Genomic DNA, 132,595 nt, shown 5'->3' with positions numbered 1-132,595 from the left:
ACCCCAAGGGTGTTTAAGCACTGAGCCACATCCCTACCCATTTTTTATTTTAAGACAGGCTCTCGCTAGGTTGCTTACATTCTCGCTAAATTGGTGAGGCTGGCTTCCAACCTGGGATCCTCCTGCCTCAGCCTCCCGAACCGCTGGGAATACAGGCATCACCACCACGCCCGGCTCAGCAAATGATTTCTTAATCTTGCATGTCGAATGGATATAACTACACAAGTCTTGCAATATTGTTCTGAGAACAAAATGAGCCAACGGGAAATACCTAAACTAGACCTTTTGCCTGGTGTTTTTAAAACCTTTGGTAAAATTCTTTGAGACATTAATATTGTTTCCCTATAATTGTACATGCATCGCCTTGGGACGTATAATTTCTGGTTAATGCATTATCAATTAAAAAATAACATGAAATAGCAAGCACAGTCCCAAGATCCCTTTAATTGTATAATAGGCCAATAAAAGTTTTAGAGTCATCTTTAGTAATTGACAAAAAATTTCTCTCTAGTTAGAAAACTTCAAATTCTAAACCAATCCAAATACTAGAACTGTCATTATCCTTTGAAAAGTGAAAAATGTACAAATTAATGTCCTAGAGGGATGCACTATTAAACATTACTGTGAGAAACACTAGTATTGAGAAAGTACACCAAAATGTTGAGCCGCCCATGATGGTACATGCTTGTAATACCAGTGACTGAAGAGGCTGTGGCAAGAGGTTGGCAAGTTTGTGGGCAGCCTCAGCAATTTAGCAAGACCCTGTCTCACTAGCTCAGTGGTAAAGTGCCTCTGCATTCAATTTCCCAGTACCAAAAATAAAAAGAATAATTTATTTTATTTTGCCATACTAGGGATTGAACCCAAGGGCACTTATCCACTGAGCCACATCCCCAGCCCTTTTTCTTTGTTTTGAATCGGTCTCAGTGAGTTGCGGAGGGCCTTGCTAAGACAGTGATGCTTGCCTCGAATTTCTGATCTTGCTTCCGCCACTCTAGCTTTCAGGGGGAGTACAGACATTGTATTATGGCATCCAGCTCTTTTTACTTTATTTAATTTTTTTTGGGGGGGGACACAGGGTCTCCCTGATTTGCCTAGGCTAACCTTGAACTTGTAATCTTCCTGCCTTACCCTCCAGTGTAGCTGGGATTAAAGCCTTGGGCCACCATGCTCATCTTGAAAAATTATGTTTCAGTGAAGAAATTTTATTTATCTACTTTCTATCTTTCTGATTACATTTTACATTAACCTTCTTGGCTTACATTTTAGATGTATTTAGTATAAACAGCATAGTTGGGTTTTTAAAATAGTTTGGCATTTACTGTCTTTATTTTTGTTAGGAATAGAATCCAGGGCATTGTGCATGCTACCAAGCACTACAACTGAGTTCCATCCCCAGCTCACACACTTTTAACTGAAGCAAACTGAAGCATTTAATCATTTATATTCACGTTTTACTCATATTTTGCTGGACACAGTGGCAAATGCAACTCTGGATGCTGAGACGGGAGAATTGCAAGTTCCACACCAGCCTCAGCAAATTAGTGAGGCCCTGTCAAAAAAGGCTAGGGATGTATCAGGTGTGGTGGGGCATGACTGTAATCCCAATGTTTCAGGAGACTGAGGCAGGAAAATCAAGAGTTCAGACCCATCCTCAGAAACTTTTTGAGGCCCCGAGCAACTAAGTGAGACCCTGTCTCTAATAAAATATACAAAGGGCTGGGATGTAGCTCAGTGGATAAGTGCGCCTAGTAAAATCCCCAGTTACCGTCTTCCCATACGGTAGCCAGTGGCCAGGTGTAATAGTGGAAACCTAAAATCTCAGCAATTTGGGAGGCTGAGGCAGAGGATTACTAAAATCAGCCTTAGCAACTTAGTGAGATCCTATGCCACTTAGTGAGAACCTGTCTCAAAAAATAAGAAGTAGGGATGTGGCTTAGTGACAAAACATCCACTGAACATATTCATTCAGTTTATTTGTGATAAGGAACTGCAGAAGGTGGTAGTAGCTGAAAAAAGTTAAAATAAGCCAAACTCAGTGTCACCCATATAATCCCAGCTATGTCAGAGGTTGAAGCACAACGATTCCCAGTTCCAGGCAAGCCTAGGCAACTCGTGTCTCAAACATAAAAACCAGGCATGGTGGCATATGCTCAGGGAGCCTGAGGCAGGAGGATCGTAAGTTCAAAGCCAGCCTCAGCAAAAACGAGGCACTAAGCAACTCAGGGAGACCTTGTCTCTAAATAAAATACAAAATAGGGCTGGGGATGTGACTCAGTTGTCCAGTGCCCCTGAGTTCAATCCCTATACCAAAATAAATTAATATATAAGTGAACGTAAAAAAATAAAGGACTGGGGATGTAGCTCAGTGGTAAAGCCCTACTGGTTCAATCCCCTATGCCACCAAGACAATTTTTGAAAATTTTAATTAAAAAACCATTTGCGATAAAGACAGAATAGTTATTTTTAAAAGGAAGAGCCTTGAGCATGTGAAAATCCAGTGAGGGAGATGTTGATGTTGGCCGGGGGCGGGGGGTAAAAGAAACAGCAAAGTAAAGGAATATGATAAAGCCTGTATCACATCCAAAACCAGAGGAAGGCATTGTCCTGCCAAAACCTCAGCCTTCCCTAGTCCCAGGACCCAGACAGTATAGAAAGTTCACTGCTAATACAGTCTGTGTTCCAAAATCAATTCTTTCTAACACTTAGTTGAGCTATTCTCCGCCTGCCCCATACTAGGGATTTAACCCAGGAGTACTTTCTCATTTTTTTATTTTGAGATAGGGTCTCACAAATTTGCTTAAGCTGGCATCAAATATATGATCCTCTAACCTCAGCCTCCCTTGTTGCTAGGATTATAGGCATGCCCTGGGTTCAATCTTCACACAGCAAAAAGAGTGGGGGAAAGAAAAGCTTTTTTTTTTTTTAATTTTACTCTTTTTTAAAAATATTTCTTAGGTGTAGATGGACACAACACAATGCCTTTATTTTTATTGGGTGCTGAGAATCGAACCCGGGTCCTGCCCATGCTAGCCACATCCCAGCCCCCTAGAAAAGCTGTTTTATTATACTGTGTTTGGACAGAAATGGCCTGAGCAAATTATTTAATCCATAACATTTGATATGTCTGTGCCGAAAACTTTCAGTCCTCCTGCTAAAACCTCCCAAATAGCTGGTGTTACTGGCACGTGCCACCATGTCCAGTTCAAACCCCCTTATATATATTTCTTTTTAAATTTTTTTTGTTTTAGTTATACATGACAGTAGAATGCAGTTATGCACTTTGATATGTCATATTAGATAGGATATAATTTCTCCTTTTTCTGAGTGTACATTATTGCAGAATCATATTGGTCATGCAGTCACATATATACATATAGTAATAATGTCTGTTTCATCCTACTATCTTTCCTGTCCCCACATCTCCTCCCCTCATCTCCCATCACTTCCCTCCACCAAATCTAAGGTAACACTATTCTTCCCTAGTGCCCCCACCATCTAATAGCATCCACATATTAGAGAAAACATTCGGCCTTTGGTTTTGTGGATTAACTTATGTCACTTAGCATGATATTCTCCAACTCCAACCATTTACTTGCATATGCCAAAATTTTACTCTTCTTTAAAGCTGAGTGATATTCCATTGAGTATATATACCACATTTTCTTTATCCATTCATCCATTGAGGGACACCTACATTGGTCCCACAATCTAGCTATTGTGAATTGAGCTGCTTATAAACATTATTGTGGCTGCATCATTATAGTATGCTGATTTTAAGTCCTTTGGGTAAAAACCAAGGAGTGGGATAGCTGGGTCAAATGGTGGTTCCATTCCCAGTTTTCTGAGAAATCTCCATACTGCTTTCCATAGTGGTTGCACCAGTTTGTAGCCATCAGCAATGTATGAGTGGACCTTTTTCACCACATCCTCACCAACATTGATTGATAACCTGTATTCTTGATGATTTTCATTCTAACAGGAGTGAGATGAAATCTTTGTGTAGTTTTGATTTTCATTTCTCTGATAGAGATGTTCAACACTTTTTCGTTTTTTGTTGATCAGTTGTATTTTTCTGTGAAGTGTCTGTTCAGTTCCTTAGCCCATTTACTGATTGGGTTATTTATTTATTTATTTTTTGGGGTGTTAAGTTTTTTCAGTTCTTTACATATCCTAGAGATTAATGCTTTAGCAGAGGTGCATGTGGTAGAGATTTTCTCCCAATCTGTAAGCTCTCTCCTCACGTTATTTTTTCCTTTGCTGAGAAGAAGCTTTTTAATTTGAATTCATCCCATTTATTGATTCTTGGTTTTACTTCTTGCACTTTAGGAGTCTTGTTAAGGAAGTCAGATCCTAGGCCGACGTGGTGAAGATTTGGGCCTATTTTTTTCTTCTGTTAGGCACAGAATCTGTTCTAGTGCCTAAGTCTTTGATCTACTTTGAGTTGATTTTTGTGCAGGATGGGAGATAGAGTTTTAATTTCATTTTGCTACACATGGATTTCCAGTTTTGCCAGCACCATTTGTTGAATAGGCTATCTTTTCTCCAGTGAATGTTTTTGGCACCCTTGTCTAATATGAGAAAACTGTATTTATATGGGTTTGTCTCTGTGTCCTCTATTCTGTACCATTGGTCTACAAGTCTACTTGGTGCCAATACCCTGCTGTTTTTGTTACTATAGCTCTGTAGTATAGTTTAAAATCTGGTATTGTGATGCCTCCTGCTTCACTTTTCTTACTAAGGATTGCTTTAGCTATTCTGGATCTCTTATTTTTCCAAAGAAATTTCATGATTGCTTTTTCTATTTCTATGAAAAATATTCATCATTGGGATTTTAATAGGAATTGCACTAAATCTGTATATAACACTTTTGTTAGCATGGCCATTTTGATAATATTAATTATGCCTATCCAGGAACATGGGAGATCTTTCCATCTTCTGAGGTTTTCTTCAATTTATTTCTTTAGTGTTCTGTAGTTTTCATTGTAGAGGTATTTCACCTCTTTTGTTAGATTGATTCCCAGGTATTTTATTTATTTGTTTGTTTGTTTGTTTGTTTATTTTTAGGCCATTGGGAATGGAGTAGTTTTCCTAATTTATCTTTCAGTGGATTCATCACTGATTTATTGGAATGCATTTGATTTATGGGTGTTGATTTTATATCCTGCTATTTTGCTGAATTCATTTATTAGTCCTAGAAGTTTTATGGTGGACTTGTTTGGCTTCTAGGTATAGATTCATATGATCAGCAAACAGTAATAGTTTTGAGTTCTTCTTTACCTATTGGTATCCCTTTAATTTATTTCTGTTGTCTAATTGCTCTAGTTAGAATTTCAAGGATGATGTTGAAGTGGTGAAAGAGGACATCCTTGCTTTTTCCAGTTTTTAGCAGGAATGCTTTCAATTTTTCTCCATTTAGAATGATGCTGGCCTTGGGTTTAGCATATATAGTTTTTCCAATGTTGAGGTGTTCCTACTATCCCTAGTTTTTCTAGTGTTTTCAACATGAAAGGTGTGCTGTATTTTGTCAAATGCGTTTCTGAATCTATTGAGATGATCATATGATTTTTGTTTTTAAGTCTATTTATATGATGAATAATGTTTATTGATTTCCGTATGTTGAACCAACCCTGCATCCCTGGGATGAATCCCACTAGAGCATGGTGCACTTTCTTTTTAATATGTTTTTGAATGTGATTTGCCAGAATTTTATTGAGAATTTTTGCATCTGTGTTCACCATGGATATTGGTCTAAAGTTTTCTTTCCTTTGTCTGGTTTTGGTATCAGGGTGATATTAGCCTCAGAGAATGAGTTTGAAAGGGTTTCCTCCTTTTCTATTTCATGGACTACTTTGAGGAGTATTGGTGTTAATTTCTTTTTGAAAGTCTTGTAGAACTTGTCTAAGAATCCATCTGGTCCCGGGCTTTTCTTCACTGGTAGGCTTTTTTTTTTTTTTTTAAGTTGTATACAATACCTTTATTTTATTTTATTTTTATTTATTTTATTTTTTTTAAAGAGAGAGGAGAGGGGGGATAGAGAGAGAGAGAGAGAGAGAGAGAGAGAGAGAGAGAATTTATTTATTTATTTTAGTTTTTTTTTTCGGTGGACACAACATCTCTGTTTGTACGTGGTGCTCGTCTAGCATGTTCGATCCTCAGCACCACATAAAAAAATAAATAAATAAAATAAAGGTATTGTGTCCAACTACAACTAAAAATTGAATATTTTAAAAAAGTTAAAAAAAATATGGTCTATTTTAGAGAAAAGCCATGTGCTACTGAGAAGGAAGTATATTTGCTTATTGATGGATGAAATAGTCTATATATGTTGTTAAGCCTAAATTATTGTTTTATTTAGTTCTGTAGTTTCCTTATTTAGTTTTTGTTTGGAAGATCTGTTCAGTAGTCAGAGAGATGTGTTAAAGTCACCCAGTATTATTGTATTGTGGTCTATTTGACTCTTGAAATTGAGAAGGGTTTGTTTGATGTACACAAACGTGCCATTGTTTGGGGCATAAATATTTATAATTGTTATGTCCTAATTATATATACTTCCCTTAAGAAGCATGAAATAGGGGCTGGGAATGTGGCTCAGGCGGTAGCGCGCTCGACTGTCATGCGTGCGGCCCGGGTTTGATCCTCAGCACCACATACCAACAAAGATGTTGTGTCTGCCGAGAACTAAGAAATAAATATTAAAAATTCTCTCTCTCTCTCTCTCTCCTCTCTCACTCTCTCTTTAAAAAAAAAAAAAAGAAGCATGAAATATCTTTCTTTGTCTCTTCTGATTAACTTTGGTTTGAAGTATACTTTATCTGAAATGGGAATGGAAACTCCTACTTGTTTACTCAATCCATATGAGTGATAAGTTCTTTCCCATCCGTTCACCTTCAGCTGTGGATATCTTTGCCCATGAGGTGAGTCTCTTGAAGACAGCATATTGTTGGGTCTTGCTTTCTAATCCAGTCTGCCAGTTTGTATCTTTTTTTTTTTTTTAAGAGAGAGTGAGAGAATTTTTTAATATTTATTTTTTAGCTTTCGGCGGACACAACATCTTAGTTTGTATGTGGTGCTGAGGATCGAACCTGGGCCGCACGCATGCCAGGCAACTGCACTACCACTTGAGCCACATCCCCAGCCCCAGTCTATATCTTTTGATTAATGAGTTTAGGCCATTCACATTCAAGATTATTATTGATATGATTTGTATTCCCTGTCATTTTTATTTATTTCTGGTTTTTGATTTGTCTCAATTTCTCATTTGGTGGAATGTCCCTTTAATGTACATCTCCTGTTGCTGGTTTTCACTTTCTTTTTTCACTTCATCCTCATGAAATATTTTTGTTGAGAATGTTCTATAGTGTAGGCTTTCTAGTTGTTAATTCTTTTAATTTTTGTCAAGGAATGTTTTAATTTCACCTTCAAATCTGAAATAATTTTGCTGGATATAAAATTTTTGGTTGGAGACTGGGGTTGTGGCTTAATGGTACAGCACTCGCTCAGCACATGCGAGGCCCTGGGTTCGATCCTCAGCACTATATGTAAATAAATAAATAAAGATATTGTGTCCAACTACAACTAAAAAATAAATATTAAAAAAATTATTGGTTGGCATCCATTTTCTTTCAGAGCTTGAAATATATTATTCCAGGACCTCCTATCTTTGAGGGTCTAAGTTGAGAAATCATTTGAAATCCAAATTCGTTTCCCCCTATATGTAATTTGATTTTTTTCTCTCACATTCTTTAAGAATTTATCTTTATTCTGTTTGTTATTCATTATCATTATAATGTGTCTTGGTGTGGGTCTACTGTATTTTTGTACATTTGAGGTCCCATAAGCCTCTTGTATTTAATTTTGCATTCCGTTCTTTAGGTTTGGGAAATTTTCTGCTATTATATCATTGAAAAGATTATGCATTTTTTGGTTTGTATCTCTGCTCCTTCATCTATTCTGATAACTCTTAAATTTGGTCTTTTCATATTATCCCATAATTCTTGGATATTCTGTTCATGATTTCTTAATAGCTTCTCTGCATGTTCAACTCTACTTTCAAGATTATATATTTTGTCTTCATTGTATGAGGTTCTGTCTTCCAAGTGGTCTAGTCTGTTGGTAATGCTTTCTATTAAATTTATAGTTTGATTTACTGATTCCTTCATTTAGATGATTTCTGCTTGGTTTTTTCACAATCTCTTTATTGAAGTGGTCTTTCACTTCCTGTATTTTTTCTTTGATTCCACTCCTTACACTATACTTCACATATCAATTTAACTGTATACAATCTGAACTCCTTCTTGGACATTTCTTCTGCTGTGTTATCAGTGACTTCTGTTGAAATATCTTGGTTTGTTTGGAGTGCTTCATTCCCTTGTTTTTTCATGTTATTAGTGTGTTTTCCCATCTAAAATTTTGGATCTAAGGCAGGATAAATTCTGCCCTGTTTACCTATAGTGTCCTTGAAGGTTTTCAGCACTTCACCTTTACTGGTGAGACCAATATCAACAGCACCCACTGTACACAATATACAGCCTAAAGCCTAATAGCTCCCACTAAGTCTACTGCTTTCTCGAATTAATGCTTTCTCACATTAAACCAAAATTATGAGTTCCATAACTATCTATAGTACAAACAGAATACTTTTTTTTTAAAGAGAGAGTGAGAGAGGAGAGAGAGAGAATTTTTAATATTTATTTTTTAGTTCTCGGCGGACACAACATCTTTGTTGGTATGTGGTGCTGAGGATCGAACCCGGGCCGCACGCATGCCAGGTGAGCGCGCTACCACTTAAGCCACATCCCCAGCCCCCAAACAGAATATTTGTTAAAATGATTTACAATTTCAAATGTGGATGAGAGAACAGAGGTAGTGTAGTATGCAATATTTGCAAGACAGGAAGAGAGAAGCTAGAAGTAAAAATTCACAGTAAGAGTAGAAGAGAAGTCGACAGAGATTGGTTGTTGGTTGGAGAAAAGTTGGAAAGAAAATAGACGAGAGTGGAAGAATACGAACAATGAGAAAAAAATTAAAGACATAAGAATACAACAAAAATGCAAAACACCATTCATATATCATGGTCCTCTATACAGTGATGCATAAAAACATCCTGTTCCAGGACTGGGGTTATGGCTCAGTGGCAGAGTGCTTGCTTCACACATATGAGGTACCAGATTAAAAAAAAGTAATCAAAGGTTGGGGTTGTGGCTCAGTGGTAGAGTGCTTGCCTAGCATATATGAGGCACTGGGTTTGATTCTCAGTATCACATATAAATAAAATAAAGATCCATTGACAACTAAAAAATATTTTTAAAAATTCTGTTCTAAATATGGTAGGGAGATAAGTGAATCAAAAAATAAAATAAATCTTGCTGGAAAGTCAAACTGTCTCTGACAGCATTCAACAGTTTCTCAGTCTTGTCTCTGACGTCTCTCGGAATCACCAAACCACGATCAGTCCTCGCAAACCCAGTCTCTATCCCACTGATCTGAGCTTCAGATACCTCAGGCTCAGCCATGCTGCAGTCCCAAGATCTCAATGCTGCTCCTACTTGCAGAGAGACCACCAGGGTACATACTCATGCAAAGGAGCAACCCCAAGATGCAGCAAGCAGCATAAGTGCCACCAGCACTCTCAGTAGGAAGACCCCAGGTTCCTCCAGACCCACAGGTACCCCCACACTGGACCTGTAGGTCCTAGCTGGAGTCCCCAGACAGAGGCTCATGTGCTGGTAAACCTGCTGGCAGCCAGGGCCCAGGCCCTGGCTGGTGTCCCAAAATAGGTGCAGCTAAGTACAACCAAACCTGGAGTCTCCCCCGAAGCAGTCCTCTAGGCTATGGTAGCAGCTGTAGTGGTGGTGGTTGTTGGCAGCAGGCAGCAGGTCAGCAGTAGTGGCTGCAGTGGCAGCTACAACTGCAGATGTGGGGGAGTGTCACCAGGCAATCTCTGGGGGTCATCAGCAGTGTCAGCTTCAGTTGCATTCAGGGCAGCAGTTTCTTCTGTGGCAGCAGCACCCAGAAAGAAGACCTCCAGGTGACCTTAGGCTGGCAACAGCAGAATCAGAGGCAGCAGCAATGGCAGTAGTGGTGCAGGCAATGGTTGATTGACAGGAGACTTCTGGTTCAGTGGCAGCAACCACGGAGGTAGGGTCAGAATTCACATCCAAGGTAACCAAGACCGTGCTCAGAGAAGAGACCTCCAGGAACCTTAGTGGCATCTGATTCAGTGGCATCTCCCCATTATATATTTTTCTTACCATTAGGCAATTACGCCTCAAATCTTTTTTAAAAATGTAATTTATTGTATGTACAATATTATAACATAGGAAATCAAACATCATCTTATCCTAATCCTTTTTAAAAAATTTTTTTAAGTTGTTTATGGACCTTTATTTATTTATAAATATTTATTTTTTTAGTTTTTGGTGGACACAACATCTTTATTTTTTATTTTTATGTGGTGCTGAGGATCAAACCCAGCACCCCGCACATGCCAGGTGAGCATGTTACCGCTTGAGCCACATCCCCAGCCCTGGACCTTAATTTATTTATATGCGGTGCTAAGAATGGAACCCAGTGCCTCACACGTGCTAGGCAAGCGTTCTACCACTGGGCTACAACCCCAACCCTCCTAATCCTTTTGTTCTCTTCAATCTTAATCCAAATAAAATACCTTCAGATAATATTAATAACAAACCTATTTCTTTGATCCAGCCAATTGAATGAATGTGTGACCTCTTGGTACTATTATTTTAATATTAATCTCTTAATTTCTTAGAAAAAAGGAGGGTTTTTGTTGTTGTTGTGTGTTACCAAGGATTAAACCCAGGGGTGCAAAACCACTGAGCCACATCCCATCCCTTTTTATTTTTTGAGAAAGGGTCTCAGTAAATTGCTTAGGATCTCAGTTGCTGAGGCTGGCTTTGAACCCAGATTCCTCTTGCCTCTCAGCCTACTGTGTTTTTCTCACATGCCCAGTAGAAAGAGTATTTTGAAATACTTTGATCAATTCTGTTGTTTAAATTGTACTCCTCTTATTGAGTGGAGCTAAACTATATACTCAAAAACACTGATTTATTTATATGCTATGTGGGTTGATGTACTCTAGAGACTATAAAATGAATGAGACATAGTCTTAAAAAGATTATGTCCAGTTTCTTCTTTTACCAGGAAAAATTCACATATGCCATAAAAGAGGCATAAATAAAGAACCAGTGCCAAATGCAGTGACACATATCTATAATCCAAGCACTCAGGAGGCTGAGGAAGGAGGATCACATGTTCAGAGCCAGCATCAGCAACTTATTGAGGCCCTGTCTTAAGATAAAAAGGGGTGGGGACAGCTGGGGTTGTAGCTCATTGGTAGAGCACTTGCCTAGCATGTGTGAGGCAGTGGGTTCAATTCTTAGCACTACATTAAAAAAACAAGTAAATAAAATAAAGGTCTTGTGTCCATCTACAACTAAAATTAATATTTTAAAAAGGGGGGATGGGGATATGTCTTAGTGGTAAGCCCCTCTGGTTTCATCCCCTGGTAGCAAAGAAAAATAATAAATAAAATAAAAAGGTGCCAGGCACAGTGGCTCAAGCCTGTAATACCACCAACTCACGAGGCTGAGACAGGAGGATCGCAAGTTAAAGGTCAGCCTCAGCAATTTACCAAGAAAAGGAAGGAGGGAAGGAAGGGAGGAAGGAAAGGAAGGAAAGGAGAGAAAAAAAAAGCTGGTAATGGAGCTCGGTAGTAAAACACCCTGGGTTTGATACCCAGGACTGAAACAAAAAAATTGTCAACTGATAGAACAACTTTGTTTTGTTTTGGTGGTACTGGGAATCAAACACAGGGGCACATTAACCCCTAGGCTACATCCCTTTTTTGGGGAGAGATACCAGGAATTAACTCAGGGGCACTCAACCACTGAGCCACATCCCCTATTACATTTTGTATTTTATTTAGACACAGTCTCACTGAGTTGCTTAGTGCCTCGCTGTTGCCTAGGCTGGCTTTGAACTCTAGATCTTCCTACCTCAGCCTCCAAAGCCACTGGATTACAGGCGTGTACCACTGTGCCCAGGCCTCAGCCTTTTTTTTTTTTTTTTAATTTTTTTTTAATATTTATTTTTTAGTTTTCGGCGGACACAACATCTTTGTTTGTATGTGGTGCTGAGGATCGAACCGGGGCCGCACGCATGCCAGGCGAGCGCGCTACCGCTTGAGCCACATCCCCAGCCCCTTTTTTGTTTTTTAATTTGACACAGTCTCATTAAATTGCTGAGGCTGTCTTCGAATTTAAAATCCTCCTGCCTCAGCACTGGTACACCATGTGCTATTGTACCCAGTTCAAAATAACTTTAGAGAGAGAGAGAATTTTAATATTTATTTTTTTTTAGTTTTCGGCAGACACAACATCTTTGTATGTGATGCTGAGGATCGAACCTGGGCCGCACGCATGCCAGGCGAGCGCGCTACCGCTTGAGCCACATCCCCAGCCCCAGATAACTTTAATTGAGGAATTAAGAATATTCAAAGCAAAGGGACCATTTTAAAAATTCAGCCAAAAGATTATCATTGCCGGAATTATAGCAGAGGAAGAGGAGGTGTTTGGAGCTATTTCAGAAGCACAATTGCTGGATGATTGAATGCAGAAAGAAGAGAGGCATACCAAATGAAGCCCAACTTTTTACTTAATTAGCCAAATACATGGTAGAACTATTCACCCAAATGGATCAAGAGGAAGAGCAATTTGAGGTGGAGACTAGGAGGTATAAATGTTAATATGCTCACTCCTTTGCCTGGACTTTACTCTTCTGGACATCATACCTTGGGCTACTCTTGAGCTGTGGCTGTGTTCCTAAAGACCTAAAGACCAGTACTTCCAGGCCTAGGGAGAGGTAATAATAGCTGCTCCAACTACTGCCAGCTCCTAAGAGCTTCACCTTACTTTTTTCTACTGACCTACATCCCCAATCCTTTTTATTTTTTGAGACAGGGTCTAGCTAAATTGCCTAGGCTGACTTCAAATTTGTAATCCTCCTTCTTTAGCCTCTTAAATCATGGGATTACAGGTGTGTGACAGCACACCTACCTCAATTTTTCATTACTTAATTCAACTCACATCCCTTTAACTCTAAATAAATCTATTTGAGTGTGCCATCTGTTTCCCACTAGAACCCTATTACATCATATTTGTTACTTTTTAAAAATATATACATAATTTTGTTTGTATATGCATTGGAAATATGTGGGAAGATGCATATCAGACTGTTAGACTATTAGTAATGGTCACCATCTTGTAATGGGAATACAGAGGGAAGGACAAAGGGAAAAAATTGTGCTTTTATTTTGCTTAAACCATCTGAATTCCTTAAAATAACAGGCTTATATTACTTTTAGCTTTTTTTTTTTTTTTTTTGTGTGTGTGTGTGTGTGTATGTGTGTATTACTGGGAACCAAACTCAGGATCTCATGCATGCTAGGCAAATTGAGCTACATCGCCTGGCCCCCCACACCACCAGCATTTTTTTTTTTTTTTTTTTGGGCACTGGGGATTAAGGATTGAACCCAGAGGTACTTAATCACTCAGCCAAATCCCCAGCGCCCCTGCCTTTTTTTTTTTTTAATTTTAAGACAGGGTGTCACTAACTTGCTTAGGGCCTTGCTAAGTAGCTGAGACTGGCTTTGAACTTGGAATCCTCCTGTCTTAGCCTCCAGAGTAAATACGACTGTAAGTATGCACCACTATTCCCAGAATCTTGTATTTTTTTTTTAGTTGTTAATGGACCTTTATTTTTTTATTTATATGCAGTGCTGAGAATCAAACCCAGTGCCTCACACATTAAAGGCAAGCACTCTACCTCTGAGCTACAACCCCAGCCCCCTTGTATTACTTTTTAAATTAAAAAAAGGAAAAACTTTTAAAAGTAGATCAAGAACATCAATTCAGGTGGTGATACCTAGAATAAGAAGTCCAATAAATTCACTGACAGTAAAGATGAAACCTCCAGTTTATTCCCCTAATTAATCAGTCAACAAAATTGCAGAGAAAAATCCTAACTTTAAAAAAAATTTAATGATAAATACATATTATAGAAATGATTAAATTCTCATACGAAGATAGCATCCAAGGAATTTCTCCATGTTCATGGCTCCCAGCCCTTCCCTCCAGGTTGATGGGGCAACTGGAGACCCACCAAACCAGCAGACTCCTCCACTGAGCGCTCACCCCTGCCATGAAATTCCTGATGAAGGGCCACATGTTCTCGGATGCTGCGCAGGAGGCAGAGATAGGTGGCAGCTTGGAAATGAAGCTCATGCTGGGCTCTGCACAACTTCTCACTGGTGACCTAGAGAAGCAGAAAGGTTAGAGTTAACACCCCTGCAACAGATACAGGTCTACAGAGAAAGATTTAATAAAAAAGCTTTCTTACTCTTATTTTGGGTACTAGGTATTTAACCCAGGGGTACTTTACCACTGAACTACACCCCGGCCTTTTTTATCGAGACAGGGTTCCACTAAATTGCTGAGGCTGACCTCCAATTTGTGATCCTCCTACTTCAGCCTCCCAAATCACTGGTATTACAGGCTGCACCACTATCCAGATTTACAAATATGCATGTTTCTATTTTCTTTTTTTTTTAAAGAGAGAGTGGGAGAGAGAGAGAATTTTTTTAATATCTATTTTTCAGTTCTCAGCAGACACAACATCTTTGTTTGTATGTGGTGCTGAGGATCGAACCCGGGCCGCACGCATGCCAGGCGAGCCCGCTACCGCTTGAGCCACATCCCCAGCCCTTCTTTTTTTTTTAATGTTTATTTTTTAGTTATAGTTGGACACAATACCTTTATTTTATTATTTATTTTTATGTGGTGCTGGGGATAGAACCCAGGTCCTTGCCCGTGCTAGGAAGCACTCTACAGCTGAGCCACAACCCTAGCCCTGCATGTCTCTATTATCTCTGTGCAATTTGCTCTCTAAAGAAAGTCTGTTTAAGGGCTGGGGATGTGGCTCAAGCGGTAGCGCGCTCACCTGGCATGCGTGCGGCCCGGGTTCGATCCTCAGCACCACATACCAACAAAGATGTTGTGTCCGCCGAGAAATAAAAAATAAAAAAAAAAAAAGAAAGTCTGTTTAAGCCAAGCACGGTGATGGCACACATCTGTAATCCCAGGGGCTCTGGAGGCTGAGACAGTTGGATCGCAAATTCAGGCCAGCTTGGGCAATTCTGAAGGACCCTATCTTAAAATAAAAAGGGCTAGGGATATGGCTTAATGATAGAAGGTCTCTGGGTTCAATCCAATACAAAAAAAAAGCATACATGTATAATTAAAATATTTATAGGAGCACTCACAATAATTGTGTTCTTTTTTTATTAGCACATTATAATAGTGGAATGTTGTTACATATTTGTATATGTAGACAATTTAATGATATAATTTGGTCAATTTCATTGCCCTGTACTTCCCCTTTTCCTCCCCTCCTTCCCCCATCCCCTTCCCTCTATTCTGTTGCTCTCCCTTCTATTTTCATGCGATCCTCCAATATCACCTTTTTTTCTTTCTAGCTTCCACATATGAGAGAAAATATATGACCTTTGACTTCAAGTTTGGTTTTGGCTTATTTTGCTTAATATAATGCTCTTAAGTTCCATCCATTTTCCTACAAATGACATAACTATACTCATTTATTAGGAAAGTTGACCTCCACTTAATCAAAAGTTTTGTTTATTTAATGCTGGGAATTGCATCCAGTGCCCTGTACATGCTAATAAGCATGTGCTAACCCACTGAGCCACACCAGCCTCAGCCTTAACAAGACTGTTTGGGTTTTTTTTGTTGTTGTTGTTTTGTTTTGGGTACTGGGGATTAAACCCAGGACACTTTACCACTGAACCATATCCCTACCCAGTCCTTTTTATTTTTCTTTTTAAACTTATTATTTTTATTTGGTACCCAGGATTGAAGACAGGGGCACTTAACCACCGCACCACACCCCCAGCCCTTTTTTGTATTTAGAGAAAGGGTTTCAAGGAGTTGCTGAATTCGCAATCATCCTGCCTCAGCCTCCTGAGCCACTGGGATTACAGGCGTGTGCCACCACACCCAGCTTATTTTTTGAGATTGGGGGGATGTGGGGTGTGTGTGTATGTCACTAAGTTGCTTAGGGCATTACTAAATTGTTGAGGCCGGCTTTGAACTTGTGATCCTCCTGTGTCAGCCTCCTCAGTTGCTGGGATTACAGGCATGTACCACCAAAGCCAGCTTTTTTTTTAAATGGGGAGGGGGGAGTTGGGGTGGAGGGAGCCTATGTTGCCCAGGCTGGTATTGTACTCCTGGGATCAAGCAATCCTCCCTGCCCCCATCCCCAACAGCTGGGACTATAGGCATGTATAGTACATCCAGCAAACAGAATTCTTGAGGTGTTTAATTGAGTATTTCTAAATTTTAATACCGGAAGCCATAATCCTTAGTTTCAACTCCTTCATTTTACAAATGAGGAAACTAAACTCCAGTTGTTAGTTAATGGCAGAGATTAGAACTACAATCAGGTCATTGATTGTTAATGCCACCTAAGAAATATAATATTGAATTTTCTCCCCTTCAAACAAAGTGCTGTTTCATTTTGTTTCTGTGCTTTGGTTAATATGGTATATACCTTTCATTTCAAAATTAAAGACTTATTTTGTCTGAAAAATAATGACCTTGTCCTCAATATTACAAAATTATAGTTTTATATACAAAAGTAATATACATGTGTTTATGGTACTTAAACTTGCTCTCATGGGGATGTGGCTCAGTGGTAAAGCCCTTCTGTCTGGGTTCAATATCCAGCACAAAAACAAAACAAAAATTTCCTCTTACAACTTATCCATCTGAAAAATCTGGGCTCTAATGACTTTTAAGAAGCTGAATACTTCCTGGGAGTGGTGTGGAACGCCACCAAGGCAAGAGTATTACAAATTCAAAGCCAGCCTCAGCAATTTAGCAAGGCCTTAAGCAACCTAGCAAGACCATGTTTCAAAAATTTTTTAAAAGGGGGTGGTGGTTGGGGCTGGGCTTAGTGGTTAAATCCCTGGTACCAAAAAAAAAAAAAAAAAAAAAAAATCAGCAAGCTGGAAACTTCATATTCATTCCAAAGTCTCAGTGAAATGTAGTATGTTGTCCTCTGCTTATATATTTTGTGTTCTAAGGTTATGAGAATGGGGCAGAAATAGTGGGGAAGTGCACATATATGGGGATGTGTGGATTAGTCCCTGGGCACCATTTTCTGCATAATCCCATTTCTTTCTTTAAATATCTAGGATTAGAATCTGAAAACTAAACTATATGCTATCATATATGTGCAAATGGCAGTCATTAGTTACATCAAATTTAAATTAACTTTTGTTGAATTCAAACTTAGCAACTGTCTCAGCCTGAGTTGCTAGGATTACAGGTATACACCTCTACATCTAGCTAAACTTTCTATTTTTATGTTTTGTTTTGCATGTTGTTGGATATTAAATCTAGGGTCTCAGGCATACTAGGCAAACACTCTAACACTGAGATACAACCCCAGCCCTAGAATTTCAGGCATGAATTTCAAATGTCTTTTAGAGCAATTTTAGAGCCACTATCAAACTTCATTCAAGAGCAATAATGTTACCTGCATAAGATACAACAATAATCATGTCACCTCTTAAAAATCTTAGCATGTCCTTCCCTTATACCTACAATAAAATTAGCCTTTTCATTTTGCAATACTAGGGATTGAACCCAGGTGCACTCCACCACCAACTTACATCCCCAATCCTTTTCACTTCTTATTTTGGAGTAACATCTCACCAAATTGCCCAGGCTGACCTTACACTTGTGATCCTCCTACCTCATCCTCCTGAGTAGCTGGGATTACAGGTTTGTACCTCCAAGCCCAGCTATACCTACAATAAAATTTAAATTCCTACCTACCACCTACCTCATCTTCCACCACTACTGCACTCTAAGCTTCAACCATTCTCAATTTCAATTATGTTAGGCTTCTTAGCTTTAAAATATGCAGTTTTTTTACTTGTATCATCACTCTCCCTGAGCCCCATTTAATTGCTAATTCCTTCAGGCCCATACTTACTGTGCTCCTGAAAGCCTTCCCTAACTACCCTTTCTTCCCAATTATTTACACCCTTAACACTTAGAAGTGTTTCACTGGATGGCTCCTTAGGTGGGATGTAAGTTTAAAATACAGGATTCCTGTACATCTTTTTTTTTTTTATATTTTTTTATTTTTTAGTTCTCGGCGGACACAGCATCTTTATTGGTATGTGGTGCTGAGGATCGAACCCGGGCCGCACGCATGCCAGGCGAGCGCGCTACCGCTTGAGCCATATCCCCAGCCCCCCCTTTTTTTTTTAACTTTTTTAGTTGTAGATGGACACAATACCTTTGCTTTATTATTTACGTGGTGCTGAGGATCCAACCCAGGGCCTCATGCACAAGAGGCAAGCGCTCAACCACTGAGCCACAACCCCAGCCCATGTACATCTTATTCTTGGCATTTGGCCCAAGTTCCTAGCACCAGTATCTAACATTGTGACCTATTAAAAACTAGGTTAATTTTAATTTTAAGATCTTGTTTTCTAAATTTCATAGCTCATAAATTCAACAGTTAAAATAATTCTTCTTCTCACACTGCTCAATGACAACAGGCTTCATTCCCTGAAGCACAAACGATTCTATAATGTTTTACTTCTGAGATTGGTTGCAACTTTTTTCCAAGTCAGATCCACAACTCCAAAGGTAGCAATCGGGAGAATTATTTTTGGGAACCAGCTAATCTAAATTCTAGTTGTTGTACTGATTCTTGCTCAAGTAAATGTCCCTGAGCCTCAGTTGCTTCGTTTTGAAAATGAAACTGTCTTCCACTCGCTTTAACCCAAGGGGGATACATGTTTACATTTATCTGCTTACAGAAGTTTTAGTACAAAAGTATCTGGTCATGCAGCAAGCTCACGCTGAACTGACAGCACTCGTACCGTTCCCAGGGGCATCATTTTCCTAAGGGGTGCAGGGGACACCACATAGGTAAAGTAAAACACTGTCGACCCTTCAGAAAGCTCCCAACATTCCCCGCCACACTGGTTTTCCTTTATGCCTCAAAGTTTGCTTCTCATAATGTCTACTGGGGGAAGGGTGGGGAGTGCCAGGAATACGCTGTGCCTCTAAGTGTGGGGACACTACACCAAGCCTTATCTTCAGGCCGGTCCCCATTTCCTCCGCTCCCCTTCTTCCGACTCTTCCCTCCCCAACAAGCAGCAGAAGCGGCCAATGAACTCCTCCCGCGCGGCTCCACCCCTGCCTGCGGAGGGCCGCGTCGCCGCCCGGGCTTAGGCCGGAGCTAGAGCAGGTCCTGGGCTTCTGTGGTGGGCCCCGGGCAGCAGGCCCTAAGACCAGGTGCTCCCGACACCCGCCCAGACCCGCCTTTTCCTCCCTTCCCGGGACGTGGTGCTCCCGGGACACGGTTTCCGTACCCGATGTGAACGGAAAGCCTTCACAAGGTACCGATAGGCCGCGGTGTCACGATAGGGTCGCCCGGTGGCCACGCTGAGGTAGCGCAACTCCCGCAGAAGGCCTCGCAAAGTGCGCGCCGGGGACCCTAAGGCCGCCATTTTTATGTCCTTTCCAGAGGTGGAGCCGAAAGGCGCCCTACGCAACTGCTAGCGCCCTCGCCCTCAGCTACCCCCGCGAGACGCTTAGTGGTATGGTCGGACTCCGACTGCCGGCTCCCCCTGCCCACGGCCAGGGTGAAAGGTCTCACTTCCCTATTCTGCGGAGCCATATTAATCGAACACCGAGCGGCGCCCTCACGAACCCAGAGAAGAGCAAGCGACCGCTGAGTCTAACTGGGTACCGGGTCCTCCAGAAACGCTGCGAAAGGCCGATCGAGGGTAAAAAGGTCCTTTCTTGCCTGCGTACTTAAAAAGACGTTTTTAGCTGACCAACGGCCGATTCTCAGAAGTGGGTTAGACGGGAGTGAATGAGAATTTGATACGGAACACGCTTTTAAGATTTTTTTTAACGCTATCTAGAAGGGGTATCGAAATTAAACCTATTCGGACCTCCCAAAAGCCTTAAGGGACTTATGGCTCAGAGAAAGGAGGTGAAATATCCTCATTTTTGCAAACGGTAGCTCAACAGCTAGTAAAACCACACATACACTATTCCATTTTTCAAAAAAGTAAAATGAAAGTGACTTACTTAGATATAATCGTTTCAGAAAAGAGAAAAAAGCATCCTAAAGTAAAAGCACAACCACCCCAGATGGGACTCGAACCCACAATCCCTGGCTTAGGAGGCCAATGCCTTATCCATTAGGCCACTGGGGCTTCTGCGAGTGAGACGCTCAAACCACATGTTCAATTTTTTTCTCCTTGGTACGTCATCGTCACTTAAGATTATCTTTACCCTATCCTGAGAAGCCACAGCTAGTGTCAATATGAGGGTCGAAGCATGCTGGGAGTTGTAGTTTAGAAAACAAAAGCCCAATTACAGCTCAAAGGATTTACCCTCGAAACAGCAGTCTGGCGCCGAATGCTGAGCGGGCGCGCGCACGCACGCGTTTGCGTACGCGTTCGCAAAAGCAGTCGCCCCGCGCCTGCGCAAAAGTGGGCTTGCGACGTCGCGGAGCCGGGCGCGCAGCACAAACTGATCCTTGAGACCCGCCCTCTGAGGCTTTTCTCCTTCGGGCTCTCACCGGAAGCAGCCTGGTCCTTTCCGGCGTGATGGTTCTTTCAGGCATGGTTTTGCTCCAGCAAGCCGTTAGGCGGCGTCCTCAGCGGTCAGTTTCTGCTTCCGGTTGAAGAGCCGAGGCATTTCCGCAGAGCTGGGGACGTGTGGGAAACGTATGCCTTGTGTTTTATATTGGTGGGTCAACGATAAACATGGGGTCGCGAGAAATTTGTAGTTAATTCATTAGGAATTAGAAGTATCTTGGAATAAACTGAGTCGTTTTCGGGTTCTGCCCTTAATCGTACAGTTTGGACAAGTCCCTTTTATTCTCGGCGACGCTTGCCTTTAAATTTCTCAGGGGCTTTCCATTGCCCCAAAGACCGCCAGTTTCCTGAAATTGACATACTGGACCTCACGTAAATCGGCCCTAGCTTGTGTTGCAGGCGCCATCTCCCATCGTTCGCCTCTTGTCAGCCTCTGCTCCAGGGATCTGAACTTCTCCCCCCCCACCTCCTTACAGTCACTGTGCCTGTACCGTTTGCGCCCTTGGGGTTTTGACTTACTCCAGTAGTCAAGGGTCGGCCTTGCTTGATGCACTCCATCTCCTCTGGCCTCCCGTTTCCCTTGGTTTATTCCTTGTACTATTGTGGTTGTCAGTTTCCCCCGTCTGACTGGGATATGTAGAGCTGCGGTGGCCCTCTCTGTTCCTGCAGGCCAGTTCTGGAAGGACAGTCAGCTCCTTAAGGGAGGCGCACCTTTTAGCCCTAATGGCTACAAGACATTAGCTGCTGGCAGGGTGATGAACACAAATGGCACAGTAATGGTACCTGGGTGAGTGAAGCCGACTTGGGAAACTGGTGAACTGCATGTCGCCTCGCCTGCCGTGCAAGGGCAGCCACCGTTTACCTCCATAGGTTGTTGCGGTCTAGGAAGACACACACTTTTTCGTCAAAAACGATAACTGTTTTTAGAATATTCTGTCTTTCCTTCTAAATAGGATTAATACCCTAAAAGTACAACATGCCGAACAAAACAGCTCACAGATTACTGGTTTGTAAAGAAAGAAGGAAGAGAAAAAAGGGGGTAAGATAAGAAGATAAAAGTAAAAATAGTTCCTGTGTCTAGATCTTGGGAAAAGAACTTGCTTTGGTAATCTTGCCTTTGGGAAGAATGTTAGGTGCAGGACAGGCTGAACTAAGTTGTCTGCAGGGCAGCCTGAACAAACGTTAGCTGCAGGATAACCCATGCACCCAAACCACCCTCTGTCTGGTCCTTTATCACCTGTTTGCGTCAAGTTTGAACTCTCAACACCGCCCCCCTCAAGGCTAAACCCTTAATCCCCCTTGTGCCAACAAGGCAGCTTGCAGACCCAGAGACCCCATTAGATTTTGGCTATAAAAAGTCCCTCCTTCCGGGCCACTCTCTCTTGCTCTCTCTTGCTTTTGTTCTCCCTTGCTCTCTCTTTCTTCTCTTGCTCTCTTTTTCTCCTCTTTTGCACTGCTGCAATAAAGATCTCTTAGTCCCTCCAAGTGTTGTGGTCACTTTCCTTTCAAAGAGAAACTCCTCAGAAGAAATATAAAGAGTGAACTCGTGGGCTGGGGATGTGGCTCAAGCGGTAGCGGGCTCTCCTGGCATTCAAGGGGCCGCGGTTGGATCCTCAGCACCACATACAAACAAAGATGTTGTGCCCGCCGAAAACTAAAAATAAACATTGAAATTTTCTCTCTCTCTCTCTCTCTCTCTCTCTCTCTCTCCCTTAAAAAAAAAAAAAAGAGTGAACTCGTTTTTATTGATTTAACATGTAACATGTGAGACCCTGTTAATAACCCAGTCTCTTTATATCTGTGCTCTTCAGTGCCCTCAGGTGATTACCATTCCTAGTTGAATTAAGGAATGTTAAAGCACAATATTGGACACAATACCTTTAAACAGTTTTCAGAAGTTTGTTTTGCATTTTGGATGTTCCCCACTCTCCATTCATATACTGAGGGTTTCCTATCATTTGGGCTATGATCTGGCCTCTAATTAGTGTGGTCTTGGTGGACTTGTAATAGTGGTCTACTTTATGCTTTGAATATAACCCTTGCTGCTCTGCCACTGCAACTTATTTTTAAAATGGACATGTTTCTTCCTCTCTCTTTGCTCCTCTGCTCCTCCCTAATCTCAGGGGAAACAAGATTACCTTTCTTCCCCACTTATCAGAAGATATCAGAAGTGAGTATCTCCCAAATTAACAAATGGATTACAATTCAATAGAAACATGAGAAATATAGCATTTGAAACACCTCTTCAAAAGCTCCCTCTTCCTGTTGATGGGCAGGATCACAGCCTCTGGGACCAGAGTTCCCTGTGTTTCTCCTTTGCTAGCAAAACAGTAAACCTTCATTTTCCTTTTTCTCAAAACCATGTCCTCCTTATTGGATTGACATAGGGGAAAAGGACCAAGCTTTGGCAACAGACTAGGCACAGGGGAAGCAGACACTATGTTTTTATATTGCTTTTGCTCTCTATGTAAATAAACCATTTGGGTCCAATGGAGTCATTCCCTCACCTTTTGTGGGGCGGGGTCATGGAGATCAGTGATAAAACTCAAGGAAACTTTATCACTGAGCTACATCCCCAGTCCTTTTTTTTAATATTTATTTTTTAGTTGTAGTTGGACACAATACCTTTATTTTACTTATTTATTTTTATGTGGTGCTGAAGATCAGACCCAGGACCTCGCCTGTGCTAGGCAAGCGCTCTATCACTGAGACACACTCTCAGCCCATCCCCAGTCCTTTATTTTTTTATTTTGAGACAGGGTTTTGCTAAGTTGTATTTTCCTGCCTCTGCTTCCCAAATTGCTAGGATTAATGCATGTACCACTGCATCCAACCAATTTACCCCTTACTGACAAAATCTGTCTGGCAAGCCAACACAACATCTGCATCAGTGTTAGGCATTGAGATGCTGCTTAGGGACTGCTTGACCATAATAAGCCTGAATATAAAAGAAATCACATAATATTGATGGGGAGGGCATCCTGGGTATACAAATAGTAGTTAGAAATAAACTGGTCAAAATGTCCCTAAACAGGAACAAGTAAAATGTATATCCATGCAGTCCATTACTACTCAGCAACAAAAAAGGGAAAATTAGGGGTTGGGAATACAGCTCAGTTGGTGAGTGCTTGCCTTGCATGCACAAAGCCCTAGGTTTGATCATCAGCACCAAAAAAAAAAAAAAAAGGGAAAATTAATGATTAATGCAATAAATGTAGGTGAATCTCAAAATCATTACCCTAAGTGAAGCAAGCCAAATACAAAGCCTACCTACTTATATGATTCCTTTATATATAATGCAAATATAGTGACAAAATGTCTTAATTTCAGTGGTGATTTTATAGTTAAACAACTAATAGAAATCATCAAGTGTGTACTTTTAAGACAGGTATGATGGGTATGGTGGCACACATCTAATCCCAGCAATTCAAGAGGAGGAGGCAGGAGGATTGCAATTTTGAGGCCAACTGGGCAACCTATCCTGTTTGAAAATTTTTTAAAAAAAGGGTTGGAGATATAGCTCAGTGGTAGAGTGCTGCTGGATTCAGTCCCCAGTATTTCAAAAATAAAAGATTAATCTGCTGTAATAAAGAGCCATCAAATACTTAAATAATGTAAAATATTCCTTCCCTCTTCTCTGATGGTCCACAGTGGTCATTCCAGGTTAGTCGTGCAGCTCTGCTCTAAAATGTCACCCAAGGACCCAACTTCCTTTCATCTTCTTGACCTTGTTGCTCCACCTCTCCTAAGGGCTGACCTCAAATTTTCAATCCTCCTTCCTTAGCCTCCCAAGTTGCTGGGATTATAGGTGTACACAATCACACTTGACTATGAACACATCAGTCTTTTATTTTAGTTATTAATATTTATTTTATTTTTGGTACTGGGGATTGAATTCAAGGGCGCTTAACCACTGAGCCACATCCAAAGCCCTTTTTTACATTTTATTTAGAGACACTGTCTCACTGAGTTGCTTAGGGCTCTTAAATTGCTAAGTTGCTTAGGATCCTCCTGCCTCAGCCTCCTGAGTTTCTGGGATTGCTGGTATGTGCTATTGTGTCCCAGTTCCGCATTAGTTTTTAGGGATGTAAATGAAATAACCAAATGTCTACATGTACTAATTATCAATTTAATTAAGACTACATTTTAAATATGACCATGCAAAAACACTTTCTGAATCTATATACTATGTTACACAAAAGTGTTCTAGGGCTGGGGGTGTAGCTCACTTGGTAAAGTGCTTGCCTCAAAGACACAAGGCCCTGGGTTCAATCTCCAGAACCATTCTCACACAAAAGTGTTCTAAACACATACCCATTTGCATAACTTTTTTGGAACCATGGATTGAATCCAGGGGTGCTTTACCACCAAGCCACATCTTCAGTTTTTTGTTTTGTTTTGTTTTCGAGACAGGATCTCACTAAGTTGCTTAACGCCTCACTATGTCACCGAGGCTGACCTCAAACTTGCTATATTCCTGCATTGGCTTCCCAAGTCACTGGGATTATAGGCATGACCTACCATGCCTGGTTCACTTAACCTTTCTAAGACATTTTTTTTTTTTTTGGTTGGTTGGTTGGTTGGTTTTTTGTCTTGTAATTCATGATCTCCACTAAACAAACAAACAAACAAACAAAAAAACCCTCATGTTAATTTTCAAAGCAATTTTTTAAAACCTTATTTTAAACATCAAGCACTTGAATAGTGTGGCCCTATCACACATTCATACAAAGAATAATCTATGTAAGAGTTCTCTGCCACTAGCTACTATAAAAAAACATGAAAATTAACAATTTTGGCCAAGATGTGAAGCTGCTGGAACCCCCATGCCTTGTTGGTACAATATAATAATATAGTTGGTCTTTGTTCCTGTCTCCTGGCATAGAACTCCTAAAATCCTTGGAATTTTCTGGATGAGAAGGGCAAAAGGAGAATCTTTTGTTTAAATGTGATTCTCAGTGGGAATCTAGATAGCTTCAGGATGGGAGCTTCTCATCTGAAAGATTAAACCTTGATTAGAAGCTTATAACTTTCTGGCCCCACTTTATAACCTCTAGGAAATAGAGAGAGTCTGGGCATTGACCTAGTCACCCGTGGCCAGTGACTTTTAATCATTGTTTGTTTGTTCCTATGTATGATTCCACAAAACAAAGACCCTAAACAAGATTCGGAGAGCTCCTCGGCTAATGAACACATTGAGATGGTGGGAGGATAGGGTACCCAGAGAGGGCATGGAAGCCATGCCATGGAAATGTATGCATTTCTTCCATTTGGCTGTTGTTCCTGAGTGGTAACCTTTTTTTAGTACTAGGGATTGAACTCAGGGACACTCAACCACTGAGCCACATCTCCAGCCCTATTTTGTATTTATTTCATTTAGAGACAGGGGCTCACTCTTCTTTGCTGAGGCTGACTTTGAACTTGGGATCCTCCTGTCTCAATTTCCCAAGGCACTAGGATTACAGGCATGTGCCACCATGCCCAGGTCTGAATGGTGACTTTTTTTTTTTTTTTAGATAGACAGCATGCCTTTATTTTATTTTTTATTTCTTTATGTGGTGCTAGCGATCTAACCCAGTGACTCACGCATGCTAGGCAAGCACACTGCCATGGAGCTACAGCCCCAGCCCTGAGTGGTAACCTTTTAATAAACTAGTAATAGTAAGTAAATAACTTTTCTGAGTTCTGTGAGTCCTTCTAAGAAATTATCAAACCTTTTTCGACCTATACATTTTCAAATTTGTGTGTATGGGGCTGGGGTGGAAGCTCAGTGGCAGAGTGTTACCTCGAACATGTGAGGCACTAGGTTTGATTCTCAGCACCACATAAAAATAAACGAAAATATTGTGTCCATGTATAACTAAAAAGATATTTTAAAAAATTTGTGTTTGGGGCTGAGGTTGTGGCTCAGCAGTAGAGCGTTCGCCTAGCATGCGGAAGGCCCTGGGTTTAATCCTCAGCACCACATAAAAGTGAGTAAATAAAATAAAGGTATTGTGTCCAACTACAACTAAAAAATAAATATTTTAAAAAAAATTGTGTTTATGTTGGACAGATTGTGGTTAACCTACAGACCCAATCCTGGGGATTGGACCAGATCTTGTGAAAGAGGGCAGAGTCCCTCAAACCCGTGAAGTCTTCTAATAGGGGTTCACTTGATGCTTTGACTATATCCTTTATGGTTTTGAAACTTACATGTTTTTTCCTTTTTCCCAACCTTCTTCTCCCTGACCTTCTCTCTGATCTTCTTTTCCCTGATCTTCTCCTCCCTTATCTAATTCTATAGCCTCTCTAATCTCATTTTCTGTGATAAACCTCTTTAAAAACCCTACTCCTGCTGAAGGGCAGAATCACAGCCTTTGGGACAGGAGTCTCCTGTGTTTCTCCTTTGCTGGCAAAGCAATAATCCTTTTCCTTTTTCTTAAAACCATGTCCTCATTATTAGATTGGCTTTGGAGACAAGAACCAAGCTTTCGGCAACAATCTGATGATAATTCTGCCAGTTAATGGCAGAATTAATTGGATTGTAATTGACACCCAGTTGGTGTCTGGAGATTTGGAGAATTGGTTGGTGTCAGGAAGGAAAGAAAAACACAAACAAAAATAAACCCTCATTTAGTTTAAGAAGTGTTGTGAGAAAAAAAAATCTAACAGGATTAAAAACTGTCAGAGAGGCTATAGAATTAGCCTGGCATGATGGCACACACCTATAATCCAGTGGCTGGGGAAGCTGAGGCAGGAGAATGGAAAGTTCAAAGCCAGCCTCAGTAACTTAGTGAGACCATCTCAAAAGAAAAAATATAAAAAGCCTGGGGATGAAGCCTGGTGAAGTGCCTCTGGGTTCAATCTCTGCCCCTCCTCAACCCCCGAAAAAAAGAAAAGAAAAAAATTTCTATGCCATTTTTTTTTCTCTGAATACCAAGGATTATATTCAGGGGCACTCAACCACTGAGCCACTATTTGTATTTTATTTAGAGACAGGGTCTCACTGAGCTGCTTAGTGCCTCGCTTTTACTGAAGCTGGCTTTGAACTTGCCATCCTCCTGCCTCAGCCTTCCGAGCCACTGGGATCACAGGTGTACACCACCATGCCTGGCTTCTCTGCCACTTTCGAAAAAATTTATTCTGTCAGGTAGCCTCCACAAATATCCCAGACTTACGTTAATTGAGGTCATCTGAGGTGATGTATATTTGAAACAAAAAGTACTTTTTAAAAATGAAGCAATTGAGACCTTTTTAAGATCATGACTATGGGGCAACATTTTTTTGGGGGGGTCGGGGGGTTGTTTTTCATTTTTGCTTTGGCGGGAGGAGAACCCTCATTAGGTTTATGTGAGAAGCCAAGACTAACTGACCCAAACCTGGAGTTCTTGCTCTTTGTGCCTTGGTGCCTTTGTAGACAGCAACACAGCTACTTTGTTGAATTAACTGATCTGGGAGAATGCTTTTCTGCCTTTCTTTTCAAATGATATTAGTTTCTCTGACCAAATCCTCAATATGTTGGTGCAAAATACTGGCAGCTAACCAACCTGGGGCAGGGTTGGATTTCAAGAAGTGTTTGGCCTTCATTCTGAATAGCCAGACAAGTAGAAACATTTGGGGTCAAGACTTTCTGAGGCTTCCAGAAGTTCCTACACCCATCACTCATATAGGAGTGCTCTCCTGAGAGTTTCTGCTGGTTTTCAGTGATGACTGAGGACTCCTGTGGCTTAGGATGAACCAACTTCCTCTGCTTCTGTTTCACTGAGGGCAAAGGCATTGAGCCAGTATGGCTCAACTCTGGCTACAAATTAGAATTACCCAGGGAAACAAAAAACACAAATGGGCAGGAACAGTGGTACACACCTGTAATTTCAGGTACTCAGGAGGCAGAGGTAGGAGGATTGAAAGTTCTAGGCCAACTTGGGCAATTTAGTGAAACCCTGTCTCAAAATGTATAAAAGGGCTGGGGATGTGGCTCAATGGTATAACACCTTCCTAGTATGAGTGAGGGCCTGGGTTCAATCCTCAGTACCACCTCAAACAAATGAGCACTAACATCTGTGACTAACCCCCAGAGATTCTGATCCACGACTGGGATGTGGAACAGTTTTGCTTTTTTTTTTTTTATATAGTTAAGAACTGGTGTCATAGACAAGAGCAGTGAACCATAATATTCTGTTTTCTCCTTTGCCCTCCTTATCAAGGTCTGAATAATTTACAGATGTTTCTAAGGTAAGGCATCTTTAAAAATAATGGATTTTGAAAAAATATATTTGAAAAAGATCTTGCTCACAGCAACTGGCCATACTAACTTCCAAATTATTCCCCAATCTGATTTCACACCCATTTCTGCCCTTGGCTTATGAGGTTTTGTTTTTGGTACTGGGGAATAGACCCAGGGATGCTTTACTACTGAGCTACATTGCCAGCCCTTTTTATTTTTTGAAACAGGGTCTCACTAACTTGTGGAGGCTGGCCTTACACTTGTGATCCTCTTGCTAGGTTCCCAGTCACTGAGATTACAGGTTTGTACCACCATGCCCACCTTTTTCATTTTTATTTTTTTGGTTCCAAGGATTGAACCCGGGGTACTTAACCACTGAGCCACATCTCCAGTCCTTTTTATTTTGAATACTTGTGACCTGGGAGACTTAGGCAGGGGATAGCAAGTTCAAAGCCAGCTTGAGCAACTTGGCAAGGTCCTAAGCAACTTATCAAGACCCTGTCTCTAAATAGAAAATAAAAAGGGATGGTGATGTGGCCCAGTGGTAAAGCAACCCTGGATTCAATTCCTGGTACAAAAACAAAACAAAACAAAAACCTCCTGCATTACTGTGTGTGTGTGTGTGTGTGTGTGTGTGTGTGTGTCTGTGTGTGTGCGCGTGCACACACTCAGGGTCTTGTGCATGTGAGGCAAGCACTCTACCAACTAAGCTATATCCTCAGCCCCCTGCACTACTTTGGAGTGTAGATTCATCTTTAGTTTGTACTCATGACTTTCTGACTTCTGATTTAATATATTTCTCAGTTCCATAATGCTGGCCCTGGTTCATCTTTGATATGACCCTATCATTTATCCTTGTTATTTTCCCTGGACTCTTTCCCACTATAATTAGATTACCTATGTCTCAGCTCCATCATCTTACACAAGAACCAAGATCCTCCTGCTTAGACTCAGGACTTCCCTCCTGCCTTAATAGCTCTTCTGTCCTAGATCTCACTCAAGGTCTACTGGTTCTAGCTGTGGTCATCTTTTTCTTTTAAATTCATTAAAAATATTTTTTTATTTGTTAATGGACTATTTATTTTTATTTTATTTATATGTGGTGCTGAGAATCAAACCCTGTGCCTGACACATGCTAGGCAAGTGCTCTGCCACTGAGCCACAACCCCAGCCCTGTGGTCATCTTTAATACAATCTTTCTGACATTTTCAGAATTAAAGGACTTTAGTATGACTTAATGAGCACAAATTAATCTCTCCCAGTCACACAAAATACTCACTTTTGTCAACTTCTACTTCACAACTACCTGATTTTAAAAGGAAAATATGCAGGAGGGATCAGGGAGTTGCTATCAGTTATCCTCTTAAGAAAAATTTAAGCATTTTTCTAATATGCAGCAGATTAAAATCTGCCAGGCCTGAGAAATGAGAGAATTTATTGGGAGTAAGTTTTCAAAAACTTTTTGATAATGAAATTTAATGAATTTTAAAGATCATAAGTAATTCTGGACTTCCTGTTTACTGAACTGCCAAAACACTCTTATTCTATATTCTAAGCTAGTCTTTCACTAAGGCAGAGTAAGTAGATGATAGTAAAATGTTTCAAGAGACAGAGGCAGGAGGATTGCAAGTTTGAGACCAGCCTCAGCAACTTGGTGAGAATCTCAGCAACTTAGAGACCCTTTCTCAAAGTAAATAAAAATAGAGATGTGGTTAAAAAAAAATGCTGGGTGCCCTTCAGAAATTTCTGGTAAGGCTAGAGACAAGTCTTGGAAGCTACATGGCCATGAACCTCACCCGAAATCCTCCTGTCCTAGACCCAGTTTCACGAAAGCATCCCCGGGTCTAGTCGCTGCAGCTCACATTGCAGAGTCAGTGGCACTCGCAGGCACTGAACACCTGCTGTGAAGCTGCACTGCAGGACACTGGCCAGAGTTGGCTTCTCTGCTTCCACTTGTGCCAGAATGGACTTAAGTCATTTCCCAAGAGTTATGCTCTTGGGTGGGTGTTTCTAATTGACATGGCCGAGGTCATGACCCTGAGTCTTGGCTCCAGGGGAAGGGCACAGCAAATATTGAGCCCTTGCTATGAATCAGGCCCTCTTCCAGGTGCTAGAAATAAAAGCAAGCAGAGTGGGTACGACCACCTCTACTCACCCAACTTCCATTCCAGACCAGGGAGACAGTTAACCGTCAGATACACAGTGAATCAGAAAGCTTGCCAAATGGTGCTTTGTGCTCTGGAGAAAAATAAAGTTGGGTTTGAAGATGGGGACCTGTGTAAGTTGTTCAGGGAGGTCTTAATTGATAGGGTGACAAGTCAACAGAGTCAAATGATGTGCATGCAAATACTGGGTGGGGCAATGCCCATGTTTTCAACTAGAGAAACCTTAGCTCCATTCCCAGCCATTTACTGTCCTTCCAGCTCTAGGAGGGTAAAGATGGAGTTCTGGGACCACAGTTTCCAGCACCCAATGAAACTGATGGAACGGTTCTCTTATGGCCCAACTTTTACTCTCTGCAATGACAGCAGTGACTGGCTATCTGACCATGCATACAGGAATGGGGGGGGGGGCGGCAGGCAGGAATTTGAGAAATTGTCAGGACCAATAAAAGAGGGTGCAGATGAGAGAGTGCCATGTGAAGATACCTGCTCCTATGGATTGTGACACTGTACACGGGTACTCTAAAGCAGAGATTTCAAAACTTTTACTGTGTACCCACTTCAGTAAAAATATTGTGTCTCCCCATAGGTATTTTTGTTATTTTAAAATCATATACATGTACTACTGAACCAATATAGTGCATGCATTAGAAAGCATGCACAAAATAGAAATGAAGAATATTTTTAAAGAAACAATATTTTGAAAATATTTCATTTATTAACAGTAAAAAAAGTCCTAATTTCTCTCATTGAAGAAAGATCATTGTTCATTTTATTGAAAACAATGTATTTCAATGTTTTATTATTTTGAAAAATCCTTGTTTAACACATTATTTTGGGCAACAAATCACACAGTGATAAACATTTCTAAATATCCATTTTCAAACTTCTTCATAGCATGAGTTTTTTTTTTTTTTCAAAATGGTAGTTAATGTCTCACAGCTACAAAAAAAAAAAAAAATCACTTTCAACTTAAAGAGACCCAATAAGTATGTTTACTTCTTTCCAAATATCAGCTAAGCAGCTATGTCAGATTTGTGAGAAAATGAGAAACCAAGCAGGAAGGAATCCAGTGCAGGGCATTTAGATACCTATGGCACTATCAAAGGGCTGCTGAAGGCGGGAGTTAGGACAGGTTTATAGCCACACCACAGTTCAGAGTATAGGAGGCTGGTTGTTGGTTGGTGTTACCCAGATCAGCAAATGCAGGAAACCTGGTAATTGGTCTCAGTGGCCAGTGTTCTTAGGCACTGATAGACCACTTGCTGGCTACTGCAGAACTTGTAATTATGTCTACCATGGCATCCACATTCCCTAGCTGCTGCCAAATTTAGAATACCACTTTCTCCTCCACCCAGGAGACCTGCATAAATATGCTGACAGAAAGAACTTACATCCAGAAACTTGAAGGCAAAGATATTTGTGAAAATTTCTATAGTTCTAGTTCCTGTAATATGGAGAGTAACCGATAAGGACGTGGGAATGAAAGCTGGTTGTAAAAACTACACAACAGCATACTCCTGATAGCTTCTTGTCATCAAAGGAAAGATCAGCAAATGAGCAATGTTTGTCTCTTTTGTGAAAGAAAACTAGTGATTAATGTTTACCTTGGACAGTTTTCTATAGGAGAATTTCATGGCCACTCCCCATTACATACTACTTTCTGATATTTAAAGGTCTTACTTTTCATCAAATCAACTCCACTGATAACATCCTGAAGTGTATAAACTACAGAATATTATGGTACTCAGAGGAAAATGTGACTGTTGACAAGCAAACTGGACCTGCTAGAGGCAAGTAGAGACAAGCTGTCCCTTCCCAGACAACCGCCACTTAGGAACCTCCTGGGAGACTTCTTCCTTTCCTGCAGGAAATTAAAGGGTGGGTCACACAGCTTTTCCAGAATATGGCAGGACAATCTTCTTTGGTTTTAATAAGATCCAATTAGCATACCATTAAAACTCCAAACTTTATTTGATGAGACTTCTCCAACTGCCTGCTAGCTCAGGCAGCCGCCCACTGAGTCATGGGCTGTGGGCATGGGCAGGCAGCATGACCTGGGGCTCTCCTCAGTGCAACCTTGCATCCAGCAAGCTGAGGTACAGAGAGAAACACCTTGATTTTCTCATGAGTGGCCTACAAATCAGCTGTAAGCATATATTCTTTCCTAGGCATGGATGAAATTGATAGCTTTTCTAGTCTCTTTTCAGTAACACTTAAGAGATTTGTGGTTTTTATTCTTATCATTACTTTATGAATAGGTCTCTTTTTCTATGTACCAGCAAGTCCCATCCAATGTCAAATTAACACTTCAAATGTGATTTAATTTAAAATTTCTCTCCTCCTCCAGCCAGGAGGTCTGTGGAAGAAGGAGCACGGCCAGCATTGTTTCTGTTCCTGGCACTCCTGCTCCCCACTGGCTAGCTGTGGTTCTGGGCCTGTTCCCAGGGAAGCAGGGGAAGGACGCAGAGGACAGGTCTCCCTTGACTAGTAGAATCTTACACTGGTGTGTCATCTGGGAGTGGCAGATCTTAAATGTTGCTGTTTCTCTGGTAGAGCTTCCTCGTGGGTTCCTGAGGGCTTCTCCATCTCTGAGAGCTCTGCTCCTTGGAGGCCAGGTTCTCTCTGGCTGGACGCCAGGACTCTTTCCCCAGTGCTTTAGTTTCCAGCAGTCCTCCCCTCCACAGAGGCCATCCAGTCCCTCTGCGCATGTTCCCTTTAGTCGGATACCTTCTTAAAATGGCCAAATAGCCTTCGTTCCTAGAGGACCACATGGGCCTACAAGGAGCCTTGGAGTACAGTCCACAGGCAGCCACTCTGTCTGTCTGCCCAGGAGCTGACCACCTTCAGTTCATCTTGAGACTTCACCATTCCCCAGGCCCCTCAAATGGTCCTCTCGAAGGCCCCCTCATTTGGCATGAGGTGAAGAGAAAGCACCCCATCCCTCTCCTGCTTGGATGATGTCCAGCATCCAGACAACTGCTTCCAGAGGAGTCCTCTCCCATTCTGTGATAGCCTGGAGGTGGATGCCGACCGATCCTTCCCATCAGAGCCAGTGGCCTGCTGCGCAAGCGCTTAGCATGGGCGCTCCGGTGATCTATCGTCTCCTTCCTTTAGAATGTAGAGAAACTTGGCACCTACTGTTTTGTTCTCAGCCTTTGGGGTCTCTGGTGAAACTGACACAGAAAGTCATTTTAGTTAATTAAGTTACCATGGTTAATCTCTCTTCCTTATGGAAGACCTGTTCTTTTTATCCCCCCACATTTTACTTATTGGTACATTATAGTGGTACATGATAATGGGGTTTGTTGTTTCATGCTTGAACATGTACACAATATAATTTTGACCAATATATCACTAAAAGACCTGTTCTTACATTAGGATACCTGATGCACTGTAGGTAATACATGACAATTTGTTTTATGAAATAGGTTGCATGAAGATATTTAAATATAGAATTATTGAATATTTATTATATTCTTATATGAATTATTATCTCTGTACAAAATACATATGGATGTTTGTTTTTGACATTATGGACAATTAGATCTACAGAGAAATCTCTGTCAATTAGAATGCCTTAAAGTGCTGATTGAAACTTTAATGAACAAAAACATTGTTCTAAAGCATGACTGAGCTTTGGAGGAAAGGAGCCAGAAGCCTTTGAGGTCAGCTGAAGGAGGGATGGGCAAGAGACAGCTCCTGTAGCATTTACCTGGAGGACACATGCTGGTCCCTGGGGACCTGGACTGTGCATTGCAATTTGCCTCAAGCTCTCAAAAGGAAAGAGAGCCCCTAGCTTGGTGAGAGGTCAGATTCTAGAAGAGATTTTTCTGTCTCAATCACAGCTTAGGCTGGGTGGCAGGGTGGGAACCTTCTAAACATTCTTAACCCTCAGCACTAACTTCTCATATGCATTTGTGGCTGAAATTCATTCTGACTGTGTGGCCCTGAAATTCTGAGCTGAAAACTGAGTTTGAAGATGTCTTGGGTTGGTAATGTACTTAGGAGCCTGGAAGAAGCAAACTCTTCAAAGGAACATACTTTAAAATCAGGTCTCAAAGGATGCCCATAGCTAAAGTTCCATGGAGCAAGGACAGATCATTAAAAAAAATCACCAACCACACACAGAAACACACCACTGTGATCAAGTTAGTAGAAAACACTAAACTTCAGATTCAGATCCACAGTTTGATTTAGGTCTGATTTTGGTGCCTAGGACTGTGCTTTGGGAAAAAACGTCCTAGACCTTGACCTTGCTCCTTTGCAGACATCACCAGCTAAGAAAGCTGATAAACCCAGGGAAAAACAAGCGTGCAAGTTAAAATAACCAGATATTTTAAGAGTACAACAACAGCTGGGCACAGAGGTGCACACCTGTAATCCCAGTGGCTCAGGAGGCGGAGGCAGGAAGATTGCAAGTTCAAAGTCAGTCTCACAGTCTCAGCAACTTAGCAAGGCGCTAAGCAACTCAATGAGACCCTGTTTCTAATAAAATACAAAATAGGGCTGGGGATGTGGCTCAGTGGTCGAGTGCCCCTGAGTTCAATCCCTGGTATCCTTCCACCAAAAGAAAGAGTACAATCACAATAAGAGACAACAAACTGAACAAACTACTAGACAAACCAGAATGGAAAAGTCAGATTAAGACTCTAAAACAAGCATATAAAGATCTTCAGAAAGATAAGAGGATAATAATGAGGAGCAGGCAGTTATAAAGAACCAAAGGAAAATAATGGGTATGAAATAGGGGATAGCTGACCAAACCCACTAGATTGGATATAAACAAGAATAGCTGGGCTGGGGATGTGGCTCAAGCGGTAGCGCACTCGCCTGGCATGCGTGCGGCCCGGGTTCGATCCTCAGCACCACATACCAACAAAGATGTTGTGTCCGCCGAGAATTAAAAAAAAAAATAAAATAGTTTCACTTTAAAAAAAAAAAGAATAGCTGTATAACTAAAAAATGAATTATAATTTAAATTGGTTAAGGGGATTTCCCCAGAAAGTATTGAGAAATAATGAAATAGATAATATTAAAGAACTGGGCATGGTGGGGTGCATGTCTGTAATCCCAGCAACTTGAGAGGCCAAGGCAGGAGGATCACAAATTCAAGGCCAGCAACTTAGTGAGAACTGGTCTCAAAATAAAAGACTGGGTGGGGATGAACCCATACTAAGGGTTCAATCCTTAGTATGAAAAAAAAATTATATATATATGAAATATGGAGAATAGTAGTATCAATATTTACACAATATTAGTTCCAGGAAGAGAGAAAAATGCATGTAGAAAAGAGTATTTTAAAAAATAATAAGTGAGAATATTTTTAAAAATTTAAGATAAATGCCAGGTGTGGTGGTGCACACCTGTAATCCTAGCGGCTTGGGAGGCTGAGACAGGAGAATTGCAAGTTCAAAGCCAGCCTCAGCAACGGCCAGGCGAGGCGCTAAGCAAGTCAGTGAGACCCTGCCTCTAAACAAAATACAAAATAGGGCTGGGGATGTGGCTAAGTGGTCCAGTGCCCTGAGTTCAATCTCCAGTACTTAAAAAAAAAAAATTAAGATTAAAAAGGACTTCACTTCAAAGGTTTCATGGAGCACCAAAGGAATAGACAAGAAAAAAAATTAAACTTGGATGCATTAAAGTGAAATTTAAGAATATCAAAGACAAAAGAATAAGAATTAGATTAACAGTAGTTTTCCCAACAGAGACACTGGAGACAAAAAAAAAGCAATTAATTTATATTTTAAGTGACAAAGGAACAGAACAATTACATCCAGCTAAACTGTTATTTAATGATGAAGAAGCAAAGATGAAACTTTCAGACATACAAGGTCTTAGAAAGTTCATAGCACAAAAACTTCTCTGGAAACTCCTGGAATGAGTAATTTTATATTAATAAATTAACAACATATTAATGTAAGTCTATTATACTTAATAGACCAAGTACCTAATAGGTACATGAAAAGACACTCAAGACCACTAGTTAATAAGGAAATGTGCGTCAATGAGAAACCTCTTTATATCCATAAGGATAGAATGGATATGATTTTAAAAATGAAAAATAAGTGCTGGTGAGGATGTGGAGAAATTGGAACTCTTACACATTGCTGTGGGAATGTAAAATGGGTCCATTATTGGAGTTTCCTTAAAAACATAAACATAATTACTATTTGGCCCTCGTAAATCCACTTCTAGTTATATACAAGATCATTAAAACACATATCTACACAAAAGCTTGTACACAAATGTTAATAGCAACATTATTCATAACAGCCCACAAGGGAAAACAGCCCAGATGTCTACTGACTGAGGAACTGATAACTGTGACATAGTCATACATTGGAATATTCTTGTCTATTTGGGATTTGTCTATATCTACTGAGATCTATAGACCTATAGATAGATCCCAAATAGTTCAAAGGCTTTTCCCATAGCACCTATCAACACTGGCAGAAAATTTCTTAGAAATTTATTCATTTTTTTATTCTTACCATCTTTTATATATGTGTTACCCAGATTTTGCACTCTATTTGAAAAAGAGAAAAAGAGGAAAAAATTAAATTTGGACACAGTCATATATTTATTGTTCTATTCTGGTCTATTGGGATATAGATATCTGACATCGAATTTAATATTAGGGAGAACATATCATAAAGAAAAATGAGGGATAATCTATTAGTAAGAATAATATTATATCAAAAAATAACTGTATTGAATATATACATGCACAGAAAAATATTCATAGTTCTTAGAAATTAATGAGTAGGAATGAGAAGTTTGAATAATAAGAAAAAGAGGGAAAAGATGCATATAAGCAAAACAGAATGTGAAATCTGGGAAACAAACACAGATATAAAAGAAGGTAAGAACAAAAAATGAGTACATTTCTAAGAAATTTTCTGCAAGTGTTGATTAAGTCCTGTGGTAAAAGCCTTTGAACTAATTCAGCTCTTGCATATGACCAACATCCTCAAATAGGAACAGAACTTTAAAACTTCATAAAAACTTTATAATCAGACATCTGGAATAGCCAGGCCCAGTGGTACACACCTGAATCATAGCAATCAGGAGGCTGGGCAGGAGGACTGCAAGTTTGAAAACAGCTTGAGCAATTTAGTGAGACCCTGTCTCTAAATAAATAAATAAATAGGGCTGGCAATGTAGTTCAGTGGTAGAGTACCCTTGGGTTCAGTCTGCTACTCTGAGGGGGAAAAAATCTAGAATAAACACCATACTTAATGGAAAAACATAAATGAGTAAAGATATAATGTTACCATTAAGTTAAGGAAGAAAGGTACCACTTTTGCCACCACTGTTTAATCTGGTATTAAACACTCAGTCTAGTGGTCTAAGTGAAGAAAAAAAAGTAAGAGAATTAGGAGAGGAGATAAAGCTGTCATTTTGGGTAGACATAATCATCCCCATTGAAAAGCTAATGAAATAATCAGAGGAGTTATCAGACTAAGTTTAGTAAAAATGTTAGATATAAAAACTTTTAAGAATCAACAGCAGAACTGGGTTGTTGTAGCTCAATGGTAGAGTGCTTGCCTAGCATGTGTGAAGCACTGGGTTTGATCCTTAGCACCACATATAAATAATAAAATAAAAGTCCATCAATAATTAAGGGAAAAAAAAAATATATATATATATATATATATATAAATAGAGAGAGAGAGAGAGAGAGAGAGAGAGAGAGAATCTACAGCATCCAGAGTGGTAGAGCACACCTGAAATCACAGCAACTCAGGAGGCTGAGGCAAGAGGATCTCATGTTTGAGACTAGCCTCAGCAATTTAGTGAGACCCTAACAACTTAATGAGTCCTTGTCTCAAAAAATAAAAAGGGCTGAGGATGTAGCTCAGTGGTAAACTGCTCTTAGGTTCAATTCCCAGCTGCACCTCCCCCCAACAAAAAGAATCAATAGCAAAGCCAGGTGCAGTGACTCACATCTGTAATCCAGTGACCGGGAGTCTGAGGCAAGAGGATCACAAATTCAAGGCTAGCCTCAGCAATCTAATGAGACCCATCTCCAAAACAAACAAAAACCAAACAAACAATCGTTGGGGATGTATCTCTGTGGTACCACTGAGCTACATCCCTAGCCCTGTTTTTTTCTTTTGAAACAGTGTCTCATTAAGTTGCTGAGGGTAGCCTCAAACTTGTGATCCTCCTGCTTCAGCCTCCAGAGTCGCTGGGATTACAGGCATGTGAGTGCCAGTGTGCCTGGCCTGAAACTTCATTTCAAAAAAGAATCAAGAGCAAGATGGGCTTTCCTATAGTCTCAGTGATTCAGGAGGCTGATGCAGAAGAATCACAAGTCTGAGACCAGACTCATCAACTTAGCAAAAACCTTAGCAATTTAGTGAGATCCTGTCTCAAAATAAAAAGGACAGGGGGATGTATGTAGCTCAGTGGTAGAGTGTCCCAGAGTAGATGGGATTATAGTTGTGCATCATCAAACTTGGTTTCAACTGGATTTTTAAAATGAACTTAAAATTTTTATTCTACAATCTGTATAGGAGAATAAAAATTGTCTGAGTCCACAGAGAAGGTCAAAGAGGGAGCTCTCTTGCCGTGTGTGGTGGCACATGCCTAATCCCTGTGGCTCAGGAGGCTAAGACAGGAAGATTGTGAGTTCAAAGCCAGCCTCAGCAAAGGTGAGGTGCTAAGCAACTCAGTGAAACCCTCTCTCTAAATAAAATACAAAAAATGGGCTTGGGATGTGACTCAGTGGTCAAGTGCCCCTAAATTCAATCCCTGGTACCAAAAAATGAAAGAGGGAGACTCTCTTTTCCAAATATTAAGGCATACTGTAAATCCACAGTAATGACAGGGTGTGATACTGATGCAGAAATGACAAGGACAACAGAACAGAACAGACCTCAGAAACAGACAATTTGTATCTAAGAATTGGCCACGTAGCGGGAGGCAGTACCCCTGTAATCCCAGCAGCTGGAAGGAGGAGAGGGCCAAAGCAGGAGGATGGCAAGTTCAAAGCCAGCTTCCGCAGCTTAGCAAGGCCCTAAGCAACTTAGCGAGACCCTGTCTCAAAGGGATGGGGATGTAGCTCAGTGGTTAAGGGCCTTAGGCTCAATAACTGGTATCCCCAAATCAAACAAACAATAACAACAACAACAACAAAAAAAAAACTCCTGACTTGTGACAAAAACAATACAACAATTCACAAATTTATGGGAGAGAATTTACTAGATGGTGTTGGGGAATTGTCTGAGTAAAAGAAGAAAATTAAGCTGTACTTTTCCATTATACAATATAGCAATGTGGACAACAGATGGATTAGAAGTGAAAAGTTGAAAGATCAACTATAAAGCTAAGAGAAGAAAACAAGAGGAAATCTGGGGCCCAGGAGTAGGGGAATATTTTATTAACAACCCCCCAAAACACAAACATAAGATAAAATATGATCAATCTGACTATTAAGAAAGTGGATTTCTGTTCAATCAAGGATGTCACAGACACAGTTAAAAGGTTAATAGACTAAAGTACTTGACACATCTAAAGTTGACAAGAGATTAATATCTACAAGAAAAAGATGAAAAATGCAATTGAATAATAGCAAAGGAAACAAATAAGCAATTCATAGGAAGGAAGACTAGTTACATCCTTGTTTATGATCATAAGGAATTGAAGACAACCTAGCTGTCCACTCCCAGGGGAACAGGAATTTAAAATGTGGTAGACGCACACCAGGAAACACTATGTGGCAAGAAGCAGCAACACTCAAGATGTACATGTATCAACATGGAAGAATCCAAGACAGTGAAAAAAGTAGGAAAGCATGAAAGTTACAGCGGTGTCATTGTATAAATTTTTACATACACCAAATAACACTGCTTAATTTGAAAGGATATATACATAACAGGAGTCACATATCAAGAAAGTAAGAGTGTCAGACACAGTGGTACATACCTGTAATCCCAGCAATTTGGAAAGCTAAGGCAAAAGATTATAAATTCAAAGTCAGCCTCCATAATTTAGTGCAACCCTATCTCAAAAAAATTAAAAAAGGGGCTGGGGATGTGGCTCAAGCGGTAGCGCGCTTGCCTGGTATGCGTGCGGTCCGGGTTCGATCCTCAGCACCACATACAAACAAAGATGTTGTATCCGTTGAAAACTAAAAAATAAATATTAAAAAAAATTTTTAAAAAAAGGGTCACCAAGTATGGTGGTGCATGCCTGTATAGCCACTTGAGAGGCTGAGGTAGGAGGATCCCAAGTTTGAAGCCAACTTCAGCAATTTAGCAAGACCCTATGTCAAAATAAAACATAAAAAGAGCTGGAGATGTGGCTCTGTAGATAAGGACCCCTGGGTTCAATCCCTAGGACCAAGAAAAAAAAAAAAGAGGGGTGCTGGGGAAGTAACTCAGTAGTAGAGTATCCCAGGGTCAATCCACAGCACCTTACCCCCCAAAAAAGGTAAGAGTGGGTGCCTATGGGATAGAGCAGTGTGGGGACTAAGGAAGAAGGGGGAAGCCTAATCCAACTTGAGGGAAGGAGTTTTTGTACTGACAATGTTCTATGTGTGAATCAGGTCATATGATTTTTTATTTAAAAACATTTTTTTTTTTTTTTTGGTATACTGAGGATTACACCCAGGGGCCTTTACCACTGAGCTACATCACTAAACCTTTATTTATTTATTTATTTGTTACCAAGTTTCTGAGGCTGGCCTCCAACTTGGGGTCTTCCTACCTCATCCTCCTGTTACGAGGAATACAGGCGTGCACCACTGCACCACACAAGGCGTAGAATTCCTGCATTGCTTGGCTTCTGAGGTACAATAAAGTGACAATCAGGTACAACACATCCTTACACATAGTTTGTAACTGCAGAGGCCATTTGCCTGTGATGGAGAACCTAAGGCCATCAGGGGGTCACCTGTGGAGTCTGCCTGATATTTTGGCAGATGGGGACAGAGAGCTGGATCGCAGTGACATGGAATCACTGGATAAAGCTTTCACCTATACCAGGGTTAACTCTTAAGCTTACTCAGTTATATGAGTCAAGATATCATTTACTTTTTTTTGGCAATGCTGGGGATGGAATTCGCTTGGTCCATGCTCTACAACTGAGCCCCAGCCCCAATTTTTTTTTTAATTTTTAGTTATTAACTTTATTTTTATGTAGTGCTAAGAATCAAGCCCAGTGCTTCACATGTGCTAGGCAAGTACTCTACCACTAAGCCACAACTCTAGTCTCCCTCCCTTTATTTTTTTTTCAAATATTGTTTTAGTTGTAGATGGACACAATTATCTTTATTTTTATGTGGTGCTGAGGATCGAACCCAGAGCCTCGTGCGTGCAAGGCAAGTGCTCTAGCACTAAGCCATAACCCCAGCCCTCCCTCTACTTTTTTTTTTTTTTTTGGTTCTGGGGGTGAACCAGGGCGCTTTGCCACTGAGCCATATTCCCAGCACCCGCTTTTTTAAAATTTTGAGACAGGGTCTCACTGAGTTGCTTGGGCCTCACTAAGTTGCTGAGGTTGGCTTTGAACTTGTGATCCTCCTGCCTCAGCATCCCGAGCTGCCAGAATTACAGGCACATGCCATCTGGCCCAGCTTCCCTTTACTTTTTAAACCAGGGGTTTCTGATGCCTGGAATGAAATAATTTAACTGGCTTTTATCTTTGCCTGTATGTTAAACAATAACTATACTGTATTTTTACAAAAACACCAAGGCTTTACATCTGTATTTTGGAAAAATAAGAGAGCAAAAGGAAGCATTAATTGAAAAAGCAAAAAGACAATCCCAGTGCCTCCCCTGGCTCTTCTTATGTGCTAGGAACCATGCTGGGTGCTTTCCAGATCAATCACACCTGCCGGGTCTCCATCACCCTGTGGATGGGGAAAATACACCAAAGGAGCTCAGGATCACATCTACAGTGACACAGCGGTGTACAGGGGCAGGTAAGCCTAAGTCTGTCTAACACCAACTTCTCCTGCTCCACATTATGTCATCCTACTCGAAAAGAGAGAGTGAGAAAATGGTGAAGGGACATACACAGGGACACAGAAGAGGTAAATATACAGCAAGACGGAAAAACCAGTCATGTTTTTTTTTTTTTTTGAGAGAGAGAGAGAAAGAGAGAGAGAGAGAGAGAGAGAGAGAGAGAATTTTAATATTTATTTTTTAGTTTTCGGCGGACACAACATCTTTGTTGTATGTGGTGCTGAGGATCGAACCCGGGCAGCACGCATGCCAGGCGAGCCCGCTACCGCTTGAGCCACATCCCCAGCCCCTGAAGGCACATGTTAATGAGACACAGCCAATTCTGAGGTAAAGACACTCGTCACATGTCAGAGTATACCTACACAACAGGCTGTCATTGTCCTTTGAAAAGCACAACATGATCTCACAACATGACCCCAAATCCTTGGGGCACCCAGAATTTGCTCTTCTGCTTCCATTTCTAATTTTCAAAGTTCTTTTAAAGAAAAGATTTATTTTCTCATTTCTCAAGGCTCTATGTGTAGTTTCAGACACCGACTTTCAGATCTAGAGTATGAGATTATTTATTGTCCATCCCAAAATAAACTTCTGATGGTCCATTTGCTAAACATACAGACTGCAGATATATAAAAGATACTGCGAGTTTTACCTGAGATAGTAACCTGAATGCCATCTGTACAAGCGTCACAACTCTGGATTTCTATGCAACTTAAAAAGAGTAAGGTAGACTGCTATGTACTGATGTGGAATAATTTCCAATATAACAGAAAAAAAATGCTACAATACAGTGGTTATGTGTGCTAAATTCAGGACCAAAAGTCAGATCCATACTTCTGCTCACACCTGGGGAAACTGGTGGCAGCAGTTGCTCTGGGGAAGGAAAATGGGGATTAAGGGAAGGAAGGAGATTGGCTTTGCACTCACTGGTCACCCATGTACAAACTTAGTACTGCACTTTTTCACCAAGTGCAAGGATAATCTCTTTAAAAACATTTTTTAATTTTAAATCAAACTATCCATTGTGTCTTTCCTCCAAGCCAGATCCATTTTTGAGATCTAGAAGTGTATGAGTGGAAGAAATATACTCTTATGTTTTCCCTTCTTCTGGTAATGAAACAGGAAGAACTCCTTCCCATTTCTTTCTTTCTCTTCAAACAAGTTCATTTATCTGTTTATTTATTTATTTTGGTACCAGAGATTGAACCCAGGAACACTTAACCACTGAGCCACATCCCCAGCCCTTTTTATTTCTTAATTTTGAGACAGGGTCTTGCTAATTTGCTGAGGCTGGCTTTGATCTTGAGATCCTCCTGCCTCAGTCTCTAGAGTTGCTGGGATTACAGGTGTGAATCACCACACCCAGCCATATATTTGTTTCTTAAAGAAAAACAAACTAAAAAACCCCAGCTTACTTAAGTTATCCATGTTCATTGAAAACATCCAAGTAAATGGAAAAATAAGCACTCACACCACCATTTTTTTTTCTTTTTTTGGTTGTACCGGGGATTGAACTCAGGGGCACTCAACCACTGAGCCCTAACCCCAGCCCTATTTTGTATTTTATTTAGAGGCAGGGTCTCACTAAGTTGCTTAGCGCCTCACTAATTAGCTGAGGCTGGCTTTGAACTCATGATCCTCCTGCCTCAGCCTCCCTAGCTGCTGGGATTACAAAGCATCCACCACTATGCCCAGCTAGCCACTCTATATTTTTATAGTGTGTCTGTTCAGCTATGTATTTTTCTGCACATACATATTTATACTTAACTGCATAGGAATACCTTGGTTACTTCTTTTGAATTTGTGTTATTTTTATTTGTGTAATTGATCTTCTCTACTGTGGCATATAGGTTGTTCCTGATTTTGACTATTATGAGCAGCACTGTGATGTGCACGAACCTCTGACAAGTTATTTTCCTCTAGAATAAGTCTGTAAGGACAAGAGCCTTCATCATCTGTTAATCTAGCTTCTACCTCCACCTAGAGTTGCTGCTCCACGTGCCCTTTTAATTGGCCACCTGCTCCTATGCCAAACTCCAATCTGAGATGATTTTGTGCCTCTGGAGAAGAGTAAAATGTGCTTCCTTCTGTAAGCATTCTTTTTTTTTTTTTTTAAGTTATTAGTTGTTGATGGACTTTTATTTATTTATATGCGGTGCTGAGAATCAAATCCAGTGCCTCACACATGCTATGCAAGCGCTTTTTCCACTGAGCCACAACCTCAGTCCCTGAAAGCATTCTTTTACACTCCACTGAGTAGCCATACCTTGTGTGTGCCTGGCCTTCATTCAATTCAACCCTAGAAAACTAGTTTTATCTATTTACTTACTTGATTCTCTAAACTGATAGCTGAGCCTGAAACCCTCAACTCCACGGACCACACTTATTCTTTAAAAAATATATTTTTCCACATACAGTACATAATAAACAAAATTAGTATACATGATAGTAAATCTAACATTTATTCAATGCTATGTGTGAGACATTGTACTGAGTTAATAGCTATTTTTTTTTTTTTCCTTCAGCACTGGGGATTGAACCCAAGGGTGCCGTGCTTTTGAGACAGGGTTTAAGTTGCCAAGACTGGCCTCAAACTTGCCATCCTCCTGCCTCAGCCTCCCGAACAGTTGGGATTACAAGGCCACTGTACCCAGTCTTACCTAGACTTCTAAGATTGAATTCTTCCCCTATTCTTTTATCTTAACGACACTTTTCTTAGAAGTCCTATACAAATAAGGTTTTAAAAGATTATTACTCCTTGGATATTTCCCTTAAGAACATTTCAAACCCTGTCCCTGGTAGCATCAACTCACATGTACATACCCTATTACCCAAAGGAATGCCCCAGAGAACCTGCATTCAAGGACTCCCACTCCACTATCACCCTCCCCTCCTCATTCACACGTATGGATCTCCCTGCTTCTTCCAGATGCCGACAAACCCCACCTACTTGGAGACCTTCCTCCAGCACCGTCTACCACACTGCGACTTCTCCTTTGCCTGGAACTCAAATGTCATGTGGCGCACAATTGTGGACACATTTGGATTATCTTTTAGTTTGTCAAGTGATTGAAAACTGTGACTATACTGAGAGTGGGGACCATGTCCTTCACTTCTGTACCCCAGAGTGCCCTGCACAGGGTGATACAGACAACGTTCAACCACTACTGAAAGAATGTAGTATTAAAATCCAAGTTAACCAATAACACAACAGACACGAGAATAATATGTACATTCCTTTTTATTTAATACAACAAACACGTAACACATACAAAAAGAAAAAAAAAACCCACACTCATGTAAAAGGCCCTGTCACAAAGGATAGACAGGAAACGTCTACACTGAATCAAATAAGGCTCTTGCTTCAAAACAGGGGTTCACCAGCTATACCTGGAATATGAGCAAGGCTGTTGCAAAAAAAATAAAAGAAAAATAAACAAAAGTCCCTGCACTGAGGAGTATATCCATAGGGTGATTTACTAAATTCACAGATCCATATTTAGGAATGTTTATGCTCTTTTGCAGATCCAAAATTCATCAGGGTTTTATGAAATGTGTGAATTGTTTTAGTTAAAGAAATTTACCTGCTCTTCTTTTTTCTTAGGAAAGCGTGGCAAGAGCTCTCTAAGAGCTAGAGAGCAGCAAAGTTTGGAAGGCTTCACCATGAACATTCAAAGTGCAGGTAGAACTGAGAATGCAAAGGCAAGGTGGCAGTGGGGACAACAATTTAACCCTAAATCATTTCCTGGTAGCTAGCATTTAATCATCCACTGGCAAAGACAGAATGGAAATACCTCGGCTCAGTGCAGGGTCAGTAGCAGCAGTTTGTCCATATTCCTGCTCCGAGCTGAGCCAGAAATTAAACAAGCACCAGTTCATCTCAAAAGAGCCTTATACAGACACACACACACACACACACACACACACACACACACACACACCCACTCATGTGTTATCACCACCCCCTTTTATTTAAATTTATTATTATTATTTTTTTACTAAAATAATACAAAAAAGGGAGACAGGTATATTTACAAAAATCCATGGCTGGTACAGTACATAATTTTTAAGACACACTAAATGCTACAATCTTTCAGGTCCTGAGATTATTACAAATATCAACTCAAAGCTTGTGTTCAGGTCCAGTTTTTAAAGGAGGAAAACAAAATCCCAAAATATTAAGTCACACACTTATTTGAAATACAGCATTATCCCTTCAAGTTAGCAAAAAATGTGCCTCCCTACCTGCAGGTGCAACACAGAAAGTCGTGCCCTTCACCTAGAGGACCGTCTGTCTACTCCTTGGGCTCTTGTGACTGCTTCTAAAACATGGTGGCATCTGTTAAGTGTGAAGGTGGCTAAAGAAGAGGGACTGTTTAATTGGAGGGAAGCCCCTCTGTAGAGTGGATATTTAAAGTTCTGTTTTTCCTTCTGCTACAAACAAGTTTTTCCCTTATCAAAATTCATAAGGTAAGGATTGGAAATATGTGCTTGCTCAGACTAAAAATCAGACTCATGATTTCGAATCAATAGCAAATAACAAATAGGCCCGCAGTTCCATAATAATTTTTACAACCTCAAATAAATCTTCTTGTTCATAATTAAAGAGAGAAAACACTCATTACTTAGTTACCTTAGTAGACTTTAATACATTATTTGGGGCATAAAAATTTTAAACCAGCCAGAGATTTATTTTCCTCTTCTTTAAAGTTTGACAGTGCTTAGCAAGAGAAATGGGCGAGCCTCAGATTTACAGACTTTCTTCAAAGAACAATTTTCTATTTCTGATACTTCATAATTTTTCAATGGCAGTTGACAAATGAACAGTTCAAAGCTTGGATCTCTCCTCTGGAGGCTAGCCATGGATCAGAGGCAATCATTTGTAGGGTAAGAACCAACCTACACTGGTAGAAGGCCCCCTGATTATCTGAAGGTGTCAGAAGGTATATGTAATTCATTATGTAGGCATAACCAAGATAAAACAAAAACAAAACAAACAAAAACCCAACCAAAATTGGCCAAACTTTCCAACTAATTATATAAAACAGTAATATCTTTGTCAACTGACAATAACTCTTTTCCTTTTAATGCTACTAGGCAAAATTGAGGAAATCCTTGGTAATTTTGCAGGTAAGGGAAAGAAAACCCATTTTTTCAGACAGAGGGCACACTACTCCTAAAAACAGCAGAGATCAGCAAAAAAAGGAGGAAAGTTTATAACTGCAAGCACAGAAAACACAGGATAGCTAAGGTCCGATGATTTAAGGGCAGGTTGTCAGACAGAAAAACATGTCAACCAACCAGTCTTGGTTGCTGCTAACTGCTAAATGTGCTCTGTAATTAGAAGTAGTTTCAAGTCACTGTGAGTAATAATCAACTGTATTTCAATCAGGCTTCTACTAGTGCTATTATAAAATATCTAAAAGCCAGATTTAAGATAGAATTCTATTACTAATAGCAAATGGGAGCAAATACTGTATACAAAGTTTTCTGAGGAACATAAAATTGGTACTAAGGATTCAATAAAGCCTGCTTGACTCAGATTTTGCAAAGTAGATTTGTGCTAAGGGAAGTATGAAGACCGTCAGAGAAACAAGAGTCCCTGAAAAAGGTCTGCAATAACTGTGAAAGCTATTAGGAGGAAGCCACAAAATATGCTATTACCACATTATATAGTAACATTTGTGTGTGTGTGTGTGTGTGGTGCCGGGGATCCAACTCAGTCTTGCGCATGCTAAGCATGCACTATACCACTGAGTTATAACTCCAGCCTATGCAATCTATTTTTTTCAATCCAAAGGAGAAAAAAAATTCCAGTCATCAAGTCCTGGACGCAAAGATCTTTAATTATATGACAGAGATTTCAAACAGCGTTCTTGACCTGTTTGGATAACAGTTTGAAAAAGTATCCACAGTTTAAGTACTACCTGACTATAAAATGGAAATTTGGAGAAAAGACTGAGAAGTAGAAATACTACAGTATGAAGAAATAAACAAAATGCACAAATAGCTAGTTTCAAGCAAATGGTACTTAGGGAGTATATGAGGGAAATGCTACTCCTTAGGCAGTCTCTGCCTGCATCCTCTGCTGGGATGTCAATAGTTTCTCAAATTGTAGGCTTTAGAGCTCAGTGGGGTCATTGGAAACAGCACCACAGAGAGTGAGAAGAGGATGTGAAGACAGTTTGACCTTTCATCTCCAGACTCTAAACAATTTTGTCACTTTTTTGGGGATAGAGATACTGGTTGATGACATGGTTAACTTAAGAGCTCACAGCAAAGGAAAGAAGAACAAAGACTAAGGAAATGAAGAAAGAATAATTCAACATTACTATTCAAAGCTATTTTTAATTCGAGTCTGACCACCTGTTCAGCTCTATAAACCTGAACACTGTGTCACACAATCTAAAACTCCAGAATGGAACACTGGGACGATTTCATCCTAACAAACCAGACATTCCACAACACTAACTACAGTTCCACACTAGTGAAAGGGTCTGCAGTTAGCGTTTGAATTTTAAGTTCACATTTTAGGATAAACACATAAACTATGTCTATTTTATACTTCTGTTAGTTTTCCCTGGAGGAACAAACACACATTCAACAAAACCCTTTTGTCTTAGTTCTTTGGGTAGAAGTCTTAACATTTGTTATCTGAAGAATGGAAAAATAGGGAAATGTGTTAAATAAAAAGTAGGGTTATCTGCATAGTTGATATTTAGAAGCTACTAACTAAGGCCTTATCTGGAAAAAGCAACAAAAAGTCAAAAAGGTGATTTAAAACCAGACCAAACCAAACCATATCACTAGAGATTAACTGGGTCTTAGCCAATTCTGGAATTCACCAGATGCTTTGTCTGCTTGGGCCTGGTGCTTTCTCCTAACTCACTTGAGCTGGAACTGTTCCTCAAACCCCTGCATTCTCTTTCTATATGCTACACTTTAAACTCACACACACATCCTAACATTTAGCCCTAACTAAAATTGCAGCATCCATTTTTTTCCTGTTGTTTTAAGTGACAAAAGGAAAATTCTATGTATTACTAGTACATAGGGATGGAAAGTGGGATGAAATTGATCTTCATTTCCTACCGGGAGCTGGTGAAACCATATTTCCTTCTCTCCTGACCATGCCCACCCCTGGCCCAGCTGTGAAATGAATCCTGCCTTTCCTGTCCCATTTTCCTACAACCTGAGCAGCTGATAGCTCCAACTCTTGTGTAGGCTGGAGAAGCTTGAAACACAAAGGTAGAACTGGCTAAAAGTGTATGCAGCTGGCTATGTGTAGTGCTTGCTCCTTCAGTGCAGAGCTGGATAAATCTACAGTTACAGGAGTTGCATGCGGTATCTGATTTACAAGCATAAGGAGGCTCCCCTTCACTCTTAGAAAGTTAAAACTTGGTTATCTATCACCAAACAAGTAATATAAGAAAATTAGATTGAGAAGATGAAAAAGTGAGGCAGATAAAACTTTCAGAATAATTTATCAATTCCAATAATCAATCATCCAAACAACTTTAGCTCCACAAAGACCTTTGCAAAAATCATATAAGCAGTAACCCCATAAAAAGCTAAAAACAAAACACCCCTTATATTTAAGAAACTTAGTGTCATCCCCCAGCTTTGTTAATCTGAAACTAACCATTTTTTTCTATATACTATGTTTGAATAACAAATACGTATGTAAATTAGAGTTTCAGTGATATTTTTTAAAACTTAAAAATTGTGGGGTACTCTTTATATCCATACAAGGAAATCATTTTTTAGCCTCTGCAGGATGTAATAGTATTTTTAATTATATAGGACATTTTAGAAAAACTCAAAATATTTTTGAAATAGTAAAGTCTCTGATATCCCTGGGAGGTAGGTGAATATTTATACCCAATTGTCTCATGGGTAATCTGAGGCACAAAGGTTAGTTAAATGATGTCCCCGTAGACCCAGTAATTTAGAAATTAACACTCACTACTGAACTCTGGCTGCCTGACAAAGTTTTGCTACTAGGAGTCTCTGCTTTCTCCTTTTAGCCACCAGTCTCTTTTCCTCAAATAAAAGTTTACTTAAAAGGGGGCACTTATTAGATATACTGTATTGTTTTTGAGGATTGGTTCAATTTAGTCTCCCTTAACATGTCACATTATATATATTTTTCACAAGAAACAGACAAATCTTAAGATACTGAAAATTATAGTATTTTGCTCAAGGGAGAAATCTAAACAACCAGAAAATCAGAGCCAAATGTAGTTATCTGACTAAAAAAATAAAGGCTGAAGAGCTCTCAAGAATGCTATAGATTATAGGAGTGTTGTCCTCAGTATCTGAAGTCTTTCTACTTCTATGTTTATTAATGTTATAATAAATATGTAGCTATGATTTCTTAAAAAATCATTTCTCCAGAAGAAAATATGATACATTTTTAATGTTGACACAGTTGAAAACTTCCTTCAAAATGTATTCAGATAGCATCACACGGTTCCAACTCTAGCCCTACAAGTTTTGAGTCTTGCCTGCCACAGTGCACTTAATCAATTCAATCCACAAGAGACTCTTGTTAGTCCAATGCTTTTTCCTATATTACATATGCCAAGTTTGAACGCATGGAGCAGTAGGTTATATCCAGGAATAGTCAATGAATCTGCTAAATTTATTTTACTCGTAAAACTATATATTTATATATATATGTATATATATCTGTTACATCTACAAACAGATATTTAAAGGGGGAAGATAGCATCTTGTGAAAAGACAATTTCCCAATCCACCTATTTAATCAACTTGACTAAAAGCAACAGAATAGACAGAAGTTTTGCAAATGTTGAAAGGGGAGTGTTCAGAGAGGATGCAATGATACAGCAGCCACTAGCTTTATCTGTAAGTCTATACGTATCTTTCAATATAGCCATATACACATAAAGAAAAGGAAGAACATTACAGCATGACGTGACATTGGCAAGTTTGACATTCTTCCTCCTGAATCCCTTGACTTATCAGTCTGCACTTTAGGAGATCTGAGAACACTTTTGAAAGAGGGGAAAAAAATAAAGGAAAAAAAAAAAAAAGGCACTTAACAAAGACAAAGGCCTGAATTGAGCATGTTTTAGAGGAGTAATATAAGCATTTATCAGAGCTAAGAAATTATTTACAATTATTTTCCCTTAAAATTTTATAAAATAAAATTGCATAACATGTTTGTGATCAGTCATTTATCTACTACTGCACTTTTCTTCTGCTTCATTTTTACAAAACTGAAAGCACCCCCCACAAAGCAAAAACAACAACAACAACAAAAAACCAATCATACATGCAAAATAGAAAGTAAAAGTGCCCCTTCTGAGAACATTAGGTCAGCAGAAATCATAGTGCTGAAGCACAAGGGAAAGTTCTCAAGTTTGGCCTGATTATAAGATTTTTCTCATTCTTTTTTCAACTTGAAAAACAAAACAAAAGCCAACAAATGAAGCAAGCAAATTCAAAACAAAATGATAAAAACAATATAGGGACCAGTGTGCTTTTTTATGGTACACTCCTAAAATAAAGTATCCTAATTCTACACATGGGTCAAATTATATGACAAAACTCCTAGAAATAAAGAAGTGTAAATTAAAGTACAAGTTCATTTTACAAAGGTAGCAGCAAATATGATAGATAACTGGAGTTTGAGAGGTGATCCCAAAGGACACAGAGTTCTCAATATCAATGGCAGTTTGAATAACAGTAGAATTTTCATTTCAGAAAATGTCTTAAACCAAGTAGAGGTGGAAAGGAGTATGGGAGAGGGCAACCAGAGGAGAGAGACTAGAGGTGCCCGCCCTTTCCATCCCTGGGTAGTAAACAATTTAGATCTGCTTTGGGAAACAAATATCCTGGGTTAAAAATCAGTTCCAATAAGTTGTTTCAAGCAGGTGTCAAACCCACAGTATTAAAAAACTTTTCTGTGCCCGGTTCTTCCCCTTATGTCGGAAATCCAATAAACCCGATTCAGTGTCTATGATACAAAATAATGTAATTTGGGCTAACAACATCCATCAAAGGGGTGGTGGGCATACAAGAATTTACTAGCACAATCCTCTTGATTTCTTTAAGATATCAGGATTTTGTGGCTACAGTTCAACCTCACTTCTTTTCCCAAAACCTTTTCTTCAGGATGTTTTAAAATCATGATTTCTAAACCTCTGATATCAGAAGCATATGAGAAAAAATTATAATTAACTTATAATGGAAATTATTGCTTGCATTTACTTTGGAGGCTCTGAATGAGCTTGACACTTTGCTCCCAAACAGTCTCCAACTGAGGCCCAGCACTGCTATCTCTGAGGACAGCTCTGCTGACCGTTATTGCTTGTGAATACTGAGGATTACCTAGTATGTACAGTAACAGCTTATATATCAATGAAGGCAATTTCAAACATAAGACAGTTGGAAACAAACAGCTTAATCTTCCTGAATCAAGAATCCCGCTGAATGGGATATAATTAAGTGTGCTGATTACTTTTGCATGTGGATGTTGCTAATGCTCTTTAGAAATACACATTGTTCTATAGATAACCTTTCCAATCATTCACCATTTTAAAAAATAACATAATTTGATTTTAAGTGCAAAAATACAGTATGAGTCACAAGTCTCTGTTAAAAAATAACCAATTTATATGTTTGTTTTTTAGTAATAAAAACTGTAAAGACAGGTGACCATGAAGCTTGGACACCATTTTCAATGTTAGGATCTAGAAAAGAAATGTTTGTATTTACATGCAGAAATCTCTGATCATACTTTATGAAGAAAGACAAGGATTTTGACCCATTTGTACAACATAAAAGAGGGGTCTTGATTGAAACGAATAAAAATTGATCAGTAAAACGGGGAAGGGGGTTGCTGAGGTGGAGATCTGACATAGTTGTCAAGGATTCAAGACTGAAGCGAATAGAACATAATCTCTATATCATATTCTCAGAGCCAAGGGCCTTCAGGTTTTTGACTGGTTAGCATAAAATGACACAGGAGAGAATTAATCCTGATGTTTTCTAATGAAGGCAGAGTCCTCAAGGATCTTCATATAGCATGATTCAGAATTGGTGGATTTAAGAAATTACAATTATTATTCTTTGACTTATACCAGCAATTCATAAGAAGATACATGTGTATATGTGCACATACATACACATGTGAACGCCATATACAGCTATTGGCAGGAAGGCAAGGTTAATATACTCTCTAACTTCTTTCCTGGCAGACAAAGTAAAGTAAAGCTCCCTTCTGGAAGGAAAACTCATCACCGTACCCAGGAATATGAGCAAAGGCAAAAGCAAGAGGTCTGTTACAATGGAATAATCATGAGTCTAGTAAGCTTCCCTAATTAAAAAACCAAATAAATCTTAATCAAACTTACTGAATTCAAATCAAACCTCTTTACAACATCCCAGTATCCCTCCAAAATATCTACCAGGATTCATCCACATTTATTTTATTGGTAAACTAAATTCTGAAGAGGTGAAATATTATATCAATGATTCCTTTGAAATAATCATTTCTCCTTATTGTAACAAGTTCTCGGAACTGAAGTTTTCAGTTATTTATTAACCCTTTTGCTATAAAACAAGCCAATGTGACTTTGAAGTCAAAATATAGGCATGTAGATCAGAACAGATCTGTGATTATTTATAGTCCTGTAGGCTATTTGGGACTTCTGTTTACTAAAGGAAAAAAAGGGCCTCCTTAATACTCTTATTTGAATAAACTTACTGGTACAGGGTAATGGAAACATGGAAGAAAGCTTGCTATCACCAATCTAGTGCTGATTTTTTGGTTAGTCTGCCATAAACTGACCAAGGTTACACCATGCAGAGCTTAACCATTCTTGGGTATAGTTTGAAAATACTCATAAGTTTAAAACTCAAGAGATAACAGAATGATGAGGAGGCAAAATAAAATGTATGCAAAGAGAACTATAAATTTTTCCCTTCACATCCTTTGTTAGCTATGCTATTTGCTTAGTTAAAGAAGCTATAATAACTAAGAAGTCTTCTTTGTAGGCTTACTTGCTATCAACACTGAGAAATATCAGTAAAGCTTTAAAACTCCAAATGCTTGAAACAATTTCACAACATTGGATAAAGCGAGTTAAACCACATTGTGATTGTTATAAAAAAGATACTCCCTTGTACATAATGAGCCTAATGCAATTCCTCTCCCTAAAAATTAAAAAACCAAACAACTATATATGTGCTATTTGGATGACCAGTGAGGAAACACAGGTAGTACTCACTGCCACCTGTTTGTATCAACAGCCAACAATCACCTGAAGAACCCCTAGCTGAAGGAAGAGAGAGGGAAGTTGTGAGGTGAACTTGGGGGAATTTACAGTTTTTGTTGGTAGGGCCTGCAAGGGTGAATGAAGATGAGGAAAGCAGCAGCCCTATAATAAAGATTTCCATTACTCAAGTGAAACTGAGTCACATTTTAACACCAAGACTAGAAATAAAAATGAACCAGTCAAAACTAGATACATAAATCACCTGAAGAAAAGAGTTAAGTACCTACTTCTGAGTGGAAGATGAAATTGACCCTTTCACAAAAAGGGGACATGTAGGTTTTTGTCTGTTAAGAGCAACAGGCTCAATTTCTTGACTTTTAAAAATCTAAATGATTTAGTAATATACATAACTGTGCTAAAATAATTTTCCTGAAGCATCTTCAGTCCACTGATTTACATGGGGAGTTGCTACATACTGGAGAAGATTCAAGTTTGCTCAGGATGTTTGAGGGTGCAGTATTTCTTCAGCTAGTGTTTATATCAGACATAGGGTCACCCAATTATTTTGTTGCAAATTTGCTAAATGTCCACTTAAACAGGCATGATTATTACTCCTGACAAACTAGCCTAATTCCAGATCTATTGCTTTTATTATTTAATTATGTCTACAAGTGTTCAGAGCCAACCCCCAGGATGGATGGTGTTTACCCAAATCCTCTCAACTTCCTCCTTCCTACCCCGGGGAAAAAATAATTTGTACTTCTGTGGGTTTGACAGCTGAGTCTCTTTCAAGTCAGGTAACATGGTAACTTTGTCTTTCTTTAGCAGAGACCAAAGGTCACTAACTTTGCACAAAAGCATTTCTTCCTCCTGCACCTGGCTTTGCTCAAGTAATGTTTTCTTTCCTTTTCCTCCTCACCACAGTGCTTGGGACGAGAATGTAAACATCGACAGAAACAGCAGCCCTGTGACCACATAAGGACTTTCCCATCAGGTAGATCCCGTCAGCCAGCTACACGTCTCATCTCTCTGCTTGCTGAGAAGTCACTGAGATTTCCGTGGTAACTTAGTGTCCCCTTTACTTTGGCCTCCATCTGAGAAAAAGAGATGTTAAACTGGTATAGTTTGGCATGTTGTAAAAAGCAAATAAGAGAAACAGAACAAAAAAAGACTTTAAAATTTTTATGTGGATGACCCCTCTTAAAAGATAACCTTTAATATTTCACATGGTGTAAAGCACTATAGTGGCTGATTATGTCTGATGCTGGGAGGAGTATAAAGGAATGAAAATATTTCCACCTTCTACCACATCTTTTGATCCCTTTGAGAAAATTTTTAGTTGGAGACAGACACAATATCTTTGTTTATTTATTTATTTTTATGTGGTGCTGAGGATCAAACCCAGTGCTTCACATGTGCTAGGTAAGCGCTCTACCACTGAGCCACAACCCCAACCCCAATGACACAGTATCTGATAATTAATTCCCACTATGTAAACGAATGCAGCACATTGGTAGTGAAAAATTTAGCTGTATTTCTGTTTTGGTCCTAACCTAGCAAAAGTCTAGGTTACTGGGAACCTAGTCTGCTACTGGGAACAATGGTTTCTATTTCTACATTCTATTGTTTTACTGTTTATGGGGAAAATGTTGATTATTTAAATCTTAGCTAAATTACCTACAAATGCTGGGAGAGGATAGAAAAAGGGGATACCTGGGCAAGAGTAGGACCCAATGACCCGGAGAGCCAACGGAATATAGAGAAAGTCTCTAACAGGTTAAAGCCTTAGGCAAGGAAAACGAAGGCCCCAAGACAACCCAGGCCTGAGAGAAAAAGACAGGGGAAGGAAAGCTTTACTTCAGGGAAGAGGCATGAATGTTAGAAACACACAGGTGAAAAGGAACAAATTATTACAGCACAATAACAGAATCTTAAGGCTGGAAGAGGCCATAAATGTTACATGGCCAGGCCCACTCATGTGATATCTACATTACTTTGGAAAAACATAAAACCAAAAAAATTGCCTCTCTTGAAGAAAAGCTGTATCAATGAAATACATATCTATTTCAAAAGCTGTATTAATAGAATACTATTAAAATGACTTTGGTGATAACACCTAAGTTTTTCTCATTTATAATAGGATATATTTACATTTGTAGAGAGAAATGGTTTGATCTGTGGTATAATTAAATTCATAAAATGGTACAGCAGTTTAATAAATGACATTTTGCCCAAAGAAATTTTAAACTGAGCAAAATAAAATACTCAGATTTAACTGGACTGAATTTTTTGGTTTTCCTCCTGTAATGAGAATTGAACCCAAGACCTCACTCCACATGCTAGGAAAGCACTCTACCACTGAGCTATATCCCCAGCCCTTTTTGTTTCATTTTGAGATAGGGTCTTGCTAAGTTGCACTGACAGGCCTTAAACTTGCAATCCACCTGCCTCAGCGTCCTAGTAGCTAGAATCATAGGAGTATGTCACTGAACCAGGCTTGGACTGTGAATTCTTTACCTGGCCTATCTCCTGTTTTTGTAAATAAAGTTTTGTTGGAACCCTGTCAAACTTTGTTTACATATTGACTATGTTTGTTTTTGTCCTGTAATGGTAAGGTTGAGTAGTGGCAACAGACAACATATGCCTACAAAGTCCTTTACAGAAAAAACTTACTGATCTATTGTTTCAAACAAGAGAATTAACATTAATTGGGTTCTTACTATGTACCAAGTACCATGCTAGAAGCTTTAATCAGTTATTTTTATTAGAGTCCTAAAAGAAGTCTATTCAAAACACCTTTTTGTCCTCAATTTATAAGCAAGAGAAATGATGGTCAAACAAGAATCCTGCTACAATTGGTGGTTCTGGAATTAAAAACCCAAGGCTGATCCTTTTTTTTTTTTGATGGTGCTGGGGATTGAACCAAAGGTCTTGTGCGTGCTAGGCAAACACTCTACCAACTGAACTATATTCCCAGCCCGCTCAAGTCTGATTCCCAAGTTCAATTTTTTATGGTAAAAAGTGTTTTTAAATGAAAAATTTTAAACTTTTTAACTTCGATTATTTGGAAGATATGGATAGTCATATCTCCTTCTGGTTCTGGAATGGTGGTATTGAGCAGACAATAAGATGATTCACAAAGAGCTGAATACTGAGGTCTTCTTGAGTCACAAAAATCCAGTTTGTATAATTCCTCACAGATGGTCACACTCATGCCAATCTGCCCCAGGAGCAGGCAGATGGTCCCCATCTGAATCATGACACTAAGCAGATGTCCACAGTCAGGGAATATCCAGTTCAGTCACAGAGCAATCATCCTTATGAATGTAAGCCTAATCAAGTTCGGCAAGATCAGAAGTGCTGATATTTGTTACTACTTTATATTGCCCATTTTGTACAACTGGATGAGCCTGGTCTTATTTATTAATATTTATTTGGTACTGTGGCTTGAATCCAAGGGTGGTTCACCACTGAGCTAAACCCCCAGTCCTTTAAAAAAAATTTTATTTTGAGACAGGGTCTAAGTTGCCAAGGCCAACCTCAAACTTGTGATCCTCCTGCCTCAGTCTCCTATTTCATTGGGATTATAGATGTGTGCCACTGTGATCAGTTATTTTTTATTTTTAACTGATATACAAAACCACAAAAGATGTACACATTAATGGGATAGCATGGAAGGTTTCGTACATATATTCAGTGTAATGCTCAAATCTGGTTTAACTTTTTTTAAAATAAATTTTTGATAGTGAAAACCCTCAAAATTCTTTCTTCTAGATTTTTTAAATATACAGCACCAAACTGTCAATAGTACATCAGAGCTCCTTCCATCTGCCTTTGGTCTTTTTTTTTTTTTTTTTAATCATATATTCTTCAGTTGTAGGTGGACACAAACCTTTAATTAATTTTTAATGCGGTGCTAAGGATCGAACCCAGTGCCTCACGTGTGCTAGGCGAGCGCTTTTCCTCTAAGCCACAACCCCAACCCCTGCCTTTGGTCTTTTAGAGGATTAACGGCAATTTATTGCCTCAAGGTTGTTATGTAGCTCCCATTTCTGCACTGTGGTCAATGGTAAACTGGTTCAAAGATCACCTTTAACACAGTGGTTAAAAAGAATAGCGAGGTTCTTCTCAATTTCCAAAGTTAAAGAAGGTGGATAAATAGTTATTTCTCCTCAGAAGATCCTAAAAATGGCCTCCAGAATTGTATTTTGGGTGTCCACTGAGATCACCTACTGGTATAAGCAAGAATCTGGGCCTGGTGACACATGCCTGTAATCCCAGTGGCTCAGAAGGCTGAGGCAGGAGGATTCCAAGTTCAAGGCCAGCCTCAGCAATTTAGTGAGGCCCTGAAAAAACTTAGGGGGGGGGGGCTTATTTCAAAATAAAAACAGGCTGGGAATATGTTTCAGTGGTTGAATGCCCCTGGGTTCAATCCCTGGTACCAAAACAAAACAACATCCCCCCCGCCCCCAAACCAAACCAAACCAAACCAAACAACAAAGAATCTGGAGGCCAATGTTTTATAAACAGGGCCAATATCCAACATCGGATTTCAGAGTGGGCTAGCAGGGCAGCAAGCAAGTATATAACGCATAGCATGAACCACATTAATTTAATCAATGCTAAGATGCAGGAAAGTCTAATGGTTAAGAAGAATACAACCTGGATGAGAGTGTAGCTCAGTGGTAGAGTGTGTGATTTGTATGTATGAGGTGCTGGGTTCAATCTTTAACATTATTAAAAAAAAAGAAAAAAGAAAAAGAACATAGGCTTTCTGGATTTGTATCTCAGACCACTTACTGGTGTGTTACCTTGGGCAAGTTGCTTATCTCTGATTATTTTCTGATCTGTAAAATGGGGATCATTATTTATCATTCATGAGCTTGTTCTGAAGATTAAATAACTAATCACATTAAATAGACACAAGACTAAATGGCATTTAGTGAGCTTTTGACAAATATAAACTACTATAATTTTGCAATGACTTCTGTTAACTATTTTTAAGAATCTTCTTAGCTATCATTTCCATATAATAAATACTTTCAAAAAGGCTCTTTTCATAACAAAAGATCTCATTTACCTATTTTCTTTCTTTTAAAGTGAGTTTGTTGCCAATGAGCAGGTATTAAACTTTTTTCCAACTTTTATCATTCCATTTACATTGTTTTCAGAAAAGTATAATCTGTATCTATAAACCTATATAAATAATAGACAGATGAAGAAATAGGTCATTTTCTTACCATTAAATGTTTGCTGTAAATGTGTAGGCAGAGGTGAATGGGAAAGTGTTGCTGTATGCTGAGTTCCTGGCTGTAAACCCTTTAGTAAATCTGAGAAGAAAACAGAATTTGTCAGTAATCTTTCAACAAAGATTTAAGCTTTCTTAAAATCAAACCTAAAAATAGTTCAATTTATCTAATGTCATCATAGCCCCGAATTCAAAGGCCTTCTAAAACTAGAATATATATATTTTTTAAAAGTTTACATATGTAAATGTAGATAAGTATATGCAAAGAACCGAACAAATTTGACTTCCTTTTATAATTTCACTTAGAAGTGCAGTATAGAAGGTTCATTAGTACATTCTAAAACTGTAAATAAATTCCCAGAGTCCAGTAAGTTGACTTCTAGATGAAATCAACTATGCTTCTTTTTTTAAAAAAACCTGTATTCTCCCAGAATTCCAACTGGACTGCTCTCAGTCAGAATCAATGACTGAGGCTCCCTGTTCTCTCACACTAGACAGCCAAGGAAAAGAAAGGCCCCACTTACTCTGAGTGAGGCTATGGTGGAAAGCGGCTGAGGTAGATCCTGAGGTGGCTGTCACTCCAGCTGTGTCCGTTCCAAAGCCAAGTAGCTCCAAGGGAAACTGGAAGGGCATGGTCACTGGAACAAGGCCACCCAGCATCCCAAAAGGAGTCACATTTTGATTTGTTACAGACAAAGGTGATGTCATGAGAGTCAGAGGTGAGGCATTAGCCAATAATGATGCTCCTGCTGTGGACTGTGCAGAAACCAGGGGTCAAAATAGATAAGAAATAGAGCAGTCAACCTAAATTGATTTATTGTATTTAATATCCTCATGGATGCAAGACTGTGTCTTGTATCTGTTCTAATAAACTCTGTGAGAGAAAATAAGACTGAGGTGAAAATTACATTTTAAAGAGCTACCAATATTGATTTTGAAAATCTGCAAATTACATTTAGAATTTCTTTACAGAAATTTAGCTATTCACCACTTTAGACCCCCTCTTAACTGGTCAACATGATTCACTCTCCTAATCTAACTTCTACCCATACATTTCCACTTCTTCACTTTTGCTCCAGGCCCACAGACATGAATCAATATAGAAGTAATTCCATGCAATTTCATATGGTTCAATCCTTAACACTACTAAAAAAACTCATCTTCTGGCTTGTCACCATCTCTCCTGGCACAATCTGTGCAACCGCTGCTCTTGCCAGCCCCTAATCTATAGTCTTGACTTCCACGACAACACCTATAAAGAGATGAAGTCACCTGGATGTTCTTCCTCATCTTTAGCCTTACTTGCCCTTCCCCATGGGTAACTGACAACCACCTGGCTTGTGCCACAAATCCCACCTTGCAGAGCTTTCTTATAGAAATCTCCAGTATCACATTTTTTTCCATGTTTCCTCTGCTTCTTATATACAGACCTCTAATTCATATTTACAGTCACAGTTATTCTGGACTCTTCTCCAACTCCTACTAACAATCTAACTTATTTGTCTTCCTTTTATTATAAAATTTGCTGAACTCACAGCTTTCTTTTCCACATCTAGTTTCTCCTTACCCTCTGAAAGCTGATGTCCACATCACTACTTTATTTAAGACTCCCTAAGGTAAAAGGTAAACTAGTGTTTTCATGTTCCTCCACCTGATCTTTGAGGTGCTGTTTGTGAATAAAGGCATTTAGATCAGAAATATGCTAACACTGATGAGCTTTCATGGAAAACTACATAAATATACCCCTTAAGCTAATTTAATTCTTTCAGGAATTTTGTATGCTGCAATTAAATGATTTTTCCCATTTTGACTTTTTTTCTTTTCTACATGTAATTATCAACAAATATTTGATACTATCAAGTTTGTGCCACTGAGTTTTCTTTTGCAGCCTTATTTTACAAAATATATACTTATTTTACAAATTATATACAGTTAAAAGTACAAAATATATACAGTTAAAAATACAAAATATATATAGTTAAAAACTTTATAGTTATAAATGCGGTCAAGAAAATGGAATTCTTTAAATTTTTTTAGTCAATAATAAATGTTAGCTATTATTAGTTTTATTTTGGATGTTATTTCTACCCCAAACCCCATTCTAATAAAAAGTGGTGGTATTATTACTTAGTCAACTATAAGGAAAATATACACAGTTTTTCTGTATGTGTATGGAACACTGCATGGATTTGTACACTTAAAGAGTTCATGCCACTGCTAGACAAAACGTGAAGAATGTTCTTTAGAAGTCTTTTACTTTGGTTATTGAACTTGTTCTTTTATTTCCTCCCCTTCTCTCATCTCCTTTGCTATTGTTGACATTTGTGGCCTCTTGTTTCAATTCTAATCCTGTGTATATGCGAGTTTGGTGAAAGGTCACACTGGTGCATCTGAAACTCACTGACCTGACGTGTCCCGAACTGGAATCTCCTTCTCCAGTCAGCCCCACCTCCTGCTAGCTGGAAAGTCTGCTCCTTTCTAGCCACTGAGGCTGGGAACCTTATTTTTCAGGCCTCATAAAATGAAGGATGAGATAAGCTCATAGTCAACAAACCCATTCTTTCTTTTTTACCAGAACCACTTCTTATTTTAGTACACATCTTCATCAGTTTACACTTGGACTTGACAGCTTTTTAAATTTGCCAGTTTTTTCCTCTACTGTGCCAACTACGATACAAAGAGGTGCATTTAAGAAAAAAATTACCAAGTTAGAGTTAATAATGTCTTAAAATGACTAGGACAAAAGCATTTAAAAATTAGCAAGTCGTTTCTTCATTTTAATCATAATTTTATGACAGAAGGCAATGACAAGGATGATATAGAGTCTCCAAGGTTGTGTGCTCAACTGGTGACCCCCAGTGAAAAACACTAAATCTAATAAGGAGAACCTTTTAAATTTTTTTCTGGGGGAGTCTAATTGAAGCACTAAAATGGATGGAAAACATAAATTAAGGCAAGTTCAAAACTAAATAACTTGAGTATTAGCAACAACCAAAAAAAAAAAAAAACCATGCCATAACTCTTTATACTTTCTAAGAATTTCCATACCCACCTTTGTTTATAAATCTAAACTGAAGCACCAGAAAATTTAAATGTTATGTGTGCAATTATCAACTTCTCTAAGATGGAGCTCTTTCAGAAGCGAGGAGTCTGCTGCTAACATTCATCATGAAGTAGGTGAACAGTTCAGACAATGACCCATAACCAGGTAAAATAAGAAGGGAAACCTTTTTCTTCCTATGGTGGGCATGAAACCTTTTAAAACCATGTGTTCTATTTTGGTATTTTTGTTCTATTTTGCATCTGTCCCCTATTCTCTACAGTACCTACAGTGATCTTTCAAAACATAAATTAGACCACAACCTCCTTTGTTTAAGACTACTCTCCAATATCATTCCTGCTACATACAGAATAAAATCCAAAAGTATTACTGTGGTGCACCCTGACAAAGTTCTCCATGACACAGTGAGGTCTCTTTCCCCCAACAGTCTAGGCCTTCAACCCAGGCTCTTTTCCCCCTTAATGTCTTCACACTGCCATTCCTTATCACCTGGACTTTACAAGACTAGCTCCTGTTCATTTGATCCTTAGTTTAAATGCTACCTCCTCAAAGAGGCTACTTCATTCTTTTTTCTGTTAGCACCTCTTTATTGGTGCTTTATTATTTTTTTTCCACAGTACTTGTTATGTTTTTTAAAAAAACTGTGTTTAACTCATCTTTCTACCTAAAATATATGCTCCATGAGAAAGGAACAGTGTTCCTTAATACCTACAAGAGTGCCTGGCACATAGTACATACTCAATCAACATTTACTGAATGAATAAGTGGGTTTTGGAATTATAAAGTAGCAATGATAGGATTCACAGAAAATCTGTATATTGAACAGCAAGAAAGAACAGAAAATCTCTGGGTGGAACACTGTTAAACAGAAAGTAGGCAGAGGTAGCAACTTGAACCCAGAAAGATTTTAACTTATGTCCTTTGTTAAAGGGCCTGTCATTTTCACTGCAAATGAGTAGATAGCTTCAGATGCCTTTCAGACAGAAGGTGAATACTTCACAGGAAGTCTGCTTTCAGGGTAAAGTGCTAGGACAGATCTGGAGGCTATAAGGTAGCTGATGAGACTTCAATGGATGCTATGTCAATAAGAAAACCACCTTAGGTTCACAAAGGGTAGAAATGACCTTTCTTCAGTCAAAGCAGTAAGAGAAAAAAAATTAGATCAGATATGAAGGCAGGGACATTGGATTCTCCACATTATAAAGCCATTCGGGAAACAAAGAAAACAAGGAGGGAGTAGTTACTTGTCAGAAACACAAATTCTGGCATACAGATTTCTTGTTGGCAAACCAATTCTTTGTTAGACAGTATCTGGGTTCTCTGGAAATAAATGATCAAACACAGGAAGTTCTTTGGAGAAAATATAGAATGGATAGATTCTGCAGATGACAAAGGATGAAGAAAGTTTTAAACTTATACTCAAAGAAAAAGAAACAAGTAAAAAAAATTTTCTTTTTTAGCTCTAGGAACCACCCCCCAAAATTTATAAAGCAAGCAAATAAAACCACAATTATGATATTTAGCTCGAGAGAAACAATATTTACATAGTGAAGATTTTTTTGTGTGTGTGTGGTGCTGTTTGATTGAACCCACCAGGGCCTTGTGCATGCGAGGCAAGCACTCTACCAACTGAGTTATCTCCCCAGCCCACGTAGTCAAGAATTCAACCAAAAATTGTAATTATTCTTTGAGAAGAATAAGGCAGGTACGTATAAGAGAACTATGAGTCTCATTTTTCATAATAAAAAGATAAAAGATACTATAGTACTAAAATTTATAAAATTAAGAGTTTTCTAATTACTACTGTTATTTAGAAATAAATATGTAGAAGAAAAATATTTAAAAGTGATGTTAAAAAGAAGGCTGTAGAGTAGGCAAATGTCATTTTTGAGAGAATTCTACTGATTCATTTGATCAAATTAAAAGTTAATTTTTTAAAAAAAGTGTCAACTTTTTAGCAAAGATAACACAAAAGCAATGAGGAATAATTCCCAGTCTTTACCTATAATTAAAAATTTAATTTGCAATCTCTAATAACAATTTTGTTGTCATTATTTCTTCTCCTTTCTTTTTCTTTTTCGCAGTGCTGGGGATCATACCAAGGACCTTGCATGATAGCCAACTAAACAACCCCTGAGCTACATACAAACCTCTTCTTTTTTGAGACAGGATCTCACAATGTTACCCATGCTGACCTTGAACTCCTGGACTCAAGTGATCCTTCTGCCTCAGGCTCCTAAGTAGCTGGAACTATAGGATCCTGCCACCTCCTGCTCAGCTTTAATTTCTTATTTTTGACTTAAGTAAAATTATACAGATAAAACATCAGTTAATACTTCAATTACTGAAGTACCATTCAACTGAATTTGTTCTACATTAGAATTTTGGAAGTCATTGCTAAACCTACTTAAAGGACAGCATGATAACTTGGGTATTAAATAAGTATTGAACATAAACCCTTATATAGCAATGAACAGTAGGGTACCTCTACAAATAGCAAAGAGAAATCCTTACGTTACACATTCCTAGTCCACATACATAAGAGGCAGAACAAAGTTTTCAGAGTAATTTCTTAGATAATACAATTTCATAAAACAATAAAAGTAATGTTTGAATGCAGCAATGAAATGTATGAATAATAAATACTTCTCAAAAAACCTAGGATAAATGAAACCAATATTCTTGGACTGAAAAAAAAAAAATCAGCCAGGTCTGAAATTAAGAGGTGTTACTATTTTAGGTGCAAAATTAATGAAAACTAGGCAAACCTAGCCATAGTCTAACAACACTTGGATTTCAAGGAAAAAAGAGAAAAATTTTACTAGCATTTAGGCAGAGAAAACAAATTACTCATAAAAGGGAATTTAAAAATCAGTATGGCTTTAAACTTTTCTATAATCTTAACACTAACCAAGGGTCAGGGGAGCAATATTTAAAATTTTGGAATGAAACAGTTAATGACCCAAGAAGTACATATGCACTAAAGTGTGACAGCACAGAAAAATGAATGTGTATGCAAAAGCTACAGTAAAGGGCCATCTGTGCTACCCTTCACACAGATTCCTACGTAAGGCACTCCAGCTAATTTGAGAGGCGAGTTTAAGTTAAACCTCATGACCAGGGAAAATGTGGCATAAAAGAACTATTGACACCATTTGACAGAAGAGAATTACATATAAATTACTATAAAAGTAATGTAAAAATTTAAAACCCTAGAAGATAAATGCTTAAAAAAAAAAGAGACAAGTGAATGTATGTTAAATTAATAAGATACTACTTTTTAACTTTTTAAATAGAGTTCCAAATATGCACTTCAGTTGTATTTGTCAACAAATGTTAAGGTAAACATGATACTTTGCTAGAAAAAAATCCACATCCTCCCAAAAAAACCTTATTCACATATGTGTCCATCACTGTGCTGTCAACACCAGGAATATTCCATGGCCATGCTGTAATCAGCCTATAATGAACAGTGTATATATATTATAGTAAACTCATTAAAGTGACTAATTTTATCAGATGAACATCCAGAACATACATACCTGCACACTGGCTGTTACCACTGAAGACCCTGAGGCTGAAGATGGTCTATGTGGAGTAGACAACTGTTTAGTAGCACCCTGTGTTCCACTTCCTGTTCCCCCAGATAGACTAGTTCTATTAGTTCCGCTTGAGTTAAGGTTGCTACCTCTGCTGGCAGGTACATTCATTGCAATTCCACTCAAGCTGTTCTTCCCAACAGTTCCAGTGGATGATGAGTTTGTTAGTTTTGAAGGGGCCTGAAGATTTTTTGTAGATGGAAGGCCTGAAGTGCGATTAGAGGGCAATAAATTCAAGGTGGGAGACTGCCTGCTGATGTTGACTCCACTGGGCTGTTTATGAACTGGGTTGTTACTGGTGGAGTGGCAACTCTGGGCTACTAGTGCACTTGGACTGGAAGAACTTGGGGATACAGTAGGCTTGGGAGTGGGGTTGGACTTAGAAATAAGTTTAGTCGATACTGAAGGCTTAGCTGAAAGAGAGGGCTTGGGTGAAGCAGAAGGCTTGGGAGAGGGCAAGGGTTTGGGAGATGTAGCAGGTTTGGGAGATGCGGCAAGTTTTGGGGATGCAGCCATTGAAAAAGGAGATTTGAAACCCTGCGTGGAAATCTGTGACACCATAGCCTTGGCTAAATAGTTACTAGAGGTAGTGGTGCTCGGTGCTGTCCTAGAAACCAGGGGGTGGGACCCCTGAGAACCATTTCCAGGCGAGGGCGTAGATAAGGGAAGGCGGTATATAAGTGGCTTATCTGAAGTCTTAATGAGTGGGGATGAACAGGTAAGCTGGGGATTATTACTTAATTTCACCACTGGGTTGGTATGTGATTTACTAATGGTTGCTTGTAATGGAGACACATAGTTCTGTTGGACAGCTGAATGCTGGTGCACCTTTGTTACTTGTGTTAACGAAGAAGCTTCTTGGGCCTCGGATGTTCCCAGAGCATGAGAGGAGGCAGCAACTTGGGCTTGGGAAGAGGAGACATGAGTCTGCGAAGAGGAAGAAGCATGAATCTGGCTTGACCTTTGTAGTCCTTGCTGAAGTAGCCTGGCTGGCAAAGGTTCTAAGGAAACTTTAGGGTTCTGAATTGAAGAACCAGCAATAAGGCCTGAAGAGATGCCAGTATGAGCTAAATCCTGGGGTTTCTTTGGTACTGGCCCAGTGTGGCCAGCAATAAGACTCGATGAATGTGCAGTCTGAGTAGAATCTAGTTTTTTGGGAGTAGTCAGTGGCAGCTTACTCATGATACTTGCTAATTTTTCTTCTCTTAGTCCTGGACGAGGTTTTGTAGTTGGCATGTTTATTCTTGGACCAACTGTAGGGCCCTTATTCCCATTGTTGATGACAGCTAAAGCTTCAGAAACAAGATCTAGTGAAGGTGAGTGGTAAGAAAGGTCTTCGTCTAGGGAGTCGTCGAGGCAGATGGTTTCCTGGGCTGGTGTTGAGCTGGAGCTGGCTGAGGCAACAACAGAAGTGCTGGAGCTTGTGGAAGGACCACTGGCTGAAGCCACCAAGGATGCAGGAGCTTTCTGGTCCTTTTTTGGGCTACACTCCTAACATAAGCAGCATTATATTGGAAAAAATACAAACAGTTTTTTAAAAATTAGAAAGTCAGTTTTTAAAGGACCAAGAAACTATCATGATGACTAAAAATAGTTTTTCTATTGGAAAATCTTGACAGACTGCCAAAATAAAAATAATTTTCAAGAGAACAGAGCTCCTGACTGAGCTGTCCTCACTAGACAAAGTATCTAATACACTGCACTGCCATACCCTTGACAGCCATTCTAAGACAACAGCTAAAAAATGAGGTCAAAAGACTAATACATAGCAGTGACTGAGGAGCTCAATTTCTATAGCCCATTAATCAGATCTTCAAATCCTACTCCAAATCCATCTGCTTAGAGATTTTTCTCTTTTTATTCTCCAGGAGAAAACTGTGCCTTTGTATTAAGACGTGACCCTTCTTTCTTTCTTTCTCTCTCTTTTTTCTTTTTTTTTTTTGTGGTGTTGGGGATTGAACCCAGGGCCTTGTGCATGTGAGGCAAGCACCCTACCAACTGAGCTATATCCCCATTTCACGACTATTCTTCTTGTCTAGTAAGGTTTGCAAGAATGCTGATCCTCTGACTCTATACCCTTTGCCACAGCTATTCACAGACAGTACATAAGGAAAATGGCACATCAAATTGACAAAAAAGATGAATTTTTTGAGCATATTAAAATCATGTTTTCTAGTCATCTGGTACAAGTGATTATACGTTATAATTTTTTCAACATATATTTACTGGGTGTCCACTATGCGCAAAGACCTATGCTAAGAAAATAAGGGTATATGGATGGGGCTGGGGTTGTGGCTCAATGGTAGAGCACTTGCCTAGCATGTGTGAGGCACTGGGTTTGATTCTCAGCACCACATAAAAATAAAGAAAGAAAGTAAGAAAAGAAGGGTATATTAGAAGTTATAACTCTGAATGCTCAAGAGGATACTAACTTCTCAAAAAATTAACTTTCTTAATAATAAGACTAAATTATTACATAAGTCATTTCAAAGTCTCTTCAGTTTCTTATTTTTTATTTTATTTATTTATTTATTTTTTATTTTTTAGTTCTCGGCGGACACAACATCTTTGTTTGTATGTGGTGCTGAGGATCGAACCCGGGCCTCACGCATGCCAGGCGAGCGCGCTACCGCTTGAGCCACATCCCCAGCCCCTAGTGCTTCACTTTTGCTGAGGCTCCTTTGAACTCCTGATCCTCCTGCCTTAGCCTCCCAAGCTTTTTTTGGTGGTGTTGGGGATGGCACCAGGGCCTCTCCAAAGCGCAGCTCATGCTCTCTGGTGAAGTGCCACCTCCGCTCATGTTTGACATAATTTATAAGAAGTAAGCCTCTGAGGGCCTAGGATGAAAGCACATTATACCAGAGAGAATTTTTGCTTTTGCCAGTTGCCCTGGGTTATTACTAACCATATAATTTTAGCTATTCTGTCAGCTTAGAGTTTTCCCAGATTATGCAGGTCATATAAAACAAACTCCTAAACCAGGAAAAATTTTTAAAGACTCCCCCTACCCCCATTCTTGAATCCAAGCTAAGATAGAAAATGTTTCTAATTTCTGTTAACTGTAAATTTTTCTTCTGATTTTTTTTTCTTTTTTTAAAAAAAACCTAAAGATGCTATCTTGAGGGCCCAGCTTTAGGCAGGTCTCATTCTAACTTCTGATCTGTACAAGCCTGAGAAAACCCCATCTGCTATATTCTGAGAAGAAACATAGAAAGAAACCATAGGCGATAGGTAGAAGTTCAGAAGGCAACCAAGATCTCAGGGATAGATGATCACCGCAGCAGCTCCTTATCTGTAGGTTTTGTTGCTGTTGTTGTTGGTTTGTTTTTGTTTTTTGGTACTGGAAATTAACCCCTGAGGCTTAATCACTGAGCTATACTCCTAGGTCTTGCTAAAATGCTGAGACTAGCCTTAAATTTACAATCCTACTGCTTTAGCCTCCTGAGTTGCTGGGATTATAGACATATGCCTCTATGCCCAGCTGCTCCTCCTTTCCTTTTGACTTCGGAATTTCTCTTATATATTTGCAACCTCATCTTTTTTTTTTTTTTTTTTTGGTGGGAATCATTGGGCACTCTATCACTGAGACGCAATCCCAGCTCTTTTTATTTTTTATTTTGAAACAGGGTTTCAGTAAGTTGCTTTGGCTGTTCTAAAATGTGCAATCCTCCTGCCTTAGTCTTCCAAGTTGACTGGATGACAGACATGGGCTACCACATCCAAATTGAAAGATATTTAAAAGCAGTATTTTATTCAGTATTTCTAAGAATTGTTAAGCTTTATGATTTAATTAGTATACATAAATTCCTACTACTACATGGTCATCTGTTTTCCCAAATACAAAGGTTATAAGATTTTTACAAAGTTGAAAATAACCAGGCTGGGATTGGAGCTCAGTGGCAGAGTGCTTACTTAGCCCATGTGAGGTTCCTTAGCACCACAAATAAATGACTAAAATAAAGGTATTGTGTCCATCTAAAAAAAAAAAAAAAAAAAAAAAAAGAAAAGAAACAACTAAAGGCTATTTCATTGATGATCTTCATTAAACGCCATACATATTTTACATCTTAAAAATGTATTTCAACATTCAGTAATTATGACTATGATACTCACCTTTACTTTGGGTTTGGGTGCAGGAATCACCTTTTTCTTTGCCCTAAAAGATTAAAACAGAGGCCTTTCAGTAGTAGTTGTGTCACCCACTAGGAAAGGAACACATATGAATCTTATAATTAAGCAAATTTCTCCCAATATTTGGAAAGCTCTTTGGATGAAGTAAAAAAAAAATATAAATACTTGGTCTATAAGAATATTCAGCAACACTTTTCCCAATTCAGATTAAACACAAGAAAATGCCAATTAGTAAAATATGAAATGTAGATGATAAAGTTAAAGAAACAAATATAAATATATAAAATGTAAGTTAAAACAGTTTAACAAAGCTGCCTAGGAAACTTACTTCAAAGAACTACTAAGAATTTACAGTTATTTGTAGGAAAACAGCTTCAAGAAACTTCACACAAAGCTTTGCGCAGTGGCAGTATTGTAGCCAATGAGGTTTATCCGAGGCGCGATTATTGCTAATTGAAAACTTTTCCCAATACCCCGCCTTGACGACTTGAAATATAGTCGGCATTGGCAAAAGAAAAAAAAAAAGAAACTTCACACTAAAATTGGACCATGATAAGGAACTGTAAATTGCATTTTACTTAAAAAAAAAAACTTACATTTTTCTATAAAGTTATTTTTTTAAATGTAAATATTCAAATAAAAAAATGTAAAAACAACAACAAAAAAGAGCAGGATAAATACTATGGAACTTGGGAACCTTTGGAACTGCGTGAAAAGTTTAAAAATTAAAACAATCTTATGGGTTCCACAGAAGAAAGAACTCAAATGTTTTTGAATAATTAAATGAGTGACAAACTTAAATACTTCATCCCATCTGAGTGTTTTTATTTCATTACGGTAAAATGCCATCAATTAGACTAACACACATCTTGATTTAAACTGTGAATCTTTAGTTTCACAAAGGCAATGGTAATTTTCAAAGTTTTTTTGGTGAAGGCCATGAGAGCAAAAGTCTTCCTTTTTACTTATCTTACAGAATCCTGCTTTCTTGTACAAAATCAAACAAAACACAAAACTAGCAATGATAATGAAGCTATTTTAACCTAGTGAAGGGAAATGGTTGGGCACAGTGCTGTGTGCTTGCAGTTCTAGCTACTTAGAAGGCTGAGGCAGGAGAATTATTTGAGCTCAGGAGTTCCACAACAGCCTGGAACTCAACTCAAAACAAATACAAAAACAAAAACTGAGGGAGAGAACCTACATAAACACCTTTAGAATTAAAACATGAGTCAGTTTGTATTTGTTTTTTTGTTTAGGGGTGTTCCTTTTTTTTTTTTTTTTGGTTCTTTTTAGTTACACATGACAGTCGAATCTATTTTGATATATTTATACAAGCATGGAGTATATCTTATTCTAATTGGGAGTCCAGTCTTGTGGATGTACACGACAGAGAGATTCACTGTGATGTAATTATATATGTACATAGGAAAGTTATGTCAGATTCATTCCAAAGCCTTTCCTATTCCTATACCCACTCCTTCCCTTCATTCCCATTTGTCTAATCAACTTCTATCCTTTCCCTCCCCATCCACCTTTGTGTGTGTTAAGATCCACATATTTCTTTTTTGGGGGATTTACAAATTTCACTTAGCATGATAGTCTCCAGATCCATCAATTTACATCTTCCTTATGGTTGAATAATATTCCACTGATATGCCACAATTTCTTTATGGATTCATCTGTTAGTGGGCATCTACATTGCTTCCATAGCTTAGCTATTATGAATTGTGTTCCTAGAAACATTGATGTGGCTGTGTCACTGTAGTGTATGCTGATTTTAAATCCTTTGGATATATGCCAAGGAGTGAGATAACTGGATCAAATGGTGGTTCCATTTCTAAGTTTTTTAAAATATATATATATATATATATGTTTTTTTAAATATATATATATATATATATATGTATATATATATATTTTTTTTTTTAGTTATAGGTGGACCACAATATTTTTTATTATTTTTTATATCTTTATTTTATTTTTATGTGGTGCTGAGGATTGAACCCAGTGGCTCACACATGCTAGGTAACTGTTCTACCTCTGAGCCACAACTCCATCCTGACCACAATATTTTATTTTTATGTGGTGCTGAGGATTGAACCCAGTCCCTCATGCATGGTAGGCAAACGTTCTACCTCTGAGCCACAATCCCAGCCCCCATCTCTAAGTTTTTTGAGGAATTTCCAAACTGTTTTACAGAGTGCTTGCATAAATTTGCACTCCCACCAATGTATCAGTATTCTCTCTTCTCCACATCCTCACCAACATTTATTGGCACTTGTATTCTTTTTTTTTAAGATTTTTTTAAACATTTATTTTTTTAATTATAGGTGGACACAATAACTTCATTGTATTTTATGTGGTGCTGAGGATCAAACCCAGTGTCAGGCAAGCGCTCTGCCTCTGAGCCCTAGCCCCAACCCTGTCACTTGTATTCTTGATAATTGTCATTCCGGTTGGTGTGAGCTGAAATATCAGTGTAGTTTTAATTTGCATTTCTCTGATTGCTGGAGATATTGAACATTTTTTCATATACTTGTGGACTGTATTTTTTTGAGAAGTATCTGTTTAATTCCTTTGTCCATTTATTGATTGGGTTATTTGGAGTTTTTTTTGGTGCTAAGCTTTTTTAGTTCTTTGTGTATCTTGGAAATTAATATCTTATTGGAGGTGTGTGTGGCAAAGATTTTCTCCCATTCTCTAGGTTCTTTTTTCATGCTCTTGATTGTTTCCTTTGCTGTGAAACAGCTTTTTAGTTTGATACCATCCCATTTATTGATTTAAAAAATTTGTTCTTATTTTAGTTGTACATGACACTAGCCTCTATTTTGATACATTCCATTTTTGATTGTACATCTTGCGCTTCAGGAGTCTTACTGAGGAAGTTGGTTCCTAAGCTGACATGATGGAATGTTCGCCCTACATTTTCTTCTAGTATGTGCAGAGTTTCTGGTCTAATTCCTAAGTCTTTAATATACTTTGAATTTTGTGCAGGGTGAGAGATAGGGGTTAAATTTCATTCTACTACACATAGATTTCCAGTTTTGCAAGCACTATTTGTTGAAGGGGCTATCTTTTTTCCAATGTATGTTCTTGATGCCTTTGTCTAGTATGAGATAGCTGTATTTATTTGGGTTTCTTCTATTCTAGATCATTGGTTTTCATGTGTATTTTGATGACAAAACCATGCCTGTTTTTACCAATACCAGCTCTGTAGTCTAATTTAAGGTCTGGTATTGTGACGCCTCCTGTTTTGCTTTTCTCACTAAGGATTGCTATGGCTATTCTGAGTCTCTTATTTTTCCAAATAAATTTCATGACCACTTTTTCTACTTTTTAAAATTCTTTTTTGTAGCTGTAGATGGACAGAATTCCTTTATTTTATTTTCTTATTTTTATTTGGTGCTAAGGATTGAACCTAGTGCCTCACACATGCTAGGTAAGTGTTCTGTCACTGAGCTATTGCCCCAGCCCTGCTTTTTCTATTTTTATGAAGAACATCATTGGAATTTTATTGGGAATTGCATTAAATTTGAATAGTGCCTTTGGTAGTATGGTCATTTTTCCAATATTAATTCTGCCTGTCCAAGAACATAGGAGACCTTTCCATCTTCTAAGGTTTTCTTCTATTTATTTCTTTAGTGTTCTGTATTTTCATTGTAGAAGTCTTTTACCTCTTTTGTCAGATTGGTTCCCAAGTATTTTATTTTTTTTGAGGCTATTGTGAATGGGATAGTTTTCCTAACTTCTCTTTCAGCTGATTCATTATTGGTATATAAGAACACAACTGATTTATTGGTGTTAATTTTGTATCCTGCTACATTGCTGAATTTGTACCTGAATTGTAATGCATGTGGTTTTAGAACTATAGAGAAACTAAAGGCCATATATATTATCAACACAAATTTCTCTGTGTTTATTTACTTATAGATTTAAGTTCTTGCAACAAAGTAAACTGCAATGTACCCCAAAAAACAGAAGCAAGGGGAAAGCTGGGTGATGCATGCTTATCGTTAATCCCAAATACATGGTAGGCTGAGATTGGAGGGTCACCTGAACCCAGGAATTCAAGACCAGTCTGGGAACAAAGCTAGAACTCATATCAACATAAACACAAACAAATAACAACAACAAAACACCCCAAAAATAATAAGAACTTAAAACTACAACAACTCAATATAGATCCCTGATGGTATACAAGTGTTCTTCCTAAAAACTTTCATCTGTTATAACAATATAAAGGAAAGAATTTTATAATGTTGTTCAAACAATGTCAATCAGACATCTTAGCAGAATATTGAATAGCGTGCTCAATAATTCTTAATAAGTTGCTAATTTTAAATTTTAGTAACTCTTTAAGACTACACTTGCAGGCTACAGAAAAGTAGCCTTAATTTGTAGGTACAAAAAATTATGGAGTCGACCAATATTCATCCGAACAGCAACAATATACAATGTGCCCTTTTATTGAATGTAAGGAGGATAAGAGATCTTTACTAATCCTTTCACTAGGCTGGGGTAGGGCACTTGCCTAGCACGTGCAAGGCCCTGGGTTTGAACCTCCAGCATATGTGTGCTCATACACATCATTTCATTAAGGAAACATCCAGTTTTGAACAGAAAGAAGAACACTAAGAGTAGGTTAATTTTGTAGAATAAAACAGTCTTCAGGGTAAAGCAGGGTACTTTTGTATATGGAACTGTCCTGGTAAGCTAGGGGCAGAAGGCCATAGGTTACTTATATAGATGGTTAATAAGAGGTAGGAAAAAAAGAACAATAAGACGACAAGATAGAATCCCAGGAACAAAGGGAAACCCTTGAGCTTGTATATTTTCATCATTTTCTATACAAGAATCCCAGGCACTCTGTGTCACATTCTAGATTCAGGAGGTTTTGAAGAACAGCCTGAGAACTATTTTAATAGACTCTGAGGTCTAAACAGGAAACAGACCAATGATTTATTTTTAAGAAGATGGTGATAAATGGAAATTGGTTAAATAAATCGTATTTCAACTAGCATTTAATAAATGATACATCTCCTTACTAAAGCTACAAGAATAAAGATAAATCAAGAAATCTGGAGTCTGCATTTACTCACGGAGCAGAAGTAAGATGATTATGTACACTCCGGCTTTCCTTAAAAAGCATTCTGGAAAAATTAAAAGGATACAATTATTATTTTTTTATAGCAGATAATAACATAATTGCTTTATTTTTCCTACAAAATCATTTGACTTACAATAGCTTATCATTTGCATGTTTACCAAATAAAGATACTGGTATTAGTGTGCTCAATTATGGAGTTTTATCACCTCTACTTGTTTAATATTTTTAATAAATGGAGCAATTTGAAATGGTGGGGTAGGTAATGTAGCTTATGAAGTTTCATACTCTTAAAACTCTTTAGACTTTAAATAGGACTATTCTTAAGTTTCTCAAGACACTTCACTATTTTTCAAGACCCATCTTTTCCTTTGCTCTAATTCCTGTATTTGATAGTTCCCCTCCTGAAGTTTATAATAACCATTGTTCTCCCCCCTTTTCTTCCACTAGCAAATTCTGGTACAAAAAAAAAAATGATAATTTAAAAAATCACCTTGATATCCATATCTTTATATGCCCACAGGACTGTTTTGGATTTTAAGGGCTTGAAAATTTCAAAGGAGAGGCTATCTGAGATATACTATATAGAGGTTGAACACATTAAGTTCTTAGCAAAACCAATGTCAGGTATAACTCTCTTACTTTAATAACAAAGTAAGAGAGTAAATCAGAATTCAGGAGGTCAATCTCTTACCTCGCCTGCATCCAGCCCTTAGGCCACAAGGGCTTCACCTCTGTTTCCATGAAGGATTTAAGATAATCCTCAGCAGACTGGCTTTTATTTGGCTCCAACTCATAGCATCCCAATTTGATCTCGACGAGGTTACATAATAAAGTTCTAAATAGATAAAAATATTATTACATATAAATCTGACTATGAAACAATAGAAAATTTTAAGTTTGAAACAGAATTATCTTTATTGAAAGAACTCCTTTGCCAGGCATGGTGGTGCACAGGTTTAATTCCAGCAGCTCGGGAGGCTGAGGCAGGAAGATTGTAAGTTCAAAGCCAACCTCAGTAACTTAGTGAGGCCTTAAACAACTTAGTGAGACCCTGTCTCTAAGTAAAATATAAAAAAATGGCAGGGGATGTGGCTCAGTGGTTAAGCACCTTTGGGTTCAATCCCTGGTACAAAAAAGAGAAAGAACTCCTTTAGGCTCACTTGACATAGGTTTGTTTGTTTTTAAACAAGTATCACTCATAAATACAAAAAATGGAAAAGAAAGCAAAATAAATTAACTGATTTGTTCAGGTATTCCTAAACCTTCTTCTTATTCACAGTCCAATATAAGTCACATCCTATCATTCTCTGTTCCTTCCAAGTAAGTTATGATACAGTCATTCTTGAGTTCTCCACTACTATTTCTGGAGTATTCTTCCAAGGTACTAACAACAGACTTTTTTTTTTTTTTTTTTAAAGCACACAGTTGTAACAAGAATATTATCTGAAGAATTCAGATAATAACAAGAAGATGTTTTTTAAAATTTGTCATTCATTGCTCTAGTCTAACCCCAAAATGAAACAATTTCCTTTGACAGGTACCAAAGATAGGTAGAAGAGTTGTCTCTGTGGGGTATAGAAATACTGGCAAGAAAGACGGTTGATTTATGTAAGTATATTGAGTACTTCACCTTCTGAATCCAGTGTAACTCATTCCATTCTTAGTTTATGTTATAAAAAGTATTACATAAAAATGAAAGTGGGGCTGGGGCTGTGGCTCAGAGGTAGAACGCCCGCCTACCATGCGTGAGGCACTGGGTTCGATCCTCAGCACCACATAAAAAATAAAATGAAGATATTGTGTCCACCTATAGCTAAAAAAAAAATATTAAAAAAAAAAGAAAATGAAAGTGATAACAATATAAGGAGGGCTGGGGATGTGGCTCAAGCGGTAGCGTGCTCGACTGGCATGTGTGCGGCCCAGGTTCTATCCTTAGCACCACATACAAACAAAGATGTCGTGTCCGCTGAAAACTAAAAAAAATAAAATATTAAAATTCTCTCTCTCTTCTCTCTATCTTTAAAAACAAAACAAAACAATATAAGGATATTAGGGCCAGAGTAATGGTCTCCTGAATATATTTTTTCTACATACTACCCTTTGATTGTTTTCAATCTAGTTTTTCATTTACTACATTTTTCTCATGGTGTTGGGGATTCAACTCAGGGTCTAACACATGCTAGACAAGTGCTCCACCCCTAAGTTACAGTCCCTTTCCCTATTATAGATTCCTTTTATGAGCAACCTTACTTCTCCACTGTATATTTGGTTAAGAGCAAAGACTGGCTAAATTCTACCTAATTGTGTCATCCCAGTGGAATTTCTTTCTTGGTCCTATGACACGCTTCCCTGGTTTCTCATCATCATCTTCCTCAGATCCATTCTTTTCTCGTTCTTCATCTGTTTGCAACCTAAAAATTGAAAAACCTTTTAAGAAGCAAAGTTTTAACCCTACAATATGTCCCATAAACACTTCCAGAATTGCTTAATTGAACTTTTACTCAAATAACAGACTAAATAGGGAATCTACCTTTTTACATAATACTTTGAGTAAGCTATAAAGTGCTTGGCAAATGAAAGTATCCAAATTATAATATAAAGGCATACTTATCTTTTAGGTCAGAAAATATTTGTGTCCAGCACCAGCTAGTCGAATTAGTCAGTATATGAAATGTCTGAACAGTTTTAGCTCTTGATTTTTTTAAAATATTTTTTTAATTGTAGTTGGACACAATACCTTTATTTATTTTCATGTGATGCTCAGGATTGAACCCAGGGCCTTGCACATGCTAGGCAAGCACTCTAGTGCTGAGCCATAACCCCAGCCCTTAGCTCTTGATTTGATCACAAACATAAAGTAAATCAACAAAGTCTTTTGCCTTTGACACCAAAGCAGTTGAGGTAGCAACATATCATTTAGAAAATATTCAATTTATCATTCAGTGGTGTATGTGGATTTGTACTTGATGATGAAGTCCTGTCAAGACCAACCCCTAACAGCTAAAAGTGTTTCTCAAATAGGAAAGCCTGTCGAAACAGAAGGGGTACATACTTGGCACACTTGGCTTGACTACGAGCCTGGCAATCCTCCTGGTATTTAAATAGCTGTTCAGGCATAACATTGCTAACAGCCAGTTTCAGTTTTTGCAGAGGTTCTCTTAAACGATCATCCTGAGAAAAAAACATACTGAAAGTTTTTCAAATATCTTAACAAAATTTATTCAATGAACAGATTCTTAAAAGGTGAAATTTATGTTTCAAGTATTGATTACAGATTTGAAATGTTAGCATATCTAAATATGGACATTTCTTCAATAGCACTGGCTTTTATTAATTAACACTGGATATAAAATTAGAATGAAAAATTTCCCAGTTTGCCAAGGAGAGTCCCAGCTTTTACTTGTTGTCCTTGCAAAACTATTAGTAGTATTTCTTTACATTCTTAAAAAGCCCCATGTTGTTGGGTGTGGTGGTACAACACCTATAATCCCAGTGATTCAGGAGGCTAAGGCAGAGGATTATGAGGTTCAAAGCCAGCCTCAGCAACTCAGCAAGACCCTGTCTCTAAATGAAATACAAAATGTCCCTGGGTTCAATCCCTGGTACAAAAAAAAAAAAAAATGTTTTAAATTATATATACTTTATAATACAAATGATGAAATCTACATTGTGCAGATTACTAGACAGTCCCCATTACAATGGGAAAGCACTCCAAAAAGAAGACAGTTCTCTGGAATACTGGAATATATGATCCGCAGGATCTTTTTTTTTTTTTTTTTTTTTTAGTTGTAGATAGACAAAATATATTTATTTATTTTTATGTGGTGCTAAGGATTGAACCCAGTGCCTCACACGTGCGAGGCAGGTGCTCTACCACTGAGCTACAGCCCCAGCCCTATCTGCATGATCTTGTTTGAGTAGTTACCAACAGGATGTTGGCATCCTGTTCTCTTGGTTATTGTTAGTAATTATGTCTTATGCTGTAAGCAGAAATGCAAGCTCAAGGCCAAAGTGAAAGAGGAAACTGGGAGACTCTTATCCATATGTGTTCTGGGTAAAAAGGAAAACAAGTAGGTTTTTAATCTAATAGCTCTAATCAACCAACTTATTATTTTCAATCTTGCAAAATAACATAGGTAACTATTTAAAACATATTTTTATCACTATCATAGGTGCAGAAATATTTTAAGACTTAGTTTTCCTTTAGTAAAACAATAGAATTTTTTGGTTTTTTTTTTTTAATCTTTTTGCAGTGCTGGGGGATTGAACCCAGGGCTTAATACATGCTAGACAACTACTCTACTGTGAGCTACATCCACAGCACTAAAACAACTGTTTATAAAAGGTGCTTTTTGGTAGAGATGACTTTTTAGAATACAAATTTATTACTAATAATCATTTTAACCTATCCCATATATATCAATTAATAATTACGAAGCACATGACTATCTGCTATAACAACCCATTTTGCTATAATACCCCATTTTTAAATGTCAACATTCAGTATCATGGTTCCTGGATGATTATTTTTGAAGAATTATTTAGCTGAGACCATCTACCTGGAATTAACTGGGATATATTCATACAATAGAACACTATATACATTCTAATTGCATGCAGTAAAAAATTAATAGATTTCCATTGTATGTACACAAACATAAATCTGAAGCACATAATGTTGAGTGTTAAACAGTGAGCTGCAGAAGAAAACAGATAGTACACCTTATATGAAGCTCAAAAAATAAAAAAACTGAACAATATAATGTTCAGGGATTCAAACTATGTGATAGAAAACTTGTTTTCCTACTTCTAATTCCCCCCCCCCACCCATTTCTGCCATTTCAATTATGACAGCAAGCTCCCTCCAACTGCCAATGTTTGAAAAAGCCAGGTAAAGGCACAAAATCTGAGATATTATAATTAAATTCATTCATTAATTTGCTTTGAATTGAGAAAGAATTTATGTCTCTCAATTTACGTGTATAAAGAATCCTATGCTTATCAGATCTTGCTTTCTATACACTGACCAGCCTTAGGAAACATTCTCATAGAGACCTATCAATTATTGAAGAAGTAACTATTTATCAGGGAATCCAAATACCTTCAATATCTTGCAATGATTATTAAATATGTTCAATATGTTCAATCTGATATAAAGCAATTAATGTACAAAGACCCTAACTAGAAATAATTCTCATTTTGTAGGTTACGAAACCTCGAAGGCAGATATTATTACTGTTCCTCTTACCTGGACATTGAGGTGTAACTTCTTTAGCCGTTTTACCAGTGTTTCTTTATTGCATGGCACAAATGCTTCAAGATGGGAGTAGACACCACTACGAATAACAGGGCCTAATTCTTGTAGCTGTAACTCAATGCTGATCATAAAAACAACAAACAGTATGGAATTTTTTTAGGTGGCAAAGGCTGATTGTTGTTCTCAATTTATACTCCCATGATTTCCCAGACAATATTTTTCATAGAATTTACCTCCCTTTCCAATAAACAGTAAAACTACAGAAAACAGTCTGTGAGTCTAACTTCAGAGTAAAGTTTATATGACCACAACAAGCTGGCAACATTTTTTTTTTAATGTTTTATAGTTGTAGATGGGTAGAATGCCTTTATTTTACTTATTTTTTTTTAATATTTATTTTTTTTTAGTTCTCGGCAGACACAACATCTTTGTTTGTATGTGGTGCTGAGGATTGAACCCGGGCCGCACACATGCCAGGGGAGCGCGCTACCGCTTGAGCCACATCCCCAGCCCTATTTTACTTATTTTTATGTGGTGTTAAGGATTAAACAGAGTGCCTCACACATGTTAGGCAAGTGCTCTGCCATTGAGCTACAGCCCCAGCCCTGGCAATACTTTTTTGATGACAGGCATCAAGTATTTTGGGGTTAACCAAAAGTTCATTTCTTCAAAGAGATATTATGCCAGCCCTCCACACCCTGGTAATCACTATAGCAGCCAGTGACACAGTTTCATTTAATTCCTAGAATATTTTTTTCTTTAAGGAAGTTGAAAAAAGTAGAGATTCAGAAAAAAATACCCTCCCCCAGCTATAGACATGAAATACTTTATCTGTCTTTGTTTCCCTTTTTGTGGTATTATAAGATACATATTTAATAGTTTGTTCAACTTATTATAATTTTCCAGTTTCTACTTCTACTTAATACATTAGCTAAGAGAGTAGAAGAGGAGAACGAGAAGGAGGAGGAAGAAAAGGAGGAGGAGAAGGATGAGGAGGAGGTAGAGGAGCAGCAGAAGAAGCAGCAGCAGGAGGACGAGGAGGAAGTTTGCTGCAAAAGTTCTATTCTGGGCAGGACAAACCTACCAATAGCAGAGGTCTCTTTCAAGATGGAAGACATTATTACCTAGCAACTACCACTGAATAAAGATAAGAACAGATAAATTTGAAGACCATGATCAAATTTGAGATCTTGGGGATGGGGCTGTGGCTCACTGGTAGAGCGCTCACCTAGCAGGCATGAGACACTGGATTTAATCCTCAGTACCACATAAAAATGAACTATACTGTGTCCACCTACAACTAAAAAATAAATATTTTTTTTTAAAAAATTGGGGCTCTTGGCAAAAACTATGTCCAAATCATTACATTCTATTATAAGAGAAGATAAAGACAGACTTTGAAGTACTTTTCACAAATGTAAGATGTATCCAAGGATTAAATTAATAGTTTTTTGGGAAGAAAAGAAACCATATCATATAAAGTATATCCATAGACAAATTGTAATTTCATTTAAAATGAGATGTGAAAAATTATACTCCTTGGAATTGGTAGTAGAAAATTCTTGGTATTAGAAAAGCTAAATAGAAAATAAAAAATGGAAGAAGTTTAAGACCTACAAGAACCAGGGGGTCAAATTAAAGGTTCACATGGTAAACAACCACTATGATCATGAGTTCTATGTATAGACATTTGTTAGATAGCATTATGTGGTCAGATAACATGTGTTTAGATAACATCATGAGATTATATCCTCACTAAAAGTCTAGACTCTGGATAGAAGGCCTTCTACCCTTGTCCTGTTAATGAAAGTTCTTTGAAGCTGAAAATTAAAATAGAAACTCCAAGTACTAAGAGATTCCAGGTAAGGGACCTCTGTATAAAAGTCAGTGGTTTCCAAAGAGGTTAACTAAGATACAAGAAGAGCTGACTCTCAAGAGAAACCCTTTATACTGAGATTCCAGTCACTACTCATTGATGTCTCTTCCTTAAAGGAACATCTAACAAAGAGATGGCAGATAGATTTCATTTTAAGTGTACAAAAGGACTGATGGTATAAACCTAGAGCAATTTGTTAAACAGAATGTTTAGGGTGAATGAGGATCACAGGCAAAGAGTATCATGATTTATCAGCAACTCCTGCTTCAGGTAATAGAGAAGAAAATCAAGTCAGCATGTTGTGTATTTGTAGATTCAGGTCAAATTCAATTATGCAAAAGGAAAAGGGTTCCCCATTCTAACTAACTGATCTCTTTTCCTCCCAGGCATAAGTAAGCAATGGTGAAGCAGAGCCAATATACCTGGACAATTTCACGGGGAGAACTACCCCCGAAATCACTGTATGCCTCTCTTGAAGAGCAACTCAGGCTGGGCATAGTGGCATGCATCTGTAATCCCAGCAACTCAGGAGGCTGAGGCATGAGGAACAAGTTCAAGACTAGCTTCAGAATGCATTAAGTATTAAATTCATAAAAATTTTTAAAAAAGACTAGCTTCAGCAACTTAGTGAGGCCCTAAGTAACTTAATGAGAACTTACCTCAAAATAAAAAAATAAAAGGGGCTGGGAATTTAACTTGGTGGTAAAGCACCCCTGGGTTCAATCCCTAGTACCCCCCAAAAAAAAAGAGAGAGAGAGAGAGCGAGCGAGCAGTCCACAGAAGTAAGGCATGTTCGTTTAGGAAAGTGCAAAGAGAGGCCAGAGAGAATAATAGAATAATGTAACTAAAGGGAAATTCAACTCTGAACCTAAGGGCTTAAGGAAATGGAAGCACACCTTCTGTGGAAAAAAAAGTAGGTGGCTCCCCAAAACTCCAAAATTTGTTTCCTGATAGACATGGGAGGACTAAAAATAGAAGCCTAACAGTGGAATGTCAACAGTCTGCTTATTTGAGATGACATGTCCCAAGGATAGTCTCTTGATTCTCTCAGGGGAGAAACACTTGTTCTGTCTCACAGAAGAGTAAAACAAAAAGAACAGTCTCAGTCACAAGAGCTGATCTACTACACTTAGGGCTTTCAGGTGGAAAGAAAAAGAAGAGCTAGTCAGACCCCAGATTATGGAATCTGGGACAGCTCTGATGACTAACAGCAGCACTGTTTATCTGGTGTTTGAAAGGGAGGTAGGTAAAAGGTAGAGACTCAGAAAGAAAGCATTTGCCAGTCTCCAGGCAAATATATCAACCTAGCTAAAATAAAGGACAGAAAAAAGAAACTCCTCTGACAAATACTAGCATCATACCAGGTTACATATTTTCTGAGTTCATTTTTAAACAATACCGGATAAAGATATTACAATTAATTACAAATAGTAATTAGAACTAATCAGTCAATTGATCCTTCTTTAGATCTCACAAGAAACTGTTTACATCATGTATTTATTTAAAAGACAGATTCATAGTATTTCATGTTGTTGTCCTGAATCTTTCCATATGATGTTATAAACCATCAGAGTAAGCATACGTTATCATTATCATTGTGATCATCATTATCATTATCACCGAAGTACTCAGGAATGAACCCAGGGGCACTCTACCACTAAGCTACATTCCCAGTCCTTTTTATTTCTTAATTTAAGATAAGCTTGCTAAGTTACAGAGGTTGGCCTGGAACTTGTGATTCTCCGGCCTTAGCTGCCAGAGTGACAGGGATTACAGGTGTGCACTACTATAACGTCATATGTTATTTTCATCCAAGGAGCTAGATTTGCTGCTTTCATCAGATCATTTTGCGCCTACTTCTGCCTGAAGTCAATTACACACTTCGTTCTTGTTATCAATGGTTAAAATGTGAGCCAACAGTTTAAAAGCATAGCTTATTTGACCATAACCTCAGAACCTACAGGTTCATAACTATCAAATAATTTTACCCTATAAAATTAGCTAAGTATAAAACCTGATCTAAACATAATCTACGATAGGCATGGTGGCACACACCTATAATATATGCTACTCTGGAGGCTGAGGCAGGAGGATCACAAGTTCCAGGCCAACTTCAGTAACCTGCCCAGACCCTTTCTCAAAATAAAAAATATAAAAGGTAGAGTGCCCTAGTTTCAATCTCCAGTACTGCAATCAGTATCAATAATTTATATATCAACCTTTACCTTCCCCTTTCCAATCTGTCACTTTCATGTTACTTCCATCCTATCCTACAATCAGGATTTCTTTATTGACCCACACTTTGCATTTGGCTATAAAATTTTGTATGAATTCTAATCAAACTTATGATCCTCCTGCCTCAGCCTCCCTCCAGCTGTATTTTTATTTATTTTAAGTATTTTTTTTAGTTGTAGATGGAAACAATATCTTTATTTATTTACTTATATGTGGTTTTATGTGGTGCTGAGATTCAAACTCAGTGCCCCACGCATGCAAGGCAAGTGATCTACCACTGAGCTACAACCCCAGTCCCTCCAGCTATATTTTGAAATGAATAAGTCTAAAGATATTTTAGTACTAAAAAGAGAAATACTTACTCTAAAAGAATATTATTCATATCCTGTGTAAAGAATTTTTTCCTTCCTTCTTCATCAAAAAGTTTGGCAGCCTAGAGAAACATAAGAAAGACTGTCAATATAACTCATAATATACAAGAACTCTGAGATGAACTACCTAATGGGGAGAAAAAAAAAGAAAACAAAAGAAAAAGGAACTTCTTAACAGCAGAGTACACAATACCACATAAATTTGTGATCCACAATCAGGAATTGAGAGATCCAAATTCAACTGGATATGTGTATGATTAATAAGTTTGCTACAGCTACTGTAACAAATTATCACAAACTAGGTGACTAAATAAACAGTCCAAAGCCCAAAGTCATGTCATTGGGCTGAAACTGAGGGGTGAGCAGGGCTGTGCAGCTCCAAGCCTCTGGAGTGTAGCCCTGCTTTCACCTGAATTTCAGTCTCCTGATTTTGGACTTGGGATTAAGAATAATTTTGGGGGCTGGGGATGTGGCTCAAGCAGTAGCGCGCTCGTCTGGCATGCGTGCGGCCCGGGTTCGAGCCTCAGCACCACATACAAAGATGTTGTGTCCGCCGAAAAACAGAAAATAAACATTAAAAAAAATTCTCTCTCTTTAAAAAAAAAAAAAAAAAAAAGAATAATTCTTTTTTTTTTTTTTTTTTTTGCACTGAGGATTGAACCCATGGGTGCTTTTGAGACAAGGTCTTGCTAAGTTGCTGAGGCTGGCCTCAAACCTTCAATCTTGTCTCAGTCTTTTGAATCACTGGGATGACAGATGTGTGTCACTGTGCCCAGTTAAATTTCTGGGGTTTTCCTGTGGTGCTGGGGATTGAACCCAGAGCCTTGTGCATGCAAGGCAAGCACTCTACCAATTGAACTATATCTTAGCCCAAACCTCTGTTGTTTTAAGTCACCAAGTTTATGGAGGACAGCTTGCTCCTCATGGTTGCCAGCATTCCTTGGTTGCAGCTACGGCACTCCAATCTTCAAGGACCATATCTCCAATCTCTGTGCTCGGCCCTTAACATGGACTTCTCTAGATACATCACATTTCCTCCTGCTTCCCTCTTCTAGACTGCATGTGATTGCATTTAGGGCCCACAGGATAATCTCCCCATCTCTAGACATTTAACTTCATACCTATATCTCCTTTTTACCATAAATGGTTCAAGGGATCAGAATATGGATATCTTTGGGGAATCATTTTTCAGACTACTACAGATAAAATTCATGTGATTGTTAAGAATATTAAAGAATGAAAGATCAATTTCCTTAAGACAAAAGGTCTTTAGAAACAAAGATATTTAGAAATATTATAGATTATTTCAAAGAAATATCAAGTCTAATCATATGATCAACTCAACAAGAAGCTGCAGACTTTTATGAGCAAACTCATTGAATTCAAGAGACTCTATGTGATTCTGCTTTTAAGTTACAGAGTCAATGACAAACTTTTATAAATAGAATACATGGAATTCTATCAAGATTTCTCATTAGAATACAACCAATGATCCAGATCAAATGTGTGGTTAGGAGCAATCGGTATAAAAAAAATTAACCTTATATGGTCAATAAAAGCACTAGTAGAGTTGGAATCTCTAAGACAAAGTTAAAAGCTAAACATGTAGTGAATAAATACAGTAATATGGAACTGATAGTGATTGTTGGGGAAAAAATTTAAAAAAATTTTTTAAAAACCCATTCAAATGATGGTTTGACAAAGGGACATTCAATATTTAAAAAGAAGCAATGTAATAATAAACCAGCACTGCCTATTTTTAGATTCAATGACCATCAGAGGCATAAAAGTATCCCAATGCCTCAGGAGGCTAAGCCAGGAGGACTTCATTCAAGGCTAGCCTCAGCAACTTAGCAAGACCCTATCACAAAAAAGAAAAAGGGCTGGAGATTAGCTCAGTGGCAAAGTGTCCCTGGTTTCAATCCCCATACTAAATAAATAAATAAATAAACAAACAAACAAACATTCTCTTCATGATGTACTTAAAAAAACCTAAAGTTAATAGACTTATTTCCTTTGAATAAAAATAGGTATGAGAAATTTTGATAAAAAGTTAAACTTTATGAATTTCTGATGAAATTTAAACTTTACAACCTTAAAAACATTAATATAATCTAGTTTTAGAAAATTAGATAGTCATCTGGTAGTCGCAATGTATAAAAACTGTCATGAATCAGTACTTACTGGCCGCTGGGCCTGGCTCTGGCACTACTGTTTATTAAAGTGATTTCACAACCTACTGATGCTTTAAACTGTGGGTTTAGACATATTTGTTTCTATTTCTATTTATTAAAGAATAAACTTTTTGAGGGTGCGGCTATTTAACTTTGTATCCTCGCACTCTATTATATACTTTATAATTATTACCATGTTTAATCCTCATAACAGCCAAGGAATTTGGTATTATAACTCCCATCTTACACACAAAGACCTTAAACCTTAAAAGAGGTTTCATGAAATGGCCAAGTTACTAAGTTGTGGGTCAAAGATTCATTCGAACTGAAGCCTTCTGATGTCAACTGTGAACACTGCCACCTAGCACATAAAGACATTGGTTTGGAAAAGCCAGTCTGGGTTTTACTTAATTAACAACAATGAAAAAACTAGTCAAGATTATTATCAAGGTATAAGCTCCTGCGTTTCATCAATGCTTCCCATTTTAACCAGATGACCAGACAAAATGTTTTTTAAATCTGGACACTCTGTCATAATCATTTGTGGCAAAATTTCCTGAGGAAATTAGACATAGGTCATCTTAAAATCCAAAAGATATAAAACATTAAAAGAGAACAATTCAATAACTTGATCAAACCATATGGTGACTGTCAATTTATCAAATTATTCGAAAATTTTACATGCTATAAGTAGAAGAGATAAGTTTTGGAGACATGCTTCTTAAGACAGGATGAAGACTAGATGTATACAGAGGCAAAAATATAGAAAGAAAGTCAGAATAAAAGCCAAATTTCAAGAAAGGAAATCAAAGTCAAGAGGTTGAAATTGGAAGAATATTACAAAGGGAGAATAGTATAAGAACAAACTGTTTATCAGAGGCATGTGAGCTGAAGATGAATTTTCATCTCTTGAAGAAAAGTACCATTTCATGTTAAAAAAAAAAAAACACAGAGAATTCACAGGTATCCGTAAGTAAAATGAATCTTATTTATTGATAATTTCCTAATGAGGGCTTAGGAAAAAGCCATGTTAACCTTCAAATGGCTATTACAAGTCAGATATTTTTTCTTAAAAGATATGACAGAACCTTACAAAGTTGGACACACTCATCACTAACTAATTAGTTTCTGAAGTGAGATAAGTAGCGCATAACCCAGTAGGCAACATGTAAGCACGAAGTGTAATGGTCCTGGCTTTAAAACTTAATTTTGAATTTTGGCTTGGCCATTTAAAAATTGTGTCCTTGGACAAATTACTTAACCATCTTGATTGAACCTTAGTTTCCTCATCTATTAAATGGAAAAACATTGCATTTGCTCACATGTTTCTTGGGAGGACTGTATTCAGCAATAAGTAAAATAAGGCAATAGGGGCACAGCAGTACCATACTCAGTACATAGCATCGAATTTTACTAAATAAACAGTAGCTATTATTTATTTATTTTTGCAATACTGGGGACTGAACTGAGGGATACTGAGCTACATTCTCTGCCCTTTTATTTTTTTATGTTGAGACAGGGTCTCACTAAATTGCCCAGGCTGGCCTAGAACTTACAATTCTCCTGCCTTAGCCTCACAAGTTCCTGGGTTATAAGCAAGTGCCACCACGCACAGTTCAGAAGCTATTATTAATAATTACATCTTGAAAAACCTGTATCACATCACTAGCACTTTTAAAAACCTATAAAAAAATGAAGAATTCAGGAATGGGGAAATAGGGGGAAAAGAAAGCATGTACTTTGGAGTCAGGCAAATCCCACTGCTTAAAAACTCTGGCTCTAACACTTACAAATTCTATTACTTTGACCACATTTTTTGATCTATCTCCACTTACATTTCTTAAAAGGGAAACAGACACTACATACTACACTTCATAGAAACATTGAAAATATTAAAAGAAAAACCCTAAGATTAGGTCAACGAGCAAATTTTTTTAAAGAGCTAAAATAAAGTAACTTTTTCAAAAAGGCTGAAAGCAACAAATGAGAAAAGCTATACCATGCAAAAATAAACAGAGGTCTACAGTAAAATCATACAAAATTAAATTGAAGGTAAAAAGCATTAATTGGACCAAAAGGGTAGCCTTCTGATGATAATCACTGCACTAAAGATGCAGCCATCATAATCTTACGAATGAAACAGCAAAAGCGATAGCAAACTCAAGTTACAACTAAAAGAAGTATTGACAATGAGATATTTTAACATATTTCCTCTGAATCCTGGACTCATGATGGGGTATAAAACAAGTAAAAAATAGAGAGGAAGCAATTAGTAAGTCATTACCTTAGAAGAAACAATACAGAAAAATAATAGAATTGATTAATAAAATCCAAGAGCCAGTTGTAGGAAAAATTAGGTAAATCTCTTGCTTCCCTCAGATATTTCTTGAGTTGTAAATATATATTTAGAAAGAGAGAAATAAATGGAGAAATGGAGAATGGAGAAATCCTAGCAGGAAAAAGAAGGGTATAAAATAGTTTAAATATTACAATACCATTAATGATAATTTTTAGCAATAACATATTTGAGGATGTATAGATTAAAATACAGAAAAATAGCTGTTTTATAATGATTATTTCTGCTCGGGGTAGGAAACGTAAGATAATGGGGATCTTAAGAATGTAATAAAAAAAATTCTGCAATGACTAAACTATGGCATAGGTTCAACAAATAAACATGTCAAAATAATCAGAAAGCATTTTAAGCTAGATTTGGCACATTTTTAATATAAAAAATATTATCTCTCTTTGTAAGATATAACTGGATTTGCAGCTAATTAAACCAATGAAGATTATGAATCCAAGCTGATGTGGAGAGGAATCTATGATGACAGGCCAGTCTCAGCTCTTAGCTTTTTCTTTGGTACCAGGGAATGAACCCAGGGATCCTTAACCACTGAACTACATTCCCAGGCCTTTTTATTTTTTTCTTGAGGCTAAGTTGTTAAGGCTGGCTTTGAACTTGTGATCCTCCTGTCTCAGCCTTCCAAGTTGCTAGGATTATAGGCAGGTGCTAAAGTACCTGGCTAAGCTCTTAGCTTGGTCTTACTGGGAACACAAGGCATGTATACTACTGATTAGCTGGGAAAATAGGTTATAAAAACTGGATGTCAATCAACATTGACCAAAGAAAGAAGTTCAGGTACATTTCTGCAGTGTTTTTCTTTCTTTCTTTCTTTGGTCTATTTTTTTGGGGGGAAGGAGGGGGTGTTGAGGATTTAAACCAGGGGCAATTTACCAGTGATGTACATCCTCCACCCTTTTACTTTTTGAGATAGGATCTCACTAAGTTGGTCAGGACCTCACTAAGTTGTTGAGGCTGGCCTTGAACTTGTGATCCTCCTGTCTCAGCCTCCAGAGCTGCTGTGATTACAAGTATGTGCCACTATACCTGGATGCCCTATTTTCTTTACATGACTATGTAGATAATAAAAAATCATAAAATCTATGTGAAAAAATATTTATAAGGCGGCTGGGCACGATGGCACACGCCTGTAATCCTAGCAGCTAGGGAGGCTAAGGCAGAAGGATCGTGAGTTCAAAGTCAGCCTCAATAAAAGTGAGGTACTAAGCAACTCAGTGAGACCCTGACTCTAAATAAATTACAAAATAAGGCTGGGGATGTGGGCTCAGTGGTCAAGTGTCCCTAAGTTCAATCTCCAGTACCCCCAGGCAAAAGTTTGTAAGGTGAACTGAAATAATAAAAGAATCACCTATTCCCATGTTGTAACTATAATTATTTCAATTTAAGAGAAAAAGCCTATGTGGAGAACCAATGTCTAAAAGGGAATATGGAAAATTAAAAGTTGTTGCTAGGGCTGGGGTTGTAGCGCAATGGTAGAGTGCTTGCCTAGCATGTAGAAGGCTTTGGATTCGATCCTCAGCACCACTTAAAAATAAAATAAAGGGGGCTGGGGATGTGGCTCAAGCGGTAGTGCGCTCGCCTGGCGTGTGTGCGGCCTGGGTTCGATCCTCAGCACCACATACAAATAAACATGTTGTGTCCGCCAAAAACTAAAAAATAAATATTAAAAATTCTCTCTCAAAAAATAAAATAAAATAAAGGTATTATGTCCATCTACAACTAAAAAAATATTAAAAAGTTGTTGCTACAAGAGCATTGGGATTACAGGGAATAATTTTTGTCTTTAAAAATGAAGCTTTTATTACTATGTTTGTGCAGCAAATAAAAACCAAGAGAATTATTACACTTACTACACGGAGGTCCTCGATGCGTTTTTCAAGAAGTACAGGTAGACCTTCTGGGAGTGTAGGTACCACCTTAGGCATAACCTGAGAGGTGAAGGTTGGCTGGGTGGTATTTCCATTTTCTCCCCCTGATTCAGATAGGGGGCTACCATCAGAAGCAGCATCCAGTAATCTGTCAAAGTCGAAATCATCCAGTATCTCTAGGGCATTTTCAGCTTCCTGAAACAATTCGTGTTCATTTGTGCTAACAAAAATGGGGAGCTCTGGATCAGTGCTGTTCAGATTTAATTCTGGGACGTCATTCCCCAATGCTGTAGCAGCACAAAGAGGCTTGGTAAGTGAGGAGGTCGATAAGGTCACAGGAACTTTGGGGTTAGAATCTGTTTTTAATGCATCCTTCTCTTTCTGAAATTTTCGAATCATGGCAGCTAGAGAAAGAGAATCTTTATATCGTTTCTTCTTTTTTTCAGACTTGTGTGAATTTAGAGCCACAACTCTGTGAAGAAAAAAGCGATCAGTGAGGCTACATATAACTTTAACTATCTTCTGATCATTTTTCATTTTCCACTCTAGGAATAGCCATGTTGGCAACCAGATATGGATATGTGTAATTCTCAATGATAACCTCCTTACATGAACCATAGGGAAAGGTCTCAATTTAGCTATCGATTCATCTAGAAATCTTTTCCAAATCCCATGGCTTAGATGTTTCTACATGTGCTACAAAATCTAAAAGACTATTAGTACTTGAAGGGAGGTCAATGTTTCATTTGTTATACACCCCAAACCTACAACAGTCCTAGTGTAGAAGAAAAAATATTTACTTAAAAAATTTATAATTTGAAAAAAAACAATAAAAGGTATTACTTATAGCTTATGTTTCACAAAAGGTTTACTTGTAAATAATGAATATTTAAGATAACCATTAGTGGGCTAGGGTTGTAACTCAGTGGTACACCTAGCACATGTGAGGCACTGAGTTTGATCCTCAGAACCACATAAAAATAAATAAAATAAAGATATTGTGTCCACCTAAAACTTAAAAAAAAAAAAAAGTTAAAAAGAAACCTTTAAAGATAATCATTATTAATGCACCCAATTTTTCTCCCCCTAATCTCTTAATGACTCTAGGTCATGATTACAACAGTAATCCCATGTTTAGGAGAGGAGAAATACCTCCCTAAATCAATCTTTTGGATACAGACAGCCTCGGATGCAGATGTTCCTCCCTGCTAAGGAGGGACAGAAAACCCAGATTTTCATAAGTTTTTCCCTTCTATCTGTGAAAAATGCTACTGAGAAGTAGAGACAATGCCAATTTTTAATTATATCATACAAATATTTTATTCTTCAGATGTAAGATTTATTTTCGGTATTAAGGATTGAACCCAGGGGTGTTCTAATACAGAGCTACATTCCCAGATCCTCAGCCCTTTTTATTTTTTAATTTTGAAACAGGGACTAAATTGCCCTGGTTGCTCTCAAAATTTCAACCTTCCTGCCTCAACCTCAGGAGTTGCTAAGATTATAGGTATGTGCCACCAGTCCAGCTGACTTAAGGCTTTTGAAAAATTCTATTTGTTTTTTAGCAGCAATATGTCATCTAAAGTCATAAGCATTAAGAATAGCTAAATTGGGCTGGGGATGTAGCTCGGTGTTAGATTTCTTGGTTAGCATGTGTGAGGCTCTGGGTTCGATCGCTAGTACTGTCAAGGGTGTGGTGGATAGAATCAATGACATTTTTCCCCCCCTTTTCCTCCTCTTCTTTTTTTTGTGGTGCTGGGGATTAAACCCAGAGCCTCCCACATGCTAGGCAAGTGATCTACCACTAGGTTATATCCACAGGCCATGATTTGTTTTTTTAAATATTAAAACAACTATAAATTGTTCATATATAGGCTACTGCTAATCCTTAATCCCAGACATCAAAATTTAGTGTTAGTACCAAAAGATTAAAAAAAGTGGGCTGGGAAAATAGTTCAGTTGGTAGACTGCTTGCCTCACATGGGCAAGTCCCTGGGTTCAATCCCCAGTACCACAAAAAAAAAAAAAAAAAAAAAAGTTATTTGAGGGCTGAGGTTGTGGCTCAGTGGTAGAGTGTTTGCCTAGCATGTGTGAGGCACTGGGTTTGATTCTCAGCACCACATTAAATAAACAAACAAACAAACAAACAAATAAATAAATAAAATAAAAGTATTGTGTCCATCTACAACTAAAAAATTTTAAAAGAAAGTAATTGGATCTTTATGCCATCTTTTAAAACTAGCTCTTGCTGGTTAAACAAACAAAAACTGTAATGAGCAAAATGCTCAATGTACTACTCTAAAAATCTGATCTTAAACATCATGAGTCTCATAAATGACAATGCCTTCCAGTTATTAATGTATAACAAAATATCATTAAAACATAACTAAATTACTACTATTTATAAATATTAAATTAGACTTAGCTACTCTTAATTAGTGGTGAACCTTCATTAATTTATTTATTCTAAAAGGAGAAACAGACTATGACAGTAGTTCTCTTATTGGGTTCCACTTACCCCAGTTGTTTAGGTACTTTTTTCCTTGGTTTCTTCTCCTTTTCCCCTTCCTCTTTCCGTTTCCGCTTCTTCATTTCGATATCATCTTCTTTTATTTTGGGAACCTGCAAAAATGATAAAATAATACACCATTTATTTATTTATTTTAAAATTTATTTTAAGAATGCATCATTTATTTAAATATCAATGCTCTCTTTTTTTTATGTCAGCAGTGGTTTTTCTCAAGTGTCAAAATGTAATAGCATTACTTGCTTCAAGTGCACGTTCTTGGGGTCCATAAGCACTTTCAGTTCTCTAGAACAGGGCCTTCAAATATGAATTTTTGACATGCATTTTGATGATTCTGGTACAAGTAAGCCTTTGGCCCTCATGTCAGCAAACATTTACCTATGTACATTATTCATTTCCCAAATGCAGTATATCCAATTCTACAGAATTTGTTAATTAGATCTTAAGAAAGGTAACAGTTATCAACAGTCATTTCTTTTTTCTTTAATATTTCTTTTTTTTTTAGTTTTAGGTGGACAAAATATCTTTATTTTATTTTTATGTGGTGCTGAGGATCGAACCCAGTGCCTCACACATGCCAGGTGAGCGCTCTACCACTTAAGCCACATCCAGAGCCCTACCAACAGTCATTTCTATAGCACGTCGTCTTCTTTTTTTTTTTTCAGTCATTGATGGACCTTTATTTATTAATATGTGGTGTTGAGAATTGAACTCAGTGCTTCACACATGCTAAGCAAGCGCTTTGCCACTGAGCCACAACCCCAGCCCAGCAAGTCTTAACCTATCCTAGAAATTTAACTTTATCCCAAAACAGCAGACAATTAAACCACATTATAGAGAGTAAAAGAAAACAATTCTGTGATATAAATACCAATTTTCCCAAATCCACATACTTTTATTTTAAAGCATGCATTAAGTATATAATCATTGAGCTATGGTTAGTATTTTACTTCTCCTTATATTCACAACTGTGGACCATGTTAAGATTCAAAAGGTATATCCTATTAATTTAACGTTTAGCCTTTAGCATTGCAGTGTTGAAGAAACTCACCTTGGGTGGCTTGTGCTTTTGGTTGTCTGTGATATCTTCTTCTTCAGTATCTGAAGCTTGGCGAAACTGCAGAGTGCCAGTGTTGATATAAAAGCCTCCATACTTTGTTGTTAAAGAAGCAGGAACTAATTCATCATACTAGATTAAAAGGAAAAACTTTAAGATATATCTTATTGTCTATAACTCTAAATGTCAAAGACATTCATTCATCATGGAAACATTTTCCTTAAAAACCAACTGCAAAACTGACTGCAAACCTAGTAATCCCACTGCTGGGTACGTGCCAAGGGCATCATGCTTAATTTAAAAGAAATGAAATGAATGGGGGGGAGGAGAAGTTAGGATAGCAATTAGGATGTCTGCATTCTTGTGGTTCAATGTAGCATTATTCACAACAGCCAAGATACAAAATAATCTGAGCGTCTGTTAATAAATGAATAGATTTTTAAAATGTGGTCTATTAATACAGTGGAATACTATTTAGCCTTAAAAAACAGGAAATTCTGTCATTTGCAACAACATAGATCAACCTAGAAAAATACCATATAATCTCCCTTACATGTGCAATCTAAATAAACTAAACTTAGAGATGTAGGGTAGAATGGTAGACAGATGCTCAGGGGGAGTAGCAGAAGAGGAAATGAGAGGTGCTGGTCAACAAGTTCAAAATTATAGGTAGACAGGAAGAATATGAAATGGTATTCTATTAAACTATAGGGTGATTATAGTTAATAATAATGTATATTTCAAAATAACAAGAGAGGAGTTTTCAATGTTCTCACCAAAACAATTGATGTTTGAGGTGACAGATATGACATTGATCATTGCAAAATGTACATGTCAAAACATTATGTTGTACCCCCCTGAAAATGCGCATTATAATTTATCAATTAAAGAAAAAGAAAAAAGGACTGCAATGAGGAAGTTCATAGAATAAATTTAGAAAAAGTTCATTATCTGGAATAAAAGTCAGTTCTAATCATTTGGTATATTTAACAAAGGATATTACCTGATGAGAAAAAGTTAAGGATCACTACCACTATTTCTTTCTTCATTCTCACTGCTACTATTCTTAATATCAATTTTTTAATACCTCATTTTATTTATTTATATTTATTTGTATGTAGTGCTGAGGACTGAACTCAGTGCTTCACACATGCTAGGCAAGCACTCTACCACTGAGCCACAATGCCAGCCTGGTTTCAAATGTTTTTGATGAGAAGCTTAAACACAGTAAAACAGATGGCTGAATGACCATATAAAGAGATTATAATCATACACTTATTCTGTTTTGGTGAGATATTATATATATACATATACATATATATATATATATTTTTTTTTTTTTTTTTTGGTGGGGGGTGGTACCAGGGATTGAACTCAGGGGCACTTGACTACTGAGCCACATATCCCCAGCTCTATTTTGTATTTTATTTGAGACAGGGACTCACTGAGTTGCTTAGCACCTTGCTGTTGCTGAGAATGGCTTTGAACACACAATATTCCTGCCTCAGCTTCCCAGGCCTCTGGGATTACAGGTGTGCGCCATTGTGCCTAACCCTTCATTCCTTTTTCAATTTGGCAGCCTAAATGTGAAATTATTTTTAATGCTTCAAAGCATTTATTTTCAGATATTTTTAGTAATAAGCACATGATTCTAAAAATTAATTAGAACCAGATTATTTTCATTTTTTATAAAATAATTTGCAAATGTGGAAAGTTTACTGAGAACACAACAAGGAATCATTTAATTAGATTACAATTGTTTGATGCCTGGATTATCTCATAAACAGAACAAAAGAATTTGTTAAGGGCAATGATAGTAAATTAGTTTGGAAGTCAACTTGTATAATAGTTTGATTTCCTCTTATAAAATAAGGACCTATATTGTCTTATAAATGTCAGTAACCAACTATATAACTCAACAACTCTATCTACAAAATTATCTTTTTTTTTTCCAAAAATTATCTTTTTTAGAGCAGTAACTTTCAAATTTTCTTCCCTATAACACAAGTGGAAAATCCACTGCACATCAAAACCAAGCATATGGGCTTGGGGTGGTAGCTCAGTGGAAGAGCACTAACCTAGCACATGTGAGGCACTGGGTTCAATCCTCAGCACCACATAAAAATAAATAATCAGTATACTACAGTGACACAGTCATATCAATGTTTATTGCAGCTCAATTCACAACAGCCAGACTATGGAACCAACCTAGATGCCCTTCAACAGATGAATAGTTAAAGAAAATGTGGTATATATACACAATGGAATATTACTCAGCCTTAAAGAAGAATGAAACTATGGCATTTGCCACTAAATGGATGGAGCTGGAGAATATTATGCTAAGCGAAATAAGCCAATTCCAAACAACAAAGGCTGAATATTTTTTCTGATATGCAGATGCTAATTCACAATAAGCGGGGGGGCTAGGGTAAAATAGAGGTACTTTGGATTAGGCAGAGAAAAGTGAAGGGAGGGGAGGGGGTTTGGGGGTAGTAAGGATAGTAGAATAAATTGGACATTATTACCCTTTAAGGTAATAATTACTTCTTTAAGGCTGAGTAATATTCCATTGTGTATATATACCACATTTTCTTTATCCACTCATCTGTTGAAGGGCATGTAGGTTGGTTCCATAGTACATATATGAATACTTGAGTGGTGTGATTCTACATCATATACAACCAGGAGAATGAGAAGTTATACTCCAGTTATATATGTTGTATCAAGATGCATTCTACTGTCATGTATAATTAATTAGAACAAATAAAAAGGTAAATAAATAAAATGAAGGTATTGTGTACATCTACAACTAAAAAAATTCTAAAAACAAGCGTATACATACATAATAAAATTATGTGATCTTTAATAACTCCTAATCTATTTGATGTCATATTCTTTAAAAATACTAGTCATACCCTTTATTTTTTATTTTTTTAAAATATTTATTCTTAAGTTTTAGGTGGACAAAATGTCTTTATTTTACATTTATGTGGTGCTGAGGATCAAACCCAGTGCCTCATGCATGCTAGGTGAGCACTCTACCACTGAGCCACTACCCCAGCCCCAAGTCATACCCTTTAAATAGACATATAAGCCAATTATGGCTTGAAAAAGTCAGTTTGTATTTAAAAATACTCTAAATGCTACAAAGGAGCTAGGGATATGACTCAGTTGGTAGAGTGCTTGCCTCGCATGTACACGGCCCTGGGTTCAATCCCTAGCGCGTGCGCACACACCCACAAAGTCTAAATGCTATAAAAGAAGTTATTAATTAAAATTATTCATAAAAGTCTACATACTATAGATTTCAACTGTAATGAAAAGCCAAAACTGTGCAGTTATATGGCTGTCACAGGCTAGGAGAGAAGGGAGGGATAAATGGGCAGAGCATAGAGGAATTTTAGGGAAGTATCACTACTGTAATACTATACTATATACTATAATACTATAATGGTGGATACATGTCATTATACATTTGTTCAAACTCAAAGAATGTACATCTGGTGGGAACATTGATGTGAACTATGAACTTTGGTGATACTGGTGGATCAATGTAGGTTCCTCAATTGCAACAAATGAATGATTACGATATAGAATATTGATAATAGAGGAGGTTGTGTGCCTTGGGGCAAGGTGTACATGGATGCTCTCTGTACTTTCTGCTTATGTTTTCTGTGAATCTAAAACTGCAGTAGAACATAAAGTTTATTACCTTTTTTTTAAGCTATTTATGTAAGCATGCATAAATGTTTACCCATGAGTTCCTTTTTGGATTATTCAGATTTTGAAATCTGATATAATGTTAACATTATTGCTAATGCCTTGTACTTGCTTTATGCTTCAGCATGTTTATATTCATCACCTTATTTGGGCCTCAGAATAATTCTGAGCAAGTAATGGTAGAGAAAACCAAGTGATGCTATAAAGCCTGCTCCTGGTTACATGGTGACTTAGAAACTGATGTAGAACTAGATTCTAGGACTTCTACCTTGAGTTCCAAATCACAGTCAAGACTCTTGAAACATTCCATAACCACACTGGCTGTTAACCTTTTTGATTGTGGAAAGGTATCCCTATCTCATGTAACTCTATATCATGTACAACCAGATCAATGAGAAGTTATACCCTATTTATGAATGATGTATCGAAATGCATTCTACTGTCATATATAACTAATTAGTACAATAAAAATATATTTAAAAAGAAAAAGGTATCCCTATTCCAAAGGGCCCTATTGATATGTCATAGTTAGTCAGGACACAAAAAAAAAATTTTAAAGTATGACAGGATATTCCATATGCATCATGCTGGATGACCTTCCTATCATATCATTCTCTTGCCTGTATATGCTTTGTCATCAACTAACTATACAAGAAAGCACTGTAACCACAGGCAAAAGACATGCTAATTTGTGAGTAGTGTAAAAGTTAAATAGAGTCATTCTGCACACTCTAAGTAATCACTGTACACTGTATAGATATTATAATCCCAGGGATTAGATTACTCTACTAATGGACAATAATAGAAGAACATACTCCCTAAGGCAAAATAGGAACACCCTCATTCATATTCTACATGATCAAGAGATTACTACCATCCTTATGAAATCCTGCTTCCTCTTAGAAAAGAAAGAATTTCAGGAGAAAAGCTATAGGATTCGATCAAAACAGACTGATATTAGAGGCTGAAACCACTGTGATAGTAAGGCATACTGCAATTTTAAAATTAAGAGTATTTTATAGATGTCTGCCAAATCAAGTTCAATCCAGTGGCACCAATATTGCTTTGTCTCATCTTCAAACTCATTTCAAAATATACCTGCCCAAAGTAAGGGAATATTAAAAAAAAAAAAAAAAAAAGAATTCAAGATGAAAATACCATTTGACCTATAAATTCCATTGCTTAGAAATTTAGCCTACCTATCTTGTGGTTTTTTTAATCATAACATAATAGTAATCAATTGATGGTAATCAATATGCCAATATACTATATATATTCATTTTATTAAAACCAAAAACATAACAAAAAAATACAACACCAAAAATCTCTTAAGCCTTACCTCCAGAAATTCTAATTAAGTCTGAGTTAAGACAAAAATCCCCAGATTTTTACCCCTGATTAAGAACCATTCGTTTAACATAAAGTTTTCAGTACTAAACCATTAATTTAATATAATAACTTTTCATTTTCCTTTTTTTTCTTTTGCCCTCATTTTCCCTTTTCTTAAACTTATTTTCATTCTTAGTTTGGGAAAGAGAGGAAGACAGAATCATTGCTAACTACACATCTGGAAACAAGCATCTACTAAAATCGTGATTCTTGAAGGACCTAAGAACAAGCACAGCTTATCAAAAACAACAATCTAGTACAACGCCAACAAACCATGATTGCCCACCAAATCCAGCTGCCAAGAAAAAGGATTTCATGTTTTTTAAATGGTTGAGAAAAAAATTACAAGATTCTGTGACACATGAAAATTACACAAATTTAAGTGCTGGGGTGTAAACTCAAGTGTGAGAGTGCTTGCCTGGCATATGTGAGGTCCTGGGTTTGAGCCCTAGCCTGAGAGACAGAGAGAGAAAGAGAGAGAGACAGACAGACAGACACAAGACAGAGATAGAGATAGAGATAGAGATAGAGATAGAGATAGAGAGAGAGAGAGAGAGAGAGAGAGAGAGAGAGAGAGAGAGAGAAAATATAAATAAATTTTAAAAGAATTTGAGGGGCTGGGGTTGTGGCTCAGTGGGTGAGGCACTGGGTTTGATACTCAGCACCACATAAAAATAAATAAATAAATATAAAGGCATTGTGACCACCTACAACTAAAAAAATTTTAAAAAGAATTTGAATATCAGAGTTCATCAAAAACATCTCATTATAAATGCCATATTTATTTGCTTAAATATTGTCTGTGGCTGCTCTCACACTATAATGGCAGAATAGCTGTGACAGTACCATATGGCCCACAAAGTCTAAAATATTTACCATGTGGCCCTTTAAAGAAAAAGATGTTTGCCAAAACCTGGTCTAGTATAGTAGTGTAATGACCCACTGTGAGCCAACCCAACATTACAAAATTTTAAGTCTTCAGTATGCCTTAAAAATTTTTTTAAAAATCTTTAGGGGCTGGGGATGTGGCTCAAGCGGTAGCGCGCTCGCCTGGCATGCGTGCGGCCCGGGTTCGATCCTCAGCACCACATACAAACAAAAATGTTGTGTCCACCGAAAACTGAAAAATAAATATTAAAATTTTTTAAAAAATCTTTAAGCAGTAAATATGGCTTTAAAAAGCACAAACAAGGGCTCAGGTTGAGGCTCATGGCAGAATGCTTGCCTTGCACATATAAGGCACTGGGTTCGATTCAGCAGCACATAAAAATGTATAAACAAAATAAAAATACTGTGTCCATATATAACTTAAAAAAAGCATAAACGAACACATTCATTGAACAAGTTAAGTTACCCTTGACTTCTACTATTCCAATAAATTTGCTGCTATATTAAAGACATGTTACTCACAGCCTCTGAGTTATCAATAAATGGATCTGTCTCATCATAGCCAAAGCCTATGTCAATTAAATCTTGTAGCCGATCCTTCCGGTGCTTACGGGGTTTCCCACCCTGCAAAAAACAGACACATTAGACTGATTCAGTACTCATGCTGTTTCCATAAAGTTTAAAAAGACCTATTCAAAGAATTCAAATAATTTTTGTAAATAAATCCCTGCAGATGGTTAAGTCTTCCCATACCTTATATAAGTAGCTATACTTAGTAACTTGCCTTCACAGCTCAGAGTGAGAAAAGAGGAACAAAGTAACTTTACAATGGAAAACCTGCCCAACTTTACATCAGCCAGATGCCATCAACAGGAACAATGATAAGTGGATGGCACATATCCCTGATATATGATAAAAACTGCACTTCCCTTCTGTGGGTCTTCCTCTCAACTGCCTATAAAACTAGCCCAGCCATGAGAAAAACATCAAACAGACCAAATTGATAGTCTATTAAATAAGTTCTCCAAAGCTGTTAAGATTATCAAAAAAAAAAAAAAGAAAAAAAAGAAAAATCTGAAAAACTGTCATAGTCCACACCAGCCTAAAGACACTAAGACTAAATGAGCTGCGGTATCATGGATAGGATCTAGGAACTGAAAAAGTACATTAAGGAAAACTAGTAAAATCCAAATAAAGTTTAGAGTTTAATGGTAATATATCAATGTCGGTTCCTTCATTATAACAAACATACTACATGAATGTAAAATATTCATGTTAGTGGGTGAGGACTATATGAAAACTCTTTGTATTATCTTGTTTAACTTTTACTTTTTTGGAATTTGGAATTAAACCTGGGGAAACTGAGCGACAATCTCCAGCCCTTTTTATTTTTTATTTTGAGACAACATCTCACCAAGTTGCAGAGACTGGACTACAGGTTGAGATCCTCCTGCTTCAGCCTCCCAGATTATTGGGATTATGAAAGTATGCACTGCTATGCCCAGTTCTAAATTGTAGCTTTTCTGTAATTTAAAAACTATTCTTAAAATTATTTTTTAAATGTCATATAATCATACACATAAACACAAGAAAATGATAAATGAGTGCCTACAAAAACTGATGAAATGAGCTGGGCATGGAGGTTTATGCCTGTAATCCCAGTGACTCAGGAGGCTGAGGCAAGAGGATCACAAGTTCAAAGCCAGCCTCAGCAACTTAGCAAGACTCTGTCTTAAAATAAGAGTTAGGGATGTGGCCCAGTGGTAAAGTACCACTGGTACCCAAAACAAAACAACAACAAAAAAACCACATGGTATCAAAAACTGGTGAATCAGAATAATGTCTGTGGTCTGGTTAGTTGTATTGTGCCATGTTTATTTCCTAGTTTTGTAACTGCAGTTATATAAAATATTACCACTGGCAGAAGTTGGGTGGTAGGCATAGGGTCTTTTTTACTATAGTTGCAACTTCTTATTAGTCCATAATCCTTTTTTAAATAATCATTTTTAAAAACTAACACAATGTCAAAACAAACTAGTTCCTGTAGATTCCACTATTCAGATGATACTTTATGGAGCCTTTTGACTAATCACAGTATAAAGAAAAACTCACTTATGTTTGTGTGCACACATACACATACACACACACACTTTTTTATTTTAAAATAAATGAGTTAGGAATGTGGTTCAGTGGTAAGTCTACCATAGCTCAATGACAGATGGGCCAGAACCATTAAAAAAAAAAAAAAAGTGTGTGTGTGTGTATATGCGTGTGTGTCTGTGTATGTGTGCACACAAACATACTTGCTTAGCCTATAGTTTATTTTGGATTTTTAAATTTTAATTTTTACTCACTCATATTCAATTACTCATTCTAAGCATCCTTCTAATGTCTCCCTACCCCATTTCTTTCAGACTGGGTCAGGGGTGAAGAAGAGGCTCAGAAAGGTGAGGTAAGGGGTAGGGAAGATAGAAGATAGCACTCAGGATTTTGCCTACCAAAATGCTACCACTGAGCCACAGCAGGCCTTGTGGAAAGCAAGAGATTTAAGATGTGAACTTCCAGAGCCGGGGTTGTGGCTCAGTGGTACAGCACTTGCCTAGCAAGCGTGAGGCACTGGGTTTGATCCCCAGCATCAAATAAAAAACAAATAAATAAATAAAATAAAATAAAGGTATTGTGTCCATCTACAACTAAAAAAGTATTTAAAAAGAAAGATATGAACTTCTATGACCTCATTTCATTTCAGTCCTCACAGTGAATATGTGATTCTAAAAGTTAAAGAGGGACACTTTTATGCCACATGACCCTTAAATAAAAGTTGTTTGCTTCCATGTAAAGAAATTATGATCTGTTCCAGTGCTTGAGAGGAAAAATGGTGATACTAGACTTACTGAGAGATATCACCAACAGGGTGTGATCCCTTTCTACGTGATTTGCAAAGATAATTCTGAACAAATGCTATGTTTGTATTCCACATAATTGTTGAAAACCTTACCCCAACATGAGCTATGGCTCCACGGTTTGCTTTTAAGTGGACAAAATACTATTACACTACCATCACTACCAAGAAATCCCTATGGTATGAGGTGAAGTGGTGGATTCCTTATTTATTATTATTTTAATGACAGGTTCTCACTAAGTTGCCCAGGCTGGCCTTGAACTCATTATCTCAAGCAATCCTCTAGACTAGCCTCTTTAGTAGCTAGGATTACAGGTGCATACACTTTGGTTCCCATATTTTAAAATTTCACAATTTAGGTAAGTTTCAAAAGCAATTCTGGGGCTAACACAGGGTGGCAAACTTGTTATTATGCTAAATAAAGCCACTGAAAACATAATTTCAGAACAACAATCTTTCTCAAGGAATAATAATCATACATATATGCACATGTATTAATTAAGCATGTACACAGAACATGCTTAACTACACAACACCCACACTAAATTGTCCCTATTTTTCTCATTTTGCCAGATCTGCACACTGGGACCTTTACACCAGGTTATAGAATTACAGTAAGAATCAGATGTCGGGGACAGAAAGAATTATTTCTCGGACAGGAGTTATTCTACTGAGGAGAAATTACACAACAAGCAGAGGAATATATAGGACTTTTATCCTCATAGAGGGAGTTTCATCCTCATAGTAGGGGCTTGCAGAGGGAGAGAAAGACCTAGAATCTATATAAAAACTCACAGACAAAACTAATGAAGAAGTCTAGGCCTCACATATTAAGTATATTCAAGTTATAGGAGATAAAATAGTTATGGTAGGAATTTAAGAATAAATATCTGAGTGGACAGCATTGTGCAGAAATGGAAAAAAAAAGCAGCATTAAATTCAGTTGGGGAAATGATTTATAAATCAAATAAATAGAACTGAAGTAAGATAACAATTTTACCTTATCAAATTATAAATTTATACAGATGAGGGCTGCTTAAATACTGCTAAAAATATACCAATATCTTTAGAAAACAATCTGAAAGCCTCTGACAAAACTTTATAAAACTCTTCTATTTTCTTCTTTTGCTTCTTCTGTTTTCTAATTTTTCTATAAAGTATTACTTCATAATGAAGTATGCTAAAACAATTTTTTAAAACCCTTTATCCTATGTCATCCAATAATTCTACTAAATTATATAGTTTATTTCAAATCACTACTTAGATTTAGAAGTATCTGTTAAGGGTTGAGACAGCAGCTCAGTGGTAGAGCACATGCTAAGCCCATTTGTGAGGCCCTGAGTATAATCTCCAGCACCAAAAAATAAAAATAACAAAAAAATCTGATAAGACTTATACTACAGAAAATAATATGTTAAAATATCAGAAAGTTTTTCCAGGGGCTGGGGTTGTAGCTCAGTGGTAGAGCACTTGCCTACCACATGGGAGGCAATGGGTTCGAACCTCAGTACCACATGAAAGCAAATAAAGGTATTGTGTCCATCTACAACTTAAAAAAAACAAAGAAAGAAAAGAAAGTTTTTTTTTCAGTGAAAAGTTCTTGTCTTCAAGAATCTTAAAACAAGATAATTATTCCACAAATTAAATTTTCTAAGCATGTACCTCACACTGGCCTTATGGATTTTATAGTATTGTAAAGAGGGGAAAGATTAAACAAATAACTACAGCAGTGATAGACAGCAGAAAGGAAAGATGCAGGTTGTATGGAGACCTTTTTTTTTTAGTTTTAAGTGGACACAATATCTTTATTTTACATTTATGTGGTGCTGAGGATCGAACTCAGTGCCTCAAGCATGCTAGACGAGCTCTCTACCACTGAGCCACAACCCCCAGCCCTTGTATGGAGACCTTTCTAACAGAGTCTCTGGTCAAAGCTTAACTTACTCATTTATGCACAAACAAGGCAAATGAAATGAAGCACCGAAGGGATTAGAACAGGGACATAACCCCCCAAAATTAGTGTTGTTGAACAAAATCACCATGGGTATCACATAGAGAATGAACACAAGATAAAACAGAAAGGAAAAAATGGAGATTTGAAAGTCACAGGTTACTAAAGGCATAAAGTGTTGATGGTGCTGATGACAACACTTACCGAGTATTAACTTTGTATTAGATCCCATGTAAGTACTATTATTTTTTAATTTCATGTTCAGCAAATAGGAAAAACAAAAGCTGACTAAGGACAAGCAACTTGTCTAAGGTCACAAAGAAGTGGTGAGCTAATCTTCAAACTCATAGATGTCTAGAAAAATTCTGTAAGAGAAGTTATAAAGACTAAGGGGTCCTATTTTAGATGGACACACCTTAATCTCAATACACCAAAACTGAAATCAGTGTTTGCACTGATGTTTGTCTCCATATTAATTCCTCTCCCTTGGCATTCCCATCCATTTTGTTTATTCTTACCATTTTTCTGCCTTCAAACTTCATACTGGCTAAAATTAAAGTGACAATAACAATTATAAACAAGGATATAGAACAATTTGACATCTTGTACATCACTAATGGGAATAAAAGTGATATAGCCATTTTGGAAAACAGTTTGATAGTTTCTTATAAAGTCAATCATACAGTTATACCTTGTGTCCTAACAATCCCACTCTTACATAAATATACACAAGAGAAATGAAAACTATATCCATACAACTATAACCCTAATGTTTAAGACACCTTTATTCATTACAGCCTAAAACTGGAACCAATATAATGCCCATCACGTGGTGAATTGATAAACAACTGTGATATATACATAATCCATACAACAGATTACTACTCAGCAATAAAGAAGGAACTTCTGACACACGCAACATGTAGATAAATTTCAAAAGCACTATGCTCACTAAAAGAACCCAGACAGAGACATAAGATCTATTGATAGGAAACTGCAAAAGCAAACAAAACACTAAAGTAATAGGAAATAGACCGGAGGTTGCCAAGGGCTAGGGCTGGAGGTAAGAACTCTGTGGAGATGTTCAAAGGAACTTTGTGGGATGACAGAAATATAAATATTCCTTATTAAGACTGTAGTAGAGGTTACAAGATTATATGTATTTGTCAAAAATTTAATCAATTGTACACTGCAAAATCAATGAATTGGGGCTGGGGTATAGCTCAGATATAGCATTTGCCTATACTGGTTCAATCCCCAGTGCTAAAAAAAAAAAAATGATAAACTATATTTATTTATATATTATACCTCAATATGACCTTTTTTTTTTTTTTTTTTTTTTGGTACCAAGGATTAACTCAGGGGCACTTCACTGTGAGCCACATCCCCAGCCATATTTTGTATTTTATTTAGAGACAGGGTCTCACTGAGTTGCTTCACACCTTGCCGTTGCTGAGGCTGACTTTGAACTCATGATCCTCTTGTCTCAGCCACTCCAGCTGCTGGGATTACAGGCAGGCACCACTGTGCCGGGCAATAATGCTCATCTTAAAAGCCCTTCATTATTAACCTTTTTATCCCCCAGAGTGCTGAGGATCAAATCCAGGATTATTATTTCTATTTCAAGTGTCTCTCTTATTAACTTTCATTCATATAATTATTCACATTCGAAGACACAAATTGGTGTGAATATACTATGTATACAACCAGAGATATGAAAAATTGTACTCTATATATGTAATAAGAATTGTAACGCATTCCACTGTTATATATAAATTTTTAAAAACATAGAAAAACAAAGGGTCAGCCCCAGGCTGTGTGTCACATTTATAGCTTCTTTCCAATTCTAACTCTAAAGTTAGAAAGCTGGCCATTGTTTTCACCTAAATGTAATGAATGCCCTAATTAACCTCTCTTCCCTCAAACTTATCCTGCATAATACCAACTAATTAATATTTCTAAATAACATTTTATATCATTTCCCTGCTCAAAATGCTCCAGAAGAGTCCTATTTATCATAAGATAAATTCAAAACCCTTATATGATACCAGTTAAATACGTTCTACAGGTTGACTCAACCTACTTATCCAAATTTTTTTGTTACTATTTTGTAACATGAACACTTTGATTCAAACTACATACTGATGCTCCTACAAACACACCTGCTTATCTTTCCTTATGCTTTCCACTTATGTGGAATAGACATAACTCCTCTGAATTCTGCTGTCCTTCACAGTCCAGACCTGGAAACAATACAATGTCCACCATGTTTCCAATTTTTCTTCCTAGAGGCTTTCTAATTAAAATCATGATTACTTTTTTCTGCTCTCCTAATTCAATTTTGTTTGTTTTTGGTTTTGGTGTAGGCACAACTAGCTGCCTATTAATATTCACCTGGGGAAAACAAAAAACAAAATAACAAACAGTTTCTGTTGTAATAATCTCAATCATTCATATGCAGAAGAGTAAACAGTTAATAGGTAATCAGATTTAGGAGCATTTTATTTTAGTCAAGATGATCAGTTTGTTGCCACCAGAAACAATGACTGCTAATATATGAAGTCAATTGGTAGTGTTATTAAGTAAGTATGAATCATATTAATGAGAGTACACAGAGCTAAAACTTTACTTGATCTTAATAGTATTAATTTGGCCAAAATGCATCCCAAAACATGATCTTACAAGTATAAGATCTTCACCACACATTCATTATATTAATGACACCATCATAACAATGATAAGTGTATAAATTACATAAACTGACATATCATTCAATGCTAAAAGACATTTAAAAACAACATGGCAGATGAATAGTTATTAATATAGAAGGTAACAAAAACAGTTTGCCAAATGTTATTTACAGGTCACTTTATTCACAGAAAAAACACGATGGTATTTACTAAATTTCAGAAAATGTGTTTAATCTAACTGGAAACAATATGGAGACAATATTTAAATAACCAGACATTATTCTCTCCTCTATCATTGAGCAAGATGATCTCATTTATTAAAAAACAGCAATATAAATCTGTAGATATATACAAAATGCTCAAAGACTACATGACCATGGTTATTACTGATAGAAAATGATATAATTGAAGGCAGTAGTGAATATGACTTTGGCTTAATAGGCATCATCTGAATTTGTTTATTAAAAACAGGAACATCTTCATATATTACTCAGGTAATTTAAAAAATATTTTTTATTGCAAGAGTAATGTAATTGCATGTTGCATTTTTTAAAGCCTTGAAAGGGTATACATCAAACTATAATCAGTGGTTATGCCTAGTATTGGGCTTATGAATGATTATCTGGTTTTTATTTTTCTGTATTTTTTCATTTGCATATACAAACAAAAAAGAACTTTGAAATGTGTATATGCTTAAGTACACATAGCTCTCTGGGACAGAAACTCAAATAGTAGCTCTCTGAGGAGAGAAATGGTTAGCTGGGAGTCAGGGATAGGAGAGAGTTTTCTTTTTTTTTTTTTTTTTTTTTTAAGGTACCAGGGACTGAACTCACCCCCTGTCAAAAAAAGAGCAAAGTATTTATGTATAACCTATTACCCTGTATACTTTAAATTATCTCTAGATATCTATAATAACTAACACAAAGTGAATACTATATAAATAGTGGTTGAACTATATCACTTATGGAATAATGACTCGACCACTGAGCCCCATCCCTAGCCCTATTTTGTATTTTATTTAGAGACAGGGTCTCACTGAGTTGCTAGTGCTTCACTTTTGCTGAGGCTGGCTTTGAACTCATGATCCTCCTGCCTCAGCCTCTGGAGCTGTTAGGATCACAGGCGTGTGCCATCGTGCCCAGTGAGAGACTTATTTTTTATCATATTACCTTTTATATCTTTTGAGTTTTTATTAAGTATATGTACCACCCATTTAAGAAATTCTTAGGTTTAACCAACCAAAGTTCTGGACTTCTAGGGTTCTGCCTCCCACCTATTCTATGGAAAGAATTCTTGACAACCTGCATTTGACACAATTGTACAGGAGAGCAACTTTTTCTCCAATCCCAGGCTTGGTACCACTTATTAATAGCTTTCTATCAAAACATTTCATATTAAGCACATCCCAGTTCCTACCATCACAGAGGCCACTAGGGTACATTTTTCTGGTTTCAGTTTACTTTTCTTCACCTTTTGGCCTCTGGCAAAACTATCCCCTCACCTACCTTCTGCCATTCCTCCCCTTTTCTATTCTCCAACCTCCAGTTCCTAATTCTGCTAAAATCCAATGATGTGCAAACTATATAAAAACTTGAACCAAATTCCTAACAGTTGTGAAAAAGAACATATATATTAATTTATAACATTAAAATTTTATCTGAAGGAACTCAAAGACAGATTGGCAGGGAGTTGTCTTTGCTACCAGATAAACACATTTAGAATTGCTCCCTCTTCAGCATCCTTAGTAAACTCCCTATAGAAAATCAAAGTATTACTTGATAAATTTTCTGGACCTTTGCTATTATTGATATTATACAGGTTATCTATTAAACAGATCTTATAAAACTAATTATTAAATAATTAAATTATTTAATTATTTATTTCTAAACAAAAATAATTAAATAATTTATTTCTAAACAAAAAAACCCTCAAAGTTTGCTGAATCTAAAATAAAGAAACCCCTTTAAATCAATCCCTCTAGGTACTAGTTCACTATGACTCAGAATATTACTGAGTCATTAGTACCTGCCTAACTTGATAATCAGTGTATCAAGACAATGCAGTATGATTACTAAACTGGAAAACAAAGAAGATATTCTTAGAATAGTACCCCTCACTACCTCTAACTAATTGTAAATGAAACTAATAACCAATATTCACTAATCACATACAGCAGAAGAAGCAAGTAAGAGATACCGATTCCTAAGAAAGACTCCCATCTTACTACTGACTAATAAGCATCCCTTAGTCACCAAAGCTTCCCTATTTGCCCAAGCCCTGCCACAACTTTATCTCTTTCTATCTATTCACTTGCCAGTAAAATCACTGGAAAGAAAGCCAAGAGTTGACTACACAGCATAGCAATACTATACAGAGATTTCTATAATTATCACTTACAGACAAAAGTCCTTCATGCTAAATATCCTAAAACTGCAGATTCTCAACAATTCTAAAAGAAGGTGAAAAAATTTATTTAGCTCAAAGAGACCATGGAATTAAAAAGGCATGTCATAGCACGCAATCAGAACTGGTAACTGCAATAAAGAAAACTACTATTTGAGCTAGAAATTCTACTTTGCCTTTAAGACCCCTCTTCCCCTTCTGGTGTGTTTTAAAAAGTTATTTTATATTTTTACTACATAGAGTCATCTCTCAGTATCCTGAATTAATTCCGTGATCCTTCACAGATAACCAAAAATCTCCAGATGCTCAATCTCTTATACACAATGGCAAAGCATAGCTAACTGGGTACATTGGTGCATTCCTATAAACTCAGCAACTCGGGAAGCTGACGCAGGAGGATTTTAAGTTCAAAGTGAGACTGGACAACTTAGCAAGGCCCTCAGCAACTGTGTCTCAAAATAAAAATAAAAAGGGGTAGGGATGTAGCTCAGTGGTAAAGTACTCCTGGGTTCAATCCCCAGTAACCCTCACCCCCCACCAAAAAAGGGCAAAGTATTTACGTATAACCTATTACCCTGTATACTTTAAATTATCTCTAGATATCTATAATAACTAACACAATGTGAATACTATATAAATAGTGGTTGAACTATATCATTTAGGGAATAATGACAAGAAAAAAGTCTTTACATGTTCTGTACAGGTGCAATTTAGAGGGGACTGTATTTTTGATCTGTAGCTGGTTGAATCCACAGATGTAAAAACTGCAGATATGGTGGGTCAGTGGTATATAAAATATACTGCTGATCTACAGAACACTAAACACACTGGTATTTGTGTTTTGCAAGTAGAATTTATCTTGTGGTGATGTTAATAAGTTTGTCCAAACTCCTTTAACTAGAGACCTATAAGTTGATCCTTAGAAGTCAGACCTAATGTTATAGACAAAACAGGAAAACCAGACCCTAGGAAATCCCCAAGGAAGTTTTAACTCCTAAGCAGATATGATTAATTAATAATGAATAACTGATATAATTCTCAAAATTCCCAGAAAGAGAACATAAATGTTTGTATAACATCCACTTATATCAGTACTACATTTGAGAACACTTTTAAAACATAATACATAATTATTTTAAGTACAAAATTATATTTATTTCCATTCAACTAAGTAGTATTTATTGTGAAGAAGTCACTTATCAAGTATTGTAGTTTTTAAAATACTACAATTCTTTAAAATCTATCTGAACAAAAATCAATTTTATAATCTACATCAAAAGAAATCAAGATTTTAGAAATATAATTTGTCTTTGAGTAAAGTTAGTATTATTTAATCAACTGTTCTATTTATAAGCCTGTTCAGAATTTCTTTAATATTATTAAATCTATCTTGGCCTCATATGAGGTAATACTGGGGATTGAACCCGGGGTGTTCTACCACTGAGATATATCACCAGCCCTTTTTTAAATTTTAAGCAAGGTCTATAAAAAATTGCTGAGGCTGGCCTTAAAGTTGAGATCCTCCTGCCTCAGCCTCTGGAGTTGCTAGGATTAGAGGTGTGTACCACTGTGCCCAGCTTGTCCTCTCTTTCAAAATAAGTGTACAGTTACTAGTACTCTTTGAGTCCAAAATCACACATAATTAAACAGTAGGCAGAATATATGTGTTCCTATTAGGGAATCACTCATAACCAAAGTCTTAACTGAGTCCCTGACAGGCATGAGCAGTATGCTAGACAAACACTTTTATTCAGATTACTGAATTTATATTTAATTCTAAGAGCATGATCTTTCATGATAGCTGGGGTAACAGAAGCAAAATAAGTCAGAGAAACCTTCCAAGCATCACAGGTTATCCTATATCTTACAAAGTGAAGAAAACAAATCTATAACCATTAAACGGAACCTCATTTCCTGTTTGAGAGCATAGATGGCCTCAAGAAAAGACATATACCACCTAGAAACCATCTAAAAGTTGTGTGGGAATCTGGAATTTTAGCCTAATTGGGAAGAGTAAGGTTCCCATGCCTTCTGAATCCTGCTTCCAGTAACCAATGAGACTAAGATGGAGTTTATTGAGAAGTAGAAATATTAAAACTTGGACTCACCTATTTTAAAAGATTTACATACATATAGTATGCAATCAGCATACTCTATTAGTAATATTAGTATACAAATGTCAACAGGTACTGATAAGTATTTAACAGAACATTGCCCTTTACCCAAAAAACCATGTACAAATTGTTAGTAAACATGAATTGTCATATTATCTGAACATAAAACATAGAACCATAGCCATAAAAATGAGATAGAATACAACAGCAGGAACCCTGTAAATGCAATTTTACAACTTTATACTCCCTACAATTTCTGGTTTCCAACTAATAAAACACCTGTATTTGCTACCCCTGAATATCCATTTAAGAAATCTTTTGTGATGACCCAGAGCCAGATGAATTATCTTCTCTCAGGTTACTTCTGGCCTCATAATTTTCTTAAAAGTTCCAAATAATGTGTGTGTGTGTGCACGCATATATATATATATATATATATATATATATATATATATATACGCACACACACACACATATAAATTTAACACAGATATGATAATTATAACATGCATTTAGGTTCATGTACATAAAATTTCACAATATAGTACATTGTAAATCTCTAATTAGAATGGAAGTGAAAGTAGGGAAAATAAAAATTTAGAGAAGAATCATACCACATTAATTTAGGCTCTAATAAGAGTAGTATTTCAAGTGGGATGCAGTGGCGCGTGTCTGAAATCCCAGTGACTTGTGAGGTTGAGGCAGGAGGATCACAAGTTTGAGGTCAGCCTCAACAACTTAGTTGAGACTCTGGCTGGCGGGTAGGGGCTGGGGATAGCTCAGTAGAGTGCTTGCCTTGCATGTACAAGGCACTGGGTTCAATCCCCAGCATTACAAAAAAGAAAAAGAAAAAAAGAGAGAGTAGTATTTTATCTGGGCATAATGACAATGTTTGGATATAGTCAAGTTGTTTGGAACTCAATCTTATATACCACACAACATCAGAACACAGGTTTTTCTATGCCAAATGCTAATCTAGGGGACCCCAAGAAGATTATTGCTAACTTGGAGGCAGCACGTCGTCACACGCTGAGTCACATTACAAGTCAAATCATGAGTCACACTGAGTCACGTTATGTACAGGATCTTTTCGATTTGCAAAGGGCAATTCTAATTTTTTTTTTTTATAATCCATGGCAAAACAACAACAACAACAAAAAACACCCACTCTAATTATCAAGCTGGAAGAAGTGGAATCTGAAAATTTAGTGACACATAGCAAAATGATAAATATATAAAACTTTGACCAAGTCTTCCCCTTATATAAATTTGTCTTGCAGATAAATTTGAAAATGTATAAAATGACACTTTTATAAAATAATTTACAGTAGCATCATTTAAAGAGCAAAAATTTTTTAAACAACCTAAACCATGTGGGGACTAGTTAAATAAACTGATATTTCCATAAATAAAATATCACACATAGCCAGGCATGGTGGCGCACACCTGTAATCCCAGCAACTCGGGAGGCTGATGGAGGAGTATCAAGAGTTCAAAGCCAGCCTCAGCAAAAGCAAGGAGCTAAACAACTCAGTGACTCCGTCTCTAAATTAAAAAAAAAAAAATAGGGCTGGGGAGGTGGCTCAATGCCCCCGAGTTCAACCCCCGTACCAATAAATAAATAAATAAATAAATAAAATAATTAATTAAATAATTTTAAAAGCCTTAAATAAAAAGAGCATATGCTCTTTGTTCTGAGAAGTAGAAAAAAAAATCTCTAAGATATAGAAAAATGCAAAAAAGTAAAGAGCACAAGGATGTGTAGTATTCTGAATACATGTATAACAAGTGGGTGGCATGGACTAGATGTGTGTGCATATTTGTGTATGTAATTGTATATGTATGCATATATATGTGCATATACATATTCATATGTGTGTATACATATGTATATGGAGGGAGAGACATGCACATATAACATCTCTAAAAGGACCCACCCAACACTTGCCTAGGAAGTGGGATTAAATGAGTGGGAAATACAATAAAGAAAATTAAAAAGAAAATTTGTCACTTTATTTCTTAAAAAATTTTAAACCATGTAAATGCACTGCTTGATTAAACACATTAAACCAATGTATAATTTGTATACAAAACACAGCATTTTAGGACTTATACATAGCAATACAGTATAATCTCACAAAGTTACACTATAATTAAAAAATTACAAATTAGAGTTAACAACTTTTACTATCCTTTTTATTAAAATACCCACCAGTTCATCTCTAAATTTATTATTATATAGTCACAGAATACAGACCCAGAAGGGTCTCTGAAAAAATCTTGAAACTTGATTTATTAAAAAATGTGACCCTAAGAGGCTAAATAACCTTACCTAAAGGACACAGTCAGCAGGTAGCAAAGTAAGCCTAGAAACTGACAAAAATTCTAATCTTTTCTTGTATATTTCTTTTTCTTTTCTTTTTTTTAAAGAGAGAGTGGGAGAGGAGAGAGAGAGAATTTTTAATATTTATTTTTTAGTTCTCGGCGGACACAACATCTTTGTTGGTATGTGGTGCTGAGGATCGAACCCGGGCGGCACGCATGCCAGGCGAGCGCGCTACCGCTTGAGCCACATCTCCAGCCCTCTTGTATATTTCTATCACCCACAAATGGTTTCTTAATTACCACAAGGAGCCACCAAAAAGTCAACCATGTTGCATTTTGAGGATAATATAAATGGCAGGGCTAGTGTGAGCTGATATCCTATCTCTATAAAATACTTCTCAATGTTCATGGAAGAATCAAAAGGGATCTGGTTTTCTCATCTGGGTTATTTTTTTAGCAAAGTGCCAAAGAGTAGTTAAAGCCACAGTTAAAGATGGGGGATTGGGGAGTTTCTTACAAATTATACTAGAAAATCTGAGGCAATAAAAATCATTTTTATATAAAATAAGAACTAATATGGCTTAGAATATAGAATGTACACGAATATTTAAGATAAACAGACGCTTTCAAAGAAATTTTGTGTTGCTTCTGATTGAGAATGATTCAAATGACCTACAAGTATAGCTCACACACTAACTCTCTTAAACTTTTAAAAGAAAGGTTCAAAAACTACTACACCAAGGGAATTAAAACAGAGTGCTTCCCCATAATGGAAAAGGCACAAGGTTAGAGCTAGATAGTATGGATGTGCTACCTGTTCTTGTCACTGTGAAACACAGATCAACTGGGCTCAGAGCCTATTTCTTCATCTGTAAAATATGGACAATATTACTTATCTTGTGGTATTGTTATAAAAACTGGAGATAATATATGTTAAGTCAGCTTTCTGGACTCTAGAAGGACTATAACAAATGGTGTCTACTACTACAACCATCACAAATGTAATCAAACTCTTACCATTCATTTGGGTTCAATTTGTGAGAACAAGATAAGGCAGGCAATGGATATTTTTAAACCCTCCCAACCAGCCATGAAAAGAAAATAGAACAGTAGGATAAAACCACCTATCCAAACACTATTATACTCACATATTTCATTTCAAACTTCTTAGCCAACATTTCTACCTCTTGCTTCTCCCGATGCTCATCATTAAATGGGTCTTCTGAATAAACAATCTTCTTCTGATTCAAAGTGAATAGGAAAAAGAAATGAAAGTATTAGTATTACTTCAACTATTATTATTATTGATATACATTAACTACTTCAATTATCTTTCAATATAATTGAATATGAAATTATATTCAATAACATTTAATGTATATTCAATAATTATACATCATATAATTACTTTAATTATTATCATTCACAGTTGAATGTATTCTGAAATTTAATCAATAATGAGAATCACTTTTTCCTACTGCAAACAAGCAAATTAGTAGGATTAAAAGTAACTAAAAAAGAATTGTTGATTCATAACAAGAAAATATTTGCAGTTTTGGTAGACTTATATACTTCTAGCTTTTTGGTGTCCAAGAATGTAACAATCCAAACTGACTCTACTTGAAAAATGGTCATGCGATCACCTCATCCAAAATAATAAGGTGAAAATTCCCCAAAACATTAGGTAAAAATGAAAACATACATAACTCCAGCTTGATATCTTCCCTAATAAAGCTTAACTGCTTTGGTCAGGAAATGTCTCTAAAAGAATGTCTAGAAATTAATTAGAGTAAACATTTAATCATCTATGAGTTATTACTCCAGTATCTTCAGCCTCCCCAGCTTTCTGATGAGACCCAGAATCAACAATTTCTATATCCTCTCTATCTCTTGTCAATGGATATATGTTCAGGGAGTATATACTATTTTTAAACAAAGGTAGAAAAGACAAATAACTGCGAAAAGTTTACATTACCATGGCTTTCTTTTAGCAGGGGACAGTGAAATTTTATTGTAAAATACGCAGTTCAAAACGCACATGCGCCGGGCATGGTGGCACACGCCTGTAATCCCAGCGGCTCAGGAAGCTGAGGCAGGAGGATCGCGAGTTCAAAGCCAGCCTCAGCAACGATGAAGCGCTAAGCAACTCAGTGAGACCCTGTCTCTAAATAAAATACAAAATAGGGCTGGGGATGTGGCTCAGTGGTCATGTGCCCCTGAGTTCAATCCCCAGTACCAAAAAAAAAAAAAAAAACCCCACAACACACATGCACACACACACAGGCAGAGAGAGCGCATGCTTGCACCCAACAACTAGGATCCTATATTTACCATCTGTTTGCCAAAACAAACAAATCACAACCTTTACTCAGGTTCACTATTTCAGCAGACACAATTTTATATATGGTTTTCAATTTACACACACAAAAAAGTCAAAATACAGAGCTTTTTAAAAATATTATTTTTATCTAATTTCAGACAATTGATTTGAAAGTAAATTTTTAAAAAGAAAGACTAGATGTTTTGCTTAAGTGGTATCTTTGATTACTTAAAAATGAAAGTATGGGCCAGGCACAGTGGCGCACACCTGTAATCCCAGTGACTCGGGAGGCTGAGGCAGGAGGATCACAAATTCAAAGCCAGCCTCAGCAACTTCCCCAAGACCCTGTCTCAAAATAAAAAATAAAAAAAGGGCTGGGGATGTGGCTCAGGGGTTGTGCGCCCCTGGGTTCAATCCCTGGTACCCCCCCCCCAAAAAAAAACGTATATTACAACTCGAATACTGTATAGATTTGGGTGACCATGAAGGACAGGGGGAAAAAATGTAGAAGAGGCAAAGATTTCCATACTTTGGAACCGAGATGCTTCATCCTAGATATAAAGGCTGAGATATGATCAGTCTAAAACATCTGATAGGAAACCATGGGCAGAATGAATACAAAACAATTCATCACAATTAGGTCATTAGAATAAAAGGATACTTCTTAAGGCTTAAAAAGTTTACTTTAGAATAAATTTTTATAACTGTAATAAGTAATAAATTTGTAGAATGCCTTATCCCAGTTGGAGTTATCAATGAAAAATATAAACATTATCCAAAAGAAAATAAACTAGCAAGAATACACTGGTAAGGAAATAAGAAATACTAGACATGTTCAGGTATAGCCTTAAGGCTAAAGTTAAGGGACAGTGAGCAATAACCATGTTCTGCTATTATTATTTTAAACTGCCCCTTCAAGTCACTGTGAAGTCCAAATAGTACGTCTTTCTACCAGTCTGATCCATTTCATATGTGTAGATATCCACACAGGGAGCTATATTTTTATTTTTATTAAGAATCATCTTTAGGGGCTAGTGATATAGATCAGTTGATAGAGTGCTTGCCTCTCATGTACAAAGCCCTGGGTTCAAACCCTAGCACATACACAAAAAAAATCTTTATGTGTTATTCTAAAATATTTTATGTACTCTATACAGGTTTCAAAGAATATTTTTATTTACTCCTGATGGTCCATAAAAATAAATTTAAGAAAATGATTCATTTTTCCTTTTTTTAAAATATTTTTTAGTTGTCAATGGACCTTTATTTTATTTATTGATAGGCAGTGCAGAGAATCAAACCCAGTGCCTCACATATGCTAGGCAAGCGCTCTGCCACTGAGCCACAACCCCAGCCCAGATTTATTTTTCTTTTATAGTTAAAAATACCTCTCCTCCTTCAATCAAACTGAAGTATGATTCTTTTATTTTTTTTAGGTGAAAAAATAATCCAAAAATTACCAGCTACCCTAACTATCCATGTGCAAAATTTTGCCCTTTGCTCTTATTAACATCATTTCCTGATCTTTCATACATCTTTATCCAAAATATGCAATGGAACAAACAACAGAATGCCAGAGAATTCTTTTTTAATATTTGTTTTTTAGTTGTAGATGGGCACAATACCTTTATTTATTTATTTTTATGTGGTATTGAAAATGGAATCCAGTGCCTCATGAGTGCTAGACGAGCACTCTACCACTGAGCCACAATCCCAGTCCCAGAGAATTCTTTAGTACTACAGTTACTTATTTTTCTCTTTATAGTAAACATCCAATTATTCATGTTCACAAATTGGTGTTTTGGGTAATGAATTTTCTGTTTACTAAGAATTTAAGTTTTTTTTCTTGTGTTTTGATTTACAACAAGTTTTTTTCCTTGTACATCAATCACTGCCCAAACTAAAACACACTATCATTCTTCAGACAGAAATGGTGAACAAATCTATCAGGATAGAGATGTCTACACTGCCTTGGTCTCATCCTGAACCACCTCAGCCACAGCACATTCTGCACAGAAGCATCAAGGAAAGCTTTAGTCAACTACATCCAGATGACCTGAAAGGTGGCTTTGCTCTCTATGTTTTGCCAGTATATTCTATTTAATTGTGCTTTTCCTCATTTATAAAAACTGGTCATAGAAAAAGTTTCAGTTGACTTGTGTTTAACTTTTCATTTAGCATTTATAAAAGGGCTGATTCATTTTTTCCTTTTTTTATGGGTGCATTACATTTATACATAACGGAAGGGGAGTGATTTAAATGCTCCCCCATATAGATGGTATTCACAAGTACCACTTTTTCCCTCCAATTCCACATGTATCAACTTTGGCATCTAGAGCTGCAATTTTATTCAGTGATAGATGGCTGTATAAAAAATTTAGAGCCGTTTCCTTCTAATTTTATAAGATCTCTTTCTTCCCTTTCTTCTGATATTTACAGAACATTATGTTCAATTACAATAACCCAAAATTAAAACTACTTTGAAAATATTATATCATCTCTCAAAATATGTGGACTATTCCCAGGAAAGGAGAGGAATATTTGGGAATCATTACTTTCCAGGCTAAGCTACTCATTTTGCTTTCGGATGGCCTCTCTTTAGGATTTCCTGTCATGGAACTATGATGATTTTACTTAAACAAGTGCTTTCTACTATTTCTTATGTACTAACTGGGAGAAATCACAAGAAAATCTGGTAAATTTTTGTTGCAAAAGTATTTTGTATCTATAGTGAAGCAAAAAAAAAAAACTTGTGGAATGATAAAAGGCATATGGCTGAATGTATAATGATAAAATTGGACCAATTAACCCCTAAATGAACATTATGTATACAGTAAACATAAACATCAAATTATTCATCTTTCTCCTAGAACATGAAGGTATAGTCACACTCTATAGGACAATGTCTTAGGACACAGCAGGCACACAATGGTATAGGGGTATAGGAAGCAAAGTAGTAGACTATACCACCTAGGTTTGTTAAGTACATTCCATGATGCTTGCACAATGAGGGAACTGCAAGTGTCCTATCCTTAAACACCACATGACTGTTAATAGTTGTGATATCAAAATGTTAACAAAAGCTAGGGTGTCAAAATAAGCTTTCTTCCCTGAACTTGTTTCTTTTTGAAAATTATAAATACATATTGATTTATCATGCCATGAACATTACAGCATAAAGAAGGTCATTAAAAAGGTCTTTATATTTGTACCTTGACTTTAACTTGATTTTGACATCATGCTCTAAATTTTAACCAGTATTAGTTAACAGTCAGACATTTTGCTTTACTATGCATCTCTATTACAATGGAAAAAATACTAATAAAATTAAATATAATCACTCTGTGTGTTAGCCTCATTTTTAAAGTAGGGACAATGATTCTTTCCTAATGATTTCTGTTACACTAAACCAGATAAAACAATGTATTCTGCTTGCAACTTTGTCTATCACATAGTAAGAATTCACTATACATTAGCTGGTATTATGTATTTTTATCCAAAGATAATGCTTTTTATCTGTAATTTATGAAAATTACAAAAATTGCAAGCCTACTTAGATTAGCAGGTCTAATACAATTTACTCAAAAAATACTCCATACACTTTCAATTTTCTTTGGGAAAAAAATGACATCACATTTATCAAGATGAGGGCACTAAGGGAGGACAAAATGTTATGTGACAGTGACCAAAATAGTCCCTACCCTTAACAAAATTAATTTTCCTTAAAATCATTTAATAATTATTTGACCACACATTATTTGTAACTAATGATCAAAAGATTACCTGGCTACAATATAAACAAAATATGGCGACAGTGTTTAATGATACTTTTTGACTAAAGAGCCATTCATTTCAACTACAGATAGATGAGGAAAACAAAACCAAGTGACTTCTGGAGTCCATTAGAGACCCATGCTAAAGCAAAAGGCCATAATCTCTAAAAACAGAAGACAATGTTCTCTCTCTCTCCTCTTTCTCCGTCTCTGTTACTCTATCATCTCCCTTTCTGACTCACTTGCAAAGATGAACCCACAACAATAAAAATTACAATTACCAACAAACCGCTGTTCCAATTCCCATTGTTCACCAGTTCCATCAAAGGTATACCTATGTCTTTTCAATAAAGTTTTTAAAATTTCAAAGTCAAGATTTTTTTCCATCATACTTCACAAATTACAATGGCCAAGTATAATATCCTACAACTCAGAGATATAAATTAATGATACTCAAATGAGAATATGATGAGTGGCACCCAATAAAGCAGGAGAGACACCCACCCATTCAATGACAGCATGAACAAACTCCATCAAAAATGAAATTTTTAAAAAGATGCTAAGACGTTTGCCAATACGAGAGGGGGAAAAATAAGTAATCAGAAAACTAACCAATTTCTCCATTCCTAAAGTGGAATCCCTATTCTCTGAAAATGTTAATTACTCTTAAATCCCCTTCAATTAAGAAAAAACCACCCGCACGCAAACCTAGCTCAGCAGCACAGGCGCCATGCACCACAGTGATGAAGATGAGGATGAGGGGTTACACAATCTCTCGGCTTCAGGCTGGGGGGCGTGTCCCCCAAGGTTTTCTCTTCCTAACTATTGGAAAGACAGCGGCAGCGCCACAAGAACCCAGCCACACGGCTCGCAGGGCCCCAAGATTTTGTGTAGGGAGCAGAAAGGAAAGAGGAAAATCCGAGGTTTCGAAAGGTGCTGAGAAAAACAGGCGCGGTGCGGTGTCGCGAGGAGAGCCTCGGCCACCCCGGGGAGCTGAGCTGCGCCGCGCTCCCGCCCGGTCCACCCGCTCGGCCGGGACCCTCCACCCCACCCTCGGGGTGACCAGGACGCGCCGGGGGCTGTCCCGGGGTGCAAACCAGCCGGGGGGAGGCGGCGGGTCCTGAGGCTGCCCGGGTCTGGGGCGGGAGGGAGGAATCCTCTGTACCCGTTGTTCTCCGCACAGCAGCAGCTCCGGGTAACTGAACTCCACGCAGCTTTCGTCGGTGGGGTCCTTGAGCACCAGCTCCAGGCGCACCGTCTCCCGCGGAGGCGGCGGCTGCTCGGCGCGAGAAGCCGACTCCAGCGGCGGGGGCGGCTGCAAGGGCAGCTGAGGGAGCGGCGGCGGCGGCGGCTCGGGCCGTGGGGGCTCGCGCTGCAGCGACATGGGCGGCTCGGCGCGACTGACCTCGCGCTGGGGGAACGGCTTCTCCCGCGGCGGGGGCTGCGCGTCCGAGCGGGGGGCCGGCTCCCGCGGGGCCGGTGGCTCCGCCCGGGCCGGCTCGCGGTACGGCTGCGGCTCCAGCCGGGGGGGTTCGCGGGGGTACTCGGGCTCGCGCTCGGCCCCCGGGTATTCGGCCTCGCGCCGCCTCACCGGTGACAGGCTAATGAACGCCACTCTTCGCGGCTCCGCCATCCCCACTGTTCTGGCCCTTCGCTTTCGCTCGAGCCGGCGCTCGCTTCTACGCCGCGCTGCGTGCCTGTCCGCTCTTCCTCTTGTTCTCCGTCGCTTTTCTTCCCTCCACCACCTTCAGCCGTCTCCGTCGACGCCACCGTGAGCGTGGACCGTGCCCTCTTCCCCGCTACTATGTTCTGATGGGCTCTACCGCCATCGCTAGGGTCGCCGCAGCCGCCATGTTGGATCCCCCACATAAATAGAAGCAGGCCGCTGAGCGGGCGCATGCGCAGAGAGGAGACGCTCGCGTCCACCGTCGTGGTTGTTGCTCAGTTTTCCTCTTCTCCTTCCAACAGTCTGGAGTCCAGACAAGCCGGCGGAAGTGACGTCATGACCCGGCATGTTTCCTTGGAAACGGGGACGCTATCGGCTACTTTCCTCTGAGGGAGGGATCTGGGGTTTCCCGAGTAGCTTCCTACACGCACCCGGAAACCGAGATGCGCTTGGGACTCTCCGAGGCGAGCGTCGGGATGTGCCCCGGACCAACCTCGCTATGGCGCCGGGTCCCGCCAGACTTTGGCCTTCCGTTCCCGCCGCGAGGGAGTTGGGCTGTCAGCTGAGTATTCCGGAGTTCAGGAGAGAGGAGGGGGGCGCTCCGCCCGCCCGCTGTGCCTGCGTGCCCTGTGCCCGGGCAGCCCGACTTATACCGGGAAGAACCGAGGTGGCCAGCGCCACCGGACCCCTGCCGGAAGCGCGGCGCTGACTCCCACGCGTGTCTCCTCTAGACTGGTTCTCGTTCGCCTCGCTCGGCGAGGGGCACTGTGTAAAACTCAGTAAAGCTCTCCAGTTTGAAAATTGAACGAGCAAATATATTCATTCCTGTATTCATTCATAAGGCCTAAATTGTTGAAATAAATAGGATTCAAACTAATTTAGGAGGATTTGGTGTGGTTTAGTCGACGCACCCTCTGAAACTGCCGAATGCTCCGTTTCAGGGCGGGGAGGAGAGGGGAGTGGACACGCCTTCTTGACGCACTGAGAGAAACTAATTGGAATTCAGATTTTAAGGCGTGAGAATCGCTGGCCGTTAAAACTCATTCCGAAGAAAGTAAATTTGAGGGCTCGCCCTCCACATCCTCCAAGGAATCTAAGCCCTCCGTAAATTGTACTAACTGGATTAACTATTGAGGATCCTGAGTGTGAAGGCAGATGTTCTGAGTAGGTTTTTGTTTTTGTTCTTTTACTTTCTTATGTTGAACCAAGATGATGATGGAACCTATGATTCCAAAGGTCCCCCCTAGCTCTTAAAAGCTATCTTTTTTAAATTTTATTATTATTATTATTATTATTTTTATTTTTATTTTTTTTGGCACTGTGTTTACCTCCATTTTCTCCTTTCCCTCCACTCCTGATTGCCATTAGGGTCTCATTTTAGGACTGTCTTAACAGCACTTTTCGTGACCTTTCTGCTCTCAGACTTTTTACATTGGAGAAAAATGTCGGGAGGGACATATTAACGCTTCTAAAACACTTTTTATTATACCCTTCTCTGTCCTAGCTACAATGTACCTACAAAAATAAATCCTATACCTATACTCAATATCCTTCACAATTTAGCCCAGGGATTGCAAACTGGTGGTCTTGGACCAAACCATTCTGCATTTGTGTAACTTATTCACCTAACATTATCTTCTGCTAACTATTAACCTACGGAGTGTTTTCCCAACTTTTGGAACCATATCCCACAAATTAGAAACAGATTTTACATTGTAACCCAGTGTATGCACCCATAGTATATACCTGAGATACAAGTTTCACAATAGTGGCCTTCCTGGGTGGGAATAAAAACAAAGAATACAATATTTAAAAATATATTACACAATGTAAATATAAAACAATATAGAAATGTATAAATAATATTTATTTATTTTTTTAAAGAGAGAGTGAGAGAGAGGGGGACAGAGAGAGAGAGAATTTTTTTTATTGGTTGTTCACAACCTTACAAAGCTCTTAACATATCATATTTCATACATTAGATTGAAGTGGGTTATGAACCCCCAATTTTACCCCAAATGCAGATTGCAGAATCACGTCGGTTACACATCCACAATTTTACATAATGCCCTATTAGTAATTGTTGTATTCTGCTACCTTTCCTATCCCCTACTATCCCCCCTCCCTTCCCCTCCCATCTTCTCTCTCTACCCCATCTACTGTAATTCATTTCTCTCCTTGTTTATTTTCCCATTCCCCTCACAACCTCTTATATGTAATTTTGTATAGCAATGAGGGTCTCCCTTCATTTCCATGCAATTTCCCTTTTGAGAGAGAGAATTTTTAATATTTATTTATTTTTTTCTTAGTTCTCACGGACACAACATCTTTGTTTGTATGTGGTGCTGAGGTTCGAACCCCAGCCGCACGCATGCCAGGCGAGCGCGCTACCGCTTGAGCCACATCCCCAGCCCCAAAATAATATTTATTGTTTATAAAATATATGATTATACAGAAGCAAGTTAGGAAAGATTTTAGTTAATGCAATGTTCATAGGTTTATTTCAGTCCAGAACGCATGTTGAGCACTGATCTTTCACTTTATTTTAAATGGCTCAAAATTGAAAATTCTAATTCACATACTTAAACAGTTATAAATTATAATAGTGTATACCCATGTTTTTCATAGTAATTGTTTTTTAATCTTTATCTTGTAAGGGTCCGGCGAAACGTCGGAGTAAGAGACCACAAGAGACTGTCTTATGCAACAGCAGAAGGGTGGGTTTATTTGGAGACCAGCATGCTGGGGCTGGAGCTCTCTGTAGCAAAGAGAGATAGAGCCCTGAGAACAGCTTAAGCAGAGCTTATATACTTTCCTTGGAGAGGGCAGGGAGAGAAGTTACATTTTGTAGTTTGGCAGTTGGGGACAGCTCATTCTGGGAACAAGATTAGCAAACAGTTCACAGTTGGGGACAGCACATCCTGGGAACAAGATTAGCAAACAGTGTTTTGTTAAGCATATAGAAAAATGGAGTGACAAGTACCTATTTTATTAACCTTTCAATCTGACCTGATAAATTTCATGTATGGCAACCATTTTTCTGTGTAAATGAAGTATTAATCCACAACATTTTATCCTCTTTATTCAATTATTTAAGTTTTTGAAAGTTAGATGAATCTTATATACATTTGTTTTTATGTGGTGTTTCAAATTATCTTGTTTCTAATAGTTTCTTCCACTTTTTTTTTCATTTCTACCTTGTTTGCTGATCATTTTTGCTGTTCCTTCAGTTGAAATTCTATAAATAGTATACCTTAATTTTATTGACTTAAATGCTATTTTATGATTTTAAATATATCATTCTCTATGCAAAAATAATTCCTCTATGATATGGTCTTGGCATAAAAATTATGCATCTTGCAGTAGTAAGAGTTTCTAAATGTTCTGTGATATTACAATTGGTATTGTGACATCACCAAGAAGTACAGTTTTCATTTATCAGTACCATATCCATCAGTGCTGGATGAAGAGGAGTTTGAGCTCTTACCATGAACCACTTTTCTTTTTTGCCACAATATTAGGCTACTAAATATGAAGATTGTCTTTCTTTTTGTGGAACAACTGAGAAATTATGCCAATAACTTTGCCTTTTCTAAGCACATATTTAGGAGTTTGTTGATAATTTCACTCTGCTATATCTTCAGATGTCATTTTAGTTTTGAAGGGAATATGTTTTCATTTTCAGGAAATGCACTTTTCCTTTTTGAATGAGCTGTAAAATCAATGTTTATGATTAGAGTGAATGTTTTCTAAATATTTTCACTATTACAATTCTAGTTCCAGCAGCTGAACCTGAACACTTTTCTGGTTTTTTTTTTTTTTTTGTGGGTTTTTTGTTGTTGTTGTTGTTGTTGTTTGTTTGTTTTTGCTTCTGTATTCCTTTTTCTCCTAATAACAAAACAACATCTTGCAGTTTATGCTAGTCTGTGTAATATATTATACTTGATACACATACCATACTGGTGACACCCATTTCCAAAAACATCAAGTTGGAAATTTTGGGTTTTCTACAAGCAAATAATACTCTCATGTACTTAATTTCATAAGTTACAGTGAGTTCTGATAATATAAAATTGGGATATACAATGCTATCTGTCCAACAAATGAACCCAGGAAATTCCAGTGTATAGATTTTCCCTCCTTCCCTGACTCTTGTCTTTACAAATGATTGAATTTTCAGAAGTCTCAGACAGGAATTAGTGTGGTGCATTCTGATATTTTCTATTAAATTCTATTGTAGTCTATTTCAATTTTTAAAAGTACTGCTTATGACCCTTAAAATTGATCTTAACAATCCTCTAATTGGTTGCAATCATCAATCTGAAGCAGATGTGTACAATCCAATACTTAAGACACTGAACAAGTGAAGAAAAAGTAATTTTGAGCTTAGAGACTAGGGGTAGATAGTGTCTACCTACCAATTTCCAAGAGAATTTGGAAAATCCTAAATGATTTTATTAGGAGAGGGCCCTCAAGTAGGCTGAGAAGAGGTCATAGTCAATTCCAGGGCAAAATCGGAGTGTCTTTAATGTTATTTATTTGTATACTGTAGATTCAGATTAGGCACTCTGGTTTTGGGAAGAAATTATATAACATTACAAAAATTACACAAATGGTATGAGAGCAAGCTACTAAGCTACTTATACCTTCTTGACAATGTTTTCATGAAGACCAGAATGTCTTGTGAACATCCAAAGGAAGAGAATCATAAAGAAAAGCAAGTGCTGAGCCTGTGGAAGGAGTGAGCTTGGAGAGTTGGAGAGCCAGGGCTAGGAGGAAGAGAGAAAAATCTGAGCGGGAGGGAGCAAGGGGCCAGGTCATGGAGTAACATCAAAAGATTGATTTTTTTTTTTTAATAAATAGAAGCCACTGGAAAATGTTAAGTAGAGAAGTGACATAATCTTAAAAGAAAAATACTTCAATAAAGTGGGAGCAATCAGCTATGAATGCCACTAAGAAATCTAGTAAATGAGGGCAAGGAGATGACTGCTGGGTTTGACAAAATGGACATTATTGATGACCCTAAGGAGCCAGCATGCACCCTCTCCACTTTTTTTATTTCAGAGAAAGGAGGTTGAATCATTGTTTATTCCAGGCCCTTTTAAATCTCTTTTTCCCTCTCTATATGTGTGTGTATGCGCAGGCAAAAGAAAGAACAATTTACTTCTTTTCAATTTCTCACCTCCAATACAAAAATTCTAAAAGTTTGTTGGACACAGTGGCACAGGCCTATAATCCCTGTAACTTGCAAGGCTGAGGCAGATGGATCAAAAGTTCGAGGCCAGCCTCAGCAACTTAATGAGACTTTGTCTCAAAAAAGAAAATGGATGGGATGTAACTCAGATTCAGTGCATCCAGTTTATAATTTTCAAGTGGTAATCTGCAATGGCAGGGACATTATGTGGTCCACATTCAGGAACAGATGCAAGACCCACAGGTTTAACTATGGAGATAGCCCAGTGGGCTTATTTTTCCGTGGAGTCAACACTATTAACTAAGCATTTGCATTTTAATTTAATTTTTAAATTAATAAATTATTTTTTAAAAGAAAAAAATGTCTCTATTCATAGATACATGATTATCTACACAGGAAATTCCAAAAAATCATGAAAACGAGGGTTGGGGATGTGGTTCAGTGGTAGAGTGCTTGCCTAGCATGCTGAAGGCCCCAGGTTCAATCCCCAGCTCCACAAAAGAAGACTCACAGGAGATTATAGCAAGGATTTAGAATAGATTTGGAAGTCAAGTACTTTTTTTTATAATAGTGACAAACAATTGAATTGGAAATTTAAAACTGGATTCCACATATGTAGGGATAAAAAAAGAGATAGTCCTATATAGTCTGATGAAAATCTATAATGACAGAATCAAAGACAACATAAATAAATGGTGAGATATTTCAGTTTCATAGATGGAAAAATCTCAAAAAGATTTAATTTGGCCCATTGTTTTGGTGTTTAGTTGCTTGATCTGGTGGTCTTGGGCCTGTTGGGAGACCAAACATCATGGCAGGGAACATGTGGTAGAACAGAGTGGCTCACATCGTGAGGGCTATGAAGACAAGAAAATTATCTTGTAATTCACAGCACGGGTTCCATCTGGAGAGAAATGAGATGATTTGGCCTTTATGAATGATTTCAAGTAGAAAATGTTATGATGTTTTTCTTACAAGTCTTTGCCTGATTTTCATTAAGCAAATGTTCTCTTTGCAATGTTTCAGTTGACTGTACAACGGTTTTCTGTATTTTCTGCATATGTAATGTTGGCAAAAATGCAAACTCAGTATAGGAATCCCAATGCATTTTAAAATGTTGGGCACACATTTTATGCCTTCTGGAGTGTCTTATCATTCTCCTTATGGATCTCGCAGCACTGTTTCTGATTTCTGGGGTGACCCATCGTGCTTTTGGTACCTGAAACTCTCTGGGTGACAGTGGTTGTGCAGAGCTACTTGGGCCTCTGGAGCAGGGTTCATGGAGTCTGGAGATGGAAGGAGCTGAGTAGAATTTTAACATATAGAAACATGCATATAACTTAATGAAATTTTCTTCTTTTGGTACCAGGGACTGAACCCAGGGGTGCTTAACCACTGAGCCATCTCTAAGTCCAGCTCTATTGTTTACTAGCACAAGCTCTATGACCTTAGCAAAATAACTTAAGCCTCTGTTTCTCCATCTGAAAAATAAGGATAATAATATACATACTTTAAAAGTTGTTGGAATTAAGTGAGTTAATATATGTGAAGTGTTTAGAAGAGGGCCTGGTACATAGTAAGCAGCAAAATAAATGTTTGATGCTCTTTGTGATGTTCTCCTAATGAACAATCAGTTTTATTGGATGATCTGTGAGTCCTTGAAAAGGAGGTCTATATTTGTTTTGAATGCATAAACCATAATAACAATCTATTCCTTATTATTTTTGATGGATTACTTTCAAAATTTACTTTTTTAAAAAATTTCACCTTTCATGGATTGTAATCTTCTCCTATTACTATCCTCATGATCTGTATCATTTTTATTTTTAGAATAGTGGTGCCACTTTCTTTGTTGCGTATTCATAACTGTTATATCTTCAATGAGAAATGGACCTCTTATCATTCAAAGTGTGCTTCTTTGACTTAATGATTTTGACCCGATTCAACCTTGTTTGATTGTGACACCTGCTCTCTTTTTATTTGCATTTGCCTAATTGTACTATTGCCCATCTTTTTATTGTTAACATTTATGCATCACTTTGTTCTGAGTAAGAGCAAATAGCCCAGAATTCGATTTTGCTTTGTAAACCTATCTGCCAATCTTTTTCTATTAATAGGTGACTGAAGACCATTTACATTTTTGACAGGAGAGGTGTGTTTGAGCATAGATCTATCCCATTATCTTATGTCATTTTTTTTTCCTTTAAATATTTTTTTAAAACCTCCATGAAATTACCTATTTGCTTGTTTTGTGTGTGTTACTTTTGATAATTTGGACAGTTCATATTTTTGTTGTAATGAAATAATTTTAAAACGTCCTTAATCCTCAATTACTTTGGAAGTTGTCTATAATATCCAATGATTAAGTTAATGTATTTTCTCCATTTTGTGTTTGAATTGGTATTATAAAATGCCCTCATGTGCCTGTTACTTGATTTGTCAGCTTTAAATGATATTTTACCAGTTTCCTCTTTTTTTTCATTTTTTTTTTTTTTTTAGTTGTAGTTGGACACAATACCTTTAAGTGGTGCTGAGGATCAAACCCAGCGTCTTGCACTTGCTAGGCTAGTGCTCCACCTACCACTAAGCCACAACCCCAGCTCAAGATACCAGTTTCTTAATACTACTTTCTACTTTTCAGCTAGAATAAAATATTCGCCTATAGGTTCAATGTATGTACACCAATTCTCTTAGTCATCAATATTCTATAATATTCTTAATCTAACATTTGGTTTTCTTGTTCCTTTCCCTATTTACCCCTTGTGTTAATTTTCTGTAGACTCTAAGCCATGTTGTCTGTTTGGTTTGGTTACTCATCTTTGAGAAAGATGAGTTTTTGTGGAGCAGCTGTTTTGATGAATATGCATGTCGGGGGACCCCAGGGCCATGTGCCCACCTAGCTGGCATTTACCTTCTGACACAGAGTTTTGCATTTGCTCTTCTCCATCTCATTTGATAAGCAGCTGGGTGCTGTTCACAATGAAGCTTCTGTGCTGCAGGGCCAAATGCTTTCTAGAAATCTGGCTATCTCTGTGATTTTTTTTTTTTCTTGCTCATTCTTC

At 37.6% G+C, this 132,595-nt stretch overlaps 2 protein-coding genes across 4 annotated transcripts; both read right to left on the bottom strand.

The window, feature by feature from the left end:
- Positions 1 to 14,043: 14,043 nt before the first annotated feature.
- On the bottom strand, positions 14,044 to 19,762 carry FMC1 (formation of mitochondrial complex V assembly factor 1 homolog). The gene is made up of 2 exons (XM_081285441.1): positions 19,496 to 19,762; positions 14,044 to 14,337 (listed from the first exon to the last, which is right to left on the bottom strand). Exons 1-2 carry the CDS (start codon positions 19,631 to 19,633, stop codon positions 14,134 to 14,136), a joined length of 342 nt encoding a protein of 113 aa, XP_081141567.1. The 5' UTR covers positions 19,634 to 19,762; the 3' UTR covers positions 14,044 to 14,133.
- Positions 19,763 to 33,995: 14,233 nt separating this feature from the next.
- On the bottom strand, positions 33,996 to 125,207 carry UBN2 (ubinuclein 2). Of its 3 annotated transcripts, XR_014021297.1 has the most exons (18): positions 123,839 to 125,207; positions 117,729 to 117,821; positions 102,718 to 102,819; positions 96,193 to 96,330; positions 95,133 to 95,236; positions 92,597 to 93,086; positions 86,199 to 86,269; positions 81,717 to 81,846; positions 79,521 to 79,639; positions 78,766 to 78,879; positions 77,160 to 77,303; positions 76,461 to 76,511; positions 71,344 to 71,386; positions 67,174 to 68,721; positions 61,095 to 61,326; positions 60,563 to 60,652; positions 56,242 to 56,416; positions 33,996 to 34,281 (listed from the first exon to the last, which is right to left on the bottom strand). XR_014021297.1 is itself a non-coding variant. In XM_081288483.1 (17 exons), exons 1-17 carry the CDS (start codon positions 124,304 to 124,306, stop codon positions 56,367 to 56,369), a joined length of 3,987 nt encoding a protein of 1,328 aa, XP_081144609.1. In that variant the 5' UTR covers positions 124,307 to 125,207; the 3' UTR covers positions 52,089 to 56,366. The 3 variants fall into 3 exon arrangements, 2 of the variants coding, with proteins under 2 accessions (XP_081144609.1, XP_081144610.1); XM_081288483.1 differs by lacking the exon at positions 33,996 to 34,281 and having other exon boundaries at positions 52,089 to 56,416; XM_081288484.1 differs by lacking the exon at positions 33,996 to 34,281 and having other exon boundaries at positions 52,089 to 56,416; positions 117,729 to 117,818.
- Between the last annotated feature and the right edge of the window lie 7,388 nt (positions 125,208 to 132,595).

This window comes from Spermophilus citellus (genome assembly GCF_964194105.1).
Source record: "Spermophilus citellus genome assembly, chromosome: 3".
NCBI classification, from domain to species: Eukaryota; Metazoa; Chordata; class Mammalia; order Rodentia; family Sciuridae; genus Spermophilus; species Spermophilus citellus.
This window is presented reverse-complemented; position numbering and strand designations above follow the sequence as displayed.

Bases quoted from the DNA above. Each gene is read 5' to 3' on its own strand.
- FMC1 (XM_081285441.1), bottom strand. From the start codon at position 19,633: ATGGCGGCCTTAGGGTCCCCGGCGCGCACTTTGCGAGGCCTTCTGCGG. The intron at 14,338-19,495 runs GTACGGAAACCG...CTGCTTCTCTAG, and splicing joins AGGCTTTCCGTTCACATCGG to GTCACCAGTGAGAAGTTGTG.
- UBN2 (XM_081288483.1), bottom strand. From the start codon at position 124,306: ATGGCGGAGCCGCGAAGAGTGGCGTTCATTAGCCTGTCACCGGTGAGG. The intron at 78,880-79,520 runs GTATGTACCCCT...TTCAATTTTTAG, and splicing joins AGTCAAGCCAAGTGTGCCAA to GTTGCAAACAGATGAAGAAC. The intron at 61,327-67,173 runs GTATGTATGTTC...GTTTCTGCACAG, and splicing joins TGGTAACAGCCAGTGTGCAG to TCCACAGCAGGAGCATCATT.